The 120,000-nt window shown below is 45.1% G+C and overlaps 8 protein-coding genes across 13 annotated transcripts; 3 read left to right on the forward strand and 5 right to left on the reverse strand.

Moving 5' to 3' along the window:
• Positions 1–38,116: 38,116 nt before the first annotated feature.
• LOC139751942 (uncharacterized) lies at positions 38,117–44,113 on the reverse strand. 2 transcript variants are annotated; one of them, XM_071667647.1, is made up of 8 exons: positions 43,964–44,113; positions 43,072–43,176; positions 42,054–42,152; positions 41,504–41,659; positions 40,819–40,977; positions 40,118–40,228; positions 39,561–39,737; positions 38,117–39,122 (listed from the first exon to the last, which is right to left on the reverse strand). In XM_071667647.1, the coding sequence occupies exons 2-8, from the start codon at positions 43,165–43,167 to the stop codon at positions 38,883–38,885; spliced, it is 1,038 nt and encodes a 345-aa protein (XP_071523748.1). In that variant the 5' UTR covers positions 43,168–43,176; positions 43,964–44,113; the 3' UTR covers positions 38,117–38,882. The 2 variants fall into 2 exon arrangements, with proteins under 2 accessions (XP_071523748.1, XP_071523749.1); XM_071667648.1 differs by lacking the exon at positions 43,964–44,113 and adding an exon at positions 43,395–43,835.
• A 570-nt stretch (positions 44,114–44,683) lies between these two features.
• Positions 44,684–47,063, reverse strand: LOC139751945 (ubiquitin-conjugating enzyme E2-17 kDa-like). Its single transcript, XM_071667650.1, has 4 exons — positions 46,905–47,063; positions 45,766–45,939; positions 45,533–45,644; positions 44,684–45,378 (listed from the first exon to the last, which is right to left on the reverse strand). Exons 1-4 carry the CDS (start codon positions 46,926–46,928, stop codon positions 45,236–45,238), a joined length of 453 nt encoding a protein of 150 aa, XP_071523751.1. The 5' UTR covers positions 46,929–47,063; the 3' UTR covers positions 44,684–45,235.
• Positions 47,064–47,743: 680 nt separating this feature from the next.
• Positions 47,744–49,909, forward strand: LOC139751943 (uncharacterized). Its single transcript, XM_071667649.1, has 3 exons — positions 47,744–47,791; positions 48,246–48,517; positions 48,963–49,909. Exons 2-3 carry the CDS (start codon positions 48,257–48,259, stop codon positions 49,212–49,214), a joined length of 513 nt encoding a protein of 170 aa, XP_071523750.1. The 5' UTR covers positions 47,744–47,791; positions 48,246–48,256; the 3' UTR covers positions 49,215–49,909.
• A 2,249-nt stretch (positions 49,910–52,158) lies between these two features.
• LOC139751946 (ubiquitin-like modifier-activating enzyme 1) lies at positions 52,159–58,343 on the forward strand. The gene is given in 9 exon segments (XM_071667651.1): positions 52,159–52,526; positions 53,187–53,370; positions 53,784–54,021; positions 54,243–54,427; positions 54,677–54,799; positions 55,295–57,207; positions 57,209–57,302; positions 57,649–57,833; positions 58,042–58,343. Coding segments are annotated over 8 exon segments (3,060 nt in total). The 5' UTR covers positions 52,159–52,526; positions 53,187–53,232; the 3' UTR covers positions 58,226–58,343.
• A 694-nt stretch (positions 58,344–59,037) lies between these two features.
• On the reverse strand, positions 59,038–66,130 carry LOC139751947 (uncharacterized). Of its 3 annotated transcripts, XM_071667652.1 has the most exons (10): positions 65,979–66,129; positions 64,417–64,469; positions 63,032–64,003; positions 62,453–62,565; positions 61,917–62,031; positions 61,609–61,713; positions 60,566–61,006; positions 60,240–60,370; positions 59,780–59,878; positions 59,038–59,395 (listed from the first exon to the last, which is right to left on the reverse strand). In XM_071667652.1, exons 2-10 carry the CDS (start codon positions 64,462–64,464, stop codon positions 59,194–59,196), a joined length of 2,226 nt encoding a protein of 741 aa, XP_071523753.1. In that variant the 5' UTR covers positions 64,465–64,469; positions 65,979–66,129; the 3' UTR covers positions 59,038–59,193. The 3 variants fall into 3 exon arrangements, with proteins under 3 accessions (XP_071523753.1, XP_071523754.1, XP_071523755.1); XM_071667653.1 differs by lacking the exon at positions 59,780–59,878; XM_071667654.1 differs by lacking the exons at positions 59,038–59,395; positions 59,780–59,878 and adding an exon at positions 59,886–60,050 and having other exon boundaries at positions 60,198–60,370; positions 65,979–66,130.
• Positions 66,131–67,980: 1,850 nt separating this feature from the next.
• On the forward strand, positions 67,981–75,672 carry LOC139751950 (probable glutamate receptor). The gene is made up of 12 exons (XM_071667658.1): positions 67,981–68,050; positions 68,180–68,640; positions 69,045–69,190; positions 70,086–70,179; positions 70,620–70,772; positions 71,320–71,458; positions 72,227–72,384; positions 72,865–73,007; positions 73,165–73,474; positions 73,954–74,112; positions 74,535–74,678; positions 74,886–75,672. The coding sequence occupies exons 2-12, from the start codon at positions 68,185–68,187 to the stop codon at positions 75,066–75,068; spliced, it is 2,085 nt and encodes a 694-aa protein (XP_071523759.1). The 5' UTR covers positions 67,981–68,050; positions 68,180–68,184; the 3' UTR covers positions 75,069–75,672.
• A 133-nt stretch (positions 75,673–75,805) lies between these two features.
• On the reverse strand, positions 75,806–91,804 carry LOC139751948 (uncharacterized). 3 transcript variants are annotated; one of them, XM_071667655.1, is made up of 19 exons: positions 91,548–91,804; positions 90,287–90,785; positions 89,898–90,176; positions 89,034–89,171; positions 88,185–88,319; positions 87,771–87,920; positions 87,227–87,323; positions 86,729–86,827; positions 86,137–86,238; positions 85,030–85,310; positions 84,786–84,884; positions 84,034–84,492; positions 82,266–82,378; positions 81,301–81,400; positions 79,339–79,452; positions 78,723–78,899; positions 78,163–78,293; positions 77,524–77,616; positions 75,806–76,823 (listed from the first exon to the last, which is right to left on the reverse strand). In XM_071667655.1, the coding sequence occupies exons 5-19, from the start codon at positions 88,263–88,265 to the stop codon at positions 76,625–76,627; spliced, it is 2,295 nt and encodes a 764-aa protein (XP_071523756.1). In that variant the 5' UTR covers positions 88,266–88,319; positions 89,034–89,171; positions 89,898–90,176; positions 90,287–90,785; positions 91,548–91,804; the 3' UTR covers positions 75,806–76,624. The 3 variants fall into 3 exon arrangements, with proteins under 3 accessions (XP_071523756.1, XP_071523757.1, XP_071523758.1); XM_071667656.1 differs by having other exon boundaries at positions 90,287–90,789; XM_071667657.1 differs by lacking the exon at positions 84,034–84,492.
• Positions 91,805–94,426: 2,622 nt separating this feature from the next.
• Positions 94,427–96,885, reverse strand: LOC139751951 (uncharacterized). The gene is made up of 4 exons (XM_071667659.1): positions 96,743–96,885; positions 96,383–96,472; positions 96,048–96,285; positions 94,427–95,646 (listed from the first exon to the last, which is right to left on the reverse strand). Exons 2-4 carry the CDS (start codon positions 96,437–96,439, stop codon positions 95,438–95,440), a joined length of 504 nt encoding a protein of 167 aa, XP_071523760.1. The 5' UTR covers positions 96,440–96,472; positions 96,743–96,885; the 3' UTR covers positions 94,427–95,437.
• Positions 96,886–120,000: the final 23,115 nt, after the last annotated feature.

The following is a 120,000-nucleotide window of genomic DNA, read 5'->3' on the forward strand; positions in this document are numbered from 1 at the left end:
ACAGAGCAAACCTTGTAGCTACACCTCCACTCCTGTACCACAGTGGAGGTAGGGCCGGGTGACGTCATGGGTCAGGGGCCAGGTGACGTCACGGGTCAGGAGCCAGGTGACGTCACGGGTCAGGAGCCAGGTGACCCAGACAGACAAAATGATTTCGAGTCAGACATGACGTCAGTACTTCCTTCATAATCTTCAATTTGATAATACTTATTTAACTATACATACACAGACAAACCCACACAGACTCTCTACACATGTATACATACATCTTAACACATAGATACACATTATGTGGAAAAACGTACACACAGAGCAGACACAGGTGGGCGGTGTCTGTGGGCCGTACAGACGCAGGTGGGCGGGGTGTGGGGGCCGTACAGACGCAGGTGGGCGGGGTGTGAGGGGCCGTACAGACGCAGGTGGGCGGGGTGTGGGGGCCGTACAGACGCAGGTGGGCGGGGTGTGTGGGGCCGTACAGACGCAGGTGGGCGGGGTGTGGGGGCCGTACAGACGCAGGTGGGCGGGGTGTGGGGGTCGTACAGACGCAGGTGGGCGGGGTGTGGGGGCCGTACAGACGCAGGTGGGCGGGGTGTGAGGGGCCGTACAGACGCAGGTGGGCGTGGTGTGTGGGGCCGTACAGACGCAGGTGGGCGGGGTGTGGGGGCCGTACAGACGCAGGTGGGCGGAACCTGTTCACTACACCATTCACATTTCCCTTGATCTTTCGAGGGTCAGGTCAAAGGTCAGGCGCCATCGCACCCAGGATCGTTCCGTTATGACCAAACGCTGGACCGTTATACTAAAATATCGTACCGTCGTGCTCAATAATCGTACCGTCGTGCTCAGCGATCGTACCGTTGTGTTCAATGATCGTACCGTTGTGCTCAGCGATCGTACCGTCGTGCTCAGCGATCGTACCGTCGTGCTCAGCGATCGTACCGTTGTGCTCAGCGATCGTACCGTCGTGCTCAGCGATCGTACCGTCGTGCTCAGCGATCGTACCGTTGTGCTCAGCGATCGTACCGTCGTGCTCAGCGATCGTACCGTCGTGCTCAGCGATCGTACCGTTGTGCTCTAAGGATTAGTCGGTCAATTATAAATCAAACCAAGATTATTTCATACACCACCTGCGACCCTTCATCCCCCAGTTTCAACACCTGCAACTCGCCTCTCCAGGGTTATTACCACCTGCCACTCTTCACCCCCCAAGTGTTACCACCTGGCACCCCTAAACCCCAGTGTTACCACCTGCCAGTCTCACCCTTAGTGCTTGTTACCACTTACCCTCCTCCCTTCCCCCCCTCCTCAGTGTTACCACCTGCCAGATGGTCCCACCAGACGGGATTTCCACAAAGGAATGAGGCAAGTTCCCCGGAGCAACACTGTATTGTGTAGCATGGAAGACAGAGGGGGTCACCCACCAACATGGTGACCACAGCCACACACAGGGTGATGTAGTCTTGCTGTCCAAACACCACTCACTCTCTGGGGTCGCTTTACCTACCCGTTTCATTATCAGGACTTAAACGGTAGGTCAGGTCATGACCCTACGACGAATCCTGGACGAGTTAAGTAGCCAAACATAAGATATAAGCAAGGGAGACTAACGAAAAGACACATTAGTGTGGCAATTATGCACAGACACGCGCAGACAGACAGACACAGACAGACACACACACACAGACCAACAGCCGCATTGGAAACCTGGCAATGATGGCGAACTTTCTACAGCATAACTTCAATTAGGTTACCCCACGCAAGAACCATTTCCACCCGATGGACGGACTTCCACCCAATCAAGTCTCAATGACTCATAATATCATATAAAATACTATATGATTTAATATAATCCAGGAACAAGACACGTTCATTGTACCATCCAAAGTGTGTGTGTGTGTGTGTGTGTGTGTGTGTGTGTGTGTCGCTACACAGGGTTATGCCGGCTGGAGTGAGGTGTCCTGAGGTACGGGCGGTCGGTTGCGTACCTCAGATGATGACCTGGGAACGAGTGACCTCTATCGCTGGCAGGAGGGGGGAGGGGGAGGGGGAGGGAAGTGTCAACAAGGCTCTGGCAGGCTGAGGAAGGGGGGGGGGGGGGACCCACACACTAGGCTTGAAGATGTGGGAGTGATAAAGATGAAGAGATGCGAGATATGAAAAAAAAAAGTGATACGCATTTATCCATCTATCAGCTTATCCCTACGTCCATGAGAGAGAGAGAGAGAGAGAGAGAGAGAGAGAGAGAGAGAGAGAGAGAGAGAGAGAGAGAGAGAGAACTGTAATAATTTCGTTATAAATGGCTGTCACTTCCAGTTTCCGTACTACCACTTCACAACAAACATGTAACGCAACAACCAGCCATGAAACTTTCCAATCAATATCAATTACTGGAGAAAATCCGTACAAAGACGAACTGGAGGCCAGAGCAGCCTAGCCACTTTCCCAAGCTTCGGAATTCAAATTCTACCAAGGCTTAAACCTCAACCATTGCCTAACCGTCCACAGTGTACCGTGATGGAGCAGCGTGACTGGCATCGTACGCTCAGGGAGGAGCAAGACAACCCTGGAAGACAAGGGGAGTATGGAAGAAAGTAGATGAAGGCGTCTGGAAGATAACATGGCGAGCATGAACAAAGGTGAATGAAACCTTGTCTGTGCAGAATGTGGCACAGGTGAGGGGGCCGGGCTGGCTGGGCGGGTGTGGGGGTGGCGGCAGTTGAACGAATACCTAGGGGGAGGAGGAGGAGACTAAGGGGTAAGGGGGACAGAAGTAATGGGGGAGGAGGAGGTTGGGGGGGTATTTTGCCCCGGGCAGGGTCGGTCCCTAACCCTAGGCTGCACTGGGGTGGCGGGCGTACGACCACCGCCCGCCATACTTGTTGCCACACACGGCTAACCTTTTCCACCAGACACACTACTTCACAAACTAAATACACTCTCATCCAGCCTGTTTATATACTCAATATATAACAATGCTCTCTATATTCTCATTAAGTAACAATGAACTGAATTAAATCCAACGAATAGAAATTTCCTAAACTTCGTGAAACCTGCTATACCTCCATAATATATATATATATATATATATATATATATATATATATATATATATATATATATATATATATAGAGAGAGAGAGAGAGAGAGAGAGAGAGAGAGAGCTGTGGTTTCGATACATTATACATGACAGCTAAAGAATGTATGAGCGGAAGCGGCCATTCTTCGTCTGCTTCTGGCTCTTCCTTGTGAACGCGGGAAACGGCGATCATGTACGGCGTTAAATATTATATATATATATATATATATATATATATATATATATATATATATATATATATATATATATATATTGCTCACTGTAAAGAATAGGAACATATTTTTTGTGTAAATTCTTGCCTCCCTCCCCCCACACCTGGCAAGCTGGTGTAACAACCCAGCGTTTTCATGTGAATTATATTCAAGGCTAAACTTAAAATATCAATGGTTAAAACCTTTTCTCTCGTGAGGTTAAGATGGGCCTCTGCGTCGTCCCACAACTATTTGCAGTCCGTTGCCAAAAACAGGACAAGATAATATTATGTTTTCCCTCAGTCCATTACCATGTACTGACAAACCAATGGAACAAAAAGAAATGTTCAAATATGTGGAGCTAAAATAAGATTCTGTCAGTGTTGCCATAGACAACACACACTACAAAACATAATTAACACATCCCAAATTAAGTATAAGTGTGTAAGTGCCATATGCGATTATATATATATATATATATATATATATATATATATATATATATATATATATATATATATATATACTTGATCTTTACAGAGACATACCATAGTAATCGTATGTATATAGTCGTTCACTGAGAGATAAAGGTGTGACCTTTGAGCATGACGTCACGGGCCTTAGCCGTGGATCGTGCACTTGATTTGGACTTGACCCTTAACGACCCTTATCGTCGTGTTGAAGGGGTTAACGACCCTATCACTAAGTGCAGATAAACGTCATTATCTACTTCGTGACCCGCCATGTTCCTGTAGTACGTTGTGTGACCCAGTGACCTTACGTCTGACAGGCAGGTGTGTCTCAACACTGCCCCAGCCTTACGTCTGACAGGCAGGTGTGTAGCAAGAGAACAACGACAGATACCTGTCAACCACGGTACCAGACACCGCCGTGTTTTCATCATCATGAGTCTGGTCTGTATCTAGAGACCGCAGAAGTTTTCGTCGCACCGTCATGTGGCGCCATATACGCAGGTGTTACTGAAACCACTTTCACCACTGGGCAGGTCCCTCAGGCGTTCTTTACACCACAGTGTTGTGACGGACGTGTTTAGAAACCAGTGACCTACCAACGGGCACCGCATGCGTCTTCTAGAAAACAACGACTGGTCGCATAACTAGATACCGCTCATAATATTAAACAGGTAAGAAAGCTTTACCATCATAAACCATTGTGGTATTAGTCGGGTTTTTAAATATGACAATTTGATTACTTTTAATTACGAGCATATGATTACATACACTCACTCACACAGGATCAATATGTATTTATTTCTGACACACACACACACACACACACACACACACACACATGGCCAGCTATGAGTTCATGGCCACACCCCGATATTGATTCTGGTGTCTGTCTGTCTTCATCTCTCATCATGATCATACACGTTATACATACATGTGTACGTATCAATCACGAACACGTGCACACACTCCAACCCGTGCACATGACGTGGATGTAAACATGTGTATGTACAGGGAGACATGTTTAATTCCTATCTTCGTGTGTAAGATAACAATACAAGATATGAAATATTAACAGCATCTCCAGATATACTCGGGAAGGTTGGTAGCCTTGGCAAGGCCGACCAAAGTAACTGGCCATTTCTTGTCAACTTTTCACTGAAATAAAATAAAAAAAAAAAAAAATCCAGAACTGGGTTTTCTGGTTATTTCCCGCCATGGGTTGAGGCATGTTCCAGCCAACAGATATTGATCAAGATATTAACAATGGAAGGTACACGGCGCCATGACAGGTCTACCAACCACACCAAGACTTGTTTACACTAAATTGGTGTTCGCTGTCAGAAATGATCGCCAAGCCGAGAACAGGTAGTGTTTGCTGGTAGATATGATCGCTAGGCTAGAGAGAGAGAGCGAGGTATTCGCTGGTTAAAGTGATCGCCAGATTAGAAACAGTGTTCGCTAGATGAAAGGATCGCCAAGCTCGGAGGAGACATTCGCTGGTAAAAATGATCGCCAGGCTGGGGAAAAAAGTGGTGTTCATCGTCACTTATGATCGCTATGCTGGGAACAGCCTGTGTTCGCTGGAAAATGTGATCGCTACGCTGGGAACATAGGGTTCACTGGCAGGTTATACTTATTGTGAGAGCACGGCTCTTATGCACGTGTGTGCACGGTTCTCATGCACGTGTGTGGCTGCTTGCCGTGTGCACTGTGTGTCAGGCTGCTGTGTGCACGTGGCTGGCGGCCGTGTGCACGGGCGAGTGTGGCCAGGCTGGAGTCTGGCTATCGACCCGCCTGGCGCCTCTGTATCCTCCATGACGCGCTAGATGCTCCTGCGGCACTGCTCTGGCACTGTCACGATCCTGCGGCACTGCTCTAGCAGGCGGTCATGATCCTGCGGCACTGCTCTGGCACTGTCACGATCCTACGGCACTGCTCTAGCAGGCGGTCATGATCCTGCGGCACTGCTCTAGCAGGCGTTCATGATCCTACGGCACTGCTCTGGCACTGTCACGATCCTACGGCACTGCTCTGGCACTGTCATAATCCTGAGACACTGTTCTGGCACTGTTATATCTAGCTGGAACGTTTGTGCTGCAATGCTGTGGCACTGCAATGCTCTGGCTTATGTTGCACTGCTGGGGTACGCCAATGCTGCCGTTTCACTGCTGTAGCACTGTCATGCTCCCTCAGTACCTTGCCATACGTAAAGCTTGTCTCGAACCCCACAGGTCGGCCTGGGACCAAGCTATACCAACCTGTTCTTCTGTTCAGTCCAACTGTTGAAGGCCGCAGTCCGCACACAACTCGTAGAGAAAAGGATATATACAGACAGCAGAGGACTGTGTGTGTGTGTGTGTGTGTGTGTGTGTGTGTGTGTGTGTGTGTGGCTCCTTCAAGGTTACATATGATTGTCGAAGCAGAGGAGTTAACATAGGGCTGAGGGGAAACTGAACTAAATATATTTACCAGCGGGACCATCATCAAATTCTGCCTGGCCTCAGTGTACAGAGCTCACACTGGGTCTGGTTTAGAAGTCTCTCCACAACACTTACAACAACGGTTGTGTACGAGGTATCATACAATCCTGGCCATGTTGATACAGCTTTCTGCAACTGTATTTCAGAACTCTATCTTTGATAATACTTCTGACCTCGAGAAAATGGTTATGGTAATATCAGTCAATGAACAACACAGCTTCTGTTAATAAGTTAAACGATGAAATAAAAGTTATTATCTTGGATGTCCTCAGCTCAATTTACTCCCTCCACTACACTATGTTACCAGGCCAAATAGGACGAACACAGGAAAAAAAAATGTTTATATGGGAAATCCTGTAGTTATTATAACAACCTACTACAAGCACGTCGACATGACCCTTGGTTGTAACGGCCCAGCCTTTGACCCGCCCCTGAGTGGCCAGGTCAGAGGTCAGGCCACTATACCCCCGGGGGAGGGGGGGGGGTCGTACTGTCGTGGTCGTAAAGGCTTATATGCATCGGCAGGCAGCCAAGATGGCCGGGCGTCCCAGCACAGCTGACTGGACTACCCACCAACACACTTGTGGCTGGAAAAACCACTTTTTGCCCCCCGTCCACAATACCTGGCTTCCCATTTAGGTAAACTCCTACATTTCGCCCGACTTAATGAGATCCGCTGACAACACACAGCAAGATAAGGAAACATCCATCACAGCATTCGTGTAAACACGCGGAAACTCTTCGTGCACACCACAGCTCGTGCCTCGCCATCTTTGGTGCTGGCAGCGCGAGGCAAGATCCCTCTCATGACACACGCTCATAATGAAGGCCAGGTGAAAGAGTGTCATTATAAAGGCCTATACCTGGACCAATCCCAACGCTTAATGTGGTACCATTATGAACGCAAGGTTGGGCCAGGTCAAGTGAATGTTAATACTACACCATTACCCTAATGTCTCAGCCAGTTTAGCGACTACCACCAGCTCAAGCCTCTCTGCGAACACCCACATACCGACATTAAAAAACGCCATATTAAAGTTGTTTACAACCCCAATCTAGGGCTATTAACAAGGCCTAATCAGCACCACTGGAGGACGCAGCCGAGGGTATAGCCTAGCCTGCATAAACACAGCTATGGGGGTCACATCCTAGCATAGCCTTACCATTGCTCTCGTACAGTACGACCTGCCTTCCACTGCACATCTTGTGACTAGTTTCTGCATAATACTCGAGTCATTTGGTAGTTTTATAGACTACCTATCCCTCTGTTCCCTCAGTCTTCCTCAACATTGACCGGAAGCTCTTATCTGTAACTAATTAACGATAAATGTAATGTAATTATCTGGCGCACCTTCGCTGTATGTTTATTCTTGCACCTCTCTCTCTCTCTCTCTCTCTCTCTCTCTCTCTCTCTCTCTCTCTCTCTCTCTCTCTCTCTCTACTTATTCCTAGAATCCGAACTTTTGAGTTCCCTTAATTCCCTGTATATTGACAATACTTAATATTCAGATCAACACAAAATGACGTGATTTATTTGAAGTTTCACAGCCTTAATCAACACTTATGACACATATCTTTAGTAAATATATTTACTTTTAATTTCTTGTTCCATCTTTCTCCCACTGCCTAAGTGAACATCTACCATTATCCCCACATTGTGAGTCAACCCTAAACCCTAGAATGTTAAGATTTCTTCCTTTGAACTCATTGTATCCCTCATGACCACATCTTCTCTACTAAACACCTGCCATTATTTTCTCTCCACTGCTACATTACACGACGTAAACTTTCTTGCCACAATTCATGTGTTTTCTTATATTCAAAACATTTACAAGACAATTGAACCTTCCTGTGTTATCAAGCATTCACATATGTTCCACAATTACCTAATTTCCATGTTTTGGGTCAACTGTCCTCATGGTTCAGCACGAGCGACTTCCACTCACTCAACATTCGTGAGTCAGTTTGTTTGGCTTCACAAGTGTAAATTTCCGTTAAACTTTATTAACAATTATTTCCGTTTCCGTTGTTTCTCCATGAGTCATTATTCCTCACTCGTATCTATTGTTACTTCACATTGTTCCGTCGCTTGAGCCTCCCATTTCATTCAGCATTGATCAAAATACCTTTAACAAAAATTATTATCATTTGAAAACACTTCGCCGAAATAAGATATCTTAATATTCTTTTTTTTTTTTACATTCAAACATCTTTCTTTTCTTTCGATCACAATAAGTTTCTTATTTTCCTTTCCAATATTTCTTACACCATTCCTTAATAATGTATAACACACAGATCCTCTGTCTGCACATACTTTATATCTACGTTTTCTTCCTTCGTATACATCAATTTTCTTCCTCCAAACAATTATTATCAATAAACTCTCCGGCATTTCTATCATTTCATAGTCCTATATTGTTACACTTACTTTTGAGCCATTTATCATTGCCATAGTCACCCCTCTCCCCTATTTTCAGAGCTCGTTTTTTTTTTCACGCTCATCCGCTCCATTTTCTACGCTGCCCCTCCCCATTTTTTTCTTGACGCTCCCCATTTTTTTCTCTCTCTTCCCTTACCCTGTCGGAGGGAGTGTCGGGTGCCTCTTCTGTCTGGTCTCTTCCTTCCTCTGCCTGTGCAGCGGGCCCGCCACCACTTCCTCCTGGCCATGGCTGCCTCGTATAAGGCAAACCGACATTGACCACGTCACCTCACCCCGGCGCGCGGGGCTTCCTGTGCTCCGCCATATTTGTTGTTGTCTTATTAAACAGTGGTGTACCCTCGGTGACCTTACACCTGCTGGCGTCCGGCTTCCCCTCAAAAAAAGCTGCGGCGGTAAATGTCTCAAAAACTGTTAAGACACCAGAAAGGGGGTAGATATTAAGGTGAAGTATCTGTGTGATGAACAGGTTCGAGTCGGCAATAGTGTCTTGAACGAGGCAGGCTTTTAAATACACGTGTGTGTGTGTGTGTGTGTGTGTGTGTGTGACGGCCATGTCTCCCCAACTGTTACGCTTGACACTCACACTTTATGAGCAGTTCTCACAATGCAATGGGTCTCACAAGCTGCACTGGCTCTCATATGACCTGCGGCAGTTCTTATACTGTACGGGCGGGCGGGTGAGGGGGGGGGGGGGACTCTACACGCGCGGAGGGGCTCCATCTTGACCAATCTTTACGTAAAATGTTGTTACGTTTTGTATGTTGTCCACATCAGCGATTACATCATTCATCCATTCATTCAGCCACTGTTCTTCTACTGTAAAAATAACTTTTAAAATGTTCTCAAAACAAATTTCTTGTTTGTTCTACCTCAGTATCTGTCGATGAACTGTTCACTACTGTCCAGGTCAACATCGAACTGGTTTGAAAACTTAAAAGGCTGTGACCATGTCACCCCTCACTCTTCTCTCTTCCATGTGCGAGCGGGTTCCTTCAGTGGTGGCAAATGATACTATCAAACACACTCTATCATTACCATCATTATCAACACTTATCATCATTATTTGCTAACCATTTTCAACCGTTTATAATAATGAAAACTGGTCATTACCAGTAGATGATAATGAAGGCATGTTAGCGACACAGCTTCACTGTGTGTTGTGTGAGGCTCCACGCTGCTGACACACCTGGGTTGTGTGAGGCCTAGATCATGAGAAGCCAGGGTTGTGAGGTGGGTTACAAGATAGACCTGTATTATGAAATATTACGGTTATGTTTTCATCTATCTATCATGTACAAGTCAAAACTTATACAAGAATCAGATGACCTGGTAAATGTGACTGTAAGTCATCTATCATGCCTACATGGAACGGTACAGTACCTGTATCTGTACGTCATGCCTACATGGAACGGTACAGTACCTGTATCTGTACGTCATGCCTACATGGAACGGTACAGTACCTGTATCTGTACATCATGCCTACATGGAACGGTACAGTACCTGTATCTGTACATCATGCCTACATGGAACGGTACAGTACCTGTATCTCTGTACATCATTCCTACATGGAACGGTACAGTACCTGTATCTGTACATCATTACAGAATTAAGTCTCCCGCAGTTAGATACTTTAACATGATATACAATGAACAAGAACGAGCGTATAATCCATATCATGAATAAATCTAGATGTATAATGTTCATTACGTTCTTACATTCTAAGCACACAGAGGCTCATGTGAGGGTAAACATTGTGGGTTTCGTGAATTACAATAATTAATAAAAATGTTGAAAATATTACATGGCGAAGTAAATGGGTCAGCGTTGCAGCCTAGCCCGAAGATGGTAATACTGCTGCTGCCTTGCCTCACTGGGGCGGGCTGTGTGTGTGTGTGTGTGTGTGTGTGTGTGTGTGCGCGCGCGCGTCTGGCTGCAGGAGTGCCCGCATGGCGTCAAAGAAACGTTGTCTGCAGTAGTGTGGGGGAGGGGGAGAGGTGAAGATTTTTGTCTACGTATCCGGCTACGTACGAGAGAGAGAGAGAGAGAGAGAGAGAGAGAGAGAGAGAGAGAGAGAGAGAGAGAGAGAGGAGGCAGAGCTTTAAACTTGTAGGGCCGCATCTCTTGAACATTCTCCACCATCATATAACCATCTTAACTTGTGTATGTGTTGTCCACACGTGTGTGTGTGTGTGTGTGTGTGTGTGAAAAGGGGGGGGGGGGGGGGAGGCAGCGCAGGAAGTGTGTGTGTGTGTGTGTGTGTGTGTGTGTGTGTGTGTGTGTGTGGGGTTACGACCCTGTACACCAACGGCAGCGAGCCCCGCGTGCCACTCCGGATACCCGCATCACCACTCCTTCCCATCCACACCCATCCCCCACACTCCACATACCGCGCTACCAAACCCCCATCCACTACTCCGCAGCCCTGGTCTCATGACGCGCTGTTTCACACACAAAAACAGGCCGGGCGATGATGTTACGAGTCCATCTTAATCATGCCAGCCTCGCCCGTGCAGCCCATATGCTAATAACCGGACTTTTGGCGGGAATGAGTCACCACTAGTCGTCGCGTCCCTCCACAGTTTACACATGTCGCTGGACACTTAATCATTATCTTTTTTTTTCACTTGGGAACCAACACCTTTCTAAATGTTGGAGAATTCACGCGGAGGATATGTTTACTATTGACGTATCGTCTAATTTCATTTACCTAATTAATTAGACAAACGTGTGTAAATAATCCGTGATGAAATGGCTAACTGACGCCGGGGTAGACCTACTGCCCACACACACTGGGTAGCTTAATCAATTTCAGGATTCTTCTAAAGATTTAAATTTCCTGAAGACAAGCTGAGCGTTAAAATCACCCAATACTTCGCTCAAAGTTGTCTCCACAGCCTTAGATGTAACTAACAAACCAACTATATAAAGTACGGCAGTTAATGTAACGAGAAACTATGTTGAAACACCTCCAGTGTAGTGTAACAACCCAGTAGCGCAACCCATGGTAGCGTCTGTCCTCCTGGTTGTAACCTGGTCTTCAATAATACATTATAACGGATTTCACACATCACTTCAAAACCCTGTGTTCCACATTTCCTATTCAAATACTCTACACTATCAAAAATATTCACACAGTGAAAATGGTCTACTTTACTATTATCATACTGTAGACAGATTTTAATGTGATGTTCCGTAATGATTTGTGTCAATAAATGTGCGGAGTTTGATGGCCATTTTGATCAGTTTGGCGTCTGAAGTCACTTTCAAATGCTATGTATGACGCGAAACTTGAGATGTGGCCAAGTATGCCTCTCAATCACTTACCCCTTTTCAATTTCTGCCATGATATGTTCAACAAGGAGAGGCACGTCACAGCAAAGTAGGAAACAGATAAACATAAATAAAACTAACAGTATAAATGTAAGTTTACGAAACAATCCCAAGCAAATATCGTGGGCATGACTACCCTCGTATCCTATTGTTCACAGTTTGTATTACTTCTAAAGAACAATATCTTACCAATTCTGTAATTGATTTCTAATATATATATATATATATATATATATATATATATATATATATATATATATATATATTCCTATGAGTCCACGGGGAAAATGAAACATGATAAGTTCCCAAGTGCACTTTCGTGTAATAATCACATCATCAGGGGAGACACAAAAGAGAAATATGTTAGTTGATATACATCGAAGAGACGAAGCTAGGACGCCATTTGGTAAACATGCGATATATATATATATATATATATATATATATATATATATATATATATATATATATATATATTTTATTATTATTATTATTATTATTATACTTTGTCGCTGTCTCCCGCGTTTGCGAGGTAGCGCAAGGAAACAGACGAAAGAAATGGCCCAACCCCCCCCCCCCCCATACACATGTATATACATACGTCCACACACGCAAATATACATACCTACACAGCTTTCCATGGTTTACCACGACGCTTCACATGCCTTGATTCAATCCACTGACAGCACGTCAACCCCGGTATACCACATCGCTCCAATTCACTCTATTCCTTGCCCTCCTTTCACCCTCCTGCATGTTCAGGCCCCGATCACACAAAATCTTTTTCACTCCATATATATATATATATATATATATATATATATATATATATATATATATATATATATATATATATATATATATCGTGATCGTAGCTTATGGTCAGCTATTGAATCACCTTAAAAATCATACACTACGCTAGACATTTTTGCCACAAATAAGATCCAGGTTATTGTGGGTGAGTGAGGGAGACGTGACCCTTATCCATCAACATGGATAACACCCCCATCAGTGTGGTCAAGCTAGGGCCACATGACCTACAATGCTGAGGTCACACGGATGAGGTGCAGGAGGATAGTTCAAATGAGTTACGCGTGAGGCCAACAACAATGCCGTGCAGGGAGGATGGTGTGCTGACAGAACATGGGAGAGGTGTTGTGTGGAGTACTGGAGCGAGCGGTGGTGGAGACGTGGCACGAGAAATGACAGAGGCGCGGTAGACATCATTCTAAGAAGTGGCTGGTGAAGGGAAGGCCAGCTGACGACGTAGTTAGGTAGGTCGTATGCTAATTATATATTTACTGGATAGTGATCACGTGTGAGATAAAAATAGAACTGCAATATTAAACAAGAGATAATATAACCGTAAAGACAGAGAGTCTGAGGAATCTGGACCACCAAAATGAACGGAAATGTATTAAATTCTCTAAATGTTCTGTCGGTGTTCTTCCCGTTTTCTTTACCTTCCCCAACTATGTCAACAAGGCCGACAGCTCGCTCCCTCCACTTGCGTCCCCGACTGGTCCTTTCCCGAGGTGTTCTCATTAATTACCTACAACTTCCTACCTGTCTGACCAGAAACATATCTGGGAAAGATATTTGAGCAGTTGTGTTAAGAAATCTGGCTCATTTCGAAGATGAGATACGTGCATGTGTTCGAGTCTGTGAAGCCGCCGGGCGTGTTGCACGGGAGTTCCATGTCCACAATCAATGTCTTCATACAGAAGCAAAACTGTCATTTTGCAAGGTATTTGTTTGTTTGTCAATAGCCGAGCGTACACACCGGTATTCCTGGCTACAATACCCAACACAGCTCAGTGATTTCAACGGTGTACCATCAACCCATCTTGAACAAGACTGATGGACGGTTCGTACCTGGCTCGAGTGGTTCACTTGCTCCGGACACCAGTGGTCTGCCTTGGGTTCGGACCCCGGTACGTTGAGCGATCAACCCGCCAAGAAAATACCGGGTTTCCATTGCCGTACTACGCTTTCATTTTCTCGCCACGCCATGGGTGGACTGCTGATACCGACACTTCCTAATTCATGAAATTATAATGAAGAGAAAACAGATTGAAAATACCTCACTAAATAAGGTCAGGTCGTTTGGTGGATGGTGTTGCTTTAGGGGGTAACGATTAAACGAAATCCACGTCCCACAGTAAGAAAAACAAGGTCACACATATACGGTAAATTACATTTAAATCGTAAGCGTTATAATAGGCATTGTTGACACTTAGGCCACCATGTTAGCCTACCTTCCCGGCAGACAACATGAGCGCTAGTAGCTGAACCTTCCCCCTTCCCACCACGTAGGGAAAATATAAAACACATTTCAAGCTGCTACACCAAGACTTTCTCGCCCACAATATTGCTGCATTCTAACACCGCAAAGAAGGTGAAATCGCCCAGCTTTCCTTGGCTTTCGCCAAATCAAGGACGTTCCTCGTGGCCCACAAAAAGGAAGAAAGAAATATACAATAGGCTATCAGGATCGGTTGGGACAGACCTCCACGCACCACCCACCCTCCCTCCCACAACTGTCGTTCCCAACACAGAACACACCCCCCCCCCCCCACACACACACACACACACAGACATGGCCGTTATTTACAGAATAATGTACACCTGACATGGCCGCTGGCGAGTGCAACCATACAGTTTGAGGACACGACACATATCGAGGTGGCGGAAACGATACCAAACTGATGGACAGATTGTGTAGTGAAACCGTCTTTATTCACTGAACACTGACGACAATGTGAGGGAAAATGGCGCCCCAGGCTACAAGTGTGCTAGTTCCTGGGCTATTTATCCATTCATTTTCCTATTACCAGGGGGTACTGCACTCATATATATATATATATATATATATATATATATATATATATATATATATATATATATATATATATATGACGCTTTGATGGTAATACCTTTTGATACGAGTTTGTTCCTGCAACTTGCATGATGTGCAGAGCGGCCCAGGGGAGACTTGCAGGGTTATTTGCATACATGGGGTAGGATCACCCCAGGGTTGGGGGGAGACCGCAGGCCCCGGACACACACACGGAGTTACCCCCTCATGCATTCTACGGAGGGGAACAACTTTCCTAGTGTACTCATTCTGCAATATGATGTGTCCCCATTACAATATGGGGCTAGGAACACACACACACACACACACACACACACACACACATCATGCAGCGGACACCTAGATAACACAAATAAAGGAAAAAGTATCATTTTGACCTGAAAAACTCCCCTGGAAATCTACATAGAGCAGGTACGCCGGCTGCTGCCTTCAACAGTTTTCCTGATCAAGACGCATTGCTGCTGAGGTCCGTCTCTACCCCTACAACTTAGTATGTGACCAAGTCTGCTGTTAGCATTGATCAGCCAGGCTGTCGGGTGCTGATGGCCGCATGCCTTCGTCCCCCTCCACAACCTGGCTGGTCTACACATATTCTACAAGCCCCTCTTACGTCTCCACTGGTTGGTTCAAGCTTGTAATACCTGAGCCTTCCATGTACGTCCGGCCGAATGGGAATGATGGAGACTTTATTTAGGATATTCCATGTATGAAATAAAGCTTCACGTCCATACATTTTCAGTCACTCTCAACACTTTGGTGAGTGACAGTGTGCGGGGTCTGTGAAGTATCTTCGTACTGTTTCTGATTCTACCATCTCCAGCCCACCTCTTGGCAGTGGTGTCAACACACAAGATCCTACCAAGGCCTTTCAACAATGTCTTCAGTAGTTCTGCCTCTCTCTCTCTCTCTCGTCTTGTGAGGGAGGCAAGATATTCCTCCAGTCATCATCTACGGATCACACAAATGTAACTCAGTTATGCTGGCTCAAGGTAAGGTCGTGTGACGTAATTACTGCCACTTGGACGTGTTTTCTGCCAGTCATTCTGTTCGTCCCCCCCCCCCCCCATGACGAGGTAGTTGTCAATTAATTCCGGTAGTCAACACGTCATCATCCCCTCAGTGGCCCAATAAAGGGTTTGGCTGATGTCGGACTGTTGTGTATCCCTCTCTTTTCTAGTCTATCTTGATCCTTATGAGGTCACGGGGTCACGCCATCATACCCAGGAGGTCAAGAGGTTAACTTATAACATCTGAGACCAATCAAGTGCAACGCTAATACCGTCGTGTGAGCAGTGGAGCCCAGCCGACCGTGGTGGGTCAAGTGCTCTGCAACGGTTGCAAGCAGAGGAGCCAGTCCCACCCAGGACCCAGGATGTTGGTTGACACTGTTTCTCTGCAATGTGTTGTCCTCCTTCCTTACTATCCTCCTCTATGAAAACTGACTCACTACAAGAATGTTGTTCACAGCTGAGCAAACAATGTCTCCCATCAGATAACTCCTGCGTGTTTGAATCATGATGCACTGGCCTCTCACAAGCCTAGGTATGGAGGACAACAGCTATGCAAAACAAGCGCTACGAACTCTAACAATCATCATCGCTAGTAACGTATGTAACACGTGGTCAGTCTTGATAGACATGTGAGAAAGTTGTCTATCACGGAAATGTCTGGGGACGGCGGCCTTGACGAACACTACAAACAAGACGAAAAGATGTTCCTCCCAAGGTTTTATACATTCCCTGGACGTCAGCTCATCAAAGTGTTATGTGGTGGTATAGGGTCTTCGGGGTCATCCTGAGGCACACCAGGGTAGCAACGGACCTGTACGTACAGTCAACGTCAACACAGATACCGTAACCTAAGGAAAGTTCTAGAACAAACCACGGCCTGGCGATCACGGCTCTGGCTAGAACCAGACGTATGATATACCCGAGGGTCGTAACGACATCCCGCAGAGTCGCACGTCTACTCAAAAGTCGTACCGTAGTTTGCGAGGGTCGTAAAGTCGATGATGCTACGGATATGCCAATAAGAGTTCTCTACACATCCTATACTGAGGTATTTCCCTCGTCTCATGATGTTGACACACACACCACCTTCCCCGAGAGAGAATGCGGGTCGCCTCGGAATCCTAGAAATCCATATTTAACCAAATAACCAAGAAGGAGTGAGTGTTGTGAGTAGCGTACCCACTCGTCCTCACCCCTCCCCAGGGCGGCACATCTGCAGGACCCATCCTAACACCCTCCTCCCGGACGCGAGAGGGGCGTCCTTGGGACCACCGAAGCTGAGGTCGTTACACATAATCACAGCGGGATCTTTCAAACTGGTCTGTCCTGCTGCCATAGCGCCCACCACCTGCCTCCCCCTCCCCCCATACCAGCTCCCGCTATCTGCTTTTTCTTTGTTTCTGGATTAAAGCGCAACTCCCACTACCCTCTTCACGGTGTCACCACCAGAGCACAGCGAATAACTGGCGTAACTCTGCGTTACCCTGTGCGTTACGAAAGACTATACTCGTGGCGTGACGTGTGGTGGTACATGGTGGGGGTCGATCAACGAGGACACCCAGCGTCCGCTACAAATGGCGGCGTGAAGCAGCAGTATCATGGTCGATACCAGACATGAAGGTGACACTTCACCAGCCCCCGGGCGCCTCCAGTGACTCACACTCCTGCCCTACGTACTGAAAGGTGTTACTTGCTCAGCTGAACCTTCAGAACATTCCGGTCACCAAGTATGTAGCAGCTGCCTGAAGCCAACATGGACCATGAACAGTGTGTTAATCACATCTCTTCAAACTGACGCTCAGCAAAAACGACAAAACCAAAATTCAACGTCGTCCCAAACATAAACATTCATGCAACCAAGACGGTTAGAAATACGGGGAAAAATAATCCATATTTGTACAAAGTGGCGGACCTGCCTGTACATCTGTACTCACGAGAATGTTGAAATGAAGAATCAAACAAGAATCACTTACCGCTATGATGAAGATGAAGAATCAAATACAAACATGAATCACTTACCGCTATGATGAAGATGAAGAATCAAATACAAACATGAATCAATTACCGCTATGATGATGAAACCAATACAAACATGAATCAATTACCGCTATGATGATGAAGAAACCAATACAAACATGAATCACTTACCGCTATGATGATGATGAAGAAACCAATACAAACATGAGTCACTTACCGCTATAATGAAGATGAAGAATCAAATACAAACATGAATCACTTACCGCTATGATGAAGATGAAGAATCAAATACAAACATGAATCACTTACCGCTATGATGAAGATGAAGAATCAAATACAAACATGAATCACTTACCGCTATGATGAAGATGAAGAATCAAATACAAACATGAATCACTTACCGCTAGGATGAAGATGAAGAATCAAATACAAACATGAATCACTTACCGCTATGATGAAGATGAAGAATCAAATACAAACATGAATCACTTACCGCTATGATGAAGATGAAGAATCAAATACAAACATGAATCACTTACCGCTAGGATGAAGATGAAGAATCAAATACAAACATGAATCACTTACCGCTATGATGAAGATGAAGAATCAAATACAAACATGAATCACTTACCGCTATGATGAAGATGAAGAATCAAATACAAACATGAATCACTTACCGCTATGATGAAGATGAAGAATCAAATACAAACATGAATCACTTACCGCTATGATGAAGATGAAGAATCAAATACAAACATGAATCACTTACCGCTATGATGAAGATGAAGAATCAAATACAAACATGAATCACTTACCGCTATGATGAAGATGAAGAATCAAATACAAACATGAATCACTTACCGCTATGATGAAGATGAAGAATCAAATACAAACATGAATCACTTACCGCTATGATGAAGATGAAGAATCAAATACAAACATGAATCAATTACCGCTATGATGAAGATGAAGAATCAAATACAAACATGAATCACTTACCGCTATGATGAAGATGAAGAATCAAATACAAACATGAATCACTTACCGCTATGATGAAGATGAAGAATCAAATACAAACATGAATCACTTACCGCTAGGATGAAGATGAAGAATCAAATACAAACATGAATCACTTACCGCTATGATGAAGATGAAGAATCAAATACAAACATGAATCACTTACCGCTATGATGAAGATGAAGAATCAAATACAAACATGAATCACTTACCGCTATGATGAAGATGAAGAATCAAATACAAACATGAATCACTTACCGCTATGATGAAGATGAAGAATCAAATACAAACATGAATCAATTACCGCTATGATGAAGATGAAGAATCAAATACAAACATGAATCACTTACCGCTATGATGAAGATGAAGAATCAAATACAAACATGAATCACTTACCGCTATGATGAAGATGAAGAATCAAATACAAACATGAATCACTTACCGCTATGATGAAGATGAAGAATCAAATACAAACATGAATCACTTACCGCTATGATGAAGATGAAGAATCAAATACAAACATGAATCACTTACCGCTATGATGAAGATGAAGAATCAAATACAAACATGAATCACTTACCGCTATGATGAAGATGAAGAATCAAATACAAACATGAATCACTTACCGCTATGATGAAGATGAAGAATCAAATACAAACATGAATCACTTACCGCTATGATGAAGATGAAGAATCAAATACAAACATGAATCAATTACCGCTATGATGAAGATGAAGAATCAAATACAAACATGAATCACTTACCGCTATGATGAAGATGAAGAATCAAATACAAACATGAATCACTTACCGCTATGATGAAGATGAAGAATCAAATACAAACATGAATCACTTACCGCTATGATGAAGATGAAGAATCAAATACAAACATGAATCACTTACCGCTATGATGAAGATGAAGAATCAAATACAAACATGAATCACTTACCGCTATGATGAAGATGAAGAATCAAATACAAACATGAATCACTTACCGCTAGGATGAAGATGAAGAATCAAATACAAACATGAATCACTTACCGCTATGATGAAGATGAAGAATCAAATACAAACATGAATCACTTACCGCTATGATGAAGATGAAGAATCAAATACAAACATGAATCACTTACCGCTATGATGAAGATGAAGAATCAAATACAAACATGAATCACTTACCGCTATGATGAAGATGAAGAATCAAATACAAACATGAATCACTTACCGCTATGATGAAGATGAAGAATCAAATACAAACATGAATCACTTACCGCTAGGATGAAGATGAAGAATCAAATACAAACATGAATCACTTACCGCTATGATGAAGATGAAGAATCAAATACAAACATGAATCACTTACCGCTAGGATGAAGATGAAGAATCAAATACAAACATGAATCACTTACCGCTATGATGAAGATGAAGAATCAAATACAAACATGAATCACTTACCGCTATGATGAAGATGAAGAATCAAATACAAACATGAATCACTTACCGCTATGATGAAGATGAAGAATCAAATACAAACATGAATCACTTACCGCTATGATGAAGATGAAGAATCAAATACAAACATGAATCACTTACCGCTATGATGAAGATGAAGAATCAAATACAAACATGAATCACTTACCGCTATGATGAAGATGAAGAATCAAATACAAACATGAATCACTTACCGCTATGATGAAGATGAAGAATCAAATACAAACATGAATCACTTACCGCTATGATGAAGATGAAGAATCAAATACAAACATGAATCACTTACCGCTATGATGAAGATGAAGAATCAAATACAAACATGAATCACTTACCGCTAGGATGAAGATGAAGAATCAAATACAAACATGAATCACTTACCGCTATGATGAAGATGAAGAATCAAATACAAACATGAATCACTTACCGCTATGATGAAGATGAAGAATCAAATACAAACATGAATCACTTACCGCTATGATGAAGATGAAGAATCAAATACAAACATGAATCACTTACCGCTATGATGAAGATGAAGAATCAAATACAAACATGAATCACTTACCGCTATGATGAAGATGAAGAATCAAATACAAACATGAATCACTTACCGCTATGATGAAGATGAAGAATCAAATACAAACATGAATCACTTACCGCTATGATGAAGATGAAGAATCAAATACAAACATGAATCACTTACCGCTATGATGAAGATGAAGAATCAAATACAAACATGAATCACTTACCGCTATGATGAAGATGAAGAATCAAATACAAACATGAATCACTTACCGCTATGATGAAGATGAAGAATCAAATACAAACATGAATCACTTACCGCTATGATGAAGATGAAGAATCAAATACAAACATGAATCACTTACCGCTATGATGAAGATGAAGAATCAAATACAAACATGAATCACTTACCGCTATGATGAAGATGAAGAATCAGCCACACCAACCGTCGTCCACATCCGCCTATGTTGCCACCTCTCTCTCTCCCTTCACGTACCACGTCTGTGTGGCACTGATATGCACACTATCTACTCAGCTCCACTTGCCAGGATGCAGGGACGGGGCATATGCCTTCTGTGACACGTGGGTAGACACTTGGCAGAGTTTAAAAGACACTTGGCAAGTCGAGATGGTTGTGGGAGACAAGAGCGGGTATTCAAGGCTACATTCACAATTCTTTTATCATCCCCACTCATTTACTTTCCTTTTCCACTCGTAATTTCAATCGATAACACCGTCAGCCTCTTGCCGACACATGATGGTTACTGGAACACGAGGCAAGTGTCATGAGCACATGGTTCTGGCACATGGCATGAGGGAGGCCAGTTAACGGGGGTGCACACGGCCGCTGGCAACACTACACCATCCACTACTTCTGTATGGCATTTAAACTTGAACGATCTTCCTCTATCGTAACTAGTTTCCGATAACTCCCACCTCCCTCACCCGCTAAGTTATTTCTATAATCCCCGATGCACTAGATATTTTCTCGAGAAACCCACGATTTATCACAATATATGTAAATAAAATTTTCAACTGGTTCATGGGCGCCGGGAACAACGATGCGGCCTTCCACGTCGCTCCGCTTCATCGGCCCTTCTGATGTTCGTGCGCTTGGCCGCTCGTACCCATGCTGCCGACCGCCAGCCCACACTGTCGTACAGCAAGCCTCACTGATTTCATTCACTTGGAAATTCCAATTAGGTCAAGGGATGATAGGAAACAGTTCATTTCTTCTCTATTTATCAGAGTAAACTAACTGTATTCAAACTGTTACAATGATTGTTTTTAAACTGGTTCGCTTTCCATGAAAGTCTGTGGAAATGAATCCAAGGTTTTTACTTTCAAATGTTTAAATCTACGAGAATGTTCCAAGTATATCTATCAACTGAACGAAGAATAGTCGTACTTTCTGTTACTTTCATTGTCTTTCATCATTCGTATAAATAAACTTTAATTCATTAATGATCTGCCAGCCACATATACAGAAATATTCCTTTAGGAATTTATGAACCAACTGCCTCCAATTTGTTATAACTTCATATATTCTAACATCAGCAACTTAATTTGCTTCTCTATGTTCAGAGCTTTCAATGCCTTAGCAAGACGGGGGATATGTAAATCACCTACAAGTAAAATTTTCTTTGATAATTCATTGATAGATTGCCTCCAATCATTTTGTTCCCAGGACAGACAAGCTAAGCTGTGAGTTAGCGTATGAAGCAGGATGAACCAAACCCACGACTCATTCTGACCTCTACCATGACATTGTAATACATACCATGAGACTGTATGACCTACCATGAGATTGTAGTTACTGCTATACAACACTTGTGACAACCATATGATTGTGTTACCTACCCGGACAGTCTTACACTCTAAAACTGTATAAACAATACAGCATCATCTACTGTAAGGCCATCATCTACAATGCGACTGCATTTTCTATCGTAATTTCTATCAAACAGTAGTCATGTGGGTCATGTGTACAGAGTGTGTATGGTCTATGAATTACGTTCAACCTCTCAAGAAAGTGATTAAGCCTCTTCAATTAACTTGACGTTAGTATCCTTCGTGACCCTAGTTGTTGACAGCTCTAAGGCCTAACCTAATCAAATATCATCCTTCTTCTTCTACATCATTGGTGAACTTTCTGCAGTTTATCATTTCTTCCAAAGCGGTGTTCATTCAGTCAGCGCATGCGTGTGGACTGACACTGTGACGCGAACAATGAGAATAAAGGGAATGAAAATGATATCACTACCACGAATCATGTCATTTCATTGTTATCATCGTTATTACCATAACTTCTATTTTGCTGTCCTGCAACACAGTACAAAGGCTGGCCACCCAACAGGAAAAGAGCGACCCCCAGTCTTTGTTCGCTAACCGACGTGAGTCTGTTGTGCCCGCGGGGTGGCCGCCATCTTTGTTTTGATCGCTCCGCTATCGGTCCCGACCTGTTCATCTTCCGAGCCAAGAGCCTGACGGAGTGAAGGGTGTGGGGAGGGTATGAAAGAGGCAGGAGGGCCGTTTTTCTCCGGTAGGATGAGTTACAGGCACTGAAGGGTCGACTCGTACGCTGAACTTCATTTCTTCACTGTGCTCGGATCTCTCCCCCACTCCCGTTTTCTTAAGTTTATTTAGTTTAATCTGTTTATCTCCCACGCTTGATGCTATGGCATTTCAAGTCTCCCAGTCTTCTCTCTGTGATGGTGTGGCTTTCACAGGGTAAGACTATATAGTGATATCCTATTTGCTAACGTCTGGCCAGCCCTCTGAGCGAATTTGAGGAATGCTATGTTTCAATAATTGTTATTTCGAAAACGTTCGATAGGGTGGGGCACCGGGGTCTAATTTCCAACCATTCGTCTTTAGGCTTTCCACCCCATAACACTTCACTCACGTCCAGCTTCCTGTATGGCCAGGACGTGCCCGTAACTGTTGATGGGTCATCATCTTCCCTTAACTACACCGTTCTTCCACAGGGTCCTTCCTTGTCTCCATCGCTCTTCCACCTTCTTCATCAACTAATCCTCTCTTTTCTCAACAAGTCAACTACGTACGTTCATGACTCAACTCTACAATCTTTAACTTCTTTCATATAGACTCCAGTTCCTCAACACACATCCTAAACTGGTCGAAACCAGTTCTGTACAAGATATGAACTCAAATTCATTCCCACTTCTCTTCAAACAAAACTCAGCACATTTTCCCACATTGCCCCGCACCACATGGATACCCAAGTCTGCATTCACGAACACTGCAAAGTTCTGCCCAAAATTCTCCTGGGAACAGAAGTACTTGCTTCTGCACATGATTGGTGCGACCTTGTATGGGGGCAGAAGTCTCACATCTGGGCAGGTCCTGTACACTCACTACACGGAGTCCAAAGCAATCCCAGTCATCAACTCTGTCAGTCTGACCTCCAAACATGACCCACTTGCCCCACTGCTAGTTCATCTTCCTGTTTTCTGTAAATAATACTCCAGTTTCCGCTCCAGTGAGGTGGCTCCTTGTGTGTTCCAATCGTCAGGTAGACATCTTCCTCCTGGGACAGCCACCTGCCTCATATGATGCCTAAGCTGTCGCCAGCAACTCTTATGATAAAGGACCGTTGTAATCTGTTTCCTTACTTACGCCGCTAAGCTTTGGAACTCTTCCACACCTTATGTCTTTCCCAACAATTATGACCAGACCACTGTCTAAAAGGTAGGTGAAATTTCACACCTTTCAAATAGAAGAAAAAAAAGAAAAAAGAAGGCAGTTTTCTTCTTTGTCTTTTTTTTGCTTATACTTAGTTCGAAGACCCCCCTCCCCCCACCACCACCACCAAAATAATAATAATAATAATAATGATAATAATAATAATAATAATAATGAAATAAAACATTGAATCTCTCTTCAACTGTAGCGCCGGGACCCAGTAAACTTAAGGTATACCATCCATGTCTTACCCTACTGTCCCTGCTATGGTGAACTTCAACTGTCCCAGCGTACTGGGATGTGGGATGGGACTGTTTATCCTCCCTGGGTCAGTAGTGGAGTCTACTAATTGACTCACCAGCTGTTCCTACTCCATCATTCCATACTCCATCATCCCATACTCCATCATCTCATACTCCATCATCCCATACTCCATCATCCCATACTCCATTCCATACTCATCATCCCATACTCCATTCCATACTCCATCATCCCATACTCCATTCCATACTCCATCATCCCATACTCCATTCCATACTCCATCATCTCATACTCCATCATCCCATACTCCATTCCATACTCCATCATCCCATACTCCATGATTCCATACTCCATCATCCCATACTCCATCATCTCATACTCCATCATCCCATACTCCATCGTCCCATACTCCATCATTCCATACTCCATCATTCCGTCACATACATACAGTATGTCACATATTTGTTCTCTTTCTTTGATTCAAATATCAAAAAAGTGCAAAATTTTAAAGTATTTTTCTTCTTAACTAACAAACTCTCTTTTCTACATTATCCTGTGTTCTGAACCAGTCTGAATTAGTCCAGGATATCTTGAACAAAATCAAGTAAATCATTAAAGTAATATTTCAATGTTTTTACATTTATATGGTTTCATATATGTGTCAATTTGACGAATCTTTTAAGGTTAAATTCTAAACGAATATATGTCTGCTAGTCAGATACCAAATGTTGGGGGCCATTTTCTCACACATGGTAAAAAAAAGGTGATTGTATAGAATATACCTGGATGTACAGTTAGTAACCAGTTACCAGTTTCTGCAGCTCAGCGGGGTTCGTGACTGTATTTCGTAAGTACATGCAAGTGCATACATGCACTCCGTTTTCTACATTCATGACATCCTACACCCCATTGTCTGTAAGGCTCGGCAAAATCTGTTATTCATTTACTTAAGACCTGCAATCAATGTGGGGGTCTGACGCTCCATTTTCTATTGACGTCTGCGGTAGATGAGTAATAGTTAGATTTCTTCACCACTTGAGACCCTCACCTCACAATGCTCCCACTCATAAAAGCTTGCGAACCCTTCCCACTCACATTCTGACTCACGCCCAAGTTGTTTTGCTTCCTTTTTTTTCTCTCTCTATGCAAGACACTCCATTCAAGTGGATCTTAAAAACCTCACTCCACACACTCACACACACACTCCTTATTTAGCCACGTAATTTACAAACTTAGTGGATCGTTCGTGTGCCTCTCATGTCTTATCTATACAAATTCTCTCTTTACATATATATATATATATATATATATATATATATATATATATATATATATATATATATATATATATATATATATATATATATATCCTGTGGCCTATTACGCCTGGGTCTTCGTGACAAGTGCGTAAATACCTATCATTTACTTGAGGGCGCCACGCACGTGCGTGCACGGCTGCACCCACTAAATTTTGAGTGTGCGAAGTGACGGCAGGAGGGGGGTGCCAACACTTTAATCTGATCAAACTGTTTTCACGGTCTGTGGTGTGCGTACCCTAACTGTAGCCGCGTACATACGCTCTACGCACACCCCATACGCCCAGTACATGCTAAAAAACAATTATATATATATATATATATATATATATATATATATATATATATATATATATATATATATATATATATATACAGTGTAGAAATATAGAGATGGATATATAGATTCGAATAAACAGATGGAGAGAGACAGAGAGATAGACACACAGGAGAATGAAATACGTGGAGAGTGTGCGTGTGGCTCTGGCGTGGTGTTGACATGAAGGCACAGCAGGCCACGTTGCTTGCAGCAAGCACAGACAGGAATGTCGACTTAACATTCCAAGCATATTGGAGACAAGCAACGTTATGAGCACTATTTATGCCGTACATCCGCACCACACACACACACACACACACACACACACACACACACACACACACACACACGCCCCTCATTGTCATGTACGCCCCTCACACCCGCCATTATGAGGTCTTTTGTCGTACGACCACACCCACCCCTCACGACCCCCATCATGAGGTCGCCCTCACGCCTGCGCCCATGGCTTCCTCCCTCACTGCACCACCACTAACCACTCTCCTACCTTCTACCACAACGTGCACAACCCTACCCTACCACAACGTGCACAACCCTAACCCACCACAACGTGCACAACCCTAACCCACCACAACGTGCACAACCCTAACCCACCACAACGTGCACAACCCTACCCTACCACAACGTGCACAACCCTACCCTACCACAACGTGCACAACCCTACCCTACCACAACGTGCACAACCCTACCCTACCACAACGTGCACAACCCTACCCTACCACAACGTGCACAACCCTAACCCACCACAACGTGCACAACCCTACCCCACCACAACGTGCACAACCCTAACCCACCACAACGTGCACAACCCTACATCACCACAACGTGCACAACCCTAACCCACCACAACGTGCACAACCCTACCCCACCACAACGTGCACAACCCTAACCCACCACAACGTGCACAACCCTAACCCACCACAACGTGCACAACCCTAACCCACCACAACGTGCACAACCCTAACCCACCACAACGTGCACAACCCTAACCCACCACAACGTGCACAACCCTAACCCACCACAACGTGCACAACCCTAACCCACCACAACGTGCACAACCCTAACCCACCACAACGTGCACAACCCTAACCCACCACAACGTGCACAACCCTAACCCACCACAACGTGCACAACCCTAACCCACCACAACGTGCACAACCCTAACCCACCACAACGTGCACAACCCTAACCCACCACAACGTGCACAACCCTAACCCACCACAACGTGCACAACCCTAACCCACCACAACGTGCACAACCCTAACCCACCACAACGTGCACAACCCTAACCCACCACAACGTGCACAACCCTAACCCACCACAACGTGCACAACCCTAACCCACCACAACGTGCACAACCCTAACCCACCACAACGTGCACAACCCTAACCCACCACAACGTGCACAACCCTAACCCACCACAACGTGCACAACCCTAACCCACCACAACGTGCACAACCCTAACCCACCACAACGTGCACAACCCTAACCCACCACAACGTGCACAACCCTAACCCACCACAACGTGCACAACCCTAACCCACCACAACGTGCACAACCCTAACCCACCACAACGTGCACAACCCTAACCCACCACAACGTGCACAACCCTAACCCACCACAACGTGCACAACCCTAACCCACCACAACGTGCACAACCCTAACCCACCACAACGTGCACAACCCTAACCCACCACAACGTGCACAACCCTAACCCACCACAACGTGCACAACCCTAACCCACCACAACGTGCACAACCCTAACCCACCACAACGTGCACAACCCTAACCCACCACAACGTGCACAACCCTAACCCACCACAACGTGCACAACCCTAACCCACCACAACGTGCACAACCCTAACCCACCACAACGTGCACAACCCTAACCCACCACAACGTGCACAACCCTAACCCACCACAACGTGCACAACCCTAACCCACCACAACGTGCACAACCCTAACCCACCACAACGTGCACAACCCTAACCCACCACAACGTGCACAACCCTAACCCACCACAACGTGCACAACCCTAACCCACCACAACGTGCACAACCCTAACCCACCACAACGTGCACAACCCTAACCCACCACAACGTGCACAACCCTAACCCACCACAACGTGCACAACCCTAACCCACCACAACGTGCACAACCCTAACCCACCACAACGTGCACAACCCTAACCCACCACAACGTGCACAACCCTAACCCACCACAACGTGCACAACCCTAACCCACCACAACGTGCACAACCCTAACCCACCACAACGTGCACAACCCTAACCCACCACAACGTGCACAACCCTAACCCACCACAACGTGCACAACCCTAACCCACCACAACGTGCACAACCCTAACCCACCACAACGTGCACAACCTACCCTACCACAACGTGCACAACCCTAACCCACCACAACGTGCACAACCCTAACCCACCACAACGTGCACAACCCTAACCCACCACAACGTGCACAACCCTAACCCACCACAACGTGCACAACCCTAACCCACCACAACGTGCACAACCCTAACCCACCACAACGTGCACAACCCTAACCCACCACAACGTGCACAACCCTAACCCACCACAACGTGCACAACCCTAACCCACCACAACGTGCACAACCCTAACCCACCACAACGTGCACAACCCTAACCCACCACAACGTGCACAACCCTAACCCACCACAACGTGCACAACCCTAACCCACCACAACGTGCACAACCCTAACCCACCACAACGTGCACAACCCTAACCCACCACAACGTGCACAACCCTAACCCACCACAACGTGCACAACCCTAACCCACCACAACGTGCACAACCCTAACCCACCACAACGTGCACAACCCTAACCCACCACAACGTGCACAACCCTAACCCACCACAACGTGCACAACCCTAACCCACCACAACGTGCACAACCCTAACCCACCACAACGTGCACAACCCTAACCCACCACAACGTGCACAACCCTAACCCACCACAACGTGCACAACCCTAACCCACCACAACGTGCACAACCCTAACCCACCACAACGTGCACAACCCTAACCCACCACAACGTGCACAACCCTAACCCACCACAACGTGCACAACCCTAACCCACCACAACGTGCACAACCCTAACCCACCACAACGTGCACAACCCTAACCCACCACAACGTGCACAACCCTAACCCACCACAACGTGCACAACCCTAACCCACCACAACGTGCACAACCCTAACCCACCACAACGTGCACAACCCTAACCCACCACAACGTGCACAACCCTAACCCACCACAACGTGCACAACCCTAACCCACCACAACGTGCACAACCCTAACCCACCACAACGTGCACAACCCTAACCCACCACAACGTGCACAACCCTAACCCACCACAACGTGCACAACCCTAACCCACCACAACGTGCACAACCCTAACCCACCACAACGTGCACAACCCTAACCCACCACAACGTGCACAACCCTAACCCACCACAACGTGCACAACCCTAACCCACCACAACGTGCACAACCCTAACCCACCACAACGTGCACAACCCTAACCCACCACAACGTGCACAACCCTAACCCACCACAACGTGCACAACCCTAACCCACCACAACGTGCACAACCCTAACCCACCACAACGTGCACAACCCTAACCCACCACAACGTGCACAACCCTAACCCACCACAACGTGCACAACCCTAACCCACCACAACGTGCACAACCCTAACCCACCACAACGTGCACAACCCTAACCCACCACAACGTGCACAACCCTAACCCACCACAACGTGCACAACCCTAACCCACCACAACGTGCACAACCTACCCTACCACAACGTGCACAACCCTAACCCACCACAACGTGCACAACCCTAACCCACCACAACGTGCACAACCCTAACCCACCACAACGTGCACAACCCTAACCCACCACAACGTGCACAACCCTAACCCACCACAACGTGCACAACCCTAACCCACCACAACGTGCACAACCCTAACCCACGCAGACTGGAATGATACACTGTCAACACATTACACGAAGGGTAGACTGCGTGGCACTGTAGGAAGGTCATTACCTATCTTAACAATGTGTGGGAAGCTTAACTACCTACAACGACCTACTGTGATGACGGTTCACAGTATGTCCTGCTTGTGGACATATACCGTCACTCCGTCAAGCACAGCACTTGTGTAGTTAACTAATGATCATTCAACAGGACCTGAATTCAGCCATGACACTAGTTTTATCTTAAATGATTCTCATCCAACAACAGTTTCGCTCGAATTGCTTGTCTGTACAGTATAACTGGTCACCATACAACAACTACAGTATAATGCTTAATCATAACCGTCTTATCTCCCTGGCCAGTGTGAGGACATTTAAAAATTTAGACGTAAATACATATATTCAGTAGATACTGCCGCTTACAGAGAAAGTTTATATCTGGTGTTTGATTCTAACGAGAAATAAGTAGTTACTTTAACGTTGAACCATCCGCTCACGGACGTAAGGTCCGGTAATACATTAACTTTGTTGTATGGATCATAAGGTCTGATGTCCAACATAATAAGTAGCTGACCGAGATATCAACTAAAATCATAATTTTGTCGCTTAAATGAGGCGATTTATCAACTTCGCATTATTTGTAGCCGAAAATACACAAAATTAATATCATGAAACTGAAAACATAAACTGTAATCCCGCACACAGTGAGCAGCAGACCGGTGTAATGGTATATGGAAACCATACGAAAATATACAACAGTCCAAACCTCAGCTTATGTAGGAGTAATACAACCAACCTAACCTAGGATTAACCTGACCTAACCTAGGATTAACCTGACCTAACCTAGGATTAACCTAATCTAATCTTGAATTAACCTAAACTAACCTTGGATTAACCTAATCTAACCTTGGATTAACCTAATCTAACCTTGGATTAACCTAATTTAACCTTGGATTAACCTAACCTAATCTTGAATTAACCTAAACTAACCTTGGATTAACCTAATTTAACCTTGGATTAACCTAATTTAACCTTGGATTAACCTAATTTAACCTTGGATTAACCTAATCTAACCTTGGATTAACCTAATCTAACCTTGGATTAACCTAATCTAACCTTGGATTAACCTAATCTAACCTTGGATTAACCTAATCTAACCTTGGATTAACCTAATTTAACCTTGGATTAACCTAATTTAACCTTGGATTAACCTAATCTAACCTTGGATTAACCTAATTTAACCTTGGATTAACCTAATCTAACCTTGGATTAACCTAATCTAACCTTGGATTAACCTAATTTAACCTTGGATTAACCTAATTTAACCTTGGATTAACCTAATTTAACCTTGGATTAACCTAATCTAACCTTGGATTAACCTAATTTAACCTTGGATTAACCTAATCTAACCTTGGATTAACCTAATCTAACCTTGGATTAACCTAATCTAATCTTGAATTAACCTAAACTAACCTTGGATTAACCTAATCTAACCTTGGATTAACCTAATCTAACCTTGGATTAACCTAATCTAACCTTGGATTAACCTAATTTAACCTTGGATTAACCTAATTTAACCTTGGATTAACCTAATCTAACCTTGGATTAACCTAATCTAACCTTGGATTAACCTAATCTAACCTTGGATTAACCTAATCTAACCTTGGATTAACCTAATCTAACCTTGGATTAACCTAATCTAATCTTGAATTAACCTAAACTAACCTTGGATTAACCTAATCTAACCTTGGATTAACCTAATCTAACCTTGGATTAACCTAATTTAACCTTGGATTAACCTAATCTAACCTTGGATTAACCTAATTTAACCTTGGATTAACCTAATCTAACCTTGGATTAACCTAATTTAACCTTGGATTAACCTAATCTAACCTTGGATTAACCTAATTTAACCTTGGATTAACCTAATCTAACCTTGGATTAACCTAATCTAACCTTGGATTAACCTAATCTAATCTTGAATTAACCTAAACTAACCTTGGATTAACCTAATCTAACCTTGGATTAACCTAATCTAACCTTGGATTAACCTAATCTAACCTTGGATTAACCTAATCTAACCTTGGATTAACCTAATCTAACCTTGGATTAACCTAATCTAACCTTGGATTAACCTAATTTAACCTTGGATTAACCTAATCTAACCTTGGATTAACCTAATTTAACCTTGGATTAACCTAATCTAACCTTGGATTAACCTAATTTAACCTTGGATTAACCTAATTTAACCTTGGATTAACCTAATCTAATCTTGAATTAACCTAAACTAACCTTGGATTAACCTAATCTAACCTTGGATTAACCTAATCTAACCTTGGATTAACCTAATTTAACCTTGGATTAACCTAATCTAACCTTGGATTAACCTAATCTAACCTTGGATTAACCTAATCTAACCTTGGATTAACCTAATCTAATCTTGAATTAACCTAAACTAACCTTGGATTAACCTAATTTAACCTTGGATTAACCTAATCTAACCTTGGATTAACCTAATTTAACCTTGGATTAACCTAATTTAACCTTGGATTAACCTAATTTAACCTTGGATTAACCTAATCTAACCTTGGATTAACCTAATCTAACCTTGGATTAACCTAATCTAACCTTGGATTAACCTAATCTAACCTTGGATTAACCTAATTTAACCTTGGATTAACCTAATCTAACCTTGGATTAACCTAATTTAACCTTGGATTAACCTAATCTAACCTTGGATTAACCTAATTTAACCTTGGATTAACCTAATCTAACCTTGGATTAACCTAATCTAATCTTGAATTAACCTAAACTAACCTTGGATTAACCTAATCTAACCTTGGATTAACCTAATCTAACCTTGGATTAACCTAATCTAATCTTGAATTAACCTAAACTAACCTTGGATTAACCTAATCTAACCTTGGATTAACCTAATCTAACCTTGGATTAACCTAATCTAACCTTGGATTAACCTAATTTAACCTTGGATTAACCTAATTTAACCTTGGATTAACCTAATCTAACCTTGGATTAACCTAATTTAACCTTGGATTAACCTAATTTAACCTTGGATTAACCTAATCTAACCTTGGATTAACCTAATCTAACCTTGGATTAACCTAATCTAACCTTGGATTAACCTAATCTAACCTTGGATTAACCTAATTTAACCTTGGATTAACCTAATTTAACCTTGGATTAACCTAATCTAACCTTGGATTAACCTAATCTAACCTTGGATTAACCTAATCTAACCTTGGATTAACCTAATCTAATCTTGAATTAACCTAAACTAACCTTGGATTAACCTAATCTAACCTTGGATTAACCTAATTTAACCTTGGATTAACCTAATTTAACCTTGGATTAACCTAATCTAACCTTGGATTAACCTAATTTAACCTTGGATTAACCTAATCTAACCTTGGATTAACCTAATCTAACCTTGGATTAACCTAATTTAACCTTGGATTAACCTAATCTAACCTTGGATTAACCTAATCTAACCTTGGATTAACCTAATCTAACCTTGGATTAACCTAATCTAACCTTGGATTAACCTAATCTAACCTTGGATTAACCTAATTTAACCTTGGATTAACCTAATCTAACCTTGGATTAACCTAATCTAACCTTGGATTAACCTAATCTAACCTTGGATTAACCTAATCTAACCTTGGATTAACCTAATCTAACCTTGGATTAACCTAATCTAACCTTGGATTAACCTAATCTAACCTTGGATTAACCTAATCTAACCTTGGATTAACCTAATCTAACCTTGGATTAACCTAATCTAACCTTGGATTAACCTAATCTAACCTTGGATTAACCTAATCTAACCTTGGATTAACCTAATCTAACCTTGGATTAACCTAATCTAACCTTGGATTAACCTAATTTAACCTTGGATTAACCTAATCTAACCTTGGATTAACCTAATCTAACCTTGGATTAACCTAATTTAACCTTGGATTAACCTAATCTAATCTTGAATTAACCTAAACTAACCTTGGATTAACCTAATCTAATCTTGAATTAACCTAAACTAACCTTGGATTAACCTAATTTAACCTTGGATTAACCTAATCTAACCTTGGATTAACCTAATCTAACCTTGGATTAACCTAATTTAACCTTGGATTAACCTAATCTAACCTTGGATTAACCTAATCTAATCTTGAATTAACCTAAACTAACCTTGGATTAACCTAATCTAACCTTGGATTAACCTAATCTAACCTTGGATTAACCTAATTTAACCTTGGATTAACCTAATTTAACCTTGGATTAACCTAATCTAACCTTGGATTAACCTAATCTAACCTTGGATTAACCTAATTTAACCTTGGATTAACCTAATCTAACCTTGGATTAACCTAATTTAACCTTGGATTAACCTAATTTAACCTTGGATTAACCTAATCTAACCTTGGATTAACCTAATCTAACCTTGGATTAACCTAATCTAACCTTGGATTAACCTAATTTAACCTTGGATTAACCTAATTTAACCTTGGATTAACCTAATCTAACCTTGGATTAACCTAATTTAACCTTGGATTAACCTAATCTAACCTTGGATTAACCTAATCTAACCTTGGATTAACCTAATTTAACCTTGGATTAACCTAATCTAACCTTGGATTAACCTAATTTAACCTTGGATTAACCTAATCTAACCTTGGATTAACCTAATCTAACCTTGGATTAACCTAATTTAACCTTGGATTAACCTAATCTAATCTTGAATTAACCTAAACTAACCTTGGACATTATGCATATTACATGACATCACAATCTAAATTTTCTTGATAGTTTTGACTATGATACCATTCAAAAATTATGGGAGATAATTTATGTAAGATTACCATCGAACAATTTCATCTAAAGTTTATGGAAATTTACGAGTATATGAAATAAGCAAGATTGTATGAGAAAGACAAGATAAGCAAGATTGTATGAGGAAGACAAGATAAGCAAGATTGTACGAGAAAGACAAGAAACAAGACAAGAATGAAGGTCACCCAAGCAGACTGATCTGGGACTGGTCTGGGAATACCTTATGGACAAACAACTGTGCCAAACTACCCATAGAAAACGCCAATCACAATCATGATACCGAATATGTATGACTATATACATGACTATATACATTACTATATACATGTTTAACTCTTGATATTGATATAAATTATCTTATATATGTTACAGGTAAGGTGTAAGTGACCTATCACAAACCATCCAGAGGTCAATGTTGTAAGGTTATTAGCCGTTATTAAGATTCAAACACATTAGATGTCACGCACTAGATACACAGACCGTAACAGCACTGTACACCCACAAGAATAATTACATGCTCATAAAACACTGAAAACATGATGTAAATATGACCATCACAGCCTCACCAGTGTATAGTGTTATTATTTAGCAACAAGTGTCGTCATGAAATGATTACGATCATTACGGAATGAATTAACAATTGCCTCAACATGATTAATCGTCCATACTTCCAGACGTCCACTTCCAAACATCTACCATTTTCACAGCGACTGTCGCGTCCAACATCCACTTCAGCGGGAAAACCAGATTATTTAAACACATGTGGCAATGAAAGATCAAGATGACTTACTTGAGTTTGAACTGATCCCAGAAAATCTTGGTTGATTCCTACTTGACCTCCGTGACTGGTTCAGGCAGGGAGTCTCGTGAAGCAGTCCGAACACAGTGAATCACCAACAATATGAACATATGTTCGAAGCCTTTTTCATGTTTCGAGCAGCAGATTCGTAAATGAGAAATCCCATTACGTCCCATGGCTCATGAACTCCTTGTTCTTAGTATTGATTTCTATATGTGGCACGAAATTGAAAAGCTTCAATATTCTGATATGATTAGATAGTCTGTTCGTTGCCGTAAGTGGGGTTAAAACAAAGGAAATTAATCGTCTATAAATTTCAAAGTTCCCTTAAATTATTTATCGTTTTCTCTCATCTATGAGGAAGATTTTCTTATTAGAGGACTAACTGCTGCAAACTTATGTGGCTACTCTTGATGAAGCATGGAGCCCAAGGTCTTGATTCACTTATCTGAAATAGAACAGGTGTTGGCTGTCTTGTTTTGTTATACTTATAGTTTGATTAAGGAAGGTTAATTAATAGAGATTATGAGACATGATTAACAAAAGTGCCTTAGATCTTATTGCAAATCAGATCTACAAATGATATTAGGCATTATGTTCATTTTGTAAAGCCTGGAGCTTATCAAATATGTAGAAACTAGTGAGGATTGTGAGGTCTGTGTTTGCACATTCAGTAATCTATCTACATACTTGGAAATATTCAGAATGATCGGAAGATGAAAACATAACAGTAAGGACAGTTGGTAATGTGAACATCATGGATACGTCTGAGTTAAGGATGACTGTACGTTTAAGCTGGGTGTGACAGAGCCCCGAAATGTGCCGAAATATGACAGAATAACTCAATGAATGCCAACCATTGGGTCTAAGTTGTGCTGAAATGAGATGGTTGAACGATGTTTATATGGAAGGAAAATGTTCATGGTCAGTCAAAGAAAATAGTTCTTCATGTACATTTCACCAGATTGGTCTTCCAAACGTCGACATGTGACGTATTTTCTCATATTTCTGTGTTTTGTCCCACCTTACTGGCTAACTGTGGCCTGGAACCACCATCACTGGGTAAACAATTTATCCATTAATTCTTGCATGGGCAACTTCAGTCATCTGACATCAAATTCACGACCAAAAATCTTGATTGTTGTCTATGAAATTAGAATGAATGTTTTTGTAGTGAATGAGCCAGTTGCTTGAATGTACATTAGTCATTCTGTGGTTCTTAGGAAGAGGAATCTAATGATGTATTATGACAGTAGTTAAGGTTGCCACTTGATATCAAAGAAAACAATCTGGCAAAACTAACACAGAAAACGATGTTTGTTTATGGGAAACCTAGATAATATTGTCTGAACTATTAACATCAAGTAGAATATGTCTTTCATGTGGCAATAGTAACCATAATTAATATCTCAGCAAAGAAAATATAAACAGTGCTAAGACAGCTTTAAGTCAACTCAGTGGTGTTTTACACTTGTGTTGCCCCGTCATCTTAAACATGTTCAGATGTCCAAATACACAAGGTTAAGAGAAGGGGTTCCTGAAGGCGTTCAAAAATGTTCGAGTTGTGGTTATATCTTGACGATGTTAATGACCCTGGTTGTTGGCAGGACTACAGTCTAAATAACCAATTAATTTGGACACTAACCAAATAAGAGATAATGTAAATTTTCTGTTTACATTTGATAACAGGGAGTATTTCAACCAGAATATTGTAGATTCAACAATAAATTCTGGTCAAATATGGATGCAAATGGAAGGTGTAGAGACTAACGAATATAAAACAAGAGATTTCACTGCTAGAATTCATACTTATCTATAAAATGTCTTTTGTTTTGCTGCTGACCAACAAACACACAGTTATCACAAATGGAAACCACAAACAGTAATGGCTAAGTTGAGCGAGAGCAAATTAAGATTTGTGGGGAAATGATTTATTTTGTTATATCTGAAATCTATATTTAACACGACGTCAGGATGAACTGTGTTACATATCAAGTATTTCATCAATGACATGTCTATGATATCATTCATCAATGACATGTCTATGATATCATTCATCAGTGACATGTCTATGATATTATTCATCAATGACATGTCTATGATATTATTCATCATTCATCACAAGGTCAACACACGGGTCAAGTTTCTACCGTCGTGGGGAAAATATTATACAATAAGTAAAGATTATCCTGCTTGTCCCAAGGAGAGAGGAAGGCTGGAACCTGTCCATCAGGATGGTACAGAAATGTTCAGGGATGGTACAGAAGTGTTCAGGGATGGTACAGAAGTGTTCAGGATGGTACAGAAGTGTTCAGGATGGTACAGAAGTGTTCAGGATGGTACAGAAGTGTTCAGGGATGGTACAGAAGTGTTCAGGGATAGTACCGAGATGGTACTATGATTCAGGGATGTTCAGGGATGGTACAGAAGTGTTCAGGGATGGTACAGAAGTGTTCAGGATGGTATACGATGGTACAGAGGTATTTAGGGATAGTACAGAGATGGTACTATGATTCAGGGATGTTCAGGGATGGTACAGGGATGTTCAGGGATGGTACAGTGATGTCATCAACAATGTGTGTACTGAACAGCAGGAAGAAGATCTGTTGACCAGTATTGTAAGAACTCCTGGACTGTGTCGTCCTTCAGGGCGATACAGGTCTGGCATGTTTCCAGGGGCGCGTGGAGCGCTGAGGTCACGACCCTTGACCTCCCAGGAACTTGAGGGTCATCTGGAGTGTGTTACCCTCCCGCACGTTGTACGACCTGAGGGTGTGGTCGTCCCTGAGAATGATGCTACCACAGGTGACGCTGAAGGCTTCAGGGGCGACGCCCTGCATCGTCTGCAGCATCTTCTTGACCTCCAGCACCGTCATGGAGGGCGTGACCCTCAGCGTGAAGTTACCACCATACAGGTCCTTGACCAGGATGACCATCTGCAGGAGGAAGGGTCACCTGGGTCAGTATCGTCCCATGGTTGAGGAGTGATGAGACAGTAAGGTTTGTGACCCTGACACGGAGGGGGTCAAGATGGCTCTGGACACATCCTCAATTCGCCTCCGTCAAGAAGGTAGTACTTCCCTGGGCGGCAGCCGCCCACAACCTTTCCTGGGCGGCAGCCGCCCACAACCTTCCCTGGGCGGCAGCCGCCCACAACCTTCCCTGGGCGGCTACCGTCTACAACCTTCCCTGGGCGGCACCCGCCCACAACCTTCCCTGGGCGGCTACCGTCCACAACCTTCCCTGGGCGGCTACCGTCTACAACCTTCCCTGGGCGGCTACCGTCTACAACCTACTAACTATAACTAAAGTTATGCCTTTCAATTTTCCGTATAATCGTCATCTCGAACAACAGACAACTCGGTCGTCCTCACCGTGCGATCCTCCTGGTGGGCGCCCTGAGAGGCGACCCCAGGGCTGGCCTGCTCGTCTGCCCTGAGGAAGGGATGTGTCAGGGCCTCGCTGGCGCTGATCCGCTGCGTCGGGTCTACAGTGAGGAGGGCGGACAAGAAGTTGCTCAGCTCTGCTCCGTAGTGGTCTGGGATGGTTATCTGAGGACGACAAACGTTACGTCACACAAACACAACCAAACAACACAGACGACGACGACCACACAGACGACCAGTTACATCGTCAGGCGGACTGTCGCAATGACCTACGTCACATGAAGGGGGGATGGACGGGGGGGGGGGTCATGCTGCTCACATGAATTTTTGTTTTGACTTTTTAAAATTGGAAGATGAGGATACAGGACGTAAGTCATCATCCACATGTCTTCTCAAGACGAGAGATTTCTTCTACATATCGCACAGAAGACGGAGCTTGACCTCATTAAGCTTAAATATGTAAGAAAATGGAGTGCTGGCTTGTAATACTAAGGAGAATCTAGGTAAAGATGAAACATGAACACAGAGAGAACTTGGCAACTTACGTCCATCACTGGGTAGGCCACGTTGAGCGCCGCCATCTCATATATACAGCAACCCAGAGCCCACATGTCAGCTTTGGCATTGTAGGGCAGATGACTCAGCACCTCTGGGGCCTACCAGGGACACAACACTGTGTTTAGGACTCCCGCCCAACCCTGACGCAAGACCGTCCTGTCTTGTGGACTGGCAACACATTGTTATGATATTGACATTCTTATGACTACCAAGACACGACACTGGGTCTACATTGCTCCTAACGCGTCACCACACTGAACACTAAAATCGTTATCTCTCTCTCTTGTTATATAGAACTAAATATAATTATGTATACATGGAAATAGATCTATCTATAATTATGTTTTTCTGCATTTTCTTAGTGAGAGATTAATATTCATATATCATAGCCAAAATAATCATGTATTAAATTAAGTATCTTTCCTTTTATAAGTATGTCTAAATAGTACTTATTTATAAGTTCTCCTTACTTAACACTGGTCACTTCAACCCCTTAAGTTGTGACTACATTATGTGCACTACAACATCTCGTAAGATAAAGTAGAGGAACAGTAAAAATACCTGGTCCTCATCTACCCATGTGTGGGAGTCATTATCTACCTGTCTACAGCTACCTACAGCGCTCTATTGCCATCACACAGGGCTAACGCGTCGCGCTCAACGCTGGAGAGGAGGAGGACTGATATACCATGAAGAAGTAGGTGCCCAGCATGCTCCTGGCCACGAAGGACGTGGGACTGAAGACCCTGGCCAGGCCGAAGTCACCCAGCTTGACCTCGCCTGACCTCGTGAGGAAGATGTTCATCGGCTTGAGGTCACGGTGGAGCACGTTCCTCCGGTGGATGTACTGTAGTGGAGAGAAGATAACCAGGTCATCAGATATTACCATCTCACTGTTATCAACACAGGCGTATTGGATGACCTCATGATGATAACCAACAGATGCTGTGTTATGCATGATGGCAGGAAGTCAAGCAGGTGTTATCCTGTATGGTTCATGTTCTGTGCCACAGGAAGGTCAAGCAGGCAGTACGGGGTCAAGACGGTCGTATGACGTGTGGTATGATGTTGACCACTCATGAGTCACGATCCATCGTCCTCCACCCCTTAAGCAAGACGCTACGACCCTTGAATATGACGGTACGACCCTTGAATATGACGGTACGACCCTTGAATATGACGGTACGACCCCTGAACATCACAGCCTGACCGCTTCGTCAGTCCCTTGTGGGTCAGGTCAAAGCCAGGTCGTCGACCCGTCGTGCTCGAATCGCGGTGTCGTACCCAAGAGTCTTGGTCAAGAGTCGCAGTGTCGCACGTAAGGGTCGTGGTGTCGTGCTAAGATCACGACCAGATCGACTTCCGTGGTTTACCTGTAGAGCGGAGGCGAGACTGCGGCTCCACCTGCGGAGCTGGTGGACGGGGAAGTGGTTGGCGTTACGTTTGTGGACCTGGATGAGCGTGTGGAGGTCTCCACCATCACAGTACTCCATCAGCAGGTGGATCTCGCTACCCACCTTGGCGGACCCCTGTGGAGGAGGTGTCAGGGTCAGACATACGTGTGGTGGCTGGACCCCTGCTGGCGAATATCACTGTCATATACCAATATTTCAACTTATGGTCGTCATCACATTGCTTTTTATATCTTATCTTTCCTATAGATCTTCCTAGGTAGTATACTACTATCTCTCATGCATAATGTTGAGCAGGCAGGCAGGCAGGCGTGGTGGGTGGGGAGGCAGGCAGGCGTGGTGGGTGGGGAGGCAGGCAGGCGTGGTGGGCAGGCAGGCAGGCGTGGTGGGTGGGGAGGCAGGCAGGCAGGCGTGGTGGGTGAGGAGGCAGGCAGGCAGGCAGGCAGGCATGGTGGGTGGGGAGGAGCCCTCTGCTTTACCCTCCCATCCAGCTGGTCGTCTGGTAACTTACCTCATAAGCGACTATGGCTTCATGACGTAGTGTTTTGAGTAGCTGGACCTCTTGTAGCTGGTAGTTCCACCCTTCCGACGCCACCTTGGTCAGGTCCACCTGTGGAGTACACCAGATGGTCAGGTCCATCTGTGGGGACCAGATGGTCAGGTCCATCTGTGAAGACCAGATGGTGTAGCGTGAATGTGTGGATGGCTCAGGAGGTCGCCTACCTGGTTGTGGTAAACATGTGAAGAGTAATCTTCCAGTGTAGGAAATGTTGAAGATGGTCGCTGTCTGGAGGGATACTTAAACAGTGGCGGTCTACAGTAAGGGGTAGCCAGGAAGGGGTAACCATCTCGGAGGTACGTGAGGAGGAGGTAGCTGTCTTGGAGGTACCTCATGAAGGGGTAGTGTGTGTGTGTGTGTGTGTGTGTGTGTGTGTGTGTGTCTAGCTTCCTAGGGACTATATGAATGAGATTCAACAGTTACTTTAACGTTGACAACAGATGATAATGTTTTATTGGTTGCACAGACGACCTGTTGGTTAGAGGCATCTCTCTTCTTTATATAGAGACACGTGTGTGACAACGGTGCCACTCACAAGAGCTACATAGAACTAAACACCATTTCAGTCAGCTGTTGCTCTAGATCTGACGAGAATGAGCGAGCCTTGTTCGATTCTGGCCTCTAAAGGTTCAACAGTGAGACTTGCCCTCCTTTCTAAAGCGGAATCCAGACTAAAAATATGGCGAGGAAACCGAACAGAAAGTCCATATATTGAGACACTGTCGAAAAAAAAAGTTGAAAGAAATGTGGTGTTCATGGAAATGTTGAAAGAAACATGGCCATGAAAGAGACACAGAAATAATAAAAGGAGAAAGTGTGTGTTGAAGGAAGCGTTGACAAATATAAGTGGAGTAGCAGGATACTGAAAAAGAAGCGTTGAAGAAAACGCCGGAAAAATAGCTTTGGGCAAACGTGGAAACGAAAAAAGTGGCGTTGACTGAAAGTGTGAACTACAAGCGTTGTACTATACCTTCTTCAGCACGAGGTACCTCGAACCCTTCTTCACCAGGAGAGCCACGCCAAATGTTCCGCTACCCAGGCGCCTTACCTCTGTCAGCCCTTCCATCACTACACCCTGCCAAGATACACACTCCATCATCACTACACCCTGCCAAGATACACACTCCATCATCACTACACCCTGCCAAGATACACACTCCATCATCACTACACCCAGCCAACAGACACCTTCCCTCACTACATCTTCTGACGCTGTTGATCGTCATGAGTCTGAACATTGTGAGTTCATGTGAAACATTCGGCCACACTTCAAGTTATTAATGAAACACTTACATAATTACCAGCTGACCATCAACGGGTCTGTACAAGGTGCCAGAGGTGGATGTAATGAGCCATCTCATCATCAGCAAATCCATTCCCTAAACTGTGTCACAAAAACATCAGCTGTTCATGGAACTACAGCAAATATTTTTTTTTTTGTAGACGCCGTAGAAGATGGTCAGCTTTTACGTACAGTTCTCCTAGCAACATCTGGCGACATTATCTGCCCTGACCATAACATCTCTAAGTCGTGCTGCGAGCAGTGGTTCTTCATAAACGTTTAATCATTCAAAATCACTCTCCACTTGAACAACTCATATGCCTTATTATTATTATCAATACGTACGAAAATAATTGTTTTATCATATGAATAAATATTCTTCATATTTCCACAACAACATTAAGAGTTACTGATACTGGCAATTGTTCCAATAATGATTTGCCCACAAGACTTATTATATACACTTAAGCGTCGACCACAACTTGGTTGGCAATCATGTTCCAGACCTCCTCCTCCTCTGAGAGACACAGTCCTGAGTCAATGAGAACAGTAGATGTAAAGATTGTATTCCAGTACTTACAAGAACAGATGAAGAACTGTGCTAGAACACATCCTACACTCACAACAGCACATATGTTCTCACACGTTAGCTTAGTCGAACATATACTCTTCTATCTAATCAACGATTAGCTTATCTTCCGGAGAAAGGACAGAACCCCTGGGCTCTGATGTGGTTTATAACGTTGATAACACACAAATGATGATTCTTATAAGGTTAATTACTCGTGTGACACTAATGAACTCTAGATAGATCCATTTGAGGAACTGATTGAGTGGCGCTGAGGGCGTGTGCATTAAACTGCTAGTTTGAGTGTCGTGCAATGGAAAGGTTGGTGGATGTGAACGTGCTGGAAGAGCCAGTGGAAGGATCATTTGATCAATCATTGATAAGGACGATTATGGATATTGGCTGTGGGGAAAGAGGATATGATAGACGAAGAAAAATATTAAAGTGTTGAAAGTGAGTAATGTTGGACAAGCGTTGTCTGTGCCTAGAGAGGAGGAGACGTTGGTTGAATAATGTATTCTAATTCTGATTTTGATGAAATTAGACAATTCTTAAAAGCAGTGAGTCTGCCTGAGATGGTTGGCATACAGGTAGGAAGTGGACGTGTCAGAAAGGAGAGTTAGTGATGGTTAAATAACACCTTGTGAGTTGTAGATGGTATACCAGCATCATAATAACTGGCAAGACACCACCAAGAATCAAGATCATGTAGGGAGAAATGTAGTCAAGCAATCATGGATGAAGACTTTATTAGAATTAGTTGTAATACACATGAACTTCAGTACACATGAACTTCAGTACACATGAACTTCAGTACACATGAACTTCAGTACACATGAACTTCAGTACACATGAACTTCACAATAAACCTTTTGTACAAAATGAGACTTCAGGGTTGAAAGTCCCAGGACTGAAAGCCTAGAAGTAATCCTAAGATTCAAACTCAAAGGGACAAAATCTTGGGGATTTCAATAGCGGGATTTAAAATCCTAGTTTTGATAAGCCTATTAGATTTCAATCCCCTTTTGTACAGAAAAGTTTGAGGTGATATTACAGCATTAACGGAAGAGAGTGAGCCACATTATGTGAAGTGGAATACTTTAGACCAGAGGTGTACATCTATGTCAACCAGAGGTATACATGTACGTCAACCAGAGGTATACATGTACGTCAACCAGAGGTGTACATGTACGTCAACCAGAGGTGTACATGTACGTCAACCAGAGGTATACATGTACGTCAACCAGAGGTATACATGTACGTCACCTACGGTATACATATCCATCAGCCAGTAGCATACATGCGTGTCCACCTCCTGGCTTCTTCCTCATACTTCTCTCGGTCCTCGAGGTACAGGTCGGCGATGTCCCTCCGCCAGGGGTCGTCAGGGTTGGGATCCGTCAGCAGGGCGCAGATGGTGAGCAGCACTGTGGCAGGGGCAGGGTGTTAGTGAGGGCAGGGGCAGGGTGTGTGTGAGGGCAGAGGCAGAGTGCATGACATATTGTGCTTCGGTTGGGCTGACCCCTTACCTTCCAACCTTACAGTTAACATGACAGCCTGACCTGAGGCTGACCCACTTACCCTTAGAGATGGAGAGAGATGGACTCCAGTTCTTGTCTACATTAAGAATGTCCAGACAGATGTTTCCGGCCTCACTGATGTTAGGATGGTAGATCTTGGTCGTGAACCAGACCTGCCCAAGAACACATTCATCAACTACATATTGATAACTACAGCACGCTCTTACTGCTACTGTCATCATTATCATCATCATCGTCATCATCAGGGGGTTGGAAGGGGTAGTGTGATCCTACCTCTGGGGGTTGGAAGGGGTAATCCTTGGGGAACTTGATGCGTAGAGCGAAGAGTCCGGCCTCGTAGGGCGTGCCTGGCGGGCCGATGATGGTCGCCTGGCAGTCGAAGGGGTCCATGTCTACGGGACCCACAGAACACTGGCCTGGCGGATCCTCCTCCAGGTCCCGCATCTCCTGCAACATACAGGAGGAGGAGCTACTGCAACTGTTGACAGAGGAGCTAAGACTTCGTCAGGAGGAGACTGTAGAGAGGCCTAGGAGTCTGTCTAGTGAGTCTTGAACATTATTACCTCAATACGAGCAAGTGACGAGGCAGGACTGTGGAGGCTACTGTGCTGAGGAAGACTTTACGTTACGGACGTGGCAAGGAACACAGGGCGCCATGACAGTGATGTCACCAGTGATGTCATCAGTGATGTCATCAATGACGTCCTCTTCTTCCCCTGTTAAAGTGACGTGGCAGATTGCTTACACTTCTACCTAACTGTTTACAGATGATGCTGACGTCATGAGGTGAGTGGCGAGGCGTGCATCACGTGATCCAGACCAACTCCACAATTAGACTAAACTGAGCCCAAGATGAGAATGGATCAGGATGAAACACTGAAGAAAAAGATCTTAACTTGGAAAATCAATCTGATCTGAAGTTCAGAAATCTCTATCAGAAGGACATGGAAGTCGACACTTCACTTTCCTGTCACCAGATCACCGCAACTTCAGGAAGTTGGTCAAGGAGACAAAATGTCTACAAGCAAACACTAAACTTACGTTTACTTACACAGAACAAACAAATTCGTCACGTCTTATGTTCGAGCAAAGCAAACCTTGCTGCTCCAGTTGTTCATTACTTCAAGAAACTTTGATTAATAACAGAGAAATGATAACAGTCAGTCAAGGTGTGCTGCCAACATGTACAGAGAGGGATTCCAGGCAGAGGTTAGACCATCAATGTCGTACATTTTCGAAGAGAGAAGAGTCGGGAGTGATGATGATGCCTTGTTGTAAGGTTGAAACCATCGATGACGTCACAGTGAACCCTTTCTAAGAAAGATGGGAACTTACGATTGTGCAACTCACGCCCTTACACACACACACACACACACACACACACACACACACGTACATATATTATTACTAACCTTATTGATTCTTTTTAGCGCCATTTTTCCTTCCGTCTACCTCCACAGAAACACGTATAGAGGGATGATGAAGACGCTGGTTCGAGCCCCGTGGAACTATGTGGTGCCAGAGTGCCAGGTTCGGCCCCAGGGGAGCCGTTATCATAGCTATCATCTGATAACAAGATAACAGCGCCCCAGCCCTACATATGGCCCTCCCTGTTCCCTATCTGATCCCAGGTGTGGCCAGGGGCTTCACGGAACACATACAGGTGTGGCTGGGGGGGTTCAGGGGTCCTACGCAAGTGTGGCTGGACTAACCTTATCTATGACGTCCATGTAAGGGTGTAAAACAGGGAAACCTTTTTGCTCAACATTCCTTTAGTTTTTACAGTCGGGAATCTTTTGTTTTGACATTCCCTTAGGCTTTGCAAGAGAAAAGTTTTTCTTTTGGAGTTCCTTTAGTTTACATAAGTTTTCTCGACGTTTCTTTCGTCTATACAACTGACAGTCATTTGTTACCTGTTATGTCATGGGATTTATGGCAGTGTCTTATCTGCGGATCGTATCAGTGATGTGTTATCGAGGAGAAAATGTCTCTACTAACCTGTCTGAGCCAATAGCCTGTTCGTGCCAGCTGCAGGTAAGACAGCCTCCGCTCTTGTTTATGTTATTGCTTGTGTATTGATATATTGACACGGCTTTATTGTGCGTGCTGGAACATAAGGATACACAAGACGGCACGCCATTATTTCATGTATTTCAAAAGACTGTATAGACCTTATTAGGTAACCAGACGCTGTTATCATTGTCATATATTTGTGTGAGTTTTAGACGAGTACTACAACCCCGTCATGTGGGTTTCCGTGGAACACCTGCGACCATCGGGGCGTGGGAAGGAACATTGTGTAAATGAATCTTGCGTCGGGGTTACAGACACGCCAGGCGTGTACAAGTGGGATAGATCGGTAGTTGTGAGGAGATAACATGAGGAGGAAATGAGGTTGAAAGCTTAGCGGTAGAAGGGAAGAGAGAGAGAGAGAGACATTACAACGGTCGAGACTCGAGTGGTTATGGCAATCATAAGGTAGAGTGGCTTGCCAGGTAGTGACTGGCTTGGTTCATAGTGGATGCTGCCTCAGGATAGTGGTATAGTGGATGCTGCCTCAAGATAGTGGCATGGAATAGATGCCGAAGTGAGGGGGAAGGAGGGCTCGACCACTACCCCATAAGGGGCTAGACTACCGCCTCACGAGGGGCTAAAGAAGCGCCACATGAGGGGAGGCGGCCACACTACCGCCACATGAGGGGAGGCGGCCACACTACCGCCTCATAATGGTAACTTCTCCACTTTGTTGACAGATGAAGGGAAGATGGCGCCCCCGTGTTGCCGTGTGTGTAATGAACATTACGTGCCGTGTGAGAGAGTGCCTCGCTCCCTGGGCTGTGGCCACACCTTCTGCACCATCTGCCTCACCAAGATGAAGGAGACGTCAGGTGTGCTTAAGTGCCCCACCTGTAGGGCGGTTCACCCACACGCAGACGTGGACAACCTGACCGTGAACTATGACCTCATGTCTACAAGTGTTTCTAGTTTTGCGAAGTCGGATACCAGTACTTCAGCTGCCCCAGAGGTAAGACCAGGACCCCAGCTGCCCCACAGGTACGAACTTTATGTGGTCATTCAGCAGCTGTGATGCAATATGCTGTACTTCGAGTCTAACACCTTAACAAGCCCTTGGCCATGACGACCTCTGGGGACCTGCCTCCTCACAGGGGCGTCGCCATTCTCAAGTCATGAGTGATGAAGGCACAGTCATGGGGCCACACCTGGTCACTGGAATTATCTTTAAGGTCGAGGATGTCCAACTGCTGACCTCCAACCTATGTCGAGGTCAGCTGATGTTACTGTCACTGGCTAAATACCATAGTTACAGCGGCCTGGCGTGGCGCCGTGAGTGTCATTTCAAAAATCCAGGGTTCGAGAATGGTAGCATGACTGAGCGGAGGTAGCCAGTAACGCTACACTTTACTAATACAACTATTGTTTTATTGACGGCATTGACGTTGTTTTTCCAGGGTTACATCGCTGTAGTGGTGAAGGACCTGATGGACCAACAGTTCAGGCTCCAGGTCAAACCCAGCATGACCGTGCTGGAGGTCAAGAAGATTCTGGAGGCCAAGTACGGCATCATGCCAGACCACACTCGTCTCCTCTTCCGAGGTCGCAAGATCGACGATAACAGAACCTTGAGCTTCTACAAGATCAGAACTGGAAATATCATCCAAATGTCGACAGGGTACTTGGGGGGGGGGGGGGGGGGACGATAAGCTGAGCTAGAAGGAACGGGTCACCACTATCACCAGCAGGTCCCCCAGCCCTTGTCTGTACATCCACCTGGACTCCCTCCACCTGGTCTCCCTCCACCTGGTCTCCCTCCACCTGGACTCCCTCCACCTGGTCTCCCTCCACCTGGTCTCCCTCCACCTGGACTCCCTCCACCTGGACTCCCTCCACCTGGACTCCCTCCACCTGGACTCCAGAACATCTAGTACACAGCTTTCATCCTCCCCACACCCACCTATGCCTCCCCCAGCCTGGTCTTCCTCCCCAGCCACCACACACCAGGGCACACAAGGTCATCCCGGGTCCCTCACACACATCATGAGACGCTCAACACACTGCTCTCTCTCCAACCATCACCTGCACCTCATCCAACCGTTCGGGAAGGAGCTAATGCACCATCCCCGCCACCATCACCTCCTACCACCAGAGATCCCTCGTCCCCAAGTTGCAGTTGGGCACCATAACCACACTGTGCCCATCCCAGCTGGTCCAGACTGCTACAAGAACAGCGCCATCCTAACTACTGTTGACGTCATCAGTAATCATTAGACTCGTCCTATGTTTGGTGTAAGGACTGTTTGTTTATCCCATTGTTTATAGTTTGCCTGTTTATATCGTAAGTTTATTCTTGTATGTTTTCAGCTTTGGCTGAAGTTCAATCAATAAAACATTAGTTATTTTCAGCGTCATTTATTCACTGTATGTAAGAAAATAATTGTGTGTGTGTGTGTGTGTGTGTGTGTGTGTGTGTGTGTGTGTGTTCCAGAGGACTTCTCATCCCCTGCCGAGCCTCTGGGAGGAGGGTGAAGGATATATGGTCCTGCAGGAGCCACTCAGGCTCGGCCAGCGACAGAGAAACATTGAGTTGTGAGCAACCTTGGTGTTTGTGTTGAGGGTAGACTGTGGAAGACAGTGTTGCAGCAGAGACTGGTGTGTTGTGTGAACATGATCTAAAGAATAAATAAACACTTCAGAAACTATGGCTATTTCTCATGAGGAATGACACTAATAAACAGGAGTTATGATGGGGTTAGCTGACCCTTGTGGAGTACAAGCAGATACACATCATTTACGATCAAGTGATGTCGCAATCACAACTTAACCTGCCAGATACAGCAAGTCCATGATAACGAATGACGTGTTACCACGATAACCAGCGCCAGTAGACCTTCTACCGACCAGTTAACAGAGAAGTCTTTGAGATAACACGAGATAACGAGCGACCTTATCATCGTCTCACTTCCTGGAATATAACCCAGCCCACTCAACCCTCACCCACCCCGAGACACACACATACACACACACACTCTTCTCGTAGATGACCTGGTCTTGCATAACTGCAACCTGTAGATGACCAGGTCTTGCATAACTGTAACCTGTAGATGACCAGGTCTTGCATAACTGTAACCTGTAGATGACCAGGTCTTGCATAACTGTAACCTGTAGATGACCAGGTCTTGCATAACTGTAACCTGTAGATGACCAGGTCTTGCATAACTGTAACCTGTAGATGACCAGGTCTTGCATAACTGTAACCTACAGTGAGACAGTGTAGGCCTGGGATATCCCAGTCGTGGGATAACCCTACAGTGAGACAGTGTAGGCCTGGGATATCCCAGTCGTGGGATAACCCTGCAGTGAGACAGTGCAGGCCTGGGATAACCCTACAGTGAGACAGTGCAGGCCTGGGATAAGTAAGCGTGATGATAACTGTGGCCGAAGATAAGCGTACGTGAAGATAAGCTGATGTTGTGTAACTGAAGGTACTCCAGTGTGAGTGACCTAGTTGATAACGTCCTTCTAAGAACAGTGTATACACTGGGACCAGGGGTACTGGGAGGGTGTACTGGGACCAGGGGTACTGGGAGGGTGTACTGGGACCAGGGATACTGGGAGGGTGTACTGGGACCAGGGATACTGGGAGGGTGTACTGGGACCAGGGATACTGGGAGGGTGTAATGGGACCAGGGGTACTGGGAGGGTGTACTGGGACCAGGGATACTGGGAGGGTGTACTGGGACCAGGGGTACTGGGAGGGTGTACTGGGACCAGGGATACTGGGAAGGTGTACTGGGACCAGGGATGCTGGGAGGGTGTACTGGGACCAGGGGTACTGGGAGGGTGTACTGGGACCAGGGATACTGGGAGGGTGTACTGGGACCAGGGGTACTGGGAGGGTGTACTGGGACCAGGGGTACTGGGAGGGTGTACTGGGACCAGGGGTACTGGGAGGGTGTACTGGGACCAGGGATACTGGGAGGGTGTACTGGGACCAGGGATACTGGGAGGGTGTACTGGGACCAGGGGTACTGGGAGGGTGTACTGGGACCAGGGGTACTGGGAGGGTGTACTGGGACCAGGGGTACTGGGAGGGTGTACTGGGACCAGGGATACTGGGAGGGTGTACTGGGACCAGGGATACTGGGAGGGTGTACTGGGACCAGGGGTACTGGGAGGGTGTACTGGGACCAGGGATACTGGGAGGGTGTACTGGGACCAGGGGTACTGGGAGGGTGTACTGGGACCAGGGATACTGGGAGGGTGTACTGGGACCAGGGGTACTGGGAGGGTGTACTGGGACCAGGGGTACTGGGAGGGAGGTAAACAGTGCAGGGGAGAGGTGGGGAGTGCGAGTGTACGAGGTGAGGACTTGACCCAACTTGGAGGACGAGATACGTGACCCTCAGCTGGCATGTAAGGGGGAGGTAGTACCTCTCTCTCTCTCTCTCTCTCTCTCTCTCTCTCTCTCTCTCTCTCGATAAAAAAAGGGACCCGGGAGAGCGCCATAGCCCAGGGAGGAGGGGTTGGTGTGTGGGGTTGGAACACCTCAGAGACGGGGTCGAGATAAGAGATAAGATACGAGCGAGCGAGCGACTGGCCCCAGACTCACCCGTCGCCCGAAATATACCACGAGAAAAGTACGTAAGTACACAGACAGATCTGTGTACTATGATACACAGACAGATCTGTGTATCATGACATAGCTGGTGTACAGACCAGCGGCTGGTGCAGTAAATGTGTTTACACCTTACTGTACAACACCAGTGAGGAAGACACTACACATACCGTGGCTATCGTAGTGTGACAGTTCGTTACTGTGGCTATCGTAGTGTGACAGTTCGTTACTGTGGCTATCGTAGTGTGACAGTTCGTTACTGTGGCTATCGTAGTGTGACAGTTCGTTACTGTGGCTATCGTAGTGTGACAGTTCGTTACTGTGGCTATCGTAGTGTGACAGATCGCCAGCTACACCTGCTCCAGTGATAGTCGACGTGTGACAGTGTTGGCAATACTTGGTGAGTGTAACATGTGTGACAGTGTTACCAAGGCTTGGTGAGTGTAACATGTGTGACAGTGTTACCAAGGCTTAGTGAGTGTAACATTTGTGACAGTGTTACCAGGGCTTGGTGAGTGTAACATGTGTGACAGTGTTACCAAGGCTTGGTGAGTGTAACATGTGTGACAGTGTTACCAAGGCTTGGTGAGTGTAACATTTGTGACAGTGTTACCAAGGCTTGGTGAGTGTAACATTTGTGACAGTGTTACTAAGGCTTAGTGAGTGTAACATTTGTGACAGTGTTACCAAGGGTTGGTGAGTGTAACATGTGTGACAGTGTTACCAAGGGTTGGTGAGTGTAACATGTGTGACAGTGTTACTAAGGCTTGGTGAGTGTAACATTAATGTTCAACTGGTTTAATGTATAACGTCTTTGTTCATCTTGTCTGAGTTCAACTGTTATCTGTTCAGTGGCTTAAGGTCAAATGTTTACAGTCATTTGCCGACTGTTTGACTGTCCAGAATAACACAGTCTCTCTTGGAACCACCCCCACAGTTACACTATTCAGTAGTTAGCAAAACACACACACACCACACATACACACACACACACACACACACATACACACACACACACACACACACACACACACACTTATTAGCTGTGCAACATCCACAGGTGTTCACAGGAGACTCCTGGACTGTTCATCTGTTCAGCAGTGAACATGGCGAAAGAAGGAGAAGAACAAAGTGTGGATGAAGAACTTTACTCCCGTCAGCTGTATGTTCTGGGCCACATGGCCACCTCCAAGCTGGCCACGTCTCGCGTTCTCATCTCTGGCCTGGGTGGCCTGGGAGTCGAGGTCAGTTGAGGTCACCTGGAGGTCACTATAGGTCATTTGTTAACCTGTTTCGGTCGGTAAGGTCACGTAAGGTCATCATGGCAACTCTCCACATGAGAAAGATGAGTTTCTGATTCAACGAAATGTTGATCAGTTAAGTATTGGTCAACAAGGTCAAGTTGGGTCACCCGTTGAACAGGAATCTTGTCGCTAAAAGGTCATCTGTGGACCCAGCAGTGAGTTACGTCACCAAGAGGTCAGTAAGGTCATCTGTTGGTTTGTAAGGTCATTTGTGAGACAGTAAAGTTAACTGTACGTTAGGAATCATTATGATAATGACAATAATGGTTTTGATAATGATGATCATAATAATACAATGATTGATAGACAGATATATGTCATACAGATACCATTAAGTGTTGACCTGTGTACAGATAGCAAAGGACATCATCTTGAGCGGGGTCAAGTCGGTGACCTTGCACGACACGAGGGAGGCGACCCTGGGTGACCTGACCAGCCAGTTCTTCCTGACCCGGGATGACCTTGGGAAGAACAGGGCCTCAGCTTGTTGTACACGTCTGGCTGACCTGAACCCACACGTTAGTGTGACCTTCTCCAGCCGCCCGCTGACCCCAGACTTCCTCTTGACCTTCAAGGTCGTGGTCCTGACAGGTCAGCCTCCCCCAGGAGAATGCTAGGTCCTGGGGGTCAACTGAGGTGATGTTATTTCTGTAATTCTTCTTATATTTGTACCTGTTCTCCACAGCACAGGCGTCCATCAGACTGGTCCATGATGCATGTACTTTCTTTTCCATTCTGTTGCCCACATTTCTTGGCCTCAGTCTTACCTAAGCCCTCACTGTTAGTGACGCTGTGCCTCACACTTGGGACAGACTCGAACCTGGAGGAGCAGCTGACGGTGTCGGAAGTGTGTCATAACCAGGACGTCTCCCTCATCGTGGCCTCCACCAAGGGGCTCTTCGGCCAGCTCTTCTGCGACTTCGGCAGGAAGTTTGAGGTGTTGGACCCTACGGGCAGGGAACCAGTGTCCTTCCTGGTGGAAAGCATCACCAAGGAGGTACTGTAGAGAAAGTGTTAGTACACCAAGCGTACAGATGTACGTAAATATTAGTAGACCAAGTGTACAGATGTACGTAAATATTAGTAGACCAAGTGTACAGATGTACGTAAATGTATTCTGAGCATCAACAGTTTCAGGATCGTAAGATATAAACAATACGAACCCATTATATATATAAGAGGACACCCTCATCAGCCTTCCTCCACCCAGGGGGCCCCTCCTCATGTCGTGTTTCTCTCTGTACAGGAGGAAGGGGTCGTCACATTGCCGGCGAAGACCTTCCACAGGCTACAAGACGGTGACCTGGTGACCTTCTCCAAGGTCAGGGGCATGACCCAGCTTAACCAGACCCGCCCTCACACGATCAAGGTCAGGAAGGGAAGGGGAGAGGAGAGAGTGAGTGAGAGAGGTCATGTGTAGTATGGTAAGAGGAGAGAGTGAGTGAGAGAGGTCATGTGTAGTATGGTAAGGGAAGAATTCTGAATCTTAAACGTTCCGGACGACCATTGGACCACTTGTTACGACTGCATGACCACGACAGTCGGTACGACCATTGGATGACAATGATTATTACTTTCAGCTTTGAAATGTTTATTTAGTCTATGTTTGGGTCAGGTGGAGGGGAGTATAGGGCGTACAGTGGGCACACGACATCCACATAGGAGGGGTGATGGATGGGCCTGCGTGGGATGAGGGTCCCAGATGGGTCCTTGTCCCACGTTAGCTGGGTAGGAGGAACACCATTAATGGTCTTGGTATGATGCCAAGCTCAGTCACACAGGACCTACACTGGGATCAGGGTTCGTTTCCCGCGGGAGGTTGTGACAACCACAGTGACTACAACTCAGACATTGTGTTCGCCAGGTCGTCAGTCCATCAAGCTTTAGCATTGGCGACACTCGAGGTTATCCTGACTATGAAGGTGGAGGCGTGGGCAAGGAGGTCAGGGTGGGAAAGACCATGTCCTTCAGCTCGTTGAGGGAGTCGTTGGCGGAGCCGGACATCGTCTGCATGGACATCGCCAAGGAGGAGGTGGTGGGCGTGATCCACCAGGCATTCCTGACCCTGCACGAGTACGTTGCCCGACGTGGCTCCCTCCCCAGGCCCTGGCATGACCAAGATGCCGACATCTTCCTGAAGACGTTTTATGAAGTCAACGAGACGAGACGAGGTGAAGCGGAGGAGGTTGACGAAGCTCTGTTGAGAACGTTTGCATACACTGCGTCAGGTGATCTGGGTCCTGTGAATGCGGTCATAGGCAGCCTGGCGGCCCAGGAGGTTATCAAGGCCAGTTCTGGGAAGTTCACACCCCTGCACCAGTGGCTGTACTTCGATGCCCTGGAGTGCCTGCCGGAGGATACGACGGCGCTGCGCGAGGGCGCCTGCCACGCTAGGGGCGGCCGCTACGATGCCCAAATTGCCATCTTCGGCCGCGACTTCCAGGAGAGGCTGGGGAGACTCAGGTACTTCGTCGTGGGCGCCGGAGCCATCGGCTGTGAACTGCTGAAGAACTTCGCCATGATGGGCGTCGGAGGAGGCGAGGGCGGGAACATCACCGTCACAGACATGGACATCATAGAGAGGAGCAACCTGAGCAGACAGTTCCTCTTCCGTCCGTGGGACGTCAAGAAGCCCAAGTCAGACACAGCAGCAGCGGCGGTGGCCACTATGAACCCCGACGTGCGCGTCGTACCGCATCAGCTCCACGTTGGGCCGGAGACCGAACACGTCTACGACGCCAACTTTTACGAGAGTCTGGACGGTGTGGCCAACGCCCTGGACAACGTGCAGGCCAGGAGGTACATGGACAGGTGCTGCTGGCAGTACCAGAAGCCTCTCCTGGAATCTGGAACATTGGGCACCAACGGCAGCGTCCAGGTTGTCGTACCGCACCTCACCGAACGCTACACGATCTTCCAGACGCCGTCGGGGCAATCCGTCCCCATGTGTACGCTAAGGAACTTCCCGAGTGCTATAGAACACACGATACAGTGGGCCAGGAACCTGTTCCAGGGAGAGTTCTGTAATGCTCCGGAGATCGCCAGACAATACATTGCTGGAACTGAGAAGATGGAGGACATCCTGCAGGAGTCCAGCCGCCAGGATGAGGACATTCTTCAGAGACTCAAGTCCGCACTGGTGGACGACCTGCCCACGTCCTACGACGAGTGTGTGGCCTGGGCGCGACGACACTGGCAGGATCTGTATCACAACCAGATTCTGGATCTTCTTCGGGACCTCCCTCCCGACCTGAAGGCCAGGAACGGAGGGCCCTTCTGGTCGGGCTCGAAGCGGTGTCCTCATCCTCTCACGTTTGACATTGAAGACAGTCTCCATCTTGACTATGTTCACGCTGCAGCCAACCTTAAGGCGGAGGTTTACGGCGTCCAGCAGGTGAGGGATCGATCCAGGACCAGGGAGATCTTGGCCACAGTCACGGTACCATCTTATGTACCCACGCCCAAGATGGTTCCTGTAGGTGAGCTGAGCGAACGCTTGCGAGACCTGTCCATCTCCGACCTTCGCGAGGCCATCCCCTCACCTCAGAGCCTTGCAGGAGTCTCCCTCACTCCTCTGTCCTTCGAGAAAGACGACGACTCGAACTTCCACATAGACTTCATCGTTGCGGCATCGAACCTGCGAGCAGGGAACTACGACATCGAACCGGCCGACCGACAGAGAAGCAAGAGGATCGCGGGTCACATCCTTCCAGCCATCGTGACTTCGACAGCCCTGGTCTCTGGCCTGGTGTCCCTGGAGTTGGTCAAGGTGACACGGTCACCGAGACATCTCTCGCTACAAGAACAGCGAGTTTAACTTGGCGTTGGTCAGGTTCTGCATGACTGAGCCAGAACCAGCACCAGAGAAGACGGTGAGTGCCAGATATCCAAGTTGTACTTGATGATAAGAAAAATAAGATCAGTTTAATGATGAAGCCACAAGGTGATGGTGAGAAGGGAGACATAGTCACTTGTGAATGTTGGCATTTTTAATGTTCGTGACAACTTGCATGTAGTAATTATTTTCTTAAGGTATTTCAAGCACAGGTAAATCAGTCGTACAGTTGAATCCCTAGGTCGAGCTAGGTCGAGCTAGGTCGACCTGGTAGAGAGGCTGGTGGTCCGCCAATGACCCAAGTAAACACAGAAATCTTTCTGGACTTATTGCGTCGCAGAGGAACGTACGCTTAAGTAATCCATGACCTCTCTTCCGTCCAGTACAACGGCGTGACGTGGACCCCGTGGGACAGGTTTGAGGTGGAGGGAGACATGACCTTGCAAGAGTTCTTCCAGTACTTCCTGCAACACCACGAGCTGCGTGTGACGATGGTGTCCGCTGGCGACCACACCATACACTCCTTCATGCTCCCCAGGCACGAGAGACGACGAAGGACACTCATGAAGTGAGTCTCTCTCTCTCTCTCTCTCTCTCTCTCTCTCTCTCTCTCTCTCTCTCTCTCTCTCTCTCTCTCTCTCTCTCTCTCTCTCTCTCTCTCTCTCTCTCTCTCTATGTATACAAATGTGCTTAGAACTATATACTGACACACTGAAGGTGCACACATGAGACGCCCCAGCACCTGGTCACAACGACCCTTGTGTTTCCTCCCGCAGGATCACCAGCATCCTGAAGGAGGTGATGATGGTCGGAGAGGGTGAGGACGCCGGGAAGTCTGCTGGGGTTCCGCAGGACCACTCGCTGGGTCCTGTCCTCATGCTCGATATCTGCGCTGACGACAAGGATGGGATGGATGTTGATGTTCCCCACGTCAGATACACCGTCAGGAGAGACTCCTAGCACGCTCCTGACGGAGGACCTGAACGTCAGATACCCCGTCGAAAGGACCTGACCCCCCCTCGAGGGAGAGCGGAGTAAACAGTTGTTGATAATGAAATACATAAACTCTAAGGAATAAGTCTGATTTACTTTGACCCATGTGTTTGATGGAGGCTGAGGAGGAACCCACTACCTGTTGTAGGCCCGGAGGAACCCACTACCTGTTGTAGGTCTGGAGGAACCCACTACCTGTTGTAGGCCTGGAGGAACCCACCCCCTGTGATCACGACCCACTACAATGAGTTGTGATGTTGTGATGTTGTGATGTTGTGGTGTTGTGGTTGTCGACAGTGAAGCAAATGTCACGAATCTTGTGGCTTCAAATCCTACAGCCTTCGTGTACAGGATAAGGATAGAGATGAATTAGTTTACATAGTGAAGATATAGTCCAGCTATATAGTTTACATAGTGAAGATATAGTCCAGCTATATAGTTTACATAGTGAAGATATAGTCCAGCTATATAGTTTACATAGTGAAGATATAGTCCAGCTATATAGTTTACATAGTGAAGATATAGTCCAGCTATATAGTTTACATAGTGAAGATATAGTCCAGCTATATAGTTTACATAGTGAAGATATAGTCCAGCTATATAGTTTACATAGCGAAGATATAGTTCAGCTATATAGTTTACATAGCGAAGATATAGTTCAGCTATACAGTTATTAACTGTAGTTAGAAAATATAGTACTGATGTGTTAGAAGACATAGTTGTAGCACAACAATAATGATAGATTATTCTATGATAATTTTCAGGACAAAATGAAAGACTTTATATGATTGTCAAATATAATTTAAACGAACCTTTATACAAACTGGTCTTCCCCGAGTCTATTACACTGAGAAATAGACTTTATGTTACGAAGAGGAACAGATAGATAACAGAAGAGTGGCAGATCTCTCTCAAGGTTCAGTGTGATGTTCTCTCTACCTTCCCTGGCTCTCGTAGAAGAGGATGTGGGTCTCGTAGGGTCGGTGGCAATGTGGTGTTACCTTCACGAAATCATCGTCGTAGAGGAACCAACCGTGTTGACGGTGGGGCTCAAGTCTCCTGCAGATGGCGGTGTAGTGGCCACTGCTGCTGGTGCCACGATGGTTGCAGACACCATAGAGAGTGTAGCGACAACCCCTGGTGAAATATGATTGGGTTATTCTCAATTCACTTGGCACGTTCTAAACGACATGGTTTTTTCACTTCCTCCAAAATTCGTGAATACTTTCCTCTATCTCTTTTTTTTCCCTTTCGTTAATCTCTTTATATATTTTCATAAAGGCCCGGCAGCCTTGATGTGACCTTTCCTCCGTCACTGGAGCCTCCAACGTGGAGATAGCCTGGCTGCTCCTAACTTAAGGTGTACAAGTATATGTTGTTCATGCTTCAGGAAGTGTATGGCATTGACCTACCTGGTGGTCAGGTCAGTGGCCAGGTGCTGGACCTACCTGGTGGTCAGGTCAATGGCTAGGTACTGGACCCTACCTGGTGGTCAGGTCACTGGCCAGGTGCTAGACCTACCTGGGGGTCAGGTCAGTGGCCAGGTAGTCGTCCATGCTCAGGTCTTGCTCTGGGAAGCTTATGTGAGTCATCTTTCTGTGTGGGTGTCCCTCAGTGTACCTGTGGGAGGGGGAGAGTTTACCTTCAGTATACTTTTGCGAGAGAGGGAAGGTTTACCTGCGAGAGAGGGAGTTTACCTGAAGTACACCTGCACAACAAAAGATGGGACAACAATCTGTTCAAGAAATCAATGTTACGTAATCTACAGATGCTTGTGGGGTAGAACACTGACCTGGTGGGGTAGAACACTGACCTGGTGGGGTAGAACACTGACTTGGTGGGGTAGAACACTGACCTGGTGGGGTAGAACACTGACCTGGCGGGGTAGAACACTGACCTGGCGGGGTAGAACACTGACTTGGTGGGGTAGAACACTGACCTGGTGGGGTAGAACACTGACCTGGCGGGGTAGAACACTGACCTGCTAAGGTGTATGATAAGGACGTGTGGAAGAGAGATAATCCTTGTTTGCTGGTGACAGATGTGATCCTTGCCACAGGACTGGCAGGGCCACAGTATCTCCTGGACCCGGTAGTGCGAAGCGAGGACCTCCTGAAGGTGAGGTGGCCGGGTATGAGGCTTTGAATGGCCGTGTACGTATGAAGCAGATGTTTCGAAAAGTGTTCTTCAACGAATCCGAATCTTAGATGAATACGAGTGAATATCTCATCTCATTAACTCTGGAATATCTTGAATCAAGGGACCTGACACAGCCACAAGTTATAACTTGAACGAGACATGACTCACCTCCAAGTGAACCTCTCCCGTGAGGTTGACGGCGAGGGTCAGGTTCGTGAAGCGTTCGTGGGTTCGACACAAGATGGCCCCGAGCGCCGGACAGACGATGGTCGACTGCTGGATTCCCACGACGGTGCGGGAGACCAGGGACTCCACCTCCCGCTCAACCCCACACTTCCCACACTGACCAGCTGTGGAGCCTCCACCGTCTGCTCCAGCTTCCAGCCCCAACGGATTTCCAGGTCCCCGTCCGGCAACCAGCGGGGCGTCGCGTACCCCGGTGAAACCTCCGGCAGGATGGTGTACAGACGTTCGCTCTTGCCATGAGTGAAGACTCGCTGTGTTGTTGTGGTGACCCTGACGAGGAGGGGCTGGCCGGTGAGAGGGGGACTCGTGTGCCATGCCCCTGGGGTGGCGCTGCTGCCTGGGGCAAGCGCACCCCAGCTCCTCCTGCCACACCAAGAAAGTCATCAATACTTTTGCAACTGTGTAAGTGATACGTCTGATCATCATCAAAGATCATCACATTCCTAACTCTAAGACGTTGTCTAACTAAATATCTGATGTTGTATGATGATATCTGATGTTGTATGATGATATCTGATGTTGTGTGATGATATCTGATGTTGTATGATGATATCTGATGTTGTATGATGATATCTGACTGTGGAATGTGTCAGGCGATGGTGGCAACATGGTTAAGATCCTGGTCCTCCTCGTCTTATATGACCTGAGGTCTGCAGCGCAGCACAGGTGGAAGGTTATCCTGGAGCTGATGCAGGGTGTTCCCGTGTGTTGTTGGCCCTTGTGAAATATTTAGGCTGCCTGTGGGGCCATGATGGTGAGTGCTGGGGATGTAAAGGTCATGCTTGATGCTTACACAGACTGTTGGGACGATCAAGAGACGTACACAGTAATGTTGATGGAGAAGGTGGGTTGGTAGCGGGTGTGGAACGAATGTAGACACTAAAACTGGCTAGTCACAATCTACTGGTAAATCACAACTACAGTGAACTAGGAAGTTTAAAAAGGTCGTGTTGAGAAGGCAGTACCGAGGCGAGATCTTCATGGAGCCACTGCAGGAGGCAGCCCAACAGGTCGTGTGCCTCTTTCTGGTCGTCTCCACGAAACTGGTGGTCGTACTCGCCACACACCATCTGGGCGGGAAACACGAGGTGGTGTAACGACGTGAGGGAGTCAGTAGATGACAGATATCATTATTATGATCATCATTATCATCATTATCATCATCATCATCATCATCATCATCATCACTGTCATCATCATTATCATCATCATCATCATCATCATCATCATTGTCATCATCATCATCACAATCCGTAACAAGCGATCACCTTACCCTGAGGGTCCTGAGGGCCACCTCCTTCCCCCTGCCAGTCTCCAGAGCTTGGACGACGCCAGCGTACGTCAGGGCGACTTCCCCCTTGGTCAGGCTCCTCTCGTTGATGTCTGACCTGTGGGCGGGTCAGGCAGGAAGAACGTCTGACACAGTCTGGAATTTCCTTCAGGGAAGGTGTCCCACATGACTACATGATATGATCCACCAACAATGTATACCGAAGCCACATTGTGGTTCTTCTAACAGTATTTGCCTCATCCAAATACAATGTCTTAATCTCTTTGAAATTAATCGTTATTCTTAACTCTCCTTTTTATATTTTTTTAGACCTTTTTCATATCTTTAAACTCCCTGTGTCTTTCTTTGTTACTCCTCCCAATCACACGCACCCTTTCCTTGCACATACCCAGCCCGCTAACTAACTGAGATGATGACTCGCTCACAGAAATGAATCAATTATTGTGGCAGAGACAGAGAGTATGGGAGTACCGACTGTGTCACGCCCCTGTGGTAGAAACAGGGACGGGGTTACCTACTGTGCTACGCCCCTGCGGAAGTACTGCGTCAGGTAGCTGGTGTGGTAGAGGCACTGGATCACAGCATTCATGTAGCAAGTGTTGCCCAGGTTCGGCAATCCTTGGTGAATTTCCTGAAAATATAGATACATCAGCCAGCATCACACAAACCATCAAGTAATTAGGAAATACAGAATTAAGTTGGACATGTTATGATATACGACTTCCCTGACATTCACCACAAGGATGGCAGGAAACCTTTCCCTCCAGAGACCGTGTGTCAAGAGATCTTAAAGAGATCAGTTGTACAAATAATTGTTGAGGGAGTGTATGTACAGAGGAACCCTAAAGAGCAAAATATAGAAATCGTTTGTAAAAGACGGTTGTAAAGGATTGTTTATGTATACTAGTCTTTAAGGACCCCTTGTGTGAGTAAGTCTGAACAGACCAAGTGTTGTCAGACTTGCTTATATACACTTGGAGAAAACGAAAAGGCTTGACTGTCTGGATATCTGCTTCTGAACCGTTTGTATAAACGAGACTTGAACTTACTATCTCTCGCTCGCGGAGCTAAGATGGCGTCACGACCCCAGACAGTACCTGAGATGGCGGGAGAGTCTTGCTGGTCGTTCCAGGGGCATGGTGAGACGGTCGTCCCGGGGCATGTGCAGGTTCCTCTAGTGAGAGTCGTCCTGGGGGAGACTTGGTGTCATATCCAGAGCCGTCGTGCAGGGGTCGTTCTGGTCCCAGGGCAGGGTCGTGGTGGGGAGGTCGTCCCGATCCCAGGGCAGGGTCGTGGTGGGGAGGTCGTCCCGATCCCAGGGCAGGGTCGTGGTGGGGAGGGCGTCCCGGTCCCAGGGCAGGGTCGTGTTGGGGAGGTCGTCCTGGTCCCAGGGCAGGGTCGTGGTGGGGAGGTCGTCCCGGTGTCAGGGCAGGGTCGTGGTGGGGAGGTCGTCCCGGTCCCAGGGCAGGGTCGTGGTGGGGAGGTCGTCCTGATCCCAGGGCAGGGTCGTGGTGGGGAGGTCGTCCTGATCCCAGGGCAGGGTCGTGGTGGGGAGGTCGTCCTGATCCCAGGGCAGGGTCGTGGTGGGGAGGTCGTCCTGATCCCAGGGCAGGGTCGTGGTGGGGAGGTCGTCCTGATACCAGGGCAGAGTCGTGGTGGGGAGGTCGTCCCGGTCCCAGGGCAGAGTCGTGGTGGGGAGACCGTCCTGGTCTCAGGGCAGGGTCGTGGTGGGGAGGTCGTCCCAGTCCCAGGGCAGGGTTGTGGTGAGGAGGTGGTCCCGGTCCCAGGACAGGGTCGTGGTGGGGAGACCGTCCTGGTCCCAGGGCAGGGTCGTGGTGGGGAGGTCGTCCCGGTCCCAGGGCAGGGTCGTGGTGGGGTAGGCGTCCTAGTCCCAGGGCAGAGTCATAGCGTTCCTGGACACGACCAGAACCGTAGCGTCCCAGGACAGGGTCGTACCGTCCCTGGACACGACCAGGACCATTGTGCTGGGATCGAACCGGGGGACGATCTACGACCTGGACGACGGAGACTCTGCTGAGGTCGTCCGACCACCCGTCGCTGCTCCACGTCTGGGGAATGTGAGTCGTGTTGTGAGTTGTGTTGTGAGTCATGTTGTGAGTCGTGTTGTGAGGATATTACAGACTTACTGCTGGTTCCCTGAGGCGTCTTATATCTGGTTTGTTGTTTTTATATACATTAGTGATGCCTCTCTCTCTCTCTCTCTCTCTCTCTCTCTCTCTCTCTCTCTCTCTCTCTCTCTCTCTCTCTCTCTCTCTCTCTGCTGTCATCTTCTTCTTCAAAAATAAACTCAGTCTCATAAAACAAGCTGACAAGTGTCTTGTGTTGTTCACCGATGAAACAATTCAGGATTTTCACCTGCCTTTTCATCATTGTTTACCTGGAAAAACCTTTGTGTGTGTGTGTGTGTGTGTGTGTGTGTGTGTGTGTATGCTGTTAGCTAACAACCACAGGCGTGACTCACATTGTACAGGTAGGGCGTCTGGTCCTCAGCTCTTCGACAGCAGTTCATGGCTCCTGTGGGCAGCAGACGACACGTCAGAAGGGCAGCAGCAGAGAGAGAGAGAGAGAGAGAGAGAGAGAGAGAGAGAGAGAGAGAGAGAGAGAGAGAGAGAGAGAGAGAGAGAGAGAGATGGTCACAATCATTTGTTTACATCCCCCTGACATGACCCCACAGCCCATCTCAACTTTGTACCGCGCTACATGTTCCTGGTGACCTCTCGCATGACCTCCTGGCTATAACTGTCACACACTTGGCTGCTGCAGGTGGCACACCCTCATATCATGACCTCGACCTCATCTACCACCAACCGACCGATCCATCCTCTCCCTACGTCCTTCATGTCCCGACACACCAGTTCCTGGTCGCCCAGACCTTGCTCGCGACCAATGCAAGCCTCATGTGTTACAATAACAACATGCAAACAACTCAAGATGAAGACGCACACCACTAGGGACATGCTGGAGAACCTGGCACCTGTAAGATCAAATACTAGTATACAAAGTCGAGAGATTCGACCAGGCATTGGTAATCGTGTAGCTACCAGGATACAAGGTACCAGTCTGTCCAACTGTAGGAATGTATGAGGTGAAGCATTGTAGACGTCTGCTGTGCTCGACACATGAGAGACACAGGTAGGTTCGAACACCACATTCTCGAGTGTCGTTTAGTCAGTGGTTTCCTGTCTCCGGGTCTGAGGTGTCGAGAACTTTATGGCCACTTGGGTGCCACCGAGGCTGTCCAGCACTGAGCTCTACCCTGCATCATATTACCTTGTGTCATGTAAACCCTAAGTACCAGGCTGTATCCTGTAACTTACATACCCTGTACCTGGTACATCATGACTCTCCTCTGTATCACGATCTGTATTTACCTCACCGTCATGCTCCATATTGTTATCAGCGTCATCATCTTCACTATGTTATCAGCGTCATCTTCACTATGTGGTCAGTTGCGTACAAAAATGTTCCGCAGTCCTGTGTGTGTGTGTGTGTGTGTGTGTGTGTGTGTGTGTGTGTGTGTGTGTGTACCTCCAGTATTACGTCACAATACATCACCCTAGCCCCAGTGACGCTCTAACTCCTTTTTCGAGGAGATGAGGACTCCTTGAGGCCACTCTGATAGCAATGGAATGTACCCACTTTACGTTCGAAACTTGCTTCCACCTATTTCCCATCACTGTCCCCACTGGTACTCTCTATGTTTGCCTTCCCAATGTTATCTTCCCTTCACCAACACCACTAAAAATATTCTGTCTCTGCATTTTTGGACGACTATCATTCTCAAACACAAAACAAAGTTATGAACTCTGGCGGATTCCTCTGTCCTTAAGATAACGTCTAATTCCCCACCGATGTCTATGGGACATCAGACTACCACACGCGTCTGATACTCCGTCAGAGAAGGAAAATAAACCGTAATCCAAGGAAGACGTTCAGGGATGGCGCGCGTAGCAGCTGTCCTACTTGGCACTTGAGGACTGTGTCACCAGAAACATAATAGCCAACAACTCTTCCCTCACTTACCTGCCAGGAGAGACGAGGAGGTTGCTATATCCTTCGTCCTGAGCTCTGCCTCAGGACTTGTGTGCTGTCGGATCCCGTCGGACCCTGTCGGACCCCTGGTGGAGTGTGGCCAGCCTACGCCAGGAGGGAGGAATCATGTCATTTCACTTCGCCCTCCGAGCTCTAGTTTGTCGGCTGATAAGATAACAGAACTGATAGTGACCGCAAGGAAAATATACAATCGCTCACTTGGGAGACAACCAAGTTTTCATCTGGGGAGATAACCAGATGAACATCTGCATCCCAACTGATGAACGTAAAAGATTTCCTGTCCCATTGTTACGCCCCTGTGAACATAACAGTCTCTGGGACATTTGAACAAGATTCTAGCGATCATTTCGTTCCTCTGAACAGACGAACAAATATGAAACTATGATTCACCAAATGAGTATAGGTATGTGTATCATGTATTCATAGTCCCTCCATACCTCTTCTTCTACCATAATTCCATTTAGTCTTAAATAATAACTCATTACTGTAATATTACCACCAAGTTCAAATGATTATTTTAGACTAGTTTACAAACCGTCAAGTTTAGAGTCGCCACGGGTCAAGGGTCACGACCCTGAGTGTAAAGGATAAGGTCAGGACCTGACGTGACCTCTGTCGTGCAGTTATTCTGCCATCCACAGTATCTCTGCCACCATTCGCAGTAACTCTGACAACAATAATAGCACCTCCATCATTATTTGTGGTGTTTTTGACACCATTCTTAACGCTATCTCTGCAACCACTGTTGTCTACCATCGTCAATATAAGCATCTCTGTCTTTACCAACAACATATATGTAACCAACTGATGGTGTCTCTGCCAACACAACTCATACCTCTGCTACAATAGCATCACTCCCAACACTTCCAACACCAGTGCCACCATCACCACATCTCCATTTCCACCAGAGTTTCAGCCCTTCCCTTGGAATATTACACAACGTGTAAATAAAAAACTGAAACCTCAAAAAGTTTTCTCCAAATCTGTATTGTTTTGGCTTGACCTACAGTTAGGCTTTCCATATTGATACTTTTACTTACCAAGACTCGCGTGAATCACACAACTTCTCCAAATACCATCAATTATGCTGCCGAAGCATCAATGTACCAATATGATCGAAGGTCTTCGTACAGACAGGACAGCAAAGGCCTGAGTGACGTCTTGTGTGTCCAGACGGCTTACGCCACTCTAGCCGGGAGAGAGAGGGTGTGGGGAAGCCAAGGCAGTAATAACCCTCAACCAAATGTTGATCTTCGTGGATTCAAAACATTGTTTCACTGGCATTATCGAGGGTTTACCTCCAGATTGGTGTGCTCTTTTGACATTTACGAGGCCCGAGGTTAGGCCTGGTGGAATATATTGTTTGATGAAGCTTTGTGTTGAGTAGCTCAGAGGTCGGGCGGGTCGAGGACCCGGTCAACACCCACGTACATTTCTGATGGATTATATCCGGTCACCAGCCCCACGCCCCAAGGGACAATAAACACTGTATGATGCAGTTCTGTGGACGGTAAATATCATATCTGAATACCATTAAAAGCGCTGTGTACTGTAACTGTAACTAATCCAACTTCTGCTTGATAAGAATCGACCAGAAATGGTCATCATGTGTTCAGCTGGTAGAACACTTTGTTCATCATGTGTTCAGCTGGTAGAACACTTTGTTCATCATGTGTTCAGCTGGTAGAACATTCTCTGTTCATCATGTGTTCAGTTGGTAGAACACTCTCTGTTCATCATGTGTTCAGTTGGTAGAACACTCTCTGTTCATCATGTGTTCAGCTGGTAGAACATTCTCTGTTCACTCTGATCTTCAGAAACAAAGCCACCCCATCCCATCACCCCCCCCCCCCCAGCAGGCACCACCCCTCGTACGATCCCCTCTCCGCTAGCCCCGCCCTCCGCCAGCCCCGCCCTCCGCCAGCCCCGCCTTCCTGGGTCGTCTACATACAGGTGTTGTCTGGCGGGGAGGGTCAGTGCAGGTCAGGCGCTGGTCTTGTCGAAGGATCCACCTTACACCGTTGACGCCACAGCTAACAAAGGTTAACGAGCCTCCCTGTACCTTCCTGTCGTAGTTATGATGTTCAACGAGCCTTTTAAACGATCCAAGTAGGTCAACAAACGTGGCCACGCGCTCCTGCTGGAGGTAAGACATACTCTTCCTTCGGCAGGTTGGATGGGAGGCTGGCGTCCTTGCAGCAGCCGGGCCCTGGCCCTCTGTCTCATTCTGGTCATCCCGTCGGCTGGGGCCACCACGACCCCCGAAACCCTACCCAAGGGGTCACCCTTCCTGCGAGATCCTCCTGCAGGTGGGGCACACCTCCTGCAGCGACGGTCAGTGGGCAGCCACGCCACCTCACTCGCCCTCCTCCAGGGAGTACCTGACATGAGGACGCCTCAACCACTGCAACAGGAGCGAATGAACAGCCCCGCCATCGCCCCTCACCTGGGCCTGCTTGCCTTCTTCAGGAAGAAGACGCAACAGGAGGAGGAGGAGGAGGCCCTGGGAAGTCTGTTGACCACTATCGTCACGAGGGAACTGCAGCACTGCAGCCTGACGGTGGCCGTCGACGATGGCTTGGACGACAGCCCTGCGGTGCGACGCGTGTTACAGCTTCCTAACCTGAGGCAGGTCAGTAGGCCGCGTCCCACCCATCCCTCACCATCATATTCATCATAGAGGCAGACACCACCACACTTGTCCTCACTACACCCTCGTCTTCACTACACCCTCATCTTCACTACACCCTCACCTTCATTACACTCTCATCGTCGCTACATCTTCATCTTCACTACATCTTCATCTTCACTACATCTTCATCTTCACTACATTTTCCTGAATGTTGACATTGAATCATAACTTGATCCTCATGGGTCGGGTTAAAGGCCCTGGTTATAGTTGTCATGAAGGAATGTCGCATAAAACGTAATCTCATCTCTCTCTCTCTCTCTCTCTCTCTCTCTCTCTCTCTCTCTCTCTCTCTCTCTCTCTCTCTCTCTCTCCTCTGACCTAACCAGCCCCCCTGGCTCCCCCAGGTGTTAAGGGTGCGAACGTGGGAGGACTACGTGGGTCTGCTGTGGGAGCGGTCAGGCTGCCGGGGTTATCTCTTGCTCCTGCGTGACCCAACACCTCTCCTGACCTTCGCTGACATGGGCGAGGATCCATGGGACTTCTCTGGCAGGTAGACGTAGGACCCGAAGGATTTTCACAGTATCTAGGACTTTCTTAGCTGGTGTATTGGGTCGGGGTGTACAGGATAGGAAGGATTCTTACGGGCACGCGTCTGCCTCATTTAGTTCCCAGGTGAGTGGCAGGTGCCCAGGTGAGTGGCAGGTGCCCAGGTGAGTGGCAAGTGTTCAGGTGAGTGGCAGGTGCCCAGGTGAGTGGCAGGTGCCCAGGTGAGTGGCAGGTGCCCAGGTGAGTGGCAAGTGTTCAGGTGAGTGGCAGGTGCCCAGGTGAGTGGCAGGTGCCCAGGTGAGTGGCAAGTGTTCAGGTGAGTGGCAAGTGTTCAGGTGAGTGGCAGGTGCCCAGGTGAGTGGCAAGTGTTCAGATGAGTGGCAGGTGCCCAGGTGAGTGGCAGGTGCCCAGGTGAGTGGCAGGTGCCCAGGTGAGTGGCAGGTGCCCAGTATGTAACTCTATTAATGTAAATAGACAAGACTTGATAATACAAATTATGAAATTCAGATTGTTTTACTATGTGACATGTCATCTGTGTGTGTGTGTTCAAGTCTGCACACCTGAATTCTAAGAGTTATTTAGTGAATCCAGAGTTCGGAGCTTTGTGCCGGAAGTTTGAGCTAGAGTGAAGCAGTACATACCACTGAGCGTCAGAAATTACTCTGAATCCTGCTTCACAGTAGTGGTGGAGGGTTCATGATCCACAGCTCACTGCTTCACGACGGGAACAATTCGTTATGTGATTCACAGTGTCAACACTCGTGAATCGCAGTCTCCTTCACTCTTCTTACTTTCTGGCGGTTCGAATCCCCTGTCTTGCGCGGGGTTCACATCGCCCAGGGATGGCAGGTTCGAGACACTCCTCCTGGTTCATTCTGGTGCCTCACGTCTCGCCTCAGGTACGTGGTGGTGGGCATGTCAACAGAACAGCTGCAACAGCTGACCTCCTCCAGGAAGGGACGGAAAACTGAGCACATCCTTGGCCTTCTGCAGGTAAGGTAAGACGTGCGCATGACCACCTCGTCCCTGACACAGTGCACGGGTGGGGGAATGTACCACCCCACACTGTCCTTCACTCCTGCTATGTCATAGCTTCCTCCACCTGGCGTTCCAGTCTCACTGTAGACCCGAAGTTGTATCTAACGTTGACCCAGTCCTCCTTCCCTCTCCACCCACGTCAGTGTGTTCCCCCAGAGACAAACCATTCCACTCAGTTGTTGGCAAGGTCTCTGACCTGAGGTGACCGGATGTTTCCTTGACCCCCGGGCGACTGACCTGGCAGCATAAGGTTGTTAGGAAAGTAGGAGTAGATGGAGTCACTAAATCGCAAGGTAGTTAATGTTGTGTGCACATAACGAAGCAAGTTGAGAGACATATAGTGTATACATATTGACTGATATTTGATGTACATCAGTACAAGAGAGTGTGTACAGGCAGGTGGTGCTGGGGAGTGGGAGGTGCTGCTGAACCAGCTGTACAGTAGGTCGGGTGTGAGGCGAGTCACCACCTGGCGAAGTACCACCTTCACCAATGACCATCTGCTCTTCCCAGACAAGATGGCTGATCTGCAGGGCGCCGCCCTCAAGGTGGGTGCCACACACACACACACACACACCGAGCCTGGTGTCTGAGCCAGCTGCTCTGGTATACAAAACAACACACATGACTGACCTGCTTGACCGTAAGTCGTCTAACCTGACACCATTTCCTTCGTAATTTCTTCACCGAGTAAAACATTCCTTCTGTGTCCAACTCTTCCAACTCTTGATTTCCTGCCACAAGACACTGCTTCCCCCACAGCCACAGACCGAGGTCCTCCCCCACAGCCACAGACCGAGGTCCTCCCCCACAGCCACAGACCGAGGTCACCTCACAAGGCTCTGTCATTGTTTACGACAAAGATGTGCTCGACTCTGTTCGGGATTATGCTAAAGGCGTTGTGGCCGTCTCGTAACGACCTGGAACAAGCAATTCATCACCCGTTACGACCAGCTCATGTAACGCACTGACCCTTCCTGTAACCATGAACCATACCTGAGCTGTATCATCTGCTGTAACAGCGGGTGTTCATCCCTCAATACCATGATGTAACCTAAGACCTGCTGGTAGTAACCCTGGGGGTGTGTGTGGCAGGTGGTCACCTTCCAGTTCGCGCCACACATGATGGAGTCAGCGTCGGAGGGCGGGCAGCGCTACGGGCGGGACCTGCAGCTGGTCACGGCCCTGGCTAACGTTCTCAACGTCACCCTCACCTTCCAGTTGCCTCCTTCAGGTAGGTCCTGACACTCACGTGTGGCACCACCCAGTGTGTGTGTGTGGCACCATCCAGTGTGTGTGTGGCACCACCCAGTGTGTGTGTGGCACCACCCAGTGTGTGTGTGTGGCACCACCCAGTGTGTGTGTGTGGCACCACCCAGTGTGTGTGTGGCACCACCCAGTGTGTGTGTGGCACTACCAAGTGTGTGTATGGCACCATCCAGTGTGTGTGTGGCACTACCAAGTGTGTGTGTGGCACCACCCAGTGTGTGTGTGGCACCACCCAGTGTGTGTGTGTGGCACCACCCAGTGTGTGTGTGGCACCACCCAGTGTGTGTGTGGCACCATCCAGTGTGTGTGTGGCACCACCCAGTGTGTGTGTGGCACCACCCAGTGTGTGTGTGGCACCACCCAGTGTGTGTGTGGCACCATCCAGTGTGTGTGTGGCACCACCCAGTGTGTGTGTGGCACCACCCAGTGTGTGTGTGGCACCACCCAGTGTGTGTGTGGCACCATCCAGTGTGTGTATGGCATCACCCAGTGTGTGTGTGGCACTACCAAGTGTGTGTGTGGCACCACCCAGTGTGTGTGTGGCACCACCCAGTGTGTGTGGCATCACCCAGTATGTGTATGGCACCACCTAGTGTGTGTGTGTAGCACAAGACAGAATACAAAGTCCCCAGATTTCCGAAGAAGATACAGTCTGTATTCACTTACTGTTGCCATACTGTACCCAGAGTGGAGGGAGGAGGTGGACAGATCTAGCGTTGTTGACCCTCGGCAGGTGAGCTGTGGGGCAGGAAGCTGGTGGACGACTCCTGGACTGGCCTGGTGGGGTCACTGGCCAGGCAGGAGGCCGACCTGGGCGTGGCCAACATCTTCCTCTCCAACAACAATAACAGACGTTTGGTGCAAGACTTTACCCGCTTCTACGACGCTGACGTAAGCCATGGTCAGCCCAGGTCAGAGATCATGATAGGTGCACCAGTGGCTTAGGTCAGAGGTCATGACAGGTGCACAGCAGCCCAGGATATGGCATGTAATTTATCCTAAATCTGTACATATGTACATACATGAAGCAGGTGTATATGTATGCAGGTGTTTAAGTGGACAGGTCATATAATGTGGACGGTGGGCATGACAAGTGTGCTTTATGCAGGTGTATATTCATAGTTGTATTGAAATCTCGACAGGTGTATGGGTGTTGTGAGAGGTGTGCAAGTGTTTTAGAGGCTATATATATGTTATGTGGCAGGTGTACAGGTGCCGTGGCAGATGCACAAGTACTGTGGCAAGAGTACAGGAGTTGTGACAGGTGAACAGGTGACATGGCAGGTGTACAAGTATTGTTGCCAAGAGTACAGGAGTTGTGGCAGGTGTACAGGTGCTGTTACTTATGTACAGGTGTTTTACTACCTGCAGGTGAGCTGTTTCCTGGCCCGTAAGGAGCCACCGTTGGCCAGCTGGCAGAGCCTGGCCTTGCCCTTCACCCTGCACACCTGGCTGGCCATCTTGGCCGGACTCGGCCTCACCTCCCTCGCCCTCTTCTTCATCGCCTCCGCCAGGTAGGTCCTGTACGATCTAGTACGACCAGATGAGTGTTACAGGTAGGCCATGCAGGTCTTGTGGGACGTGACAGGTCCTGTGGGACTTGGCAGGTCCTTTAGGACCAGGCAGGTCATGTGGTTCAGGTCTTCCACTAACGCCCTCTATCTGGGACAGTGGACGTGAGGTGGAGAGTCTGCAGGAGGTGGTATCTGCCGCCCTCTACAGCTGGGGGATCCACCTGCGCGTGTCACAGGAGCGCGTACCGAGGGGCGTAGCCACGCAGGTGTTGGTGTTGGTGATGCTGGTGTACGCCATCATCCTCACTACAGGCTACAGCTGTAACCTGACGGCGTACCTGACCGTCGTGAGGTCCCCGCCCTCCATGGACACCTTGAGACAACTTCACGCCTCCTCGCAGCGAGTCCTGGGCATCGGGCCCTTCTTCAAGGTGTCTATGGCTTCCTCCACCAACATATACCTTCAGGTTGGTGCTCATCCCTGGCTCTGGTGTGTCAGACGTCTCTGCCACATTTGGTGATCCGCTTCGTGACACTCCTGTCATATGTTTGGTGTCATATCTTGGTGATGAGTGTCAGATTATCCTGTCATAAGCTGTGTCATATCTTGGTGTCAAGTGACAGAGAGCTTAACTAAGTTAGTGTCATTATAACCAAATAATTGGACGTTTAATATCTTTATTTTCATTTTCTCGAAATTAGGACATCAGGAAATGTAAATACGTTCTTGTAAAAACTATAAAATGTATCTAAGAACAGATATATCATCCGTTGTAAAAGATTTACACTGTGTTTATATCTATATTCACTTCAGCTGTATTTAGAAAAATAATCTGAGTGAATGTTTCTATCCAAGTTAAACTTAGATAGTTTCCTAAGTCTGTCAACGTACATATGTAGGTACACAGAGAGTTACATGTACCGTTATTTTCCTTGTGTGGTACAGGAACTGACGGAACGGTACGTGTCGCATTCCAGCTTCCAGGAGGCGTTGGTGTCCGTACAAGACGGCACGGGGGTCTTCATCGAGAGTCGCAAGTTCCTTGAGTACCTCATGAACACCCAGTTTACCTCACATGGTACCTCTGCCATGAGGATCATGAAGGTACCCCCATGTAACGATGGTTCCTTCCATTGTTGTATCAGACACGTTTGTTTATGACACTATCATCCTCCTGTGTGGATCAGGGGTGATGTTTTCGACTCCTCTCGTTGTGTAGGTTCGATCCTTGCTGTTAGATATTGATATGCTTTATGTATGTATACATACTATATGTATGTATTTATACTGCATGTATGTATATGCTGCAGTTACGACAGGCTGCCCCACGTCCTACACATGATATGTGAGCGTTGGCAGCCGGAGGTTCACACTTTATTGTGTTTGTTTCTTTTCCTCCACGGCCAGACTTTAGCATTCCTGACTTTCGCATATTTCCCCCTTGTATGTAGCCCCACTTACATGTGTATTCTACAGGTACATCTGTTAATTCTGCCATATATAAGTACATTATCCACCTGTTGCAGGAATGTTTTGCGCCCTACAGCATCGCCATAGCCTTACAGAAACACTCGCCCCTCAAGCCCAAGTTGGACCAAGCTCTGAGCTGGATCTTTGAAAGTGGTCTTGTGAGGCGCTGGTTCCTGGACTCTCTCATGAGGACCAGACAGGTCAGTCCCCTCCAGGTCATGACCTGTCTCAGTTCGCTCAGACTTGACTTTATAAGTAAATGAAGATCGTGTTCATAAGTACTTTTGTTAGTGTTTGTTTAATGTTCACTTGACGTAAAGTATTACAACCAGTTTTTCCAAAACTTACAATGCAGATTCAACTTTAAATTCATTTTGTTTTTCTAACACACGTTCCGTTTTCTTCAGCTGGAGCAGAGGAAAACGGCTGGGGAGGGTGACTCCAGTGGTGGTGGTGGTGAGGGCGTGGCGCTGGTGCCCCTGGGAACACAACACCTGCAGGGCATCTTCCTCGCCCTCTTGATCGGCCTCTCCCTCTCCTGCCTCACCTTGCTGGCAGAGCTGACCTGCAGACCTCCTCACCACCCGTAGCCTCCCTCCCTCACTCCCTCCCTCCCTCTCTCTCTCCCTCCCTCCCTCCCTCCCTCACTCCCTCCCTCCCTCCCTCACTCCCTCCCTCCCTCTCTCCCTCACTCCCTCCCTCACTCCCTCCCTCCCTCCCTCCCTCCCTCACCACTGTTACCGGACAACAACCTCATCATCACCAACAGCCACAAGGTCAAAACTCTCATTTTTCCCAGTGTAAGTATCTACCTTAGTGACCCCACTTATCTAGGTAACCCCACTTATTGACCCCGACTTATCTTATTGACCCGACTTATTGACAGCCGACTCCTCCGTCTCTGTAACATCTGTTGTACACTTGCCTCTGTACATCTGTGTTGACCTGACCTCCCCAGGGTCAGATACTTGTCAATAAAGGAAATAAACTCATGATTATTCTTTTAATTGTCATGTCTCATAATCCGACCTAACTTACTGGCCTTCCCTCATGATCACATGTCTACGTCTTCTGATTCATGAGGGGCGATTTACATTTCATAATCTGGAATTTAAAGATTTTTATTGAGATGAATATATGCAGCAAGATCTGTCTGTGAGTCTAGAGTCTTGAGATATCATCCCTCACCGTTTTTATGAGTCTTGACTCATATTTACCTCATATACCAGTTATGAGTCTTGACTCATATTTACCTCATATACCAGTTATGAGTCTTGACTGTGATTTACATTAATAAAGAAATTGTCTTTGTTATAAAAATCATGAGTAATATAGCAATTATCTTTATTACATAAATCATCACATAAAGGATATTTTGATGTTGTTTTCCTGTTTGTTATCGACATATCAGCGTGAGAATGATATTCAATATATCTTGTAGAACATGGCGTAGTTCTTTGTTCTGTGCTGTTCACTTCATCTTGTAGAACAAGATATGGGCCTTGTTCTGTGCTGTTCACTTCATCTTGTAGAACAAGATGTGGGCCTTGTTCTGTGCTGTTCACTTCATCTTGTAGAACAAGATGTGGGCCTTGTTCTGTGCTGTTCACTTCATCTTGTAGAACAAGATGTGGGCCTTGTTCTGTGCTGTTCACTTCATCTTGTAGAACAAGATGTGGGCCTTGTTCTGTGCTGTTCACTTCATCTTGTAGAACAAGATGTGGGCCTTGTTCTGTGCTGTTCACTTCATCTTGTAGATCAAGATGTGGGCCTTGTTCTGTGCTGTTCACTTCATCTTGTAGAACAAGATGTGGGCCTTGTTCTGTGCTGTTCACTTCATCTTGTAGAACAAGATGTGGGCCTTGTTCTGTGCTGTTCACTTCATCTTGTAGAACAAGATGTGGGCCTTGTTCTGTGCTGTTCACTTCATCTTGTAGAACAAGATGTGGGCCTTGCTCTGTGCTGTTCACTTCATCTTGTAGAACAAGATGTGGGCCTTGTTCTGTGCTGTTCACTTCATCTTGTAGAACAAGATGTGGGCCTTGTTCTGTGCTGTTCACTTCATCTTGTAGAACAAGATGTGGGCCTTGTTCTGTGCTGTTCACTTCATCTTGTAGAACAAGATGTGGGCCTTGTTCTGTGCTGTTCACTTCATCTTGTAGAACAAGATGTGGGCCTTGTTCTGAGCGAGAACCTTCTTAATGGTGACCAGTTCGACTCTGTCATCGTCAAAGTGGAACCACCTTCCCTCAGGTGGACTCCAGCTCCTGCAGAAGGCGGTGTAGTGACCGGCAGCCATGGTGCCCCTGTGGGTGCAGACGCCGTACAGCTGGTACAGCCGACCCCTGTGGTCATGAAGAGTCAGGCTGCATCATTATGTGAACAACAGGCACGTCTCTATCCCCTCACCAGGGCACGGTGTCAAGACAACAATTAACAACACAGTCGAAGATATGGTTAACAACAACAACAACAACAACAACAACAACAACAACAACAACAGACTGTCTATGCTACATAATGTTATCAACAACAAACAATATTGTTATCATTATAATCATTTCTGCATGAAAACTGTTGTTTGTCTTAAAACTTGTTAGTCTGGATCTGTAGCACAAGTGTGTCGTGTCGTGTCGTGTGGTGTGGTGTCATGTGGTGTCGTGTGGTATGGTGTCATGTGGTGTCGTGTCGTGTCATGTGGTGTCGTAAGGTGTCGTATGGTGTCGTGATGTGTCGTGTGGTGTCGTGTGGTGTCATGTGGTGTCGTGTGGTGTCATGTGGTGTCGTGTGGTGTCATGTGGTGTGTCGTGAGGTGAGCGTGGTGAGGCATGTGATCGAGGCAGCTGAGGGACTGGCTGGGCCCCAGTGCATGTTGGTCAGTACGACATCAAACTACTGAACTACAGAAGTTCATGTCGAGTGGTTACAGAAAACGGGCGGGTACAGTGTGGACGGTGGCGTGAGTGAGAGAGACACACACACTCACCTGTCCGAGAGAGAGAGAGAGAGAGAGAGAGAGAGAGAGAGAGAGAGAGAGAGACTGACCTGTCCTCGGAGGAAGTCACGAATTCCTCCAGGTTGAGGCTGTCAGCTGGGAAGACGACTTCTGTCTTGGCTCTTGGGTTGTCTCTGTTGTATCTGTTGAGGACAACACAGGACGTCAGCAACATGATGTGGCAACACAGTGTGTCAGGAAAATGATGTGGTAACACAGGGTGTCAGCAACATGATGTGGCAACACAGTGTGTCAGGAAAATGATGTGGTAACACAGGGTGTCAGCAACATGATGTGGCAACACAGAGCGCCAGCAACATGATGTGGCAACACAGGGCGTCAGCCATATGATGTGGCACACAGGGTGTCAGCCACATGATTTGGCACACAGGACGTCAGCCACATGATATGGCAACACTGGGCGTCAGCAACATATTGTGTCAACACTGGAGGTCAGCAACATGGGGCAACATCTAGCTGTGTTATATGTCATTTCATGAACTTCCACTATTGTTGCAACTTTGGTATAACTCATCATCATCATCTACGATGAGTAAATCTAGGTTGACCTCGTCTTGTGAGGGGTTCGAACCCCTGTACTGACGTTCTATCAGCCATGTAGACAGCAGAAGTGCATCAACCATGAGCCCCTGTGGGTTCGACTCCCCGAGGACGACTGGCAAGCTGACCTGCTGAGGTGGAGGATGAGGTGCTGTGGTAATCTGGAGATGGTGATGTCTTGGCTACACTGATGCTCACTCCCACACTCCCCACACTCCCACAGGATCTCCTGCTCCCGGTAATAGTTCCTCAGCAGTTCCTGTAGGAGAGGTAAGGATCAGGAGACGGTAGTCGAATATCCTACGGCTCCTGGGGCGCCTGGGATCGGGTTATCCTATCAACCTGTGAAGGACGAGTGACCCAGCTGGGCTCAGCTGTGGTCCTGGGCCTCACAGTAATGTGGGAGGCACAAGTGTAGCGCCTGAAGGACCAATAATAAGGAAACCCTGGACATCAAGTGTATATAATCTATCATAACTTAATGTAATTCCTAAATTAAAAATTACATATCAAAACTACAGAATGTGACTGAGAATATGTGGCAAAAACTCGTGTGTGACTGAGCCCTATGTATATCCATGTTTACCTCAGATCAAAGTATCTAAAGTGAATCGATATAGCACAACACGATAGATCTATCATATCTATTGTTGAGGGCAAGTGTGTGGGAGGTAGTACGCATGCGCACCGTCAGCTGGCACCTGCTGGGCTTGCTGACAGCCAGACTCAGGTTGGAGAACGGTTCGACGACTTCACAGATGACCTTCCCTGACCTCTGGCAGGTGATGTGCGAACGGTGGTCCCCGTGGAACAAGGCAGAGATGACTGACCTCTCATCCACAGCCTCCCCGCACCTCACGGTCGCCTGCACAACGACAGCAAAGGTGGGTGACATGTGAGGCAGATGGTCGTGTGTGTGTGTGTGTGTCGTGTTGCTGACCTGGCCTCGCCCAGCACGACACAACACGACACGCGCCTCTGGTGGTGTGAGGCGTAACTCAGTAAATATTAATCAGTCTTGTTGATCAATATGATGAAGTAATGATAGAAGCGAGATTAATCCAAATACGTAAAAGAGTAATTTGGTAAATATGATCATCAGTCTTAGTAAATAGAGACATTAATATGTTTAAGTTATGAAAATAAAGATATTAACTTTATTCTTCAAGTTAATGTTTAAGAATCGTAAATAGATTGATTAATCTATGTAAATGAAGTGATTAAAGTCTTCATAGCAAGTCGTCAGACTAACTACGAGATGACAAGTGATTGTCAGGCTGGGGGGGGGGGGGGGGGGCGCTCACCGTAACAGCCGGCGGTGCCTCATCGTTCAGCCACTGCACCATCATGGCCAGGAAGTCGTGCGCTTCTCGCTGCTCGTTCCCCTCGAAGAGGTCATCCAGCTGCCCCGCGGTGACCTGAGACAACAGAGAAGAGTCAGCTGGAAGGAGGATGGGGTCACCTCGCTCTGATGACCAAAGGAAGAACCAGGTCACGTAAGGTCAGCTCTTTTTAATGATTTAGATATGCCACCAGGATTATGAAAATGGAAATTGTAATGTAAACGACCGTACGGACGTAACGAGCAGACTAAACTGGTGATTTGCTGGCCTCCTGTGGATTTCCGAAAGAATTGAGTTAATAGTTACAATAATTGTTAGAAATCTTACATTAATTAAGAAAAGCAAATATTTGATTACATGAACATGAGATGATTACCCATTTGATATTCTTTTATCATGAATTAAATCATCAATTAGTCTGAAAAATTTTCTACTATTGTCTCTACGTTTCCTATACTTACCAGTTACCAAGTCGGCCACCAGAGCACACTACTACCAACTTCAGTGACACATCTTGCAAAACAATCATGTTACCCCGGGCCAGTTACTTGTCTTAACTACTATTTAAGTTGAATTCAGTTTAAGCCAAACCTTGGGTACGTTAAGATGTGGGTAGTGTCTGTGGACGTTATTTTATGTCAGTTTTCCAACAGTGTTACGTTGTGAAAGGTGTTTACATGACAGGAAATAGAAGGAGAATGGCTGATAACCCCATACCAACTCCATCTGGTCTACAGACATTGGAAATAAGAAAACCTGGAGTTGTTGTGCTGTGGAAATCACACACGTTGATCATACTAGGCTGGGCCAAGATGGAGGCCATACACTGTAGTGGATGGATGAAGACGCTATATCGAGGATGTGGGATGACTTTGATAACGAGGTAAGCCAAGGATACGTTCGACTTCGAGACATGTTTGACGCAAGCGGAGACACAGGAAATGTTGACGCAACATGTCATCTCATATGACTATTTATGTTGACGCAATATATATCCTCGTATGACTATTTATGTTGACGCAACATGTATCCTCATATGACAATTTATGTTGTCATTATGAACAACTTATTGGTTGTATGACTGAACACTTCGGTTTTCTGTACGTTAGCTTGAACCTCTGCAATTTTTTTATGCATGTGACATTTTTTTTAATTACTTCATGATTTCCTGTACTGTATATGTATCTGTGTTTAGTCATGAATGTTAATCTAATTGAAACTGTAGATCAGTTTTTCATAATTATTTTGGTGAAAAGAAAAATGGTGTTTGTATGTTAAAACGTATTTTATCGAACAAGATGTAAGAATTTTTTTGCGCTAGCGTGAGGCATATCCTCACATGAGATCCATGTGTTGGTGACCTGACCAGTGACCTGAGTGTGTTATGACCTGACTGGAGATGAAGACGAGTAGGTCGATGAATCATACGACTCAAAGTCAGGTCATCGTACAGTTGACTGACGTAATTAATGAAGTGTTTGTGTCTGTTGACGGACATGTATTTTACGGTCATCACAGGAGCTGCTGGGCACACTCACACACACACACACACACACACACACACACACACACACACACACACACCAGACCCTCTCGTCTCTATTTCTAATAGTTTCTGTAACGAACGTGAATCATACGCTGTAATTATCCTGTAAGGGAATTTAGAATGAAGTTTAGGAACTGACCTGGACCATGTTGGGTTGTCGTGCTGGACCTGTACGGATGAGGCACTGACCTGAGGCACTGACCTGAGGCACTGACCTGAGGCACTGACCTGTCCCGCAGCAGGAGTGGTATTGCCCTGGACCTGTGTAGGTGTGGCAGTCTGACCTGGACCTGTACATCCGTGGCATTCACTGCCGTGGACTTGTTCCGGTGTGATACTGACCTAACCTGACCTGAACGGGTGTGGCCCTCACTGACCTTGACCTGGCTGACGGCAGCGTGGATGCCAGTGCCGCTGGTGAGTGCCTGTAGGAGGCGCTGGTACGCCCTCGTGACCTTCCCCAGGTTGACTTCATCCCTGAGGGCACAGTGACAGGTGGGTAAGTAGGCAGCTGGTGGAATGTTTATACAAATGGGAGTACAGCACATTGGTAGGTCAGGTAACAGAGGACCTGCTGGCTCCATGACGAGGCATCCCATTACAGGATAATGACAGACCTTCACTCCTCAATAGATGAAGACAATGATAGGAAAGTAGAAGGCTCCTGCCCACCCACCCACCGCTCCCTCCGGCTCAACACCCAGTAGGAAAGTCATCCTGAAGGAACATCATGTAGTCATGAGAGGATATGCTGCCATGGACGTTCTGTAGGAAAGAATGGAGGGATAACATTGGCGTATCTTACTGCAACCGCCGGGTTTTGTGGAGGAACAGTGCCTTAGCCTCTGATCTGTAGAGAGAGAGAGAGAGAGAGAGAGAGAGAGAGAGAGACGGTAAGGAGAAATGAGTTGATATAGCAATGTCATTCTTAAACAGGGTTGTTAACTGATAGTATCATTAATGTATTGTTTAAGGTGTGACTTAGACGTTGTGACAGTGTTTACTTGGACAATATCTTGTCATAGTTTGTTTTAGTGTTCTATAACTCTACTTATGAAGACAATGTTTGCTTCTATATTACAGCTGTCTGTCTTTTACTCCACAACATTATTTCTGGACTTGGTAACTCAAACTATAGAAAGTATCAAAGTTATTTGCTTTGTTTTGTTGTTTTGGAGGTATACAAACACATTTGATAATGGTTTTGTTGTCCTTGTTGATCAGTTCATGTTGGAAAGCGTTTGTGACCTGGGTCACGCCTGGTCTGACCTCCCTTACCTGGTCACCAGAGCTTATGAGAATAGTCTAGTTTGATGTGGTACAGTGGGTGTATGGTACGTACCGTGGTGTACCCTGGCTGAGGTACAGGGTGAGTTGCCTCGTGTGGTACAGACACTGCAGTATGGAGTTCATATAACAGGTGTTTCCCAGGTTTGGAAGGCCGCGAGGTGTGACCTGCAACACACGGAAGAAAAGTATTAGGAAATCCTGGGCCACAGTCGTCCACCTGGGAGGATGACGTGTGTCACGTCTCGTGGTGTCCACCTGGGAGGATGACGTGTGTCACGTCTCGTGGTGTCCACCTGGGAGGATGACGTGTGTCACGTCTCGTGTTGTGTCTCTCACCTTCCTGGTCCCTGAGTCTACTGACGTCGACGAGTTTAGACATAGATTTTGACGTCAAATGTTTGTTGTGGTTGACTGTGTTATGAACAGATGGGTGGCAGAGGTGGAGGATCGCTCAGTTTCTCTTTATAAGATCAAGACACACACCCTCTCTCTCCTTATGACCTCCATACATAAAGCGTCATGACCTTATTCATAGAAGGTCATGACGTCATAACCCTGTCATTGTAGGAGGACTAGTTATGAACCATCGTCCAAACAAGTGTTCATGGGGCTGACCATTGCTGCCTTGGCTCACTGCTTCCTACAACCTGGAACCAGTCCTGGCCCGCTGCTGGAACCAGTCCTGGCCCGCTGCTGGAACCAGTCCTGGCCCGCTGCTGGAACCAGTCCTGGCCCGCTGCTGGAACCAGTCCTGGCCCGCTGCTGGAACCAGCCCTGGCCCGCTGCTGGAACCAGTCCTGGCCCGCTGCTGGAACCAGTCCTGGCCCGCTGCTGGAACCAGTCTGTCACATGTTGAGGAAGAGTTACCTGGACCAGCACTGACATACAGACAGTTGTCTACCATCCCTCATGGTTGGCCTGAACAAGGCAGTTAGGTAATCACAAAAAGCTTAGTTTTAAGGGTGAGGCAGTTAAAGTAAATATAAAGTAATTAAAGCAAACGCAAGATAAAGCAATCTTAAGGTAGTTAAAAGAAACATAAGGTAATTAAACCATGCATAAGGTAATTAAACCAGCATAAGGTAATTAAACCAAACGTAAGATGATCAAAGCAAGCGTAAGGTAATTCGAAGAAAACGTAAGGTGACTAAGATAACGTAGACTAACAGATAGCAGTGATTATGTAATGGACAGGATATACCGTCGTCACATGAGCACACGACCGTAACGTCTGTCAAGCAGTAATGACAGTCTTGTAACAGTCACAAGTAGGAGTAACAGCGTTGTAACACAAGCAGCAATACTACAGTAGAACGTGTCACAAGCAGGAGTAGCAAGCTTGTAACGCAAGCAGCAATACTACAGTAGAACGTGTCACAAGCAGCAATACTACAGTAGAACGTGTCACAAGCAGCAATACTACAGTAGAACGTGTCACAAGCAGGAGTAGCAAGCTTGTAACGCAAGCAGCAATACTACAGTAGAACGTGTCACAAGCAGCAATACTACAGTAGAACGTGTCACAAGCAGCAATACTACAGTAGAACGTGTCACAAGCAGGAGTAGCAAGCTTGTAACGCAAGCAGCAATACTACAGTAGAACGTGTCACAAGCAGGAGTAACAAGCTTGTAACACAAGCAGCAATACTACAGTAGAACGTGTCACAAGCAGCAATACTACAGTAGAACGTGTCACAAGCAGGAGTAACAAGCATGTAACACAAGCAGGAGTAACAAGCATGTAACACAAGCAGGAGTAACAAGCATGTAACACAAGCAGGAGTAACAAGCATGTAACACAAGCACTACACTAGTGTTACCTGAACACGTTGTCTTTTGTTATCATGAGGGATGGAAGGCCCTGCTGTGTGTGGCCGCTTTCCCCTCGGTGTCTGCTTTTCCCTCGCCTGCTGTGGCTCCTGCTGCTGTTGTGTTCCCGTCTGTGTCTCCTGCTTCCTCTGCTGTGTCTCCTGCTTCCCCTGCTGTGTCTCCTGCTTCCCCTGCTGTGTCTCCTGCTTCCTCTGCTGTGTCTCCTGCTTCCTCTGCTGTGTCTCCTGCTTCCCCTGCTGTGTCTCCTGCTTCCCCTGCTGTGTCTCCTGCTTCCCCTGCTGTGTCTCCTGCTTCCTCTGCTGTGTCTCCTGCTTCCTCTGCTGTGTCTCCTGCTTCCCCTGCTGTGTCTCCTGCTTCCCCTGCTGCATGATCGACCGCTGTGTGGCAGTTCGTCTCCTCTGCTGTAGCGCCATGGCTTCCTGCTGTGTTGGCTGTGTCTGGCTCACCTCCTTCGATAACAGCAGATAACAGGCCCGGGCAAGATAAGGATAACACGGAGGTAAAGATAACCTCAGCTTACGATCGATCCACAAGTAATGTTTGCTCCTGATAGATCATTTCAAAGCTAAGAGTTAACTTTATGGTAAAGATATAGATTTAAAGCTAAACGTAGCCAGCTGCAAAGGTAACCCCAAAGCTAAATGTGACTTGAAAGCTAAAGGTAACGAAGCAATACAATAATCATTACATTCGAGAAAGCACAACATGTGAAGCTAACGAGATAATGGAATTAATTACTTACAGGTAATCTTAGGTGGTTATCTTGGCTACTGGCCTGCCACCACCTGTGCACCCGCTCCCAGCTAGTCTTAACTGGCCAAGACGAGATGACGTTCCACATCTGCAACACATGAAACATGTATCATGACCTCACCCTCAGTGTCGTGACCTGACCTGTGTCGTGTGTACGTGGTGGTGTTATATGATCACACTCAGGTCTATGCCTAGTTCAGTTGTAGAGCAGAACCGCTAACGATGGTAAGTACCAGGCTGTTTAGACAGAACCATCTGGAGAGAACGAGGCAGCTGGCCAGAAATATGTGGGCGTATTTGAGGTCCAGGATGCTCCTCCAGGTGGGCAGCTTGGGCCTCGTCAGGTTGTGGGTCAGGAGCCACTCGGAGGCACGTAGACGATGGTTGGCGGCGGTATAGTGAAGCAGTGTCTTCCCGTCGCTGAAGGTGGCGTCCAGGCTCTGCCCGCGCCGGAGGAGGACCTCCAGCACTTCGATGTGACCCCCAGCAGCCGCCAGCTGCGCCGCTGTCCACCCTGCAGGAGGAGAGAGAAGGGGGTGTGGGTGACCTGCTGCAGGGAAGGTCAGGTCAGGTCAAAGCATGACCCTCCGCCGTGTTATCATGATATATAGGATCCCATTATGGCAATCACTACCTTGAACACGACGCTACGACCATTGGGTCTGATGGCCAAGGCCTTTCCCCTGAGTCTTTAAGGCTAGATCCAAAGTTCGTCACGTCGTACCGTCGTACTGAAGGTTCGTACCGTCGTACTGAAGGGTCGTACCGTCGTACTGAAGGGTCGTACCGTCAAGAAACCTGACATTAATGTAGGTAACCCACAACAAGGACATGGGTGCCCCCCCCCCCCCCCCCTGTATGCACCCACCTCACGAGCCGTGTGGGTCGAGAGACGTGTGGTCAGGTGACCCATCCTGGAATCAGTTTACTACGAAGCAAAGATCTTATGGTAACTTGACCCAATTTCAGTCGGTCTGTCGGTATCACCTGGTCACACCGATGACCTCCCCAAGGTCATGTCAACCTACAGAGTGGTCGGGAATCTTCGTCTTACTGAGAAATGTTTTCAAACTTTCCTTCATGACAGAGAACTGAGATAATTGTCTCGGTTTTATGAGCAGACCAGATGAGTGAGCGCACACCACGAGGGCTCTCACACTGGTCACCTCGATACCTCGTAGTCTTACACAAGAGCAGAGGATGGGGGGGTCAGGTCACCGGAGGGACGAGAGGTTGACCCTGTCTGGCGTGGGGGGAGGAGACAGACAGACTAGCCCCGTCTGTCGCCGGGAGACGGTAAACAGACCCCCAGTGTTGTGGACGGTGGAGGACAGACTGACCTCGTCCATTCCGGGCGTAGAGACGATGAGCGTCAGCATCCAGGACTCGGTCGACGACCTCAGCATGACCTGCCTGGCTGGCGATGTGGATGACCTCGTCTCCTGTAGGGGAGAAGACCTATCACTGAGCAGGTGTGAGGGAGGAAGCCCCCGCCCCCCAGCGGCCAACACAGGAAACAACACACATTACGTCTAGCAGTCGCAACCTCCGGGAGGTGGACCAAGAGGGAGGATCAGTTCCCTGAGGCTAAGATGAAAGAAAACGGAAATCGGGTGCATACTGACACAGAGGATGATGACGTCATTCACGTAGTGTACACTGGACAAGGAAGACCAGGTGTGGTGTTGGCTTACGACCACACTGTGTCATCACGTTGCGTCCTGCCTCCACTGTAGCCGTGGCGCAGGTAAATTAGAATGAGGTTCTTGTGGAAATGTCACATGGTAATGGGGGATGTGTTCATGGATGAGGAACCTCACTAGCTGAACCTCATTCATGATATGGACTACCTTCACACACACACACACACACACACACACACACACACACACACACACACACACACACATGACCCTTGACCCTGGTACTCACCATAGTTATCCTTGGCCCTGAGGTCAGCTCCCTCCTGCAGTAGCACCTGCGTGACCTCTGCGTGACCCCTGGCGGCCGCAGAGTGCAAGGGCCGCCGACCTGAGTGAGGGCAAGTCAGGTCAAGCTTTGGTCGTGACGACAGAAGCTTAATTCATAAAGCTGTCGTCCTAACTGAGAAGCTTAGTGGAATTTTATGATCTTAAGCTGTTACTCATGTCAGACGAAGAAGCTAATTTCTAGAACTATATTACTCAATTATATGAGGAAAATACTTGCTAAAGTTATAATACTTTAGCTGACAGTGTCATATGCTTCCTCAGACCATGTTGCTACTTTTGAAATATATCATGAAAGTTACTGTACACAAATCTGAAGTTATAATAGTCCCTGAAAGGTATGACTTTATGATGATGTGGTTATGAGGCTCCCAGAACTGTGGCACTATAGCTGGGAGGTGTGTGTGTGTGTGTGTGTGTGTGTGTGTGTGTGTGTACATACCACTGTCATCCCTTGTGCTGATGGCCTCGACGTCAGCTCCGTTGGTAATCACCTGCTTCACAATGTCGTCGTAGCCCTTATGTACCGCTGTGTCCATCTGGAGACAGAGAGAGGAGGGAAGGTATAACATGGACATATATGCCATATATTTCTATATTATTTTACCAATAACTCGAGAACGGTAACACAGCACAAGGTCTCTGTTGGTGTCATAGACGCAACAGGTTAATAAGACATCATTCTGTTTTCTATTATGTTCTTGTATTGTTCTTCATGAACATCTTATAATGTTTTGATGTCGTATTTGTCTTTTTCATCTCCGTATATTGGACTCTAATGTTAATCTTGATGTGCTCAAAGAATCCTTCCATAGTCTTTACCCTGCACATGTATCTGTATAGTATCTACATGTGATACATTATAGATATAGATACTCGGATATGTGATACATTATAGATACAGATACTCGGATATGTAAACATTTCGCTGTACAAGAAGGAGGAGACTTGTGGGTCGTAACAGCTGGCTGTGGTCTGGAACCTACCAGCTGGTCCAGGTGTTTCTGGTGTTGATCTTCAATAAGTTGTAGCTCCTCCTGCAGGTGTGCCACGCCCTCGGCCCAGCGGGTCTCCACCTCCCTCACCTCCTCCAGGAGCTGCGCCTCCCTGGCCTCCAGCCTCTCGATCTCTCCCTCCTGTATGTGCACAGTGACCTATTAGTCTTACTGATGGAGACGAGAAAGTCTTCAAGTGAGAAAGTAAATTGTTTTTAACTCATTAATCACAAAGGTACGACCCTGGGGCCACTACCCTCAACCCTAGAGCCACTACCCTCAACCCTGGAGCCACTACCCTCAACCCTAGAGCCACTACCCTCGCCCCTGGAGCCACTACTCTGGAGCCACTGCTAACAATCAGACAGTAAAGTAGACAGAAGGTGAACACGACCCACAAGTTACCTTCTCGAGGTTGCATTGTTGACTCTCGTGCAGGTGTAATGTCAGGTGTTCCACCAGGGCTTCCGCCTCCTGCCGGGCCATCTGCTCCTGGTCTCGTCTGTCCTTCAGGACGCATACCTCATCCTTCAGCAGATCCTGCAAGGCAAGGTGGGTCCCTGCTACAAACTGTGGCGCCCATACTGCCAGAATGGCCGGCATATCCGGGTATTCCAAGTTGTGGATAATGTGGGCACGGGTTCGAATACCGGAGAGGCCAGTTAGCCACCAGCCAGCCTAGCTGTTCCTCCTCGTCTCTGGGGTTGGTTGATAGCCGGGGTACCTGGCGTAAGGTAAGGTGTGTGTGTGTGTGTGTGTGTTACAGCGAGATAGTCTTACACTCGTGTTACTGTTCCTCCGTCTGACGAGGCAATCCTGACCCTGTGCCTGGGTCATCCTGGCGTTGGTCAGCACTTGTGTGACCCCACGTGACCTGACTTGGTATTTGACCTTACTTAATCTACGAGATCTTTCATGGGTTCACACACACACACACACACACACACACACACACGTGACCTTTGACCCTATCACACCCACCGTCTCCTGCAGGATACCCACCGCCTCCTGCAGGATACCCACCGTCTCCTGCAGGATACCCACCGTCTCCTGCAGGATACCCACCGCCTCCTGCAGGATACCCACCGTCTCCTGCAGGATACCCACCGCCTCCTGCAGGATACCCACCGTCTCCTGCAGGATACCCACCGCCTCCTGCAGGATACCCACCGTCTCCTGCAGGATACCCACCGTCTCCTGCAGGATACCCACCGTCTCCTGCAGGATACCCACCGTCTCCTGCAGGATACCCACCGTCTCCTGCAGGATATCGTTGTACTGCTTCTTGAGTCTGGTGATGATCTGGTTGTTGGTGGTGCCCTCCTGCTGTCGCTCACTCTCCTCCTGCGCCAGGTTCCTCTGCAGGATGTCCACGTCCTCCTTCAAGATATCCTGTAGGATGGACAGCAGCAGGACTTACTCTTCGTACACTGACTGTGTCATCTTGACCTCTCAGGCTCTGTATGACCCCTCGATATCATGGCCTGACCTTTGACCTGACCCTTAAGAGTCATTAAAGATCAGGTCATGACACCCAAGTGGGTTAAAACCCCATGACCTTTGACCTAGACGCCAAAGTCAGGCCAGCAACGTTTGTGTCCCTACTAGTTATACACTGAGCAACCAGTGTCACTATATCATTATACATACTCTAAAACATGAATAATTAATGAAGGAGAGACGGGAAAGGAACTTGTGTATGTGAAGGTGTAAACACGGTTAAACGTGTTGAGAACCAATCCGTTCCGTGTTCTGTTCCGGTCCAGTCCGTTCCTGGAAGAACATGTAAACAACCTGATGTGACCCATATCACAGACTCACATAAAGTCCTTCCACTCCTCCCGAGACATCCCCCCCCCCCCCCCACACACACACACCTCTGACACTGTCTCCATTTTTTGCCCCTTCTGTTCATCTTCTACAAGATCCTACCGTCATTGTGTTACCTCCCGCTGGCCTGGTCATGAACCAGCCACACACACATGGCCCACATGCAAGCCAGGTGCCAGCTGGATTCCTCGTCACTATTGCCATCATGACGTCAGAGGCTGTGGTGCAGCTAGGGTAGAGGGACAGTAGTTGAGCCACTGGCCACCAGGGGGTGTGAGGAGGACCCACCTTCTCCTGCTGGAGGGACGAGATGGTGCTCCTGGAGGAGGCCTCCTGCTGGACGTGGGTCTCCCTCTCCGTCGTCAGCTCCTGCAGGAGGTCCACCACCTCCTTCTCCCAGTGGTTCTCCCTCTCCCTCAGCCTCTGCCGCAGGCTCCTCACCTCCTTCTGCCACTCCTCCTTCGTCTCCTGCAGAGCCTCCTGCAGCTCCCTCACCTCCGTCGTCCGCTGCTCCTCCGAGACCTTGAGTCCTTGCCGGAGGCCTTCGACCACCTGACGCAGGGAACTCTGGGGAGGAGGTCGTATGGGTAATGTAGGAAGGATGTAGAGAAAGAAGTAGATAAAAGAGAGAGACATTAGAGCAGTTATGCCATAATGGTGAGAGATTCTTGCCCCACCTGGACCCATGTGAACGGTGGATCGTCTGGGGACAGGGAGATGTCCTCGACGATGCCTGGTCGGAGACGAATGGTTCATCCTGGCACAGTGTTCGGTCCCCGGACGGTGGTTGGTCTTGTGACGATGGTTCGTCTTGGGACAACTGTTTGTCTTGGGGCGATGGCTCGTCTTGAGACAACTGTTTGTCTTGGGGCGACGGCTCGTCTTGAGACGACAGTTCGTCTTCAGACGACGTTTGGTCGTCTGACGACTGTTGGTCTTGGGACGATGGTTGATTCTGGGACGATGGTTGGTCTTGGGACGATGGTTGGTCTTGGGACGATGGTTCGTCCAGAGACAGCGGCTGGTCTGTAGAAGACGATAGATCCAAAGACGATGGTTGGTCCAGGGACAACTGTTGGTCCACAGACGCTTGATGGTCCAGTAGTGAGGTCATGAAGGTCTTCCTGTGGTCATTATGACCCCGGTCCATGGTAGGGTCACGCTGCACCACACCTCCTACCTCATCATGTAAACAAAGTTAGCGATTCATTTCCAAGTTACAAATCAAGAAATTTGCATCATTTACCAAGATATTTACATCATTTACCAAGATATTTACATCATTTATTAATAGAATAATGAAAGAATATCAACAAAGTGTTTCACCAAGCGGCACGAACCATACTTTCTGTACTATTTCTAACAGCAAGTGCCACTTCTAACAATTACTAAGAAAGGAATAATTCTAACATTATTATTTCTAATTCTATGTTTTACCTTCATGACTGTGTACTGTTTCTAACACTATTGTTTCAGCATTGAGATTCTAACACAATCATTTCGGGATGTTTTATGAATGTGTAGTTTCTGTCACTTTTGTATTTATGTAGAACTACACTTTATGATACTTTATCTACTATTTCTAATTCTACTTACTATTTCTGTCTCTACTTTTGCTAACACTGTACCATTTGTAACACTAGCATTTGAAAGATGTGCACTATACGTAACTCTGTACTAAACCTGAAACTGTAATATTTATGACTTATTTCTAACACTATGTTGTTTCTAATAGTCTGCTAATCTAACAATACCACTTCTAACACTGTGTGGTTTCTAAGCCAAGATTTAACTTGTGTATTGTTCTCGATTTGTAGGTTAAGTTAGGTTGATATATTCTGTAGCACATGTACTGAAGGCAACACCTGTATATGTGTTTCTTATACATATGTGTTACATGGAGATAAAGCATTACGTCTGATATAGTGTTCGTTGCACCTGTTTGAGAGTTGAGTTGTGCAGGGGAGGAGGAAACTGTCTGTCTCCTGGTTCTGCTTAGCATCTGTCTGGTCGCCCGACGTCCGGTGTGTGTGATAATCTCCTCATTTTGAACACCGTATGCAAATGAGTCACGTTATCACACGTGCTAAGTGCTTTGTTCTCAGAATGTTTCGAGACGTGAACACATGAGGAGTGAGGCGGTAGCAGGCGTTGGGATGAAACTGTGTGTGTCGTGAGGCGTCCAGCGGGTCATGAGGCAGGCTGCCCTCACGACCACCACAACTCCGAGATAAGATAACACGAGATACACAAGGGTCACAGATAACAGGAGACTATGTTTTTGTAGGTCATATCTTGTAGACTGAGCTGATGTATCTTGTGTTATATACGGCTTGAGTAAAGCCATATTACATTTATATACCCTACCCTTCCTGTCTGCCTCATAAGAGTTTATGAGGCTCCTGCACCTACCCTTCCTGCCTGCCTGCCTGCCTCATGACTCCCTTTATGAGGTTCCTGCAGCGCTCAGGAAGCTGGCCAAGTCCGCCGAGCGGGATCACACGTCATAAACTACAGTGATGTTGGGTGTGTCTTTCTCAGTGGGATGATCACAAGATGTTGTAACACTTGGTCTGCCAGGTCTTGTGATGTGTTGAGACCATGTTGGTCATGATGGAGAGATGGTCGGTGTCCAGAACACAGAGGAGAAAGTGGAACTCGTACATGTCTGGGGAAGGCAGTTCCCGGGAGGTGTACGTCTGCTGGGGTGTTCCTGAAGACTGAGTTGGAAGGCAGGTCTTCACTGCTTCTCGTAGTCATTTCGATGCTGATGTGTCATACTATCGTGTTTACTGGGGGTGACCCGAGACGAGTAAACAGGTTCGAGAACCACATCCAAGTTAGATACACAGTTAAAGTTAGATGCTTTAACCATGTTACAGTTCCCTAACTAAGTCGGAGACTTCCATCTGTTCATCCATGGCCAGGGAAGCTGCTTCCTAGTGAGCATATACGAAGACAGATGGTACATTGTACATGACATATTACCTGGAACATATGAACGATCGAACCTCATATGTTCACATGACACAGCATCATATTCTAATCCTCCATGGCTTACTCTCTGAAGATCAGATGAGTTGAAATTGTGTTTATTATCACCATCTCCAAGATATAACACCACTATGAACCATCCATTACCATCAAGACTTGTCACAGTGGAGAAGAAAACGGAAGATTTGACTGGTTTTCGTTGCTCTCAAAGCCACCAATGTACTCTTCCGATGAATGGTCTTCTTATAACAATAATATATTATTTCTTTTATAGTAAAAGGAATATTGAAACGACATAAGAATATATGATTTTATTCATTCAACTGACCTGCCTGCAGGAAGCCATAATGTTTGTAGAAAAATAATGGTAAACCGTTTTAAAACCTCTGTCCATACCTACTGTAATGATAACACTCGAGTTGTTCTTAATTATTATTATTAATTAAACTTCAGTTTTCTTATGTATATATGTATGGTAATGCTTATACATAAGATATATGTAACTGTGGCATTTATATATATATATATATATATATATATATATATATATATATATATATATATATATATATATATCTACTTATGTAAAATTCAGTGTTTATGTACATTACAAAGATCTGGTGTGTGTGTGTGTGTGTGTGTGTGTGTGTGTGTGTGTGTTACACAAGTTTTGTATAATGTGTTGCTAACTCTACGTAGCACCTCTCTCTCTCTCTCTCTCTCTCTCTCTCTCTCTCTCTCTCTCTCTCTCTCTCTCTCTCTCTCTCTCATACTAGATAACACTGTAATATTAAGCACCAATGAACTGCACACAGAATGCACCAATTTAATTCTTCGAGCAGGGCGGTACGACCCTTAACCACGACCCTTGAGTATCATGGCTTGACCTTTGACCCAAAGGTCGTACCGTCATGCTTAAGTGGTAAAGAAAATGTAAATATATTTACACATACAGTTTTCTTTCATGATACGTACTGAGGGGGTTGTTAGTGTCATGTCACTGCCTTGCTTCATGCCATCAACAACGTCGATGTTCTTCTTAATTTCGCCACAAAGTGTCTTTTATATACACTTGGTAGAAGAAAGTTACTGCATCTGAACTTAGGATTCTGCCTGTCTTGAGGTGGACATGAAGCCGAACTTAATCCTCAACATTCATTTTAAAAACTACATCATTAAATCTAAGTAAAATTACTTGGACTAACATTTCATGGCTTGAATTTATCTGGTTTGGTGAAGGTTTTAGTCCCGTCTCTTAAGGTGATCATCCCGCTTTGCTTACATATTCTTGGACCATGATTGTCTCACCTGTGTTCGATGCATCAGAGTGAAGCTGATTGGCTGATGGGTTTTCATCTCGGCGTTCATTGGTTAATGGCACTTTCCCTTGCAGTGGTGCCAAGTCTCTCAGTAAGGTAAGAGGCAGGCCTGTCTATTCTGACCTAAATCATTTCGGTGTGTTTATGACTAGTTACCTTGGCTTCTAATATCATAACAATATCTTCCAATATTGACAGACTGTGCGAAGACCTCCACACCAGCGAAAGAACAAGGCGACTAGAGACAGTATGTACAAGGGTTCGCAGACCTTCCTGTGAACCAAACCATAAACAAGCGGGTAAATACAATGCAAAATATATGATGATTAACAAACATTGGCGATGGAAAATTAACAAATGATACACAGAGGATTTAAAAGTAAGCACATTTTCAAGCAGTAAAGCATCAAACAAACAAGAAAAGCATTGTTTGATTACTGCATGTTTATATGAACCTGAAGTGAGATAGTGATTGGCAAGTTCATATTGATGCTTCCAAAGCCAAGGCCAAACGTAGGTCTGGGATAACGGGTGTGAAGTGGCCGCATCCTTCGTGCGTTACACCAGGAATTACTGTATTCTAGTGTCTCGTTTCTATTAGCACGTGAGACAGCTAGAATACCTTCTTGTAAACGTTTTGTGTCATGTGAGTCTATATATATAGAGAGAGAACTCAGCAGCAGCTCACATGGAACAGTTGTCAACATCGTCTTCCCTGGTCTTGCTAGACACATACTAGCCTGGCTGGAGCACACATCTGCAGGTGGGTCAGATGGGCCAAGTGAGGCGTGGCCTCTGGCCGGGCGAGTTTGAGGAGTATTCTTCCCTGAGAGACAAGTCTGGATCACATCCTACATCTGAACATCAACTGTCGTGAGATTGTGGAGATAGCGTCTATTAGTGTGCCATAGCCAGTAAAACACAGATATTTACTTATGAGGAACTAATTACCAGATGTATCTTCACTGATCACATACGAGTTAATTTAAAGAGATACCCATCTTTATGCACATTTTCGTGGTTTACATTAGTTCCTCGTGACGTGGAGTCTGGCCAAAAAGGTTTGCAACTTTGATTTATCCATCTTACTCGGGTATATTACTTCATTCCTGCATGGTGCTTGCAGTAATTATAGCTACTTATTTTGCCAATTGTTTTTGTGTCTTGTAGCTAAGGTTGTAGCCTGGACCATTTTTTTGCAGGTTTCTATCTTCGTGGATAGAGGGCCTCCTCGTAATGGCTACGTTACCCATAAAAACAATTTTCTGTTTCTTCCTTTGTGTACGTTTTCTTTGACAATATTAAGGTACACTCGTACTTTTATGTCTTTCGGTACACACCGTGGGTTTCCACATCTTTATCGACAGATGACATATGCTGTGTGTCAGTACGTTTTTCATATCTTGTCTTCGTGTATCCTCATCGCTAAAATCCTCCCCAGTTTTCTGAAAACATGGCTTGTTCTTCATATTCAAATGTCTGTAGACCTTGCTAACAGTGAAGTGCTGAGGGGGTTCACATGGTCTTGCCGGAGACGGTGCTGAAAGCATGGAAGGATGAGTCAGGTGGATAGGTGGAGGCGGAGGACGGGATGGTGCGGACGCGCACACACAAGATGGCCGTGACCAGCGATGACGCCACCAGTACAACCAACATGGCCGCCAGCCCCGCCACGAAGGTCGACACACTCATACACATGTCCTGCTCCCGCGCGCCAGACTCCTCTGCAACACACACAAACACAACATAAATATTAACCTTTCATGTTAACAAATTGTAACGTGTTAGAATTAAGTAGAGTGACAAGAGAAGAACGTGAAATTAATGGCATAGTTTATAGTAAAGTCGAATGTTGATACTTTGACCTGTAAGATATATTTTGATTTACATTTTGTGTAATTATTTGTCCAGTTTATGTTTATCTCTGTTGTTAGATATGTCTTGAGGTAATATGAAGATAAAGTGGATTATTTACATTCATTTCGTCTTAAAATAGAATGCTAGCGAAAATGGGAAGAGGGTGGGTTGGAAAATGTTGCCCCAATGGGTGTTACACACACACACACACAGCTCATCTTGACCCGAGACACACAGGTCAGGTCAGGTCAAGGTTCAGGAGACGTACTGGTGACCAGGGTGATGGGGGAGTCGCCTATGATGGAGTAATCTTGAGGTGAGATGACCCGGAGACGCCGTGCCAACCTGACCGCCTCCTCCCCCAGCGTGTCGTTCTTGCCCGCGCCGCCCAGGGCGTTCCTCCCACCCACCCCGTCAGCGCCTCCCGCAGACGACCCCGCCGGGAGACCCCGGCCTCCTGCCCCGCCGCCCCTGGACACAGGGACCGCACGCCGACGACGACCCACCTGCAGGAGGGAACCATGATGAGGTGTGGCTGATGCATGATAACGAGGGTAAGGTTCGTTGATGCTTATTAGTTCAGGATGAAGAAGACATACTTACCCCGTCGTCCGGACAGACGGGACAACCGTCGCTACACAGGTCCACCTGACACTCCATGTACACGTCCGTCTTGTCCGGGAACTTGAAGGCCTGCAGGAGGAGGAGGAGCCAGGCAGGTCATGAGGAGGTCAATGTTCTTCATGACTGGTGGGTCGTGGTGTGACCCGTTCATGAGTCAAACACGTGTTTATTCATGATTGGTTATTGGTCTTTAGTTATGGCAGTGATGGTTCATGTTTCAGACTCGTATTAGCATAGAAAATGGGAGAGGGAGAGGATATACCTGGGAGAACGGGAGAGGAGGGTATACCTGGGAGAGTGGGAGAGGAGGACATACGTGGGAGAGTGAGAGTAACATACCTGGAAGTGAGAGTAAGCGATGACAGGTATGGTGGGGTCTGCAGTGTCTCTGGTCTTCTGCCATGACCCCAACAGCTTCTTACGGGAGGGCAGGACACACCCCTCCTGTAATGTAACATACCCGCGCGATAGCTACCAACTTATACTGAATGAACTTATACTATACTATCAGTATACTATCAGTAGACTATCAGTAGACTCTGTAGTATCAGTATAGTCTCAGTATACTCTCAGTATACTTTCAGTATTCTCAGTATACTGTCAGTATACTATCAGTATACTATCAGTATACTATCAGTATACTATCAGTATACTATCAGTATACTATCAGTATACTATCAGTATACTATCAGTATACTATCAGTATACTATCAGTATACTATCAGTATACTATCAGTATACTATCAGTATACTATCAGTATACTATCAGTATACTATCAGTATACTATCAGTATACTATCAGTATACTATCAGTATACTATCAGTATACTATCAGTATACTATCAGTATACTATCAGTATACTATCAGTATACTATCAGTATACTATCAGTATACTATCAGTATACTATCAGTATACTATCAGTATACTATCAGTATACTATCAGTATACTATCAGTATACTATCAGTATACTATCAGTATACTATCAGTATACTATCAGTATACTATCAGTATACTATCAGTATACTATCAGTATACTATCAGTATACTATCAGTATACTATCAGTATACTATCAGTATACTATCAGTATACTATCAGTATACTATCAGTATACTATCAGTATACTATCAGTATACTATCAGTATACTATCAGTATACTATCAGTATACTATCAGTATACTATCAGTATACTATCAGTATACTATCAGTATACTATCAGTATACTATCAGTATACTATCAGTATACTATCAGTATACTATCAGTATACTATCAGTATACTATCAGTATACTATCAGTATACTATCAGTATACTATCAGTATACTATCAGTATACTATCAGTATACTATCAGTATACTATCAGTATACTATCAGTATACTATCAGTATACTATCAGTATACTATCAGTATACTATCAGTATACTATCAGTATACTATCAGTATACTATCAGTATACTATCAGTATACTATCAGTATACTATCAGTATACTATCAGTATACTATCAGTATACTATCAGTATACTATCAGTATACTATCAGTATACTATCAGTATACTATCAGTATACTATCAGTATACTATCAGTATACTATCAGTATACTATCAGTATACTATCAGTATACTATCAGTATACTATCAGTATACTATCAGTATACTATCAGTATACTATCAGTATACTATCAGTATACTATCAGTATACTATCAGTATACTATCAGTATACTATCAGTATACTATCAGTATACTATCAGTATACTATCAGTATACTATCAGTATACTATCAGTATACTATCAGTATACTATCAGTATACTATCAGTATACTATCAGTATACTATCAGTATACTATCAGTATACTATCAGTATACTATCAGTATACTATCAGTATACTATCAGTATACTATCAGTATACTATCAGTATACTATCAGTATACTATCAGTATACTATCAGTATACTATCAGTATACTATCAGTATACTATCAGTATACTATCAGTATACTATCAGTATACTATCAGTATACTATCAGTATACTATCAGTATACTATCAGTATACTATCAGTATACTATCAGTATACTATCAGTATACTATCAGTATACTATCAGTATACTATCAGTATACTATCAGTATACTATCAGTATACTATCAGTATACTATCAGTATACTATCAGTATACTATCAGTATACTATCAGTATACTATCAGTATACTATCAGTATACTATCAGTATACTATCAGTATACTATCAGTATACTATCAGTATACTATCAGTATACTATCAGTATACTATCAGTATACTATCAGTATACTATCAGTATACTATCAGTATACTATCAGTATACTATCAGTATACTATCAGTATACTATCAGTATACTATCAGTATACTATCAGTATACTATCAGTATACTATCAGTATACTATCAGTATACTATCAGTATACTATCAGTATACTATCAGTATACTATCAGTATACTATCAGTATACTATCAGTATACTATCAGTATACTATCAGTATACTATCAGTATACTATCAGTATACTATCAGTATACTATCAGTATACTATCAGTATACTATCAGTATACTATCAGTATACTATCAGTATACTATCAGTATACTATCAGTATACTATCAGTATACTATCAGTATACTATCAGTATACTATCAGTATACTATCAGTATACTATCAGTATACTATCAGTATACTATCAGTATACTATCAGTATACTATCAGTATACTATCAGTATACTATCAGTATACTATCAGTATACTATCAGTATACTATCAGTATACTATCAGTATACTATCAGTATACTATCAGTATACTATCAGTATACTATCAGTATACTATCAGTATACTATCAGTATACTATCAGTATACTATCAGTATACTATCAGTATACTATCAGTATACTATCAGTATACTATCAGTATACTATCAGTATACTATCAGTATACTATCAGTATACTATCAGTATACTATCAGTATACTATCAGTATACTATCAGTATACTATCAGTATACTATCAGTATACTATCAGTATACTATCAGTATACTATCAGTATACTATCAGTATACTATCAGTATACTATCAGTATACTATCAGTATACTATCAGTATACTATCAGTATACTATCAGTATACTATCAGTATACTATCAGTATACTATCAGTATACTATCAGTATACTATCAGTATACTATCAGTATACTATCAGTATACTATCAGTATACTATCAGTATACTATCAGTATACTATCAGTATACTATCAGTATACTATCAGTATACTATCAGTATACTATCAGTATACTATCAGTATACTATCAGTATACTATCAGTATACTATCAGTATACTATCAGTATACTATCAGTATACTATCAGTATACTATCAGTATACTATCAGTATACTATCAGTATACTATCAGTATACTATCAGTATACTATCAGTATACTATCAGTATACTATCAGTATACTATCAGTATACTATCAGTATACTATCAGTATACTATCAGTATACTATCAGTATACTATCAGTATACTATCAGTATACTATCAGTATACTATCAGTATACTATCAGTATACTATCAGTATACTATCAGTATACTATCAGTATACTATCAGTATACTATCAGTATACTATCAGTATACTATCAGTATACTATCAGTATACTATCAGTATACTATCAGTATACTATCAGTATACTATCAGTATACTATCAGTATACTATCAGTATACTATCAGTATACTATCAGTATACTATCAGTATACTATCAGTATACTATCAGTATACTATCAGTATACTATCAGTATACTATCAGTATACTATCAGTATACTATCAGTATACTATCAGTATACTATCAGTATACTATCAGTATACTATCAGTATACTATCAGTATACTATCAGTATACTATCAGTATACTATCAGTATACTATCAGTATACTATCAGTATACTATCAGTATACTATCAGTATACTATCAGTATACTATCAGTATACTATCAGTATACTATCAGTATACTATCAGTATACTATCAGTATACTATCAGTATACTATCAGTATACTATCAGTATACTATCAGTATACTATCAGTATACTATCAGTATACTATCAGTATACTATCAGTATACTATCAGTATACTATCAGTATACTATCAGTATACTATCAGTATACTATCAGTATACTATCAGTATACTATCAGTATACTATCAGTATACTATCAGTATACTATCAGTATACTATCAGTATACTATCAGTATACTATCAGTATACTATCAGTATACTATCAGTATACTATCAGTATACTATCAGTATACTATCAGTATACTATCAGTATACTATCAGTATACTATCAGTATACTATCAGTATACTATCAGTATACTATCAGTATACTATCAGTATACTATCAGTATACTATCAGTATACTATCAGTATACTATCAGTATACTATCAGTATACTATCAGTATACTATCAGTATACTATCAGTATACTATCAGTATACTATCAGTATACTATCAGTATACTATCAGTATACTATCAGTATACTATCAGTATACTATCAGTATACTATCAGTATACTATCAGTATACTATCAGTATACTATCAGTATACTATCAGTATACTATCAGTATACTATCAGTATACTATCAGTATACTATCAGTATACTATCAGTATACTATCAGTATACTATCAGTATACTATCAGTATACTATCAGTATACTATCAGTATACTATCAGTATACTATCAGTATACTATCAGTATACTATCAGTATACTATCAGTATACTATCAGTATACTATCAGTATACTATCAGTATACTATCAGTATACTATCAGTATACTATCAGTATACTATCAGTATACTATCAGTATACTATCAGTATACTATCAGTATACTATCAGTATACTATCAGTATACTATCAGTATACTATCAGTATACTATCAGTATACTATCAGTATACTATCAGTATACTATCAGTATACTATCAGTATACTATCAGTATACTATCAGTATACTATCAGTATACTATCAGTATACTATCAGTATACTATCAGTATACTATCAGTATACTATCAGTATACTATCAGTATACTATCAGTATACTATCAGTATACTATCAGTATACTATCAGTATACTATCAGTATACTATCAGTATACTATCAGTATACTATCAGTATACTATCAGTATACTATCAGTATACTATCAGTATACTATCAGTATACTATCAGTATACTATCAGTATACTATCAGTATACTATCAGTATACTATCAGTATACTATCAGTATACTATCAGTATACTATCAGTATACTATCAGTATACTATCAGTATACTATCAGTATACTATCAGTATACTATCAGTATACTATCAGTATACTATCAGTATACTATCAGTATACTATCAGTATACTATCAGTATACTATCAGTATACTATCAGTATACTATCAGTATACTATCAGTATACTATCAGTATACTATCAGTATACTATCAGTATACTATCAGTATACTATCAGTATACTATCAGTATACTATCAGTATACTATCAGTATACTATCAGTATACTATCAGTATACTATCAGTATACTATCAGTATACTATCAGTATACTATCAGTATACTATCAGTATACTATCAGTATACTATCAGTATACTATCAGTATACTATCAGTATACTATCAGTATACTATCAGTATACTATCAGTATACTATCAGTATACTATCAGTATACTATCAGTATACTATCAGTATACTATCAGTATACTATCAGTATACTATCAGTATACTATCAGTATACTATCAGTATACTATCAGTATACTATCAGTATACTATCAGTATACTATCAGTATACTATCAGTATACTATCAGTATACTATCAGTATACTATCAGTATACTATCAGTATACTATCAGTATACTATCAGTATACTATCAGTATACTATCAGTATACTATCAGTATACTATCAGTATACTATCAGTATACTATCAGTATACTATCAGTATACTATCAGTATACTATCAGTATACTATCAGTATACTATCAGTATACTATCAGTATACTATCAGTATACTATCAGTATACTATCAGTATACTATCAGTATACTATCAGTATACTATCAGTATACTATCAGTATACTATCAGTATACTATCAGTATACTATCAGTATACTATCAGTATACTATCAGTATACTATCAGTATACTATCAGTATACTATCAGTATACTATCAGTATACTATCAGTATACTATCAGTATACTATCAGTATACTATCAGTATACTATCAGTATACTATCAGTATACTATCAGTATACTATCAGTATACTATCAGTATACTATCAGTATACTATCAGTATACTATCAGTATACTATCAGTATACTATCAGTATACTATCAGTATACTATCAGTATACTATCAGTATACTATCAGTATACTATCAGTATACTATCAGTATACTATCAGTATACTATCAGTATACTATCAGTATACTATCAGTATACTATCAGTATACTATCAGTATACTATCAGTATACTATCAGTATACTATCAGTATACTATCAGTATACTATCAGTATACTATCAGTATACTATCAGTATACTATCAGTATACTATCAGTATACTATCAGTATACTATCAGTATACTATCAGTATACTATCAGTATACTATCAGTATACTATCAGTATACTATCAGTATACTATCAGTATACTATCAGTATACTATCAGTATACTATCAGTATACTATCAGTATACTATCAGTATACTATCAGTATACTATCAGTATACTATCAGTATACTATCAGTATACTATCAGTATACTATCAGTATACTATCAGTATACTATCAGTATACTATCAGTATACTATCAGTATACTATCAGTATACTATCAGTATACTATCAGTATACTATCAGTATACTATCAGTATACTATCAGTATACTATCAGTATACTATCAGTATACTATCAGTATACTATCAGTATACTATCAGTATACTATCAGTATACTATCAGTATACTATCAGTATACTATCAGTATACTATCAGTATACTATCAGTATACTATCAGTATACTATCAGTATACTATCAGTATACTATCAGTATACTATCAGTATACTATCAGTATACTATCAGTATACTATCAGTATACTATCAGTATACTATCAGTATACTATCAGTATACTATCAGTATACTATCAGTATACTATCAGTATACTATCAGTATACTATCAGTATACTATCAGTATACTATCAGTATACTATCAGTATACTATCAGTATACTATCAGTATACTATCAGTATACTATCAGTATACTATCAGTATACTATCAGTATACTATCAGTATACTATCAGTATACTATCAGTATACTATCAGTATACTATCAGTATACTATCAGTATACTATCAGTATACTATCAGTATACTATCAGTATACTATCAGTATACTATCAGTATACTATCAGTATACTATCAGTATACTATCAGTATACTATCAGTATACTATCAGTATACTATCAGTATACTATCAGTATACTATCAGTATACTATCAGTATACTATCAGTATACTATCAGTATACTATCAGTATACTATCAGTATACTATCAGTATACTATCAGTATACTATCAGTATACTATCAGTATACTATCAGTATACTATCAGTATACTATCAGTATACTATCAGTATACTATCAGTATACTATCAGTATACTATCAGTATACTATCAGTATACTATCAGTATACTATCAGTATACTATCAGTATACTATCAGTATACTATCAGTATACTATCAGTATACTATCAGTATACTATCAGTATACTATCAGTATACTATCAGTATACTATCAGTATACTATCAGTATACTATCAGTATACTATCAGTATACTATCAGTATACTATCAGTATACTATCAGTATACTATCAGTATACTATCAGTATACTATCAGTATACTATCAGTATACTATCAGTATACTATCAGTATACTATCAGTATACTATCAGTATACTATCAGTATACTATCAGTATACTATCAGTATACTATCAGTATACTATCAGTATACTATCAGTATACTATCAGTATACTATCAGTATACTATCAGTATACTATCAGTATACTATCAGTATACTATCAGTATACTATCAGTATACTATCAGTATACTATCAGTATACTATCAGTATACTATCAGTATACTATCAGTATACTATCAGTATACTATCAGTATACTATCAGTATACTATCAGTATACTATCAGTATACTATCAGTATACTATCAGTATACTATCAGTATACTATCAGTATACTATCAGTATACTATCAGTATACTATCAGTATACTATCAGTATACTATCAGTATACTATCAGTATACTATCAGTATACTATCAGTATACTATCAGTATACTATCAGTATACTATCAGTATACTATCAGTATACTATCAGTATACTATCAGTATACTATCAGTATACTATCAGTATACTATCAGTATACTATCAGTATACTATCAGTATACTATCAGTATACTATCAGTATACTATCAGTATACTATCAGTATACTATCAGTATACTATCAGTATACTATCAGTATACTATCAGTATACTATCAGTATACTATCAGTATACTATCAGTATACTATCAGTATACTATCAGTATACTATCAGTATACTATCAGTATACTATCAGTATACTATCAGTATACTATCAGTATACTATCAGTATACTATCAGTATACTATCAGTATACTATCAGTATACTATCAGTATACTATCAGTATACTATCAGTATACTATCAGTATACTATCAGTATACTATCAGTATACTATCAGTATACTATCAGTATACTATCAGTATACTATCAGTATACTATCAGTATACTATCAGTATACTATCAGTATACTATCAGTATACTATCAGTATACTATCAGTATACTATCAGTATACTATCAGTATACTATCAGTATACTATCAGTATACTATCAGTATACTATCAGTATACTATCAGTATACTATCAGTATACTATCAGTATACTATCAGTATACTATCAGTATACTATCAGTATACTATCAGTATACTATCAGTATACTATCAGTATACTATCAGTATACTATCAGTATACTATCAGTATACTATCAGTATACTATCAGTATACTATCAGTATACTATCAGTATACTATCAGTATACTATCAGTATACTATCAGTATACTATCAGTATACTATCAGTATACTATCAGTATACTATCAGTATACTATCAGTATACTATCAGTATACTATCAGTATACTATCAGTATACTATCAGTATACTATCAGTATACTATCAGTATACTATCAGTATACTATCAGTATACTATCAGTATACTATCAGTATACTATCAGTATACTATCAGTATACTATCAGTATACTATCAGTATACTATCAGTATACTATCAGTATACTATCAGTATACTATCAGTATACTATCAGTATACTATCAGTATACTATCAGTATACTATCAGTATACTATCAGTATACTATCAGTATACTATCAGTATACTATCAGTATACTATCAGTATACTATCAGTATACTATCAGTATACTATCAGTATACTATCAGTATACTATCAGTATACTATCAGTATACTATCAGTATACTATCAGTATACTATCAGTATACTATCAGTATACTATCAGTATACTATCAGTATACTATCAGTATACTATCAGTATACTATCTGCTTCTCAGCAGCTGTTAATGGTCATTAGGAACTACTGTTGCTGGTGATTGAGTCTGTTAAGTACTTAACGTCGCCATTTAAGGAGTGTAAATGGGTGGTAGTGTGATAATTGCAGTGGGAGTCATTAGAGAAGAAGAGATGTGACTAGTCAGCAGTGGGTTGTGCAGTGGGGGTCGAAGGAAAGTCAACCAGGCAGACCACACCTGTACCAACCGCATCTCGATTTCTCTCAATTTACATAAAGTTGTGGTGACCATGAGCCAATCTCCTGCATCTGGCAACCTGCCCGGGGACTGATCATTAGGGGGGCGAGGGAGGGAGGGGGGATATCCACACCTCACATTTCCCGCCTTGATGTGAACTTACGACACAACAACGTCATATGTTCACCTTCTCTAGTGAACATTTTGAACATGTGTGATGTGAGTTGAGAACAGAACGATCGTTAAAGTTACTGAAGGGGGGGAAAAGATGTATGAATTATTATACAACGGCAACATAGCTGCCGAGCAGCGTTGCCATCTTACTTTCTTCCCTCGTTAGAGAAAATGTTTGGGATGAACAGGTGAGAGATGCTCTCTCTCTCTCTCTCTCTCTCTCTCTCTCTCTCTCTCTCTCTCTCTCTCTCTCTCTCTCTCAGACGGTAATGGTGTGGAAATCTGTCATGTATTGCACGTGTTTCTGAACACGTCAGCCTCCGAGGATAATTGAACAGTTCGGTAGTTGGCAGCACTTCCTAGTTCCGGGGCAGGTACTGGACATGGTCGCCAGGGGTGATCCAAGCCACAGTTAATGATGAAAAATGACCCGTATGGGCTGGACGGTATGTTGAGGACAACGGTTCGATACCTTCCCCTCATACATATAGATAAATAGATAGATAGATAGATAGATAGATAGATAGATAGATATAGATGTCAAGAGGAGTGTTTCAGGCGTGGGTGGATGATGGTGGAAGATACCACAAGGGTCTGATGAAGGTAAACACTGGAAGCAACACGGAAATATTGACCACACAATATTACGAGACCTGAACCACACACGTATGGAATGGTCAGTAATGTTGACCTGGATGGAGGAAGGTCAGGAATATTGACCTGGGGAGAAGGTGGTCAGGAATATTGTTTATAATGTCGGGTTGGTGTGTGTGTGTGTGTGTGTGTGTGTGTGTGTGTGTGGAGGGTAGTTTCATCTCGTAATTATCCAATCAGCAGCAGTTCACTGATCTGACATTCAGCCAATCACAGACGATCTGGACTCTTTGATGGGATATCCAATCAGAGGCAGTCTCCACTCTTTGATGACCAGTCCCGCCTCAGTCTCCAGTCGCTTAATAGAATATAATTAGCAGGAAATACTGGAGCCCATCATCCGTTTTCTATGTGCCGTAATGGCGGGCCTAATTGAGGGATGACTGACCCATGTTGTCATACACATTAGCACGTCTGAATCACTTACTATTAATTGGATTTTGTCATTAACCTGAGCAGTCCTGGTTAACGACGTGGCCCTGTACGTTCTCCTGAGCCTTTGACCCGTTAATGAGGGATCCCCCCTGGGTGGAGGGGGGGGAGGAGGGAGGGGGTGAAGTTGTGAATGAAGTTCATGGAAATAGAACATGGCATGTGACCATCCTACCGGAGGAGGGGGGGGGGGGAGGTGACAGGGACCCCCCCCCCTGGCATTTTCAGGAAAATCTTCGTCAGTTCTGATTACCCTTTCGTTAAGCAAACAGTAAGACAAACAGCAAACAATTAGACAAACAGCAAACAAACCATTCAAGAACAAACAAGAAGGAAGTGTAACGAGCAGTTATTAAACAACCAATCACAAAACTGGACTATCCTCGCCCAAGATGACGTAAGTAATATCAACAAGCAATTAGACCTTGAGAAACAAGCAGTACGACCATATGGTATTTAATGATATGTGGGCATTGAGCTGGATGGTCATTACACATGTTAACCATCGTTACAGATGCATAACAACCCAGTAGTTAGAAGAACACGTTGAACATTACCATACAACCCCCCACCCCACACACACACACACACACACACACACACCATCATCATGCATACAACATTTGGTCATAACTAAATCTGTTATACACAAGCCTGGGTTGTTCACAACCTCCCTCCTACAACCACACTGGAGGACGTACCAGTGAGGTCTACCAGGCCTCAGTATCATGGCCTACCTACACCTTGGTCGATCTACCAGGCTGCAGTATGAACACGTAATGATGCAGATACGAGCCATGTCACAACTCCATCACTCACAACCTCCCTCCTACAACCACACTGGAGGACGTAATGATGCAGATACGAGCCATGTCACAATTCCATCACTCACAACCTCCCTCCTACAACCCACTACAGACTTCCGGGACTTTCTTATTTTTTTTTTCCTCGTTTCCAGTTGCTGGTCATGATGGCTTCAGGGAAGAACTACTTTCTTTACAACAGCGCCAGGCCTGGCCTGGCCCGCCCACCTGTGGCCCAAGCCTGGCCCGCCCACCTGTGGCCCAAGCCTGGCCCGCCCACCTGTGGCCCAGGCCTGGCCCGCCTTAGCTGTGGCCCAGGCCTGGCCCGCCGTAGCTGTGGCCCAGGCCTGGCCCGCCGTAGCTGTGGCCCAGGCTTGGCCCGCCCACCTGTGGCCTAGGCCTGGCCCGCTGCACCTGTGGCCCAGTGTTGTGCTGGGCCGAGTCCTACTGGGAAAGTTGTCCTCCCTCAGCGTCTGCACCACAGTCAAAGTTACCCCCAAATATTTACGTTTTCTTTACTTTTTTATCAGTTTATCCCTCTTGGAAATCTAATAATTATCATTATTTATCATTATTATTATTATTATTAGTAGTAGTAGTATTATTATTATTATAAATAGTATTATTACTATTAAGTATTACTAAGTATTATTATTATTATTATTATTATTATTATTATTATTTTTTTTTTTTTTTTTTTTTTTTTCATACTATTCGCTAATTCCCGCAATAGCGAGGTAGCGTTAAGAACAGAGGACTGGGCCTTTGAGGGAATATCCTCACCTGGACCTCTCCTCTGTTCCTTCTTTTGGAAAAAAAAAAAACGAGAGGGGAGGATTTCCAGCCCCCCGCTCCCTTCCCTTTTAGTCGCCTTCTACGACACGCAGGGAATACGTGGGAAGTATTCTTTCTCCCCTATCCCCAGGGAATATTATTATTATTATTATTATTATTATAAATAGTATCATTACTATTAAGTATTACTAAGTATTATTATAATCATGATTATTATCATTATTATTATCATTACTAAGTATTATTATAATCATTATTATCATCATTACTGTTATTAATATTATTATTAAGAAAGCCACTCCCTACATGCTCAAGCGTCTCTCCTATTTTCTAATCACTTACAAGAAGAGAGAGTGAAGAGGGTTACTCTCGAGGGATCCTGCTCTGGTTTGGACGCTACCTCGCTCAACAAGCAAAGGCAAGACCATTATATATATACATATATATATATATATATATATATATATATATATATATATATATATATATATGTGTGTGTGTGTGTGTGTGTGTGTGTGTGTGTGTATAAGAGAGAGAGATAACTGTCCTCAGGTTATATGTCGTTACAAAGAGTTTCAGTAAAGCTGCTAAGGTTTATGATTGGCTGCCAATAGTCGTCACGTCAAGGAACTCCTTATTCCCACGTAGACCAACACTGCCCTGCTACTTACTGCAGCGCACAGCCTTGAACAAGATGCAGGAGCATCGCTAACTGACCTGTGTTGTATAATTACTGAATTATAAAATCGTTATGATTATTATGGGTGAAGTTTTTAAGAAATATGATTATACAACAGGTGTTATACAGACGTTTGTATATATGTATAGTAAATACATAGACGTAAAGATTAATATAGATATCTTACCTTCTCTAATAGTTATTGTACAAGCTGGACGTGTCTTGTGTGTTCAACACCGGGACAAAACACAGAATTAAGTATACTCTTAAGACACAAGAATAGACAAGATGTTTGAAGTGGGAGTATAAGCACGTGGGTCCAGACGAGAGGACTGAGCAAGTGTGACGTGCCACCACCACGTCCCAGGCAACACTGACTCCCGCCGCCTCCTGCCTCCACTCCCACTGCTGCCGCTGACCCACTGCTCCCGAGGTGCCAACTCGTCCAATTTTCTCCACTTGACTTTCCACACACACACACACACACACATATACACACACATACGCACATGTATGCAGATGATCGCACACACACGAGAGGATATGACGCAGCAGATGTGGTGGGATGACTTGGGATACGTCGTCTGCTGGGATGGTCGGGATAATTTCACTAAGTGAAAGTCTGGCGGCGAGCCGGAGAAAAAATAATATTTGACGAGAGTTTAATGCTCTCTGGATAAACATTGTCATCCATGCGAAGAATTTCTTGAGTATTTGTGATTCTCTGTTTTCTCTGGTGATTGTGTGGGGGTGTGTGTGTGGGGGGGGGGGATCCGTGGTGGTGGTGGTGGGTAATAACTGTTGTTGTTATGATAACAGAGACGGTCGGTCAGACAGACAGACGTACGGCCGCCCACTTGGCCCAGTCTGGCCCGGCGCAGAAGCTGCCAGCGAAAGTGGTGGGCATTTGTTGGGCGGGGTGGGCGTGGGCGTGGGGTACAGTGTGTGGTATGGGCGTGGACCGGGCGGGAGTGCATTGTGGCGGTAACATGCAAATATGCAGAGACATGTTGGGTGGACAACGCCCTCTGTAGGGTGTTGCAGGAAAAGTGTTTAAGGATTAATCTTACACTAGTCAACACACACAGGAAAATGTCGTGGAAATTATTTTTTGAGCTGAAATGGGTGACTGGATGGTGACTCTAACTGGCAACTGTAGAGACAGTGGCTGGCAAAAACACTAGAATGGAGACATACCTTATCAAAATAGAATGTGAACTGTGACAAGATTTGAAAAAAGTAGATATTTATCTAGTTATTATTTCAGGAAGAATATTGTGTGAACCAGATGTGTTTTAAAAGAATCTAAGTGAAAAAATACTAGCTAGAAGCACATTCGTAGATCTGGATAAAGTGTTTCAATATGGAGTTTTATATGGGAAATAAGGTATGTGTGCGAGTGGGAAGGGAGGAGGATGAGTGGTACTCGAAGAAGGTGGGTGTGCATCAAGGTAGTGTGATGTTGTCGTGGCTGTTTAATCTGTTCATGGACAGGATGATGAGGGAGGTAAATGCAAAGCTCTTGCAGTGAAGCCCAGGTCTCCCGTACGTCGAGGATAGAGGGACTTGATACAAGAGTCAATAGACGTTCACAAATGACACTTTTCTGGTGGTAAACTACAGAGAAAAACCTGTGGAATCTGGAGTCATCTTCTGGCAGATTGTACGACAGGAGAAAGTTGGGAGATGATGCAGACACATGTAACGAAATGAGGCGGAACAGTTGAGCCGGAGGGTGACCTGTGTGTGTCTGTGTGATTGAGGGAAGACTAGAGTGTTTGAGGTGTGTGTGGAGGTGGACGTGGTAGTAGGTTGACATGTGGAGACTGACGTGGTTCATGACCTGGGGAAAACAGTCGGGTAGTGACCCAGTAAGATGCATATGGAAGGTCAAGCTCAGTGTGTCTTTACGGCCATAATGGATAGATGTGTTCAAGTATATGGTAGTCATAGTAACGTTGGTTGTATATGCGTCTTAGGCTTTGAGTGGAAAGTAAAGGAAGAGAAGATGGATGCGATAGTAAAGGAAGAGAGGATAGATGTGATAGTAAAGGAAGAGAAGATGGATGTGATAGTAAAGGAAGAGAGGATAGATGTGATAGTAAAGGAAGAGAGGATAGATGTGATAGTAAAGGAAGAGAGGATGGATGTCAAACACCTGAGGACAGTATGTGGTGGGCGACAGGTTGACGTGGAGGGAGCGAGTGTAAGTGTGAGGTGTGGTGGTGTGATGACTGGCTGACCAGGTTGTATGGTATGGTAATATAGAGAGGATGAGTGACGAAAGATGGATGCAACTCTGGCCATAAATTTGATGATATTCGAGCAATATTTGCATATTGCCTCACGAACACATCACTATTACCTCCACAGCTGAACGTCAAACAAACTAACGAAAGATGATTATGTTTGATATAGATTTTCTCACATGGTTAGATAAAATATTATTGACTTCCTCTTGATGACCTCTGTGATAATGACCTTATGGTAATGTGGGTTATATTACAGTGCAAGTGTAGTGGTGTTCATAATGAGTCTCTCTCTCTCTCTCTCTCTCTCTCTCTCTCTCTCTCTCTCTCTCTCTCTCTCTCTCTCTCTCTCTCTCTCTCTCTCTCTCTCTCTCTCTCTCAACATTTATTAGGGGGTGATAAATTATTATTCATATTCAGTAACATTATTCTACATCATCCTCACCCCTGTGTGACCTCCTGCAGTAAACACTACTTTTCCCGTTTTCTGTTGCCAGTCTGAGCGAAGACAGGACGATGAAGACCAGACATTGATGTACTTAGGAAGAAGTGAAGCTTTTACCTGTGTACAACGAGTGTACACACACGTATGACAGTGTACACACACATGACAGTGTACACACACATGACAGTGTACACACACATGACAGTGTACACACACGTATGACAGTGTACACACATTGACTGTACGTACACATAACAGTGTACACACACATGACAGTGTACACACACATGACAGTGTACACACACATGACAGTGTGCACACAATGACAGTGTACACACACACATGACAGTGTACACACTCACATGAAAGTGTACTTACTAGAACATAAAACTACTTTCTTTTCAGGAAAATATAACCGGACTTACGTTTTTCCCTCTGTGGCCTGCAGGAGGGAGGATGACTGTGCCTGTTGACCGTGTGTTATAACGGGTTTACCTTCGCTTGGTCAACTGTGGCTCAAGTTAGGATATTGTTAAGGTTTTATCTTGGGGTTGTGACAATATGTTGGGTTGTTTTATCTTGGGGTTGTGACAATATGTTGGGTTGTTTTATCTTGGGGTTGTGACAATATGTTGGGTTGTTTTATCTTGGGGTTGTGACAATATGTTGGGTTGTTTTATCTTGGGGTTGTGGCAATATGTTGGGTTGTTTTATCTTGGGGTTGTGACAATATGTTGGGTTGTTTAGGACATGTTCAGTTGTAGGAGAAGCCCTGTATGTTATAACAGGTGTTATGTGAGGGATTTATATAAGGAATTAGACAAAGGTTGAGTGCTGGGTTATAGTGTTTATATATTTTTTTTTCTTTTTTGCTTTGTCGCTGTCTCCCGCGTTTGCGAGGTAGCGCAAGGAAACAGACGAAAGAAATGGCCCAACCCCCCCCCCCCCCCATACACATGTATATACATACGTCCACACACACAAATATATATACCTACACAGCTTTCCATGGTTTACCCCAGACGCTTCACATGCCCCGATTCAATCCACTGACAGCACGTCAACCCCGGTATACCACATCGATCCAATTCACTCTATTCCTTGCCCTCCTTTCACCCTCCTGCATGTTCAGGCCCCGATCACACAAAATCTTTTTCACTCCATCTTTCCACCTCCAATTTGGTCTCCCTCTTCTCCTCGTTCCCTCCACCTCCGACACATATATCCTCTTGGTCAATCTTTCCTCACTCATTCTCTCCATGTGCCCAAACCATTTCAAAACACCCTCTTCTGCTCTCTCAACCACGCTCTTTTTATTTCCACACATCTCTCTTACCCTTACATTACTTACTCGATCAAACAACCTCACACCACACATTGTCCTCAAACATCTCATTTCCAGCACATCCATCCTCCTGCGCACAATTCTATCCATAGCCCACGCCTCGCAACCATACAACATTGTTCGAACCACTATTCCTTCAAACATACCCATTTTTGCTTTCCGAGATAATGTTCTCGACTTCCACACATTCTTCAAGGCTCCCAGAATTTTCGCCCCCTCCCCCACCCTATGATCCACTTCCGCTTCCATGGTTCCATCCGCTGCCAGATCCACTCCCAGATATCTAAAACACTTCACTTCCTCCAGTTTTTCTCCATTCAAACTCACCTCCCAATTGACTTGACCCTCAACCCTACTGTACCTAATAACCTTGCTCTTATTCACATTTACTCTTAACTTTATATATATATATATATATATATATATATATATATATATATATATATATATATATATATATATATATATATATATATATATATATAAATGAGATTAAGGATGTATATGACGGTACTGAACAGTTGAAGTTATAAGTGCGTATGATGGAGACATTCTAACGTAATCCATCGTACATTAAGTTAGGTTATACACAGTGTAGTATGATGATAGATCCCAGGGATCACCACCGTATCCCAGGGATCACCATCGTATCCCAGGGATGACCACAGTATCCCAGGGATGACCACCGTATCCCAGGGATCACCATCGTATCCCAGGGATCACCATCGTATCCCAGGGATGACCATCGTATCCCAGGGATCACCATCGTATCCCAGGGATCACCATCGTATCCCAGGGATCACCACAGTATCCCAGGGATGACCACAGTATCCCAGGGATGACCACAGTATCCCAGGGATGACCACAGTATCCCAGGGATCACCATCGTATCCCAGGGATCACCATCGTATCCCAGGGATGACCACAGTATCCCAGGGATGACCATCGTATCCCAGGGATCACCACAGTATCCCAGGGATCACCACAGTATCCCAGGGATGACCACAGTATCCCAGGGATGACCACCGTATCCCAGGGATGACCACCGTATCCCAGGGATGACCACAGTATCCCAGGGATGCACCGATCAGTAATACCCAGGGATGACCACAGTATCCCAGGGATGACCACAGTATCCCAGGGCTGACCACAGTATCCCAGGGAATCGACCACAGTATCCCAGGGATCACCATCGTAGTCCCAGGGATGACCACGTATCCCAGGGATGACCACAGTATCCCAGGATGACCACAGTATCCCAGGGTATGACCACAGTATCCCAGGGATGACCACAGTATCCCAGGGATGACCACAGTATCCCAGGGATCACCACAGTATCCCAGGGATGACCACAGTATCCCAGGGATGACCACAGTATCCCAGGGATCACCACAGTATCCCAGGGATCACCACCGTATCCCAGGGATCACCATCGTATCCCAGGGATGACCACCGTATCCCAGGGATGACCACAGTATCCCAGGGATGACCACAGTATCCCAGGGAATGACCCACCGTATCCCAGGGATCACCATCGTATCCCAGGGTTCACCACCGTATCCCAGGGAATCACCACAGTATCCCAGGGATGACCACAGTATCCCAGGGATGCACCACAGTATCCCAGGGATGACCACAGTATCCCAGGGATGACCATCGTATCCCAGGGATGACCACAGTATCCCAGGGATGACCACAGTATCCCAGGGATGACCACAGTATCCCAGGGATGACCACAGTATCCCAGGGATGACCACAGTATCCCAGGGATCACCACAGTATCCCAGGGATCACCATCGTATCCCAGGGATCACCACCGTATCCCAGGGATGACCACAGTATCCCAGGGATGACCACAGTATCCCAGGGATGACCACAGTATCCCAGGGATGACCACAGTATCCCAGGGATGACCACAGTATCCCAGGGATCACCACAGTATCCCAGGGATCACCACAGTATCCCAGGGATCACCACCGTATCCCAGGGATGACCACAGTATCCCAGGGATGACCACAGTATCCCAGGGATGACCACAGTATCCCAGGGATCACCACAGTATCCCAGGGATGACCACAGTATCCCAGGGATGACCACAGTATCCCAGGGATGACCACAGTATCCCAGGGATCACCACAGTATCCCAGGGATGACCACAGTATCCCAGGGATGACCACAGTATCCCAGGGATGACCACAGTATCCCAGGGATGACCACAGTATCCCAGGGATCACCACAGTATCCCAGGGATGACCACAGTATCCCAGGGATGACCACAGTATCCCAGGGATGACCACAGTATCCCAGGGATGACCACCGTATCCCAGGGATGACCACCGTATCCCAGGGATCACCACAGTATCCCAGGGATGACCACCGTATCCCAGGGATGACCACCGTATCCCAGGGATCACCACAGTATCCCAGGGATCACCACAGTATCCCAGGGATCACCATCGTATCCCAGGGATCACCATCGTATCCCAGGGATGACCACCGTATCCCAGGGATCACCACAGTATCCCAGGGAGATTCACCACAGTATCCCAGGGATCACCATCGTATCCCAGGGATCACCACCGTATCCCAGGGATCACCACAGTATCCCAGGGATCACCACCGTATCCCAGGGATGACCACAGTATCCCAGGGATGACCACAGTATCCCAGGGATCACCATCGTATCCCAGGGATCACCACCGTATCCCAGGGATCACCACAGTATCCCAGGGATGACCACAGTATCCCAGGGATCACCACAGTATCCCAGGGATCACCACCGTATCCCAGGGATGACCACAGTATCCCAGGGATCACCACAGTATCCCAGGGATCACCACCGTATCCCAGGGATGACCACAGTATCCCAGGGATGACCACCGTATCCCAGGGATCACCATCGTATCCCAGGGATGACCACAGTATCCCAGGGATGACCACAGTATCCCAGGGATGACCACAGTATCCCAGGGATCACCACAGTATCCCAGGGATGACCACAGTATCCCAGGGATGACCACAGTATCCCAGGGATGACCACAGTATCCCAGGGATCACCACAGTATCCCAGGGATCACCACAGTATCCCAGGGATGACCACAGTATCCCAGGGATGACCACAGTATCCCAGGGATGACCACAGTATCCCAGGGATCACCACCGTATCCCAGGGATCACCACAGTATCCCAGGGATGACCACAGTATCCCAGGGATGACCACAGTATCCCAGGGATCACCACAGTATCCCAGGGATCACCACCGTATCCCAGGGATCACCACAGTATCCCAGGGATGACCACAGTATCCCAGGGATCACCACAGTATCCCAGGGATACCACTGTATCCCAGGGATCACCACGTATCCCAGGGATCACCACCGTATCCCAGGGATCACCATCGTATCCCAGGGATCACCACCGTATCCCAGGGATCACCACAGTATCCCAGGGATCACCACAGTATCCCAGGGATCACCATCGTATCCCAGGGATCACCACCGTATCCCAGGGATCACCACAGTATCCCAGGGATGACCACAGTATCCCAGGGATCACCACAGTATCCCAGGGATCACCATCGTATCCCAGGGATCACCATCGTATCCCAGGGATCACCATCGTATCCCAGGGATGACCACAGTATCCCAGGGATGACCACAGTATCCCAGGGATGACCACAGTATCCCAGGACTCCATGTGTACATTTGTATGGCCATCTTGAGCCAGTTGGCTCTGCTTTCACCTTCTTCATGTGTCAATAGAAAGGAAGGCAGAATGACCCTCATAATATGAGTGGAAATATGTCTCGTCATCTCATACTTTCTCTTGTGTCTGCCTCATAGTATGAGTGGGCAACCCCCCCCCCCCCCCGCTTGTTAGCCTAGGCTACCTGGTATGGTCCAGATCCCCAGGGTTCGAACCCCGTGGTTTATGAAGGTTATTCATTCTCTAAAGACAATAACATGTTCATTATTGTTGTAGCGCCACTCTGGCGTGGCGTGAATGCATCCATGTCAGCCTCATTTGCATGTCTTGGTAATATTCTAATTAATAAAATGGTTTTGCTTGCATATATTGACACTTTCTTATTTCCCAAGTGAACTGTTGGCCATTTTCTGATGATTGTGTGGTGTCTCCATGGTTGTTTAATTTGTTTATGGATGGGGTTGTTAGGGAGGTAAATGCAAGAGTTTTGGAAAGAGGGGCAAGTATGAAGTCTGTTGGGGATGAGAGAGCTTGGGAAGTGTCAGTTGTTGTTCGCTGATGATACAGCGCTGGTGGCTGATTCATGTGAGAAACTGCAGAAGCTGGTGACTGAGTTTGGTAAAGTGTGTGGAAGAAGAAAGTTAGGAGTAAATGTGAATAAGAGCAAGGTTATTAGGTACAGTAGGGTTGAGGGTCAAGTCCATTGGGAGATGAGTTTGAATGGAGAAAAACTGGAGGAAGTGAAGTGTTTTAGATATCTGGGAGTGGATCTGGCAGCGGATGGAACCATGGAAGCGGAAGTGGATCATAGGGTGGGGGAGGGGGCGAAAATTCTGGGGGCCTTGAAGAATGTGTGGAAGTCGAGAACATTATCTCGGAAAGCAAAAATGGGTATGTTTGAAGGAATAGTAGTTCCAACAATGTTGTATGGTTGCGAGGCGTGGGCTATGGATAGAGTTGTGCGCAGGAGGATGGATGTGCTGGAAATGAGATGTTTGAGGACAATGTGTGGTGTGAGGTGGTTTGATCGAGTGAGTAACGTAAGGGTAAGAGAGATGTGTGGAAATAAAAAGAGCGTGGTTGAGAGAGCAGAAGAGGGTGTTTTGAAGTGGTTTGGGCACATGGAGAGAATGAGTGAGGAAAGATTGACCAAGAGGATATATGTGTCGGAGGTGGAGGGAACGAGGAGAAGAGGGAGACCAAATTGGAGGTGGAAAGATGGAGTGAAAAAGATTTTGTGTGATCGGGGCCTGAACATGCAGGAGGGTGAAAGGAGGGCAAGGAATAGAGTGAATTGGAGCGATGTGGTATACCGGGGTTGACGTGATGTCAGTGGATTGAATCAAGGCATGTGAAGCGTCTGGGGTAAACCATGGAAAGCTGTGTAGGTATGTATATTTGCGTGTGTGGACGTATGTATATACATGTGTATGGGGGGGGGGGGGGTGGGGCCATTTCTTTCGTCTGTTTCCTTGCGCTACCTCGCAAACGCGGGAGACAGCGACAAAGTATAATAATAATAATTATATATATATATATATATATATATATATATATATATATATATATATATATATATATATATATATATATATATATATATCGCACTGATTGTAGTTAGGATTAATGCAATATGGGATCTTTAAAAAAAAGTAAGTACAGAGTATGATATGAATGTCAGTTTATAAATCTTTGGTAACGAGTGTCGATACGCGGCGTACGATAATGGTCTGAATGATATGTACGATGTCGTGTTTATGTTTGACGTCATTTTGGCAGAAGAGGATGAATTCCTGGTTCACTTTCCCTGGACCTGTACCACAGTCATCAGAAAATAAGATATGAACCAATCTCTCTCCTTCTCTTTCTCTCGTCTCTCTTCTTGTTATATTTTTCGAGTGTAATGCCCGACACTTTCACCGAAGAGTGAAGGGCGCCCCTGCTTGGGGCTCGCTCAACTTTCACCCAGGGAAGTCTTCACTACCCCTGGGGGAAAGTTTGTGCAGGATTATCCCGTCGGCGGGTAAGGATGCTACATTTTCCAGCGGAAGGCGGGCATAAGGGAAACGGCAAGTGTAAGGTTAATAACCTCCTACAATGAGGATGAGGTAACCCACCTGACGCCTGTATGAAAGTCATCGTACATCTTAAATTCCATATACCTTGCTCATTGTTTACGTTATCGTATTCCTTTTATAAAATTATCGAACTGAGTTGTAATGACGCTTAGTAAATGGTGTATTATATATCTTTCTCTGATCTGAGGTGGTTCAGTATGATCGTGCTAGAGATTCAACCATTTCTTTAATATATCAGAAACCTCTTGAGGAACATAGCGGCAATGCAGGACTGGCAGGCTATGTGCTACTTAACCACACAGTTACACCGTC

The sequence above is a fragment of the Panulirus ornatus genome, chromosome 12 (assembly GCF_036320965.1).
Source record: "Panulirus ornatus isolate Po-2019 chromosome 12, ASM3632096v1, whole genome shotgun sequence".
NCBI classification, from domain to species: Eukaryota; Metazoa; Arthropoda; class Malacostraca; order Decapoda; family Palinuridae; genus Panulirus; species Panulirus ornatus.

What these genes read in the sequence shown, in the direction of transcription:
- LOC139751948 (XM_071667655.1), bottom strand. Translation starts at nt 88,265, where the DNA reads ATGGCCCGGCAGGAGGCGGAAGCCCTGGTGGAACACCTGACATTACAC. An exon ending in AGGCACCGCCGGCTGTTACG is followed by an intron (nt 78,900 to 79,338) that starts GTGAGCGCCCCC and finishes GTCGTTGTGCAG; the next exon opens with GCGACCGTGAGGTGCGGGGA. An exon ending in CCAGCAGGTGCCAGCTGACG is followed by an intron (nt 78,294 to 78,722) that starts GTGCGCATGCGT and finishes CCTCTCCTACAG; the next exon opens with GAACTGCTGAGGAACTATTA.
- LOC139751945 (XM_071667650.1), bottom strand. Translation starts at nt 46,928, where the DNA reads ATGGCGCTAAAAAGAATCAATAAG. An exon ending in ACCCCTTCCAACCCCCAGAG is followed by an intron (nt 45,645 to 45,765) that starts GTAGGATCACAC and finishes GTTCTTGGGCAG; the next exon opens with GTCTGGTTCACGACCAAGAT. An exon ending in ATCTCTCTCCATCTCTAAGG is followed by an intron (nt 45,379 to 45,532) that starts GTAAGTGGGTCA and finishes CCCCTGCCACAG; the next exon opens with TGCTGCTCACCATCTGCGCC.
- LOC139751951 (XM_071667659.1), bottom strand. Translation starts at nt 96,439, where the DNA reads ATGGAGTGTCAGGTGGACCTGTGTAGCGACGGTTGTCCCGTCTGTCCG. An exon ending in CCGTCTGTCCGGACGACGGG is followed by an intron (nt 96,286 to 96,382) that starts GTAAGTATGTCT and finishes TCCCTCCTGCAG; the next exon opens with GTGGGTCGTCGTCGGCGTGC. An exon ending in CCCCATCACCCTGGTCACCA is followed by an intron (nt 95,647 to 96,047) that starts GTACGTCTCCTG and finishes TGTGTGTTGCAG; the next exon opens with AGGAGTCTGGCGCGCGGGAG.
- LOC139751942 (XM_071667647.1), bottom strand. Translation starts at nt 43,167, where the DNA reads ATGGAAGGGCTGACAGAGGTAAGGCGCCTGGGTAGCGGAACATTTGGC. An exon ending in TGGGCACCTACTTCTTCATG is followed by an intron (nt 40,229 to 40,818) that starts GTATATCAGTCC and finishes TGTCCCTGGTAG; the next exon opens with GCCCCAGAGGTGCTGAGTCA. An exon ending in TGGCCTACCCAGTGATGGAC is followed by an intron (nt 39,738 to 40,117) that starts GTAAGTTGCCAA and finishes TGTCGTCCTCAG; the next exon opens with ATAACCATCCCAGACCACTA.
- LOC139751950 (XM_071667658.1), top strand. Translation starts at nt 68,185, where the DNA reads ATGGGAGGCTGGCGTCCTTGCAGCAGCCGGGCCCTGGCCCTCTGTCTC. An exon ending in AGCTTCCTAACCTGAGGCAG is followed by an intron (nt 68,641 to 69,044) that starts GTCAGTAGGCCG and finishes TGGCTCCCCCAG; the next exon opens with GTGTTAAGGGTGCGAACGTG. An exon ending in CTTCCAGTTGCCTCCTTCAG is followed by an intron (nt 71,459 to 72,226) that starts GTAGGTCCTGAC and finishes GACCCTCGGCAG; the next exon opens with GTGAGCTGTGGGGCAGGAAG.
- LOC139751943 (XM_071667649.1), top strand. Translation starts at nt 48,257, where the DNA reads ATGGCGCCCCCGTGTTGCCGTGTGTGTAATGAACATTACGTGCCGTGT. An exon ending in GTACTTCAGCTGCCCCAGAG is followed by an intron (nt 48,518 to 48,962) that starts GTAAGACCAGGA and finishes TTGTTTTTCCAG; the next exon opens with GGTTACATCGCTGTAGTGGT.
- LOC139751947 (XM_071667652.1), bottom strand. Translation starts at nt 64,464, where the DNA reads ATGAACTGCTGTCGAAGAGCTGAGGACCAGACGCCCTACCTGTACAAT. An exon ending in AGACTCTCCCGCCATCTCAG is followed by an intron (nt 62,566 to 63,031) that starts GTACTGTCTGGG and finishes CTATATTTTCAG; the next exon opens with GAAATTCACCAAGGATTGCC. An exon ending in CGGGAGAGGTTCACTTGGAG is followed by an intron (nt 60,371 to 60,565) that starts GTGAGTCATGTC and finishes CCTCACCTTCAG; the next exon opens with GAGGTCCTCGCTTCGCACTA.